At 54.9% G+C, this 116,955-nt stretch overlaps 6 protein-coding genes across 20 annotated transcripts; 5 read left to right on the top strand and 1 right to left on the bottom strand.

The window, feature by feature from the left end:
• Window positions 1–10,147: 10,147 nt before the first annotated feature.
• On the top strand, window positions 10,148–26,258 carry CCNC (cyclin C). 2 transcript variants are annotated; one of them, XM_064170192.1, is made up of 12 exons: window positions 10,148–10,251; window positions 10,987–11,093; window positions 15,039–15,123; window positions 15,362–15,431; window positions 17,139–17,190; window positions 17,436–17,491; window positions 19,730–19,765; window positions 20,582–20,673; window positions 21,325–21,392; window positions 21,676–21,755; window positions 23,903–24,021; window positions 24,633–26,258. In XM_064170192.1, exons 1-12 carry the CDS (start codon window positions 10,220–10,222, stop codon window positions 24,685–24,687), a joined length of 852 nt encoding a protein of 283 aa, XP_064026262.1. In that variant the 5' UTR covers window positions 10,148–10,219; the 3' UTR covers window positions 24,688–26,258. The 2 variants fall into 2 exon arrangements, with proteins under 2 accessions (XP_064026262.1, XP_064026261.1); XM_064170191.1 differs by lacking the exons at window positions 23,903–24,021; window positions 24,633–26,258 and adding an exon at window positions 22,689–23,896.
• A 480-nt stretch (window positions 26,259–26,738) lies between these two features.
• Window positions 26,739–29,274, bottom strand: TSTD3 (thiosulfate sulfurtransferase like domain containing 3). Its single transcript, XM_064170193.1, has 4 exons — window positions 28,977–29,274; window positions 28,526–28,681; window positions 27,840–27,999; window positions 26,739–27,098 (listed from the first exon to the last, which is right to left on the bottom strand). Exons 1-4 carry the CDS (start codon window positions 29,035–29,037, stop codon window positions 27,035–27,037), a joined length of 441 nt encoding a protein of 146 aa, XP_064026263.1. The 5' UTR covers window positions 29,038–29,274; the 3' UTR covers window positions 26,739–27,034.
• Window positions 29,275–30,620: 1,346 nt separating this feature from the next.
• On the top strand, window positions 30,621–69,709 carry USP45 (ubiquitin specific peptidase 45). 8 transcript variants are annotated; one of them, XM_064170185.1, is made up of 18 exons: window positions 30,638–30,654; window positions 36,501–36,610; window positions 37,653–37,822; window positions 38,337–38,440; window positions 39,415–39,515; window positions 48,537–48,682; window positions 50,153–50,248; window positions 51,920–52,050; window positions 57,997–58,084; window positions 59,248–59,329; window positions 60,602–60,693; window positions 63,010–63,066; window positions 64,094–64,237; window positions 65,243–65,912; window positions 66,411–66,580; window positions 66,917–67,003; window positions 67,512–67,665; window positions 68,743–69,709. In XM_064170185.1, the coding sequence occupies exons 2-18, from the start codon at window positions 36,511–36,513 to the stop codon at window positions 68,874–68,876; spliced, it is 2,526 nt and encodes an 841-aa protein (XP_064026255.1). In that variant the 5' UTR covers window positions 30,638–30,654; window positions 36,501–36,510; the 3' UTR covers window positions 68,877–69,709. The 8 variants fall into 8 exon arrangements, with proteins under 8 accessions (XP_064026257.1, XP_064026255.1, XP_064026254.1 ...); XM_064170184.1 differs by lacking the exon at window positions 30,638–30,654 and adding an exon at window positions 30,662–30,680; XM_064170183.1 differs by lacking the exon at window positions 30,638–30,654 and adding an exon at window positions 31,059–31,283.
• A 2,006-nt stretch (window positions 69,710–71,715) lies between these two features.
• Window positions 71,716–90,329, top strand: PNISR (PNN interacting serine and arginine rich protein). 4 transcript variants are annotated; one of them, XM_064170322.1, is made up of 12 exons: window positions 71,716–71,846; window positions 77,420–77,538; window positions 79,156–79,341; window positions 79,935–80,158; window positions 81,954–82,140; window positions 82,537–82,727; window positions 83,324–83,461; window positions 83,892–83,991; window positions 84,657–84,710; window positions 86,100–86,270; window positions 86,801–87,859; window positions 88,207–90,329. In XM_064170322.1, the coding sequence occupies exons 2-12, from the start codon at window positions 77,451–77,453 to the stop codon at window positions 88,305–88,307; spliced, it is 2,499 nt and encodes an 832-aa protein (XP_064026392.1). In that variant the 5' UTR covers window positions 71,716–71,846; window positions 77,420–77,450; the 3' UTR covers window positions 88,308–90,329. The 4 variants fall into 4 exon arrangements, with proteins under 4 accessions (XP_064026392.1, XP_064026395.1, XP_064026396.1 ...); XM_064170325.1 differs by having other exon boundaries at window positions 86,801–87,902; XM_064170324.1 differs by lacking the exon at window positions 71,716–71,846 and adding an exon at window positions 72,440–72,452.
• Window positions 90,330–91,652: 1,323 nt separating this feature from the next.
• On the top strand, window positions 91,653–98,627 carry COQ3 (coenzyme Q3, methyltransferase). Of its 3 annotated transcripts, none has more exons than XM_064170152.1 (7): window positions 91,653–91,843; window positions 92,143–92,248; window positions 92,558–92,710; window positions 93,269–93,368; window positions 94,407–94,649; window positions 95,249–95,335; window positions 98,535–98,627. In XM_064170152.1, the coding sequence occupies exons 1-7, from the start codon at window positions 91,747–91,749 to the stop codon at window positions 98,583–98,585; spliced, it is 837 nt and encodes a 278-aa protein (XP_064026222.1). In that variant the 5' UTR covers window positions 91,653–91,746; the 3' UTR covers window positions 98,586–98,627. The 3 variants fall into 3 exon arrangements, with proteins under 3 accessions (XP_064026222.1, XP_064026220.1, XP_064026221.1); XM_064170150.1 differs by lacking the exon at window positions 98,535–98,627 and adding an exon at window positions 96,268–96,514 and having other exon boundaries at window positions 95,176–95,335; XM_064170151.1 differs by lacking the exons at window positions 95,249–95,335; window positions 98,535–98,627 and adding an exon at window positions 94,703–95,171 and having other exon boundaries at window positions 94,407–94,571.
• A 1,340-nt stretch (window positions 98,628–99,967) lies between these two features.
• FAXC (failed axon connections homolog, metaxin like GST domain containing) lies at window positions 99,968–108,888 on the top strand. 2 transcript variants are annotated; one of them, XM_064170172.1, is made up of 6 exons: window positions 99,968–99,989; window positions 100,885–101,020; window positions 102,780–102,976; window positions 105,820–106,037; window positions 107,462–107,578; window positions 108,520–108,888. In XM_064170172.1, the coding sequence occupies exons 2-6, from the start codon at window positions 100,982–100,984 to the stop codon at window positions 108,801–108,803; spliced, it is 855 nt and encodes a 284-aa protein (XP_064026242.1). In that variant the 5' UTR covers window positions 99,968–99,989; window positions 100,885–100,981; the 3' UTR covers window positions 108,804–108,888. The 2 variants fall into 2 exon arrangements, with proteins under 2 accessions (XP_064026242.1, XP_064026241.1); XM_064170171.1 differs by lacking the exon at window positions 99,968–99,989 and adding an exon at window positions 99,998–100,296.
• The last annotated feature ends 8,067 nt before the right edge of the window (window positions 108,889–116,955 follow it).

Here is a 116,955-nt window from a genome sequence, read left to right as displayed (position 1 = left end):
CAAAGAGGCAGAGATGTGGTGCTGAGCGCCGTGGTTCAGCCCCAGCCTTGGCAGCATTGGCCAGAGAAGAGCCTGTGCCACTGTCAGGGCCTTTTGCAGAGACCACTTCGTGCTAGCGAGGTGACCTAGAGCTAGTGGCTGTCTGCTGCTCCCGTCCTCTTGGTGCTCCCCTGCACAACACCCATCCCCTGACAGGGTGGGCTTGTGCTGGTGTCCCTGGCAAGCCGTGTGAGTGCCAGGAGGATGGAACCAGGCTCCTTCCAGTGGTGTGCAGTGACAGAACAAAGCGCATCGAGCACAGACTGGAACCCAGGAGGTCCCATGCGAACGTATGGAAAACATTCTTTGCTTTGAGGGTGGCAGAACACAGGAGCAGGCTGTCCAGAGAGGCTGCGGAGTCTCCTTTTCAAACCCCAGCAGATCCAGGTGGATCTGCTCTAACAGGGGTGCTGGACTGGACGATCTCCAGAGGTCCTTTCCAACCCCTATCACTCTGTGATACCCACAGACACCTCAGAGGTGGATTTGCCTGTCCACTCATGTGCACACACAGGGATTTTCTCATAAGTTCTTACTTCATAGTCAGCGCAGCCTCCTTTTCCTCTAGGCAGGCAAGACTTGATCTCAGCCTGGGTTTTAATTGTCGCGTATTTCAGGCTGCAGCAGGAGTCCTCTGCTCTGAGCATCTCCACGGACAGCCTCTCTCCGTCCTGACAGATCGAGAGATCCCAGCCCTCTCCTGAACCTCTGATTCTGTTTCTTCCAGGGGTGAAACTGCCCAGCGACGAAGGAACCCAAAGCAGGCAGGCAGAGTCTGCAACCCACAGAGCATTACCCCTCCTCCTCTTCCTCCTCAGAATCCTCTGCACTGCTCATCTCGGCTGAAGGCGAAAAAGATTCTTTACACACGTTGCAATTCCCTCGCCCCCTCCCTGAGTAGCTTACAGGGGGCTCATCTCTTGTAACGTCGGCGCTGTGCTTACAGGGGAGCGGTAGCAGTAAAATGAGGCATTTACATCTCTGTGCATCCCCCCCGGGGGGCAGAGTTATAGCGCAGTAAGAGCAACGATATAGCTGGAAGGATGGTTCCTAGGGAGATGCCAAGGAGCAGGGGAGAAGCGAGTGCCGCTGGTGCTGAAGTGGCAGCGGGCACAAGGGGCACGGCGGATGCTGGTTCCTAGGGAGATGCCAAGCAGCTCGGGAGAAGCAAGCGTCAGCGGTGCTGGGGTGGCAGCAGGGGCACGGGGGATGCTTTGGTTTGTGAGTGGGAAGGTGACTTTGCTCCTCCTGAGCCCAGCGCTTGGTCTGAGGAGAGGCAGGGAAATAAATCATTGGCACGGAAGAGTGAAAGAGATGAGGGAAAAAAGGAGAAATGGTAGCTGCTGGAAGGGAGATCTGTCTGTGCAGCGGCACCAGAGAGCAGGGCAGAGCTTTCTGGCTGGCTGGTAACAGTGTAAATGGAGAAAGAGATAGGTTTTGCCAGCCAGGAGAAGGGGATGTAAAGGAGCTGACTTCCTAATGAGCGCATCTAATGTTGTAAAGGGTTGTGTGCTTTGCGAGATGCGACTATCAGCGGAGAGGGGGAAATGGAATTTAGCAAAAACGCAGCCATCAGAAACTGTTGGTCACACTCTGGTAAACATCCCCTCGTGGTGAAATTGTTGGTGGGGGAGGAAGGCAAGGCAAGAAAAGGCATCTTCTTCCAGTATATGCAGCTCTCTAATTAATGAATCTGACCAACTGAAAGGTCTTCCTCTGGTTTCTGTGACTTCGCTTCCTTTTTCTTCCTTTTTAGGTCCTTTATTTTTCTTTCTTTTTTAACCCAGTAAATAGATCCCAAACGAGAAACTAATTGGTGTAGATATGCAGAATAACGGAGGTGAAACCCACCTTATCTAGGGCTTATCTTAACCCGCGCTGCCATGTACAGCCCTTTCCCTTCTCTTCATCTCGGCGCTGCGATTTCTGCTGCTGAATTATGCATCATTTTTGACAGCTTCCGAGTTACGAAACCAAAAGAAACTTGTAGGTGTCATCTGTCGGAAACAATATTTCGTTACAGCCTGTAGACCTAACGTTCTTCTTTCTCCTCATTGTTCGTGCTATTAAAAACAAAAGCTGAAGAAAATTATTCAGTATTTCTTTTTTTTTCTTCTTTTTTCCCCCCTTTTGCCTGATCGCCTCTGGACCGCTGCCCTCAGCGTCCGCAGTGTCATCATCTTTCAGTCTAAATATTCAAAGACGTCTTTAGAAGAAGACGACAGATTAACCTCAGAGTTCCTGTCTCACTCTGTGTCTCTCGCACGGGAAGATAAGGGCACACTTCGGGCACACACATGCAGAAGGGTTTGCTCTTCCAAAACTGGAAGGAAAGATCCTTTCTGTCTCTGAGCGTTTCTGTCACGGCTGGCGACTGGGGAAGTTTGCGCCTTGTTAACAAACTGACCTCTTTTAATTACTCGTGGCATGAATCCTTCTTAAAATCGGTCTGAAATTAAGGTGCACGCAAAGTATCAGACCTAGGCTACCTCCTGCTTTTGAGTCGCTGAGATTGAAGTCAGAATACTGTGCCCACCGTAAGGGTGGCTCTGCCTGAGAAAGGAGAGTTGCCGCCGTAGCGCTTAAACTTAACCGTGTCCCGCGAAGAAACCCGCGTGTGCGCACCCAGTGCCGCTGAGAGGCTTTGCAGCAGCCTCTGCTAGCCAGAGCACCCCGGGCTTTGGGGTCCCCTCTGGGCACAGAACTGCGCTAGGATGGGCGCGGGCTTGGACCCTCTACAAACACCGTCCCGTGTGCAGGGAGTATTTGATTTTCGGACATCCCCATTTAGCCTCCCAGGAAGCTTTTCCTCAGGAATTCGAGACCCAGACCGGTGCCCGCACCTCTCGCTGCACCGAACTGTCCCCGCTGCCCGCCCCCGGGCTTGGGGCTGAGCTCCGACATCCCTCCCGCTCTGTGCTGGACTCCGCAGCCCTGGGCAGCCTTTTTGTGGCGAAATCCCAGCAGGGGCATCCCTTGCCCGCTGTGCTGCGGCTTCTCACCCGTGCTCTGTCTGCAGAGGTTAAACAAAGCAAAGAGCAACCCCACGCCTGTCCCCTGGGATGACTTCCCGGGAGAAGAATATCTGCATTTTCGCCCTGGCACACCTGAAGCTGTCACCGTGCCAGCGGTCACAGCCAGCCCCGCTCTCCGTGCCCCTCGGTTCCTGCAAATACCGCCGTTAACGGCGCTCCCCCCGCAGCCTCCTACGCGTGAGGGATGCTGGCGGGGAGTGGGCTGCGCATCCCCCTCCCGCTGTCCTCAGGGGCGGGTTGTATTGGAGGAGGTGGAAACCCGGGGCGAGAAGATGGCAGTTTCTCAACTCTGCCAAATTTGGGACCCCCTCCGAAGAGGGCCTGTTCTGCGCTGGACAGTTTGAAGGCTCAGCTTGACAGGGTGCTGGGCCAGCTCGTTTCCACTCCACCATCACCTCGAAAGGTTGCAGCAGACGATCCTTGGGGTCTGGCACTATGGCATTCCGTGCCTCTGTGACCGATGCTACGAAAGCAGAGTGGCAAAGGATGTCTCTGCACACAGCTGTGCGTGTGCCCGCACGGATACGGGACCTGGCCAGGGCAACGAAGCCGCAGCAATGCACAAGGCAGCAAAGATGCCATTTCCCCCATCGGTTAGATTGTTCTTCCCCACTTCTGCAGTTTCAGACCTCCCCTCTGAGCTGCTGGGCTGCAGACAAGCCGTTCCGCTACCTGTCTGGCAGCGAAGCCTCTCAGAAAAGCGTCTCTCAAGCGTGATAGGGAGAAGATGCAGCTAATTAACCCGCGTCTCTATTTGCTGCTTATTTCTCCCCGCTGCTACCAGGGGCTCGGAGGGGAGCGGGGCTGGAGGCCGGGGGGGGGCTGTTTCTCCTCGGGCCAGCCTCCGCTGTGCGCACCGGGGAGCCGCAGCCCCCTCCCGCTGCCGGGTTGCTTCGAGGCTACCCCGGTACCTTCGCCAAGCCGCGCAGAAAAGCTGGCTGCCGGGGTGCCAGGGGAGCGAGGCAAGCAGAGAACGCGTGTTTGCATTTTAATTCTAATCGACTTAATAACCAAAGCCACACGACAGGTCCGCAAACTCGGGCGGCTTGGAGGAGCTGCTCCGTTGGGGGGAAACCTCAGGGTTTTGAGTGCAGCTCTGGGGGAATAGCGAGAACTTAACAACTGTTAGGTCCTGGGCAGGTGAGACAGCCCCGACACAAGCCTGGAGCGGCACCGGAGCGTCCCCCGTGCTCTGCTGGGGGCCGCGGGCCGCTTCCCTTTCGCGGCAGCATCCCTCATCTGAAGGCATCCAGGGTGCAGAGCAAGGACCTCCACCTTCGCGCAGGGTCATCTTCTCTCGAAGGTGTCTAGGGCACGGAGAGGTCCCCCGAGGTGCCCAGGGATGCAGGGGCAGGTAGAGAGGGCTCCTGCCCTGGTCAGGGCCACAGACTCCGGCAGCTTTTCACGACGCTTTTCATCGCTCATAATGGCTTCATGTTTGTTCAAATGAACGTTCGGGAAGGGGTGAGATAGAGGTGAACCCTTCCTGCGAGGTGCAGGATTCCTCAGAGACCTTCAGTGCCCTCCTCTTGTCCTCATGAAGGTCCCCAGTGGAGCCACCCCTTCTCTTTGTAACTTCGAGGCAAGGAAAAGGAGAAGTTGACACTCTGCTCAGCCCTCGGGTTTGAGGGGCAGAGGGAGGGCACCCCACAAAATACCCTCTCAAGAGGGCCGCATTTCACACTGAGAACTTGGTCATTCCAGGAAGGAAAGTCCTCCCTGACAGGACACATGCCCCATGTGGCTGAAAGACCACTCAGTACCTGGACCATGGGTTGTGAAGTTGCACCAGGGGAGGGTTAGGTTGGACACCGGGAAAAAGGTCTTTGCTGCAAGAGAGGTCAGGGATTGGAACAGGCTGTCCAGGGAGGCAGTGGTCAGCATTCCTGAAGGTGTTCAAGAAACCTGTGGCCATGGCACTTAGGGACATGGTTTAGTAACAGCCAGGGTGGTGCTGGGTCAGTTGCTGGACTCAATGATCTCAGCTTCTTTTGCCAACCAAAACAATTCTATGACTCCACGACTGTGTGATCTACAGGCTGCTAGGGCTTGAAGATCATTTTAACCCCTGTCCCAGCCTGGACTGAGTGTGCTGCTAAGGATCTGGCCCCACACACCGGGGCCAGGGACACCCTGAGCACACAACCCCTGAACCATGGAGGCAAAGGATGCACTTGCAGCTGAGCAGAGGAAAACAGAAAAGGCACCCAAAATAACACTGATTTGATTCTCCATCCTGCATATGCTCCTGCTCAGTGTGCTCTGCTGAGACGAGGTGGGGTTAAACGCCACAGTGCCTGTGACCCAGAAAGGAAAACCCTTTGCAGTAAGAGTGTGGGAATGCTGGGGAGGCTTAACAATTATTTTAAGAGTGCAGGTCGGAAGGAGGTGGCCAAGAGCATCTTTCTGACCCAGCTGCCCTCACCGCGAGTTCTCACAAGGGAGTTGATGAGCCTGGCCACACCTCCAGCTCCTGCTCTCTCTCCGTGTTGTGAGCTGGACCCTTGCCACTCTAAACCTTTCTCTCACCAGATGAAATCATCCTGAATGTCTTCCCTGCGGAACACGAAACAGCTGCCTTTGCAAGGGTCTCTTTGTGTGTGTGTTGGGTGGGAGGCTGAGTGGGCTCCAAAAAAAAGACTCACTGCTACAAATCCTCTGCCCCTGAAATTGACAACCGAGGAGGAGAGGACCCTGATGGTCAGATCTGTGCACCACCGAAGGAGCTGAGATTTTATCTCAGATGCAGAAACATTATTTGTGGATGCTTCCTACTGGTTTGACACGGGGCCACATCCGGAGTCACCACTCCTCCAATCCACCTCCCTCCTTGCAAAACATAGCCTCAAAGACCACCATTACTGGGAGAAAATATCAGACAACTGTCACATTACCTAACTTAGTGAAATCATAACAAAGGCTGCCATTAGAAGTGACATAAGATAAGCTGGAAGGGCTTTTCAATTCCACTTACACTTCTTTTCCCCATTCCTTTCCTGAAATGTCTCACATTCTTGGCATGTTTTGTGGAAGCTTGATTATAGTCAGTAAATCTGGGTTTGTCCTGCTCCCTCATCTCCCGAGGGGATATTAAAGAGAAGAGGGCAAACAGCAATGCTTATTGTCAGATCTGTGAGGAGATCCTCGCTGCTTGCAGTTATTAGATGAATATGTAAACATGGAAAAAAACCTGGGAGTATGAAAAACAGAGACTGTGAGTGTGTGTGTGTGTGTGTGTGTGTGTGTGCAGCTAAGGGAAAGGGCTACAGGAAACACTGAGAACAAAACCACTGAATGTGCATCATCCTTCCATCACTTTAAATGCCATTTACAACACGGGGAGATGAAGTTCCTTTGTAAACGATAATGATGACAATAATAATCATAATGATAATCATGATACTGATGATAATAACAATGCTACATTAATATGAATCCTGCTAATCTCTCCAGTTTCTCTGTGTGCATTTGTATCCAGCACTGGGCTGCTAAGTATGCTGCATGTTTGTGTTTGGTTTTCTCAGAGGGGCAGAGGGGGAAGGGGTCAGGGAGAGCTGACAGATAACTTCATCTCACAGATACGACCAAGTATAATTTTACCTGCAGGTTCTTGGCTGCAATTCTTTCATCCTCTGTCTGGATGTCCCTCAGAGCAGCAGCCAGGTCCAAGGCTGAGCAGGAGATGCTGGCACAGGCAGCAGCACTGCACATCTGTTCCATGAGATCTTCGTTTGCCTGGCTTGACAGCAACACACAAGAGAAGACACAGGAAATAAAGTGATGCTCAGCACTGCTCCTGCAAGAGAAAGCTGCCAAGCCATGGCGAAGGGAAAAGGCTTTGCCTTGCCTGCCCCACGCCGTGCCCTGGCTCGGGAAAGCAGCTCCCAGCTGGGCCTGCAGGGACACGGAGCCACTGCCGCAGCCACATCCCCCAGCAGCTGCACGTTGCCACTGGTCCCCCCGCCATGGGACTCCTGGCCTGGCAGTGGGCATCCCTGGCATGCCCCATTCAAGAGAAGCCTTTGTCCCTTTACCCAAGGGCTGAGATGGACCCCCTGAAGGACCAGGAGCCCCCCAGATGCCATGCTGCAAAGAGGCTCTCTGGCACAGCAGAATGTCCCTCTGCAAGGCACCGGGAGGGTAGCTGGGCAGGGCAATGACATCCCAGGGGAGCTTTGCCTCTCGGTCTGCCTCCAGGTCTGTTGGTCAGGGAGGGTTTGGCCCTGCAGAGGGCTGCTGTGAAATGGGCTCATGCAATCTGAGGGCCTGTTCTGGCAGGAAAAGGCGGGCTAGGAGCAGGGCTGGCAAGACTCTGTGGTGCCAAGTGCTCGGCTCCAGCAGCGTTACACAGCCCCTGCAGTGCCAGCTGCAGGGCAGGTAGAGCTGTGCCCAGCCTGCAGCAGAGCAATGGGATTTATCCCAGCTAGAGCAAGCCTCCTGCCCAGTCCCTGCTCAGCATTCCCTGCCATGCTGCAGCATGCAGAAGCCTAAATCACCAGCATGAGGGAACACAATACAGGTACCCAAGCAGAGCAAAACAAAGGCAAGGAGCAAAGGGGGCAGGTGGAGGTGGATGGTGAGACAAAGAGATGCCTGCTTGATGTGATAAAAGGCAACATGAGGTCTGCTGCTATTTTGGTTGCTCCAGCATGCTCAGTGAAGCAATGAGAGGCTTCTCAGCTTCTCTCTGCTGGCTGCTGGGTGCTGTGCTAAGCTGGGTGTGATGCAGTCGTGGGCAGCTGTGACCCAAAGGCATGTGCTTGGCAGTCTGCTTCCTCTCTTTGCAGCAGTGACACCGAGGCAGTGGAAGGAGGACTTTCTCCTTAGAGTTGTCAGATGCTCAGCATCTGCAGATGCTGGATGGCTTTCTGGGGAAAGGTGCCAGGTCAGAAAGCCTCCACGGAACAGAGGGGTCTGAAATGACTTAGGTTGGCTATTACATGAAACTGCTTGACTGAAAGGGTTCTCAAAGCCTGGCACAGGCTGCCAGGGAGGTGGCTGAATCCCTACCCCTGGAGCTCTTTCCAAGAGGCAGAGATGTGGTGCTGAGGGACATGGTTTAGCCCTAGCCTTGGCAGAGCCAAAGAGCAATTGGGCTGGATGTTCTTGAAGGTCTATGGTTTGATGAGGCCTCTCTCCAAATCTGGAGCAGGGCTTTAGCCAGGTGTGTGAGCATTTTGTCTCTAACTGTCTAAGTCCTGGCAGCCTTGCTCTGGGGCCCTTCTCCATGGCTGTGCAGTGCCAGCTGTCCCAAGGACCAGGCAGGCTTGCTTGGCTGGGAGGTGAGTCCAGCTCGCCTCTTCAAGGCTTGCAACATGGCTTTTGTCACTGATCTCACTGCAAAACTCAGGTGAGCTTCCCCTGGTGACAGTGCTGCTTGGAGAAACAAAGCATCACCCCACCCTCCCTGCATGCTGACCCTGCCAGCAGCACTGCAGCCCTGCAGGTACAGGCAGCCTCAGGATCAGCATCACACACTTAGCCAGGTTGGAAGAGACCTCCAGGATCATCCAGTCCAACCTAGCGCCCACCCCTGCTAATTAACTAACCCATGGCACCAACTGCCTCATGCAGTCTCCTCTCAAACACCTCCAGGCACAACAGCTTCACCACCTCCCTGGGCAGCCCATTCCAATGCCAATCACTCTCTTTGACAACAACTTCCTCCTCACATCCAGCCTAGACCTGCCCTGGCACAACTTGAGACTGTGTCCCTTTGTTCTGTTGCTGGCTGCCTGGCAGCAGAGCCCAACCCCACCTGGCTACAGCCTCCCTGCAGGTAGCTGCAGAGAGCAATGAGCTCTGCCCTGAGCCTCCTCTGCTGCAGCTCCTACCCTGATGCACCTATCCCATGGATTAACCCACCCCAGATCCCACTCCAAAGGTCAGAGCTGTGCTTTGGATGCCACCACGGGCGGCAGCTTGAAAGGAAAGCTGCAGAGGGCTTAGGTTCAAGTTCTTGTGGTTAAACTTAACCCCAAAAAACACCTCCAGAGGCTCTCTCCAGTGAGGGAAATGCCAGCACAGAACAAGCAGAGCCCTGAGAGGGCAGGAGACAGCTGAAGGCAAAGAAGTGGCTTCCTTAGGACCTCATTTGGAACAGACTGGTGCTGGATGCGGCCAGCAGTGGTTTCAGCCTGAGGGAAGGCAGAGCTGGAGTGGATACAAGGGAGCACATTTGTAGGGCAAGGGGGGTGAGAGACAGGGCAAGGTGGCCCTCAGGAGCTGTGGATGCCCCCTTGGTGCCTTCCCATCTCCCCATCACCCTGCAGGGCCCTGTGAGAGCTGGCAGGACACAGAACCAGAATCATGAGGGCTGGAAAAGTCCTCAGAAATCATCAAGTCACCAACCCAGTCACCAACCTCATCAAGTCACCAACCTCACCACGAACCAGGCCACCATGCAGGCCACCAACATCGCCTCAGGGCCCCACAGCCACCAAACACGGCCCCGAGTGCCATGGCCACTCCTTTCTGGAGCACCTCCAGGGATGGGCACTCCACCACCTCCCTGGGCAGCCTCTGCCACTGCTTGGCCACTGGCAGCGAAGATTCCTTTCCTTTTAGCCAAGCTAATCCTGCCCTGGCCCAGCCTGAGGCCATTCCCTCTCATCCCATCACTTGTTCCAAGAAGAACTCGGTGAACATCCACCTTCTGCTTCACCAGAAGGTTCTGCACACCCCCACAGCTCCAGTGCCACAAGCAGGGCTTGGGATGCTTCCCACAGCGCCACGGTGCCCTCCTTACCCAGGCAGAGCACAGCTGCCTGCAGAGCTGGCCGGCCCCGCAGGAGCCATGGCGCTGGGAAGGGCTAAGGGGCAGCAGAAGGCAGAGCGGCTCTGGCCCGGCAGCCTGGCTCGCCCTGCAGCGCCGCAGGGCTCCTCGCCGTGGCTCTAACACACCCCCGTCACTCGCGGGCCGCTCTCCCCCCTCAGCAAGGTGACTTCGTGGCGGCTTTCCCGCGTGGGGCTGGCGGAACCCCCGCGCCGCGGAACGGTTGCGAGCGCCGCGTGTGGGCAGCCGGCGGCGGCGGGGACGGACGCGCGGGCGCTGCTTCCTGCGGGCGGCGGGGCGGCGGCGCTGGCGCGGCGGGGCCAGGGCGGCGCGGCCCGGGCGCTCCTCCCGCGCCTCTCCTCTGCTCCCCATGGCCGGCAACTTCTGGCAGAGCTCGCACTAGTGGGTGCCGCGGCCGCGGGGCTGGGGAAGCGGCGAAGGGGCGGCGGGCGGCCGCGCTTTGCCCATTCATTGCCGGGGCGGCGGGGCCGGGCCGCGGACGCGGGGCACGGCGCTGGCGGGAGGCCCGGCGGGGGCGAGGAGAGCGCCGCGGCCTTGGGCTGCGTCTCCCAGGGGCTGCAGAGCGGGTGGTGAGGCCTGCTGGCGGCGGAGCCCTGGCAGGAGCCGGGCTGGAGTGCGGGAGCAGCCGGGGTGGCTGCGGGTGCCGCCGCCGCGCCCGCCGGCCTGGCCTCCGTGGGACTCCCCACCCGTTTGGGCTCCTGGCGAGGGGAGCCGCGGCCCGGGGCTCGTACCCGCGGTGCCCTGGGCTCCAGCGATCCAGTGCAGGCTGATCTGTTATCTCCAGCCGTGTGATCTGTCGATCCGGCGGCAGGGCTGCCGGGGCTGCGGTCCGCCGCGCTGCCTGGCGCTGAGCCTGCTGAGGTTGTTTGGTGCCCACCGTGTCCTAAACCTAGCTTAAAGCAGCGCTGTGCAGCCGGCTGAGGGTACCGCTGGCAAAGGCCAAGCTGAGCCCCTGCTGGGGAGGTGTCCAGCCCAGAAGAGCCTGGTGAACGTCTCCTGAGAAGCTTGGCTGTGCTGCGGGCAGTGGTCGCTGCCTCCGTCTGTAGTCTCTTGGTGCAGGAGTCGCTGCCCTTAGCGTTGGTGAGGAGTCTCTGAAGCCCTTCTCCCTTCCTCTAGTTTGCAATGGATTTTGGATAAACAAGACCTGCTGAAGGAGCGCCAGAAGGACCTGAAGTTTCTGACTGAAGAAGAGTACTGGAAGCTGCAGATATTTTTTACTAATGGTAACCCTCTTCTGTTCTCATTGCTGCTGTGAGACCTGTGCCGTGCCTGCAGTGTGTAACGGCAGGTCTGCCTTGCTGAGGCAGGGGCATGTTGGCATGGGGGCACCAGGAGGACTTCACAGCCTGTGCTAAAGGTCTGGAATAGCAGTGCCATCTTTGGTTGTCTTGGCACGGTTTTAGGAGAGCTTGCAGGCCAAAGAGCTGCCCAGTTAATGTTTCAGTGGGACAAAGCAGAGGGCATTTTCTTGGGTTTAAGAGGTTTTCACCAAGACCACAAGAGAAGAAGCAGGCAGAGACTGCTGAGCTGGCACATTAAAGGCTCAGTGCCAAGCATTAATACTCAGCCTGGGCTTTTGCTGGGCTCTTGGGCTGTGGCATCTTCTCTGTGGTCCTATTAAACAGCAAAGCCTGGAAAGTTGATGTTCAGTTATGTCCTCTGAAACCTGCCCCACAGCCTGTGTCCTGCCTCCTGACTGATGCCACGGACCCAGGCAGATCTCAGCTTGCCTACAAGTTGCTGAGAGCTGTTGGCTCCCAAAGTTTGTTCTCCCAAAGAGTCTGGGGCTTGGCTGTGAGGTTACCTGAGACTTCCTTGGTCCTGCAAAGCATTTAACCATGCCAGTGGCTGCCCTGCAGCACAGGCTCTTGAACTCTCTTCTGTGCAATGCTTCAGGCTGGCTAAGATGAGCCAGCAGTGCCCAGATGGCCAAGGAGGCCTCCAGCAGTGGTGTGACCAGCAGGAGCAGGGCAGGAATTGTCCCCCTGTACTCAGCACGGGTGAGGCCACACCTTGAGTGCTGGGTTCAGTTCTGGGCCCCTCACTTCAAGAAGGATGTTGAGGGGCTGGAGCAGGTCCAGAGAAGGGGCTGGAGAACAGGGCTGGTGAGGTGCAGCTGAGGGACCTAGGACTGGTTATTCTGGGGAAGAGGAGGCTGAGGGGAGAACTCACTGCTCTCTACGATGAGAGGTTGCAGTGAGGTGGGGTTGGTTTCTTGTGACAGGATGAGAGGAAATGGCCTCAAGGTGCCCCAGGAGGGGTTTAGGTTGGAGATTAGAAGAAACTTCTTCCTTGAAAGGGTTCTCAAAGCCTGGCACAGGCTGCCCAGGGAGGTAGTTGAACGCCCATCCCTGGAGGTGCTCCAGAGAGGCAGAGATGTGACAGTGAAGGACCAGCCTTGGCAGAGTTAGAGAATGGTTGGGCTGGATGATCTGAGGGGGCTCTTCCAACCAAAACCATCTGATGGAAAGGATGTTGCTGAGGGATTTGCAGTCAGCTCTTCAAGGGTTCTTCACAGCACTCCTTCCCAGTACTATCTGTCTGGGCACCTGTCTGGCCAGACTCAGAGAAGCTAAGTGACTTGCCCAAGGCCAGTGCTGGAACGAGCTCACTGAGACATTTTTGTCCCAGCTTCTCTCTTAGCTTAGCTGTTTCATAACCACGGTGTCTTCTGCACTCTGATGGCCCTGGGTGCAGCTCTTACTGCTTAGATGCAGCAGGAGCTGAAGGCAGCAGTGATTTCCCTGTCCTGTCAATTCCTGAAGTCCCTGAGGTTAACCCAAGGTGTGGTCGCAAACCCCAGTGGGAGCAGGATGCTGATAGTTCTAAAGCTGTGTTCCTGTGCTCCTTTTCACTGGTGTCAGCTGGAATTGGGAAGCAGGCTTCTTGCCCCTGAGTTGTGTTGTATCATCACCTGCCTCTGGCAGGGACCCTTCTCCTCCTCTGTTCTCCCAGCTCCTGCATTGCCTGGCTATGAGTCTCAGCCACAGGCTGGCACTTTCAGCCCAGGAGATGATTGCTGTTCCCTAAAGCAGCCAAAATACTGCCTGCAGAGAGACCTTCCTGCTGCCTCCTCTCTGGAAGGCAGTGCAGTAGCTAACCAACTGATGCTGTGGCCATGGGCAGCTGCTCAGGATGCTAATAACGAGGAGAAGGAGAAGGAACACCTTCTAAAACAGCAGGGAAAGGAAATGAGTGTTGATTGCTGGTCTGGATCAGTCTGGTCTTGGTCGAAAAGTGCATGAGTTGATTCCCTGGCTGGTTTAGGGTAGTTTGTGTTCAGGCTGCTCAAGACACTCAGATTTCAGACAGTTCTTATTTAATACATCCCAAACTGGCACAACTTCTTCTGTAAACATGAGGAAATAAAGAATCCAAGAGGTTCTTTTAGAATTATCTCCAACATGGACTACAAGTGTTGGACTTGTTCCCAAGCTTCCATTTCATTAAGTCTCTCCAGGCTCTTGTCCATTTTTCTCCCCAAGCCACACTTGGTTTTCCTTTGACAGCAGATGGCCTAGCAGCTCCTGGAGATCCCAGGGGAGCGAGAGACATATTTGGAGAGTTCTGTTCAGTTTAATATCTGCATTTTTCTGCTGCCCCAGCAGCAGGGCAGCTTTGTAGCCACACGGTCAAATCAAAGGGGAAAATCCTTTCCAAGCTCCCAAGACTGATGATCAGCATTTTGGGGTTTGCCCAGACCTTGCAGGTCAGGATCACCTCCTTGCTGACAGCACTGCTTGGTCTGCACTCTCTGGCAGAACCCCCTCAGCTTGGCGCTCCCCTCCTCGGGGAAAGGGCGATGTGACGTGGCCAGGGACGGGCCAGGGCAGCCAGGGATAAATTGGCAGTGCTGCTGAGGGTGGTTTTCTGCTTCCCTCTCTGTCCAGCCCCTCCCCAGCAAAGCCTCCTTGCTGTTGGAGTGCCTTTCGATGAGACTGACGATGAGTAGCGTGCACCTGGCTGGCCCAGAGGCTGTGGGGACAGCACCGTGGGCTTGTGTGCTTAGGCAGAGACTAACATGCAGCAATGCCTGCTGACAGACTCCTCTGCTTGCCCCACCGGTGGCTGCTGCCTGCACCTTGCTCTGCTTTGCAGTGTCCATTTAAGCACATTTCACATCATTTGAGATATTTCTGGGGAGGGAAACAACCCAAAGAGATTCTTACCACAGCTAAGCCTTGCTCAGAATAAAGGCCATGGAGAGGTATGGGAATAAGAACAAGTGCCAGCCTTCTGCTTCCCTGTGCCGCTCCATCCAACCTCTGCTCTTAGTCCCAGCTTCATGCATCTGGTTTGCTTGGCACCTTTCCTTCGCCTGGGAGGCCAAACAAGAGCTACCTGCACAGATGACACCAGGGTTGTTTCCTGGCCAACTGGCAGAGGACCACCGTGATGGAGCAGCTGTCTGCATCCTCTGGTCTCCCCCTCTCTCTCCCTAGACTAAATATGTCACTTCTTTAACACCTGCTGCCTCTGCCAAATGCAGTGACCACGTTTGTGTTGGCAGCTTCAGTTGTGTGACAAATAGCATCCATTCTGCATGGCAGTGTGAGGCCAGGGGCTTGTGTTTGCCTTTGCTTGGCCCTCAGCTGCAAAACCCAAGCTTTCCTTGCTGAGATTTGTGTTATTATAGACTCAGGCAATGGTTTGGGTTGGAAGTGACCTCCAAAGCTCATCCAGTCCAACCCCCCTGCAGTCAGCAGGGACATCCTGCACTAGAGCAGGTTGTCCAGAGCGCTGTTGAGCCTCACCTTGAACCGCTCTGGGGATGAGGCCTCAGCTCCCTCCCTGGGCAGCCTCTTGCAGTGTTCCAGCACCCTCATGGTGCAGAACTTGCTCCTGACATCCAGCCTAAAATCTCCTCTAATTACCTAATTGTCATCTTCTTCAAGGTCATGCTCACATAGTGCTACACAACAAAGCCAAGTTACCTTTCCCTTTTTGAAGGTGTCCAGAAGCTTCAGGATGCTTCTTCACCTGCAGGTCTGTAGGTGTGCAGCAAGTTGCCTCAGCAGCACTGGGGAGAAGCCTGTGCTGCTGTTCCTCAGGTCCCCCAGCCCTGGTCTTGTTTGGAGGTCCATTGCTATTTGGTGTCAAATGGTTGTAAAAACTCAACTCAAGCTTCTGTTGATGGTTTTGTTTTTGTTTTTGTTTTGTTTCTGAAGTTATCCAGGCTTTAGGTGAACATCTTAAATTAAGACAACAAGTTATTGCCACTGCCACAGTCTACTTCAAGAGATTCTATGCCAGGTACGACTGTTTCCTCTGATGGTAGCAGAATGAACCATTTGCTAGGCACATTTTTGGTAGCCCTTTTAAAATGCTGTGTTAAATCCAGTGCCACTTTCTGTTTTCTGGAGGGTGTTAAAAGCTGTTCTGCTAATGAAGTTAACTTAAGCTTTGCTTTCTTCCAAAGGCAGTGTGGTGCTCTTAATAGATGAATCGTTCTACCTGTGTGAAACAACCTATTATCATTTTGTTGTAACAGATATTCCCTAAAAAGTATAGATCCAGTATTAATGGCTCCTACCTGTGTGTTTTTGGCATCCAAAGTAGAGGTATGAAGCATTACACTTCTTTACTGTCAAATGATGTGATGTATGAGAGGGAAAAGGTTTAGGCCTTGAACGCTTTTTTGTCCTTCACGCTCTGGGGGTTGGAATCTTCTCTTTTGGATCATTTCTGTAGCCTGTAGGAAAAGCAGATGGAGAAGAAGGCCTTCAAACCTGTTACTTAGTGTTTGAGCTTTCAGTTCTGTCAAAGTCACTAACCCTGGAGGGCCTCTCAGAATTGGCATTGGCTTTTCCCTGTGCTATCCATTCTCCTCAAACTGGGCAGGGTCTGCTTTCTGCTCTGGGTCTTCCTTAGTTATCTTTCCTCAAACTTTAAAACAGAGTTTGATTTTTTTTTCCTAGTTACCCTTTTCCCTTTCACATAGTGAGGGATCCTCAGAGGTTACCACACTTTCATTGCTTGAATTTTAAGTATGTTGCAGCTGATGACACTGAGAAGTTGTCATGAGGACTTCACCCATTAGCTGCCTTCCAGGACCTGAAAGCATCCTGCAGGAAGGCTGCCGAGAGACTTTTCATGAGGGACTCTAGAGACAGGCCAAGGGGGAATGGTTGGAAGCTGAGGCAGAGCAGGGTTAGACTGGAGCTGAGGAAGAAGTTCTTCAGTCTGAGGGTGGTGAGATTCTGGCACAGGCTGCCCAGGGAGGCTGTGGCTGCCTCCTGCCCGGGGGTGTTCAAGGCCAGGTTGGATGAGGCCTTGAGCAGCTGAGTCTAGCTGAGAGGTGTCTCTGGGCATGGCAGGAGGTTGGAGCAGATGAGCTCTGAGGCCCCTTCCAACCTGAGCCATTCAAGGACTAGAGACAGTGGAAGCTCTATGCTCCCAGCAGAAGTCCACTTTGGATGTGGCCACGAGTTAGCATCAGCTGGGTGCTGCCCTTTGTCTCTCTACTGCAAAAAGCTTTTCAGCTGTTTGAGAAGTGTCTGTGTAATTGGGGAGAAAATCAACCTGCCAGTCTGTGGTCAGCATGGGTGGATTTTACAGGAGGAACTCAGACACCCAGTGGCTGGTGGAAGCTGTCCTGCTCCACCAGTGACTGCTGTGATGCTGCTGCCTTTACAGATCCTGCACTACCTGTCAGTGCTTGACAAAGGCGAGGGAAGGGAACAACAGAGAGGAGTGGTTCAGTTGTCAGCCTGTCAGTGAAGCCTTTAAGAAAGTGGAGAGGCAGAGATCTCCAGAGGTGTGCACTGTGCAGCCTGCCTTATGCTGGAGCTGCTGCACTGCGATGGGGCAGCTACAGCACTCCTGCTTCAGTTCTGCTCTCCTCTGCAAGAGCACTGAACAGAGAACTGTATGCTTGCTCAGCAAAGACGAGGAAAGGGTAATGAATGCCAGCTCCCTAAAGGCAGTTTTGTGTCTAAGCGAGCTAAGGAACAGCAGCCTCCTTTCTTGAAGCCCTCCTGTCTGTTCTGTACGTGCAGCGTTAGCCAGCTGAGCTTTTGTGACTTTGGTACCTTCCATCTCTGTTCCTCACAACTCAACAGATTAATCAGTGCCAAAACTCTACCCAAGAGTTTGTCCTGTTCACCTGCAGGGAAAAAAACTAAAGAAGAAGGGAAAAAAGGGTGGGAGGGGGGAATAAATCCTGCATAAAGCAGCTCAGTTTAGGAAGAAGCTGTTGTGTGCATTTGCTGGCAGTGAGGTTGTTGTGTTCCTGGTGGTTCACCTCACTTCCCATTCTTTTTCCTCAGGAATTTGGTGTTGTTTCAAATACAAGATTGATTTCTGCTGCTACTTCTGTATGTAAGTGGTGGTGATTTTCTTTATACCATGAAGCAGTGGGCAGCCCCAGATGGCAGTCTGGGCTGGGGGATGCAGGTATTGAGACTTGCGGGTGCTGGGAGGTGAGAGGCTGGACAAGAGTCAACAAAGTGAGCTTACAGCCTCTGCATGCCATGGAGGTGGGAACACAATGAGTCAATATAGAAAGGGAAAGAACTAAAAGCATTAATCCATCACTTTAACATGCTGGTTTCTCTGTATTGCAGTGAAAACTAGGTTCTCATATGCCTTCCCCAAGGAGTTCCCTTACAGGATGAACCATGTGAGTACCTAGGCTGGAATGCACCTGCAGCAAGGACATTCATCAGTTGTTAGCAGGAATCCTGCCCCTTCAGTTCTAACCGAGGGATGTTTGCATACTGCACCAGCAGCCAGCAGTGCCCTCCTGCAGCCCAGCAGGCAGCTGTGTGCTGGCTGCAGCCAGAGGAGAGTGGGCAGCAGGGCAAGAGATGGGATTCTGCTCCTGGGCTTTGCTCTGCTCAGACCTCACCTCCAATCCTGCCTCCACTTCTGGTGTCCCCAGCAGAAGGACACAGAGCTGCTGGGGAGTGTCCAGAGGAGGCCACAAAGGTGATTCAAGGGCTGGAACAGCTCTGCTGTGAGGACAGGCTGAGTTCAGCCTGGAGAAGAGAAGACTCCAGGGGGACCTTAGAGCTGCCTCTCGATACTGGAGGGATCCTACAGGAAGGCTGCAGAGAGACTTGCTGAGAGTGTCTAGAGACAGGCCAAGGGGGAATGGTTGGAAGCTGAGGCAGAGCAGGGTTAGACTGGAGCTGAGGAAGAAGTTCTTCAGTCTAAGGGTGGTGAGACTCTGGCACAGGCTGCCCAGGGAGGCTGTGGCTGCCTCCTGCCTGGTGGTGTTCAAGGCCAGGCTGGATGAGGCCTTGAGCAGCTGAGTCTAGCTGAGAGGTGTCTCTGGGCATGGCAGGAGGTTGGAGCAGATGAGCTCTGAGGTCCTTTCCCACCTGAGCTGTTCTAGGATGCTGTGATATTCTGTGTCAGGTTATTCATAATGCATTTTGGATCTGAGCTAATTAAGGCTGACAGGAATGCTGTAAAGAGAAGTGGCACGGCTGGGTGACTGAACTAGTGAGTTTTATACAGCACGATGATAGAAGACATTGGTTTAGCTCTATCTGACTGCTCTTGTTTACAAATGCATTGCTCCAGGGAAGGGAAAGAGCCTTTGCACCTGGGATGCTTCCAAGCTTGCACACAGGAGCAGTTGGCTTACAGAAAGCAGGTTTTGGGTTTGCCTGTCCAGTGGAATGGCTTTAGAAAAAGAATTTGGATTTGCTATTTAAAATTCAGTGGATTGAGGTCACAGTGCTGGGACACTTTGGAGCTGTTCTCACCACTTCTGTGGGATTTTCAGACTGAAACAGCTCTGATTTTTAATGATGGAAGTCAGTAGGGACACAAGTAGGATTTCAGATGCTTCCCTTCAAAAACCCAAATGTAATCCTCTCCTACCAGTGCTTTACAAAGTACTTAAGGATAAGAAAACTTCTTCATTATAACAAACCTCTGAATCATATCCTGGGTAAAATGCATAGAGTTGTGGAATGGTTTGGGTTGGAAGAGACCTCCAAAGCTCATCCAGTCCAACTCCCTGCACTCAGCAGGGACATCCTCCACTAGAGGAGGCTGCTCAGAGCCTTGTTGAGCCAGACCTGGACTATCTCCAGGGATGGGCCTCAACTCCCTCCCTGGGCAACCTGTTGCAGTGTTCCAGCAGCCTCCTGCTGCAGAACTTGTTCCTCACATCCAATCTCAGTCTCCTCTGCTCTCATTTCAAACCAGTGCCATCCCAAACTTTGGCAACAGTCCTTCTGCAGCCTTCTTGACAGGGCCCTTCAGGCACCGGGAGGCACTGGCAGGCAGCTCTAAGGTCTGCCTGGAGTCTTCTCTTCTCCAGGCTGAACACCCCCAGCTCCCTCAACCTGTCCCTATAGCAGAGGTGTTCCATCCCCCTGATCATTTCATGGCCTCCTCCAGGTCCATGTCCTCCCTGTGTTGAAGGCTCCAGAGCTGGACAGAGCAGTGCAGGTGAGGTCTCAGCAGAGCAGAGGGGCAGAATCCCCTCTCTTGAGCTGCTGGCCACAAGACAGCTTTCTTATGGAATCAAATCTGCAAATCTTTTGAAATGCCTTTTGGCACCCATGGCCTGGCGAGCAGCTGACTGCAAAAGGAGCTCCTGCTGCTGTGCTGTATGCACTGGGAACAATTTGCTGCTGCCACATGTTGCAATAAATCAGAGAAGCTCTGCCAAGGAGTCTGTCCTAGGAAACTTGATGCAGAATGTTGGAAGGCCTTGTTCTGAGTGGGCTTCAGTTGTGATGGTGGTGAGGCAGTGGCTGCTGCTGGTTTGATTCTTGTCTGGGTTTGGAAATGCCTGTTGGGATTTGCTGTGCATTCATGGTGCGAGACTGGCTGCTTGCTAATGATTTCTGCTGTCTGAAATGTGCTGTGGTCTAACTGGGATTTTACTTCTTTGCAGATACTAGAATGTGAATTCTATCTCTTAGAGTTAATGGTAGGTGGAGTCTTTGTGCTTTGCTTTTTGCTGTCCCTTTTGTTCAGTTTGTACTGCTGAAGAATTTTTCCCTATGAAATGTGCATTGTGCTGTCCTGATTGCTCTGTTCCCAGTCTTAGAGCCATGTCCCTGCAGGGCTTTGAGCAGAATGCCATCATTACTGCCCTGTCACCTAGGCTGAGGGAGGCTGTGCTCACCTCTTGGCCTGGAAGCTGAACTTCTCGAGAGGAAGAGAGCAGATTGCAGGAGTGGTGGAACAGGAGGGGCGTGCATGGCTCTGCATCCTACTGCTCAGAGAGCCCTTTTGGGAAGGGGAAAGCACAACTCCTGTCTGCAGAACAGCTTTTGTTTCTGAGAGAAAGGGAACTAAGTCCTGAGGGGGAGACTAGGATGTCACTGGCCTCCCTTTCTCCTCCCTTGCCTCTCTTTCTGGTTGCCTTTCTTGTTTCATTGCTTTCCAAGCCAGTGCCAATTCCTTTGGCCTGCTGTCCACAAATGGTATTTACTGACAGGCTGTTTTCTGGCAGTGCTTTGTGTTTCCAAGTGGGAATTATGGCTTTGTAAGCAAATGAGGTTTCACTGTGCTGCAGCTGTGGCTTTCCCTGTCTCTTAGGGGAAGCACAGTGACAGGCTGGCAACCATGCAATGTGATGGTATTCTAGAGAGAGCACTGCCCTCATTAGAGCAGGATTAGGTGTCAGAATGCTGCTTAAAAAGGCCTCAGTAGCTGATTTGTAAGCCAAATGTTTCTAACAGGCACTGATGAGACACTGTGCACTGTAACCTGACTTGAATCCTGTTGCCACTCTCCCCAGGACTGCTGTTTGATAGTCTATCATCCCTACAGACCTTTGCTCCAGTACGTGCAAGACATGGGCCAAGAAGACATGCTGCTACCTCTTGCATGGTAATGCAGAGCATGACAGGCTGCACTGCCTCCTGCCAGTGCTGGCCAGGCTGCAGAGGGGCTGAGCTCAGCCCTCCCTGTGTGCAGAGGCTGCCCCAGGGAACCTCTGCAGATGCATTCTCCTGACCTAGCTCATCCTGGCTTCAGCCCTGCAGTGATCTGACTCTGAAGTGGCCTAATTGTGATCTTTGGGCTAGCCCTAGCAGGGCAGACTTTCCCACTGTGGAGCAGTGCCCATGAGCAGAGGTGGTCCCTGCCTGGGCTGGCTTTCTGCTGTGCCGTGTCGCAGGAGGCAGAAGCAGCGTGCAGGGGTTGCTGCTGTGCTAGCACAGCTCCCGGTCTTGGGCTGATGCCCAAGTGCAGAAGGCCCAGCACAGAAGCAGTATTTTTACTGTCTTGACTTCTTTGTGAGACAGGGGGATTATTTGATAGCATACATCAACACCCTCTGCAGAAAGACAAGGGAAGCTTCTCCCACAGAGCCTTCTGCTCTGACTGAAGGGAAATAAAGAGGCTTTAAGAGATTGTTAGTGGGGCAGAGATCTCTGCTGTCACTGCTGCTGCCATGGGGGAAACTGGCAGCATGTTGCTAACCCTGCAGCAGCTCCTGCAGTGAGCTGGCTGGCACTCACAGGCTCTTTCTTTGCACAGGAGGATAGTGAATGACACGTATAGGACTGATCTTTGTCTGCTGTACCCTCCTTTCATGATAGCTCTAGGTAAGTGACACCAGCAGTGTCTCCTGTCACGTCTAAATGGGTGTTGTATTTTGGTGCTGTCCTATCAACAGGCATTTCTTGCAGTGGCCTCAGGAGGTGCTTCAGTTTGTGTTCCATGCAGTGCTGACAGCACAGCCTGGCAGCTTAAACCACCCTGCAGAAAAATCAGCTCTTGAAGCCCAAGTTGTCTGTGCTGAGCTGTGCAGTATTTACAGCCCCAGACTGTTTCTGACTGTGTAGAAGTGGATCTTTGTTCAGTGCCTGTGTCACCTCCTCTTTGCAGCTTGCCTACACGTGGCCTGTGTTGTCCAGCAGAAGGATGCAAGGCAGTGGTTTGCTGAGCTGTCTGTTGATATGGAAAAGGTACTTGAGTTTGATTGCCACCACCTCCTACAGACTGACCACAGCTCCTGTCCTCCGTGGCTGTGCTGCTGAGCTGCATTCAGAACACGAAGGGGACCTACAAGAAATGTGGGCAGGGGACTGTCTACATGTCATGCAGCACTAGGACAGGGGGCACTGGTTTGAAACTAGAGCAAGGCAGATTTTGTTTGGGCCTCAGGAGGAAGCTCTTCACTGTGAGGGTGGTGAGACTCTGGAACAGGTTGTCCAGGGAGGCGGTGGAGGCCCCATCCCTGGAGACAGTCAAGCTCTGAGCAGCCTGCTGTAGTTAGGGATGTGCCTGCTGACTGCAGAGGTTTGGATTAGTTGAGCTCTCGAGGCCCCTTCCAGCCCAGTGCATTCCATGATTATGTCAAGCACTGCTGAGGTTTGGGAGCTCTCTTGGGGAAGCAGACAGTGTGAGGCTGGTGGGGTTAGCACCCTGCTCTGGAAGTCAGGGCAGAACCATTGCCTAGCAGCAGAGTTGCTGCTGTTGCCATTTTTCAGCTGGGAACGTGCCCCCCAGACCCTGTGCACTGTCAGAACAAGAATTCCCAGTGGCTTTTGTCGGTCAGGATTGTCTGCAGGAGCTGGCTTCTGGTTCTAGTGCATGTGATTTCCTGATGTGCCCTCCAGCACTCTGCTCGTGTTCTCCCGCTGTGGGGGCCTGCTGCAGCGGAGTGTACAACATTCCTGACCCTGCCGGGATGGCCAGGACCGTGACTCCAGTCAGTGTCCAGCAGGGGGGCACCGCAGTCATGCAGTTTGAGTGCTCTGCTATTGCAAATTCTCTGCCAGCTCCTCCCCTTGAGGAGATGATGAGGTTCCAGGGTGCAGCTGTTCTACCACCAGTAACACTCTTCCTTCTCCCCAGTTCCTTTACTTTTAAGGCTGGCTTCTTTACCCTCTGTTTAGGCCCAGCAAGCAAGCCAAGCTTACCACACTCTCACCTTACCACACTCTTCCACTCTGCACACCGTTTCCAGAAGCTCTTTGGAAGCTGAGTGCCTGGACTACAACAGCACACCATGGATGAGACCTGCCACTGCCCTGTGCTGCCCTTCAACCCGCTGGCATACCCTGCCTTGCATTTGTAGTCCAGGGCTCATCTTCAGCTTCCAGCAGAGTGTGGATGCTGTGCCCTGCCAGGAGCTCTGAACGAAGCTGTCATGCATGTAAATGATCCTGAATTGGCAGCAGGGGAGAACCAATCCAGATTTGACAGCTAAGGTCACCACGAGCTTGCTACTGGACATGTCTGAGCGCTTCCATGGCTCGGGTCCTGTGCCACTGATGCACTCTCAGCCTGATTGATTTTATACATTCATACCATGTACCTCTTAGCTTTGGTTTCAAGAAGAGATGTTGTGCTAGCACTTGAAATCTGAGTATGGAAAAGCAGCAAGTAGCCTACTGCTAAAGCAGGTTCTGAACCAAGCATTAACCACTTCCCATGCAGAGCACAGAATTGCATTAGGAACTTAAGAGGAAATTAAGGTAGTGGAGGTGCAATAGGTGGAAAATGTCCAAACTGGTAGTGATTGCTGACTTCCAGAAGTGGCATCTGAGGCACTGACCTCAGCAGAGGAATGAGGGTGTTTCTACCCATGGCAGGGCGGTTGGAACTAGATGACCTTGCAGGTCCCTTCCAACCCAAACTATTCTATGAACCATGAAAGTTCAACAAGTCTTACACTGTAGCCTTATCAGAACATGTAAGATAGTAACAGTAATATGTTGAGAAGTATTTAGCCCCCCCGGGCTCTTCATTTACTGGAAGGAAGGAATTCAGGGAGATGTTTTGTGCTTCCCCTCACTGTGGCTCTGATGTGTGTAGAACATGGGACAATCCTCAGCTGCTGGACTGGTGATCAGTCCTGCTCCAGCTGGCCAGACCTCCCCAGTTACAATCAGAGGAAGCTCTTTAGCTCCGAGGGGTTGGATGGGAGGGAAAAGCCTCATGCACAGTGGCATTAAGAAAAGCTCACTCTAGGAATGGTTGCTTGTGAGACAGCTCTGCCTGGGAGGCGGAAGTTGTGCTGCCTGTTGAGTTACTCGCCCAGTGCAGCCGATGATGGCAGAGATACAGCCATGGCTGTGTCTGACCTCAGGCTTCTCTTTCTGATCAGATTTTAGAAATAATCAGGGTCATTCTGAAGCTGTATGAGCAGTGGAAGAACTTCGACGAGAGGAAGGAGATGGCTACAATTCTCAGTAAAATGCCTAAACCAAAACCACCTCCCAACAGGTACGGTACCTGCACGCCTGCCCGGCACCGCCGCGCTGCTGGCTCGAGGGGAGCTGCTGGAGGTGCAGCCTGGCTTCCAGTCAGCCCCTGCTGGGGCAGGAGCCAGCAAGCAGCAGAGCACTGCTGCGTGCAGAGCCTTCACCTGAGCAGTGCTGAGTGCAGCTCGGGGGCGCGAGGCTGCACAGCCAGGCCAGGCTGGCTGGAACGGGGCCTGCTGCACCTCCTGTTCAGTTACTGTGATTAACCATCACTGCTGGCAGCCTGCACAGGCACAGCCCTTGGCACAGCCTCGTGGCATCTGAACCCTGGAAGGGTTGCCTTCAGGAGGGAGTTCAGCAGGCAGCTCCCTGGCTGTGCATGCAGACTGTTAGGTAAACTGGAGTTCCTTGTGCATGCTGAGCACAGCCCTGGCATGTCCACGGGGCCGAGCAGAACAGCTGCACCTATTTGGGTAGCCTTTTCTCTCAGGTTTTCACTCTAACCTATTTAAGTCTTCTCCTTCAGAGGTTCTCCCTCCTTTCAGAACAGTGTCATTTTGCATGAAAAAAGCCAAACTGCAGTCTGATTGCTTTTCTTGACCTCTGCTTTCGCTTCTTCCCTCCTCCCAACAGTGAAGGAGAACAGGGTCCAAATGGTAGCCAGAACTCTAGTTATAGCCAATCTTAAGACATTCCAAAGAACTTCTGTATGGACCACTTTGACTCAAGACATCCTGGGATCCTCGCTGTGTTAATGAACTGGACAGAAGGTTTTCAATGACATCTTGGACAAAGAACTTGAAGAAGAAATAGCTTGTGTCAAGCACTTGGAAAGCTTTTGCTCTAAACCTGCATCATTTTCTCTCAGGCTGGAGCAAATAGTACTAGAATTTTTATTTTTTTCAGTGTAAGGAACCAAACCTTAAACCAAGCTGCAAAAGATTAACTCTGTCCACTCAAAAAGCAAGCAAAAAAAAGCTCATGATTGGTTTTGTTTACTTGGGAGAAAATTGTCCTTTGCCACGGCAGTGAACTCTTTTACAGCAACAGTAACCTGAGGCCTGAGTGTAACTCTGAACAGCTGTGTTCTCTTCATTCTGTTTGTGACTGGAGGAAGGTGGTGCCCTGTGTGTGAGATTTCTTCTTTACCTTGAGTTTTGTTGGCTTTCAAAAGGGTAAATCCAGAGTCTGTGACAAGTAACACAGCAGCTCCTCGGAAACAAAGCCTAGGAGCGGCGGCAGTGTTGCTACAGCTGCAGGGAAGAAATTCAGTTCCTTTTTCTGGGTTAGGAAGATACTGCTTTAGTCAGGTGGATGTGGGTGGCTTTGGCAGGAAGCAGAGCAGCCCAGCTTGGCGGAGCAGTGCAGTCTGCAGGTTCCTTCAACATTTTGGGTGTCAGTTAACAAAACCCAACAGCTTTTGTTTCTTCCCCAAGGAAATGCACTGTATGGGTTAGCTGAATTTTGCTCCAGTACAAACCTGTCTCTGATGGCTGTTAGGGTGTGCAAAGGAGGCCCACTGTTGGGCTGCCCTCAGTGCTTGTGTGGGTTTGTGTGGCTCATTAGGGAGTTTTGATTTAAGAGGATCAAGCTTTTGGTGAGGTTCATGCTGGCTTGTTTTAATTGTGATTGTTAGGAGCAGCTCTATAGGATAACTGACCTGGGATTCCTTGGTTAACTCTGTGCTGGAGAGAATGAGATTCCTTCAGAGAGGCCATATCCTGTCTTCCTTACTCAGGCAGATACCCCACTGCAGTCAGGAAGTGGCCTGCATTGATCTTGGGTTTTAACTAACTGTTTGTAATGAATTTCTGTACAGCCTCCTTTTGAATGGCAGTGCCAGCTTGCCAAGTATAAAACCTGAATGCTGAACAGGCATTCTTCTTTCTGCTCTTACATTCCCCATTTCACTCAATAGTGGAGGGAGAATTTTGCTCTGTGATACATCTTAGTTCAAAACCCCCCCCTCCCACCCCAGGTTTGCCAAATGTCTTTATAATTGGCTGGTCAGTGAAATGCAGCTGAAGTGTGTTTGTGTGGATCTACAAACATATCACTTCAGGGTTTCCCCCCCCAAACACTTTGGTGAAATAGAAAATACAAACATTTTGGTCTGCTCTTTGTTGCCATTTGACCCATACCTTTTAGACACTTGATTGATGAAGTGGAATTTGGCTGTTGGCCTTTTGTTTCTTGAAGTCTAAAATGTGCTATTTGTAATGTGGACTTGGGGAGTAGAAATAAATCAATGCAACTTGAGCTCTGTGTGGAGTTCTTGAACAATGATCTTCCCCCTCCTATCACCCCCTCAGAAAGCTCATACTTTGAAACCAGGCACTGCCCACTAGGAATGAAGAGTTCTGACTGCAGTGATTACAAGTTGTATTGCTGCTCTTCAGACTTCACCCTAAATTACCTAAGTGACCTAAAGCTCAGAGCCAAGTATCAGGTACTTCTAACTTCAGCTGTTACATCTCTGCTGAGGGCAGTTACCCATTTCCATCAGAATTCATAGAATGGGTTGAGTTGGAAGGGACCTTAAAGATCATCTAGGTACAACTCCCCACCACAGGCAGGGGCACCATTCACTAGCCCAGGTTGTTCAAGGCCTCATCCAACCTGGCCTTGAACACCTCCAGGGAGGGGGCAGCCACAACCTCCCTCAAGAACAGCTGAAGTTCAATTATTCTAATTAGAGCAGCTGAAGTTTAATTCCTCTGAACAAAATAGCCACCAGAGTTGTTTTGGAAAGGGTCATTTTATCTGCCCTGTCATCACAGGCTTCAGCACTCAGAAGCCACAAACATCTTAGTACACATAGCCAGGGCTTAGGTTCTTACCACATGCTTTAGGCTGTGTTTTCTGGTGAAAGCAGAGGTGGATCAGCTGTCCCCTCCTGTGTGTCTTTGCTGTATTCTATACCAAGCAGTGAAGTGTCCACTTACACAAGAAGGCAAGAGTGGGCTGTATTCTGCAAGTGGAATGCAGGTAATTTGGATGGTGAAGCCCACATGGGGCAAAGCTTGGAGCACTCTTCATTTTTTCTCTGGAGGTTCATGTTTGACCCAGTCTTCAAAGCCACCAGCATACTGCTGAACTCTGAAAACAGGCAGAAGATAGAGTGTTAAGGAGTCTTCCTGGAAAAGGTATCTAAGACAACATGCTAAAAACCCCAAATAGAAAGGAAAAGTCACAGAGACTTCTCTCTGCAGTCAAATACACTTGTATCCAGCTTCCATCAGCTAGGCTGACAGGCATCTAGGCTACTGGGAGGTGTCCCTGCCCATGGCAGGGAGGTTGGAACTAGATGATCTTCACGGTCCCTTCCAAGCTACTCCATCAATCTGAATCCTTGTACTCCAGTACTGCTGCCATGCAGTGTGGTGTGCCACAACACTGGCAACTGAACACAAGCAAGCAGCAGCAGCTGGACCAGTGAACCAGACTGACACTTTTTTTGTTCCAAACAGACTTACATACTGTTTCTACGCCCTCAGATGTCATCCAGTAAATGCAGCAACACTGGGCTTTAGTTCCTTGCAAACCTACACTCTAGCTCCTGACAAGCCTGCATTAAATCCTGCCTCTGGAAAACAAAGCCCCACCATGCCAGCCAGCACTGGCTCCTTCAGTGAGGCTGCATGAAGAGCAGGCAATGGAGGAGGTTTTGCACTTACTAAGCCCGTCTGTACATAAACTCAAGAAGGTGGTTCCACCCTTTGGACTAGGTTGAGCACAAGCATGGGCAAACGGTAAGTGTGGTAAATTCTATCTGTATTCTTCCAGCCCGTGAGGCACTTTCTGGCACAGGTGTGGCAGTTCTGCCAGCAGCACTCATACCTGCTGAACCCCAAGGATGTGGCCACAGCAAGGGCTTGTTTGCTTCTTGTTCCTGCCAAACAGGAGAACACTACAGGGTCTGACTTGGATGGCATCTTTTGTTTGTACTGCTCCTTGAAGTCCATTGGGTCCATCTGCAGAGCTTCCACTAATTCACCCACTAGGAAATGCAGACAAAAAGGTCTCAGTAGTTCACCATGCACAGACAGGATCACACCGTAAGGCTTCCAGATCCCCCGGGGGAAAAGTGTAGCCTCACAACAGAGCTGCTGTTCGGCACAGCCACCACCACTTGTCCAGAGACATCCACCAAGGGCAAAAGAAGGCTGAGGGCAGACCTCGTTGTTCCCCACAGCTCCCCAAGAGGAGGCTGGAGCCAGGTGGGAGTTGGTCTCCCTAGGAACAAGAGACACGAGGAGGAGAAATGGCCTCAAGCTGCACCAGGGAAGGTTTAGGTTGGACATTAGGAGAAACTTCTTCCCTGAAGGGGTTCCCAAAGCCTGGCACAGGCTGCCCAGGCTGAATCCCCCCCAAGGCGTTTCAAAGAAGCAGAGCCGTGGTGCTGAGCGCCAGGCTTCGGCACCAGCCTCGGTGCCGTTGGGTAGCGGTTGGCGTGGATGATCTCAAAGGCCTTTCCCAGCCGAAGCGGATCCCAGCTCAGGCACCGGGGCGCAGGCAGCACTCACGCGGGATGTTGACGGCCGCCGGGATTCCTCCGTACCGGTCGATCTCCCACCTCTCCCGGACGTCTATGTGCAGGACCTCGGCCTTCTTCAAGGCTTTGAGCTCCCGGTACGAAAGGCCTGGAGCCTCTCCGGCGCAGAGCCTGCGGCTGGCGGCACCTGCCAGGGAGGCGCAGCCGGTGAGCAGAGCGCCGGCGCCGCTCTCCCGGCTACCGTCCCGGTACCCTGCGTGCCGCACGGGGCTCGCCTCAGGCCGCCGCCCGCAGCCCCCCGCTGCCCCGCTCACCGGGCGCCGCCGCCGCCCGCAGCCCCCCGCTGCCCCGCTCACCGGGCGCCGCCGCCGCCCGCAGCCCCCCGCTGCCCCGCTCACCGGGCGCCGCCGCCGCCCGCAGCCCCCCGCTGCCCCGCTCACCGGGCGCCGCCGCCGCCCGCAGCCCCCCGCTGCCCCGCTCACCGGGCGCCGCCGCCAGCCGCCATCCGCCGCTCGCCGCCCGCCGCCAGCCGCCGCAGCTCATGCCGGGCCCGCCCCCAAGATGGCGCCGGCGGAGCCAGGGCCGCCCCGCGGCGCTGCCCGGCTCGGGGCCGGCGGCTGCCAGCTGCCGTCAGTGGGTCCGTTCCCTCCTGCCAGTCCTGGTGCCACACCAGCGGGACACCTGCGTGCTCGCAACCCACGAACGCACACCGCAGCGCTGCGCGGGGACCCTGCTCCGCTAGGGGCTTCGGGCGAGGCGGATGGCAGAGGTCCCCCCCAGCCCCGCAGGCAGCGGGGCCCTCCTGCCGCTAGAAGGGTGCCTGGGCTTTAACGGAGGTCCGCAAGCTGAGAGGCTCGGGCAGAGGAGCCGCAGGCGGCTGCCCGCTGCCATGTGTGGCACCTGCTGGCACTGGGCGCAGCTGGGGCTGGCAGCCGCTGCCTTCGGTCCTGCCACAGCCAGCAACTGCTGCTCCGCCTGGACAAGGCGAGCTCCGCAGCTGAGCCGAGCTGTCGAGAAGCCTTAAAGCACCAAAAGCCGAGAGAACGAACCGGCAGTGGGGATTTAGACGCCACATCCACTCAAAGCAATTAGCAAAACCCCAGCCTAGTGTGCTCCGAGGGCAGCCACTACATCCCGTGGGAGACCAGGGGGGCCAAAGCTGCCTGCCAGCCCTGAGGACTTGGAGGGCCAAGCCCTGTTCCAAGTGGAGAAATTAAGGTCCCTCTCTTCAGCGTATTTTAAAGCACTGCTCCATATTTGTTACCTATCCTTGAATGTTACGGAAGCACAGAGTTGTTTGGGTTGGAAAAGACCTCCAAGGTTGAGCCACCCTTCAACCCAGCACCACCGGGGCCGTTAAACCCTACCCCTAGGTGCCAGAGCTACATTCTTTTTGAACACCTCCAGGGACAACGACCACCACCTCCCTAAGCAGCCTGTTCCAATCCCTGACCACACTTTCAAGATAGAAATTTTTCCTAATCTCCAACCTAAACCTCCCTGGAGACAGTTTCAGGCCCTTTCTTCTGGCTACATCACAGAGCAGTGATCCCAGTTCTTTTGCTGCCCTTTGAAACACACCTTTTGAGGAGTGTGTTGAACCTTTCCCAACATGAGCTTTCCTTCTCTGAAGGAGAACAGAGTATTTCTCAGTGCTGTGACAGATCCAAGCTGGCACATCTAACTGGTTCACTAGCTGCCCTTCTGCCAGCCTCTCCAGATGGCCTCCTTAACTGGCATTTGCAAAGCGTCTCTCTGAAGCACTCTTTCTATGCAAGTCAAAGTTCCAAGCATTTCCCTTTTCTAGGAGGCATGAACACAACCAACAGCACATTACCCATAAGTGATGCTAAATGACTGCCAAGTCTCTAGCCTACCTAACCAGGGGGCCACACAGGCCCCCCGGCCTTTAGATCCCCTCCACCATTCACCCAGTGTGCCCCATAGACTCACCAGCAACGACGGGAGGAGGATCCCTCTGCCCACTTGGGCAAGATTGGAGCTTCTGCCTTTCCTGGGGCTGGTTATAAAGGGGAGTGGGCAAAGTGGTCACACCTGGGGAGGGAGGAGACTCCACCAGAGCCCAGGTTAAAAAGGGGGGGTGGGCAGGAAGGGCATAGTGGTCACACCTGAGGTGGAAGGAGACGTGGTGGAGTGCAGGTGCCCTGGGTTTGGGGGATTAAAAGGTGAAATGCAGTGTGGGAAAGGGGAGGTGGTGTTGAAAGATGATGGGGAGGAAAACGATGGAGATGGAAAGAAGAAGCTGGGAGAAAAGAAAGGTGTTAAGAGAGGTAAGGAAGGAGATGGGAAGGTGAAAGATGGGGGGGAATTGCAGTTGGAGATGAAAGAAGGGGGAAGTAGGGTGAGAAAGAAAACTGAACTGTGTTTAGAAAAAGCCTTGCTCTGGCAGGGAGTGTGGAGGGGATGATCTTATGAGGTACTTTCTAGCCCCTAATGTCCTGGGGCACCCCCAGAAGTTCTCTTTGTAAGGACGATTCAGTGTCTGTTTCAGCTGCAGCAAGCTAAGTCATTCCCTGTCTCTCTGTGGCATGTACCACCGACAGGATCATGTGTGGCGTGGAGGCATTCTGCTGGCAGCTCCTTGTGCACTGCTATCAAATGCCCAAAGAACATCTCCCACCCGAATCAAATCCTGCATCACCTGTCAACTTCTCCTCAACCATACTCTTCTTGGCATCTCATCCCTGCTTGGTCCAGCAACTTCTACATGCTCCTCTAAGCCTTCTTTCAGCCTGCCACCGGCCCCACTGCAAGCTCTCCATCCCGAGGTGAGATCTGCTGCAGCACTTGCACCTTTCCCCCTTTGTTCTCTTCTCTCACTAGACAACCTTCTTCTGCCAGAAGTGAGTTCTTAGTCTTCAATCCAGATTTGCTTTCTAACAAGCTGTTGTCTAGCCACAGGCCGAGTTTGCTGATCTCAGCTCCTCCAGCACTCAGTGGACGTTCAGCCGGGTTATGCTGATCTCCCTCCAGGCCTTCCCACGGTGGGTACCGTAACGTCCCCGTGGCCCAGGCCCTTCTGCGGACCCCAGGTTGGCACCCGCAGGCCTGTTCCACTGCTCCTCCACGCCCGTGCCCCGTGCAGGGTCTGCAGGTATTTCGGCAGGGCCCTGCCACATTCGGCTGCCGAGTACCTCACCATGGCTCCCTCTGCGTTCCCTCCCGCCTTTGCCTTCCCTTTCTACGGTGCCCCGCGGCCAGCCCTGCCGCTGCGTGGGCCCCGCTGCGCTCCCGCCCCACTTCCCGCCGGGCACGCGTTCTGCCTTCCAGCCGGCGCTGCCCATCCGCGTCCGGACCTCCGCCGCCGTGGGGGGCCCCGCGGGGAGCTGCCCGGGCGAAGGCTGCGGCTGGGGCGGAGAACGACGCGGCGAGGCCGGGGGCGGAGCGGAGCCGAGCGGCGCAGCGCGGCCCTGGCTGCGGCCCAGCCTCCCTTGCCGCTTCCTGCCGCCGCCGCTCCGTGAGTGCGGGACGCCCGGGCCGGGGAGGGGGGCACCCAGCGGCACAGCGCGGGGGCAGGCGGGGCCGGGGGAACGGCAGAGCCCGGAGGGCCGGGCCGAGCCGCCTGGCCGTGGCGGCAGCCGCGGGGCCTACGGAGCCGCCGGCCGAGGGCCGCCGTGCGGGCGGGATGCGAGCAGGGGGCAGCTGCGGGGGGCACTGGGCCGGGGGCGGCCGGGGCTGCGCTGTGCCGAGCTGGTGGCCAAGTAGGGCTGGCGTGGGCTCGTTTTGGGTAGCCGGCCGCAGGCTGCTGGTGCTGGCAGTTCGCCGTCGGGCGAAAATACGTTAACTGCCGTGACGTGACGGCAGCAGCGGCGTGTCCGTGACCTGCGGGAAGCCTCCCGCTCCGTTACAGCAGCCGGAGTCCGTAGCATCGCCTTTGGTCGGGTTTGAACATAAGCTCAGCTCGCTTTGCATTAGGCAAGTTAGCAAGAGAGCTGCGGCTCCGACGTGGGCCGTGTGGTGAGGCTGGCGCGGTTAACCCTGCCCTGCTCCGGCAGCCTGGCATGTGCTGGCCTGGCGATGCCGCTGCCGGCCTGCTGCCCGGGCCGCGTGGGTGCGCGGAGGCAGGCGCTGGGCTCCCACGCCAGGGCTCTGGCACTGTGTGGCTGCTGCCCCAGGCAGCCGTCACCTGCAGCTCGGCCCTCAGCCCGCTGCCTGCCTGGCACCGAGGTGGCAGCCCCGCAGCCTGCACGTTGTGTTCGAGCTGATGTTTCAGTTCCCTGGTTGTGGGGGTTTTGTTAGAGCTTTGTGTGCTCTTCTGCTGGGGATGGCCTTTGCTGTAGGACTCCAATCTGCTTGTTGCTGCTTGCACAACATAGAATCATGGGATCCCAGAATCGTCTGGGTTGCAAAAGCCCTCTTAAGACCACCCAGTCCAACCATCAGCCCAGCACCACCGTGGCTGTTACGCCAAGCCCCCAAGTGCCATGCCCACAGGTTTCGTGGACACCACCACAGGGATGGGGACTCCACCACCTACCTGGGCAGCCTGTGCCTGACCAGCAAAGAATTTTTTCCTCGCATCCAATCTAAACCTCCCCTGGTGCAATTTCAGGCATATTAAGCACAGATATAGAAGAATGAAGACATCAGGAACATGGAAGCAGGTGGCACAGCTCCAGCTGTGGTGCTGTATTCTCCTTGCCTGTGTTTTTTAGCTCCAGGTGTTTCCCAATCCATTAGCTAATCCTTCCATACAAGCATATAAAGTAGAGTTTTGTTGAAAGGATTCTTTCCACTCTCCTCTTCTAGATTTTAAATGGAAGCATAGCAGTGACAGGAGCAAGTGCCAGGCTGCCAGCAGGAGCTGCCTGTGTGGAGCTGCTCTGCAGTTTACTACAGCTGTAAAAATTCTGTCAGGTTTCTTCATGAAATACTGAGGAATGAATGCTCTGTAGTCTGCTTTGAGCGACTCCCAGCAGTGCAGCTGCTGTCAGCATCAGCCATAGATCCAAGGACAAATTGTTCCACTTTGGTGTGTCATTGAGACAAACTGGAGCAGTTTGTATGGAGGAAGAACATGGGATGGAGCTTTTTGCTCCCAGTGGCAGACTTTGACTTTCAGAGTGCTCAGGCTGGTTTTCCTTAGCTCTCCAAGGCTTTACCTGTTTCATCCCCAGCAGTTAGCTAACAGCCAGAGCAGGTGGGAAGTTGGGTGCAGCCATTGTCTGCCTTCATCTGCTCAGGCTCAGCCCTTTGGGCAGGGCTGCAGCCCGATTCTCATCTCAGCTGGAGCTTCAGCCTTTCTGAGCCACTGTGCTGCAGCCACAGCTGCTGCTTGTGCTGCTGGACTCTGCCGTTCGTGCTTTGCGCGGGTTGCTCTCTGTGGCCTCTCACGGTGCCTTGGACTGCTCTTCTCCTGGGTTTTGTCTGTGGTTGTCCTGCCAGGATCCCGGAGCTGTCTGGTTTGTTCTTCAGCTGCTTCAGCTGTCACCCCCTTGGGTCTGCCGTGGCAGTGGCACTGCTAGGTCAGTGTTGGTGCTGCGTGAGTGCGGAGCCTGTCAGCTCTGACACTTGACTGCCTTTTCACAGGAACTTTTCACTTGTGATCCTGCATCACTGGTGGATAGTCACAGAATCGTGGAACTGATCCCTGGGATCATCGACTCCATCCATCACATCTAGGGGGCTTGTGCAGGATGCAAATGTGAACGTGACAGGCCATGTGTGGCATGGGCAGCTCTGTGAAAAGGACTAACAACAGTGAGAAATGCTCTGGAGTTTTTGCTGTGGCTTGGGAAGTTGTCTCTAGTGGTCTGAAGGCTCCCTCTCGCCCTGTGTGCGAGGAGTCCACCAGTGTCTCACCCTTCCAGGACTGTGAGACAATGTCAGGGCTGGCGTTTGAGCTCCAGTGACGGCGTGGGATGTGTGATGTGCCTTTGGGCTAGGAAATGTTGGAGATGACACTTGCAGAATCTCAGATGACATTTTCCAGGGGAAGAAGTGTTGCTGCCACTACCAGTCAGCAGTTCTGGTCCTTTTACTGCTCTAGCAGGCAGCGAGGGCTTGTTTGCTGCAAAGGTTTTGGTGGCTGTCAGAGCGTGGAGCCTCCTGGCCCGCTGATGAGTGACACCGCCCGGTCACTAGCTGTGATGGATGTGCTTCCTGCTCGGGTGGGCTGACATCTGATCTGGCAGCAAGCAAGCCAAAATGCCACAGGTAACGCTGGGAACACATGTCCAAAATAGATCAGCTTGCAGCTTACATCTAAACATGCAGAATTCAGCAGAGGATCTGGTGCTGTGGGCCCCTACAAGGCCCTTTCTGTACTGAGAGCTGTGTGGAAGCTCATAAAGACCCTTCACAGATGTCCTGTGGAGCATCTGTGTCTAGAGCAGGGCCAGGAGAAGGATCTTTGGGGAAGGGCTGAGAGCTGGGTTTGCTCAGCCTGCAGAAGAGAAGGTTTAGGGAAGACCTTATCACCACAGACCAGGACATCAAGAGTGGCTACCAGGAGGATGGAGACTCCCTTTTAAGGGGCCCCATGGCAAAGCCAAAGGGTGATGGGGGCAAGTTGCTGCTGGGGAGATTCCTACTGGACTCCAGAAGGAAATGTTTCCCCATGAGCACAGCTGGACATGGGAATCCTCTCCTAAGGGGAGCAGAGCAGTCCCTGCACTGGGCAGTCTGAAGCCTCAGTTTGCCAGGCTGCTGGGCCAGCTCACTGCAGCTCCACCAGCACCTGGAGAGGTTGGAGCAGGTGGCCCTTGGGGTCCCTTCCAGCCTGGCATTTTGGGATTCTGTGATCTTGGCTTTAGGACTTAGTCTGCACATGTGTGCCGTTCCTCAGCCCCTTGCTTTGGTGCTAGGCAGCTGCTGACAGCTGGACAGTTCCACGGAGGTGTGGATTTTCCCTGCCTTCAAGCGTGTGCTGTGCCTTTCCAGGCTGATGCAGAGGTTTTTGCATTGGCAGCATGAAATGGTATCATTTTAACTTGGAAATTAAACTACAAGTGCTGAGAGAGCTGGAACTGAGGCTGCCTCACAGCCACACTGTGCTGCTTGTGTTGTAGGTGTGTGCCAAGCAGCTCGTTGCTCCTACCCTTCTGTCCCTCTTAGATACCTTTCAGAATCAGACACAGCCCCCAGCTGCCAGGCTGATGGGCTGTGGCCTTTGCAAGAGCTGCCAGGTCAGTGAGCTCTCTGTGCTCCTGAAGCTGCTGAGCCCCATGGGCTGGGGTATCTCTTGGTTTGCCTGCTCTTAGGCAGGACTGCAGAGCCTGTGGGCTGCTCGGTGGGTTCCCAGTCCTGTGGTGTAAGCACTGGCTGCTCCTGCCAGTCTGCATGTCTGTCTTGGTTGTGCTGGGCTAGAAATGCCACTTCCCCAGTCGTCGTGGGTCCAGAGGGCAGTGTCTTTTCCACACGTGGTGAAGGACACCCAGTGGGGTCAGTGGTGCGCTTCGTGTGTCCTGATTCGTGTCAGACCCCCAGCCTGTGTGCTGCAGGATTGCACAGGTGGTGCAGACCTCTCTGCATTTCAGCTGCTCAGGCCCATGACTGTTCTTGCATGAAGCTTTTCAAGCTCTCCACATGTCCTGCTCTGGACATGACTTCAGTTTGGGTGAGGTCTGTGCTTTGGACAGGCTTACGTAACCTGTCCGAGGAGATAAACATTGTTATGTGGCACGAACCCAGAGATCATTTGTCAGCACAACTCTGTTCCTTCGGGGAGGACACTTCTGCTGGCTCTGCTGTTGACTCTCTTCAGAACTTAGGGTGCTGTGGGCTCCTCTCAGCAGCTGCCTTAGCCTTGCTGTGGTGAGCAGCAGTGCACTGAGCAGTGCTGGTGTCACCTGAAGCCTGGGTGGATGTGATGAGATGCCGAGGCTGAAACACACAGCTGGAGTTGTTTGGACCTGGAGCAGAGTTTCACCTTCTGGAGATGCCTTGTGTGACTCTGTGGTTCTCTGTCATGTTTTTAGAGTCCAAATTCACTGCACTTGTTGAAGTGTTCAGGCACTAAACCAACCTCTGCTTCTCTTTCCCAGCAAGTAACAGATGCGGGTGAAAGATCCATCAAGAGCCAACCCTGAGAAACCAAAGAGAAGCAAAAGGCCAAACAGGCCACAGGATGAGGACTCTTCAGATGATATCTCAGGTATGTGCATGAGATGGTGTTTGGCCCTGGGGCTGGGAACTCCCATGCTGGCTGGTGAAGCCTGCAGATCATCAGGACCATGAAATGCTTTTCTTGTTGGACCTGGTGGCAGAGCTGTCCTTGGCCAGGGGTTCCTGACAGGAGTGTTTGTTACACTGTGAGACTGCCCTGAAGAGCTGGAAACTTGGTGATCTTCAACAGCAACCCCTTGAAAGCAAGGGAATGGTTCCTCTGTGTGGAAGGTCAAGCACATGTGGCAGGAGGCTTCTTGGCTGAGCAGGGAGCTTCCAGCAGAGCTCAGGGCAGAGGGGGTGGAGGCAATTTAGTGTGGAAAACTGGGCTGGCTGTGAGGAAGTGTTTTGTCTTCACCCTGAGACTCATCAGACAGAACTGATTTTGGTGAGTTGCTGAAACCTCTTTCCTTGAAGACCGCCAACGTTCAGCTGGGCAAAGCCATTGGCAGTAGAACTGAAGTGCTGTTTGGCCCTGCTTTGAAGGTGGCCTGCAGAGGCACCTGCAGGCTTGGATGATTCTGTGATACTGTAGTAGGATGTGTGCAAGAAACAAACAGAAGAGTGGTGATTGATCAATACTCCTGTTCAGGATGGGAAGCTGTAAGGGTGCATGTGCATGAGATCCATGGAGTTGAAATCCTTCCTTATGGGTGGAAAAGGAGGCCAACTGCCTGTGTTGCTCTATGCAAAAGAGGTTTACATAGCATTTATTGTTGCCAAGACCCCTAAGAGCCCAGGGAAATTCATTCTGTACAAAAGGAAGCCTTGTACTTTTGTGCCAAGCAGTTGATCTGTTTTTGAGAGGTAGCATTTCTTGGCTTTGAAAAGGTTTTTCATTATAGGAAGACTGAAATGGATCCTTCATGAATTTCAGTCTGTGGGGCGCAGCTGGCTGAGTTTTGCTCTTTTAATTCTTTGCTGTTCTTTTCCCTGGTGCTGAATTGGTCGAAGGCTTTGGGTTTCCAGCAGTGCAGCCTTTCAGGGCTGTGCTCTTTCATGGCTGAAAGGCAGTGTGCTCTCCTCTCCAGGCTTAACCTGCCAGCACGTCAGCCAGGCAGTGGATGTGCACCATGTGAAGAGAGCAGTGGCTCAGAGCGTCTGGGCAATATGTGCAGAGTGCCTGAGGGAGAGGAGGATGAGCGAGGGCGAGCCCCTGGCGCCGGGTGATGTCTGGCTCTGCCTCAAGTGTGGCTCGCAGGTAAGACTTGAATACCTCTGCTGTAGAGAAAGGTTGAGAGCCTTGGGGCTATTTAGTCTGGAGAGGAGAAGGCTGGGAGGGGATCTGATCAGTGCTGGTAAGTACCGGGGGGTGGGTGTCAGGATGAAGGTGCCAGGCTGTTTGCTGGTGCCTAGGATGGGACAAAGGACACAGAGTACAAACTGGAACCTCAACGTGAGGAGAAACTTGTTTGGTTCAAGGGTGCCAGAGCCCTGGGGCAGGCAGCCCAGAGAGGTTGTGGAGTCTCCTATAGAAGCTTTCAGAGCTCTCCTGGATGCCTTCTTGTGTGCCGCTGCTCTGGCAGCCAGGCTGGACTCGGTGCCCTCTGGAGGTCCCAGCCCTTGCCCTTCCGTGACTTACTGGGAATGTACATCAGCCTGAATTTTAGAGGTTGTCTCTGCTGTGCATCCTTGCCTGTCTGGCAGCATTCTTCACTAACCATCCAGCCCCTTCCTCCTTTGTGGCCCTTACTGTGTCATGCTTCTGGTTTTAGGGCTGCAGTAAGAACTCTGAAGGGCAGCATTCTCTGAAACACTTCCAGATGGCACGCACAGAGCCTCACTGTATTGTTGTCAGCCTCAGCACCTGGATCATCTGGTGAGCAGAGGGGTCCAGGGGGTTGTGTGTGTCCATAGGGAACTTAAAGCAGTGTCTTCTCCTGCTAAAGGGTGATTCTGGCAGATAAAATGAACACTTTATCCAGAGGAAAGGCAGCTTTCTGGAGAGAAAGTCAGTGTTGGCTTTAGGACCTGCAGTGCTGTGTCCAGCTCTGCGGCCCCCAAGGTGAAAGAGACATGGACCTGCTGGAATGGATCCAGAGAGGGGCCACAAGCATGTTCAGAGGGCTGGAGAACCTCTCCTATGAAGACAGGCTGAAAGAATTTGGGCTGTTCAGCCCAGAGAAGAGAAGGCTCCAGGGAGACCTTAGAGCAGCGTTTCAGTATCTGAAGGACACCTACAGCAAGGCTGGGGAGAGGTTCAGAAGGGCCTCTAGGGATCGGATGAGGGCAGTGGTCTGAAACTGGAGCAGGGCAGATTTAGGCTGGACCTCAGGAGGAAGTTCTGCACAGTGAGGATGGAGACTGGCACAGGCTGCCCAGGGCTATGAGTGAGGCCCTGTCTTTGGAGACATTCAAGGTCAAACAATGTGGCCCTGGGCAGCCTGCTCTGGTTGGAGGTGTCCCTGCTGCCTGCAGGGTGGTTGGCCAAGATGATGTTTGAGGGCCTCTTCCAGCCCAGTGCAATCTGTCACTCCATGTGACTTTCAGAATGGTCACAAATCCAAGAGAGAAGTTTGAGCCTCTGTGCTGTGGAGCTGCTGCTCACAGGAGTTTGTGCTTCCTGCTTGTTTCTCCAGGATCTTCTGCAGGACTGGTAGCTGAGGTTAACTCCTGACTCTCACAGGGACCTATGGAAGTGCATGTGTGCAGTGGAAGAATCCACTTCCTCTCTTTAGTATGAACGTTTGAAATCTAGAGCTTAAGTGATTGGCTTAAGGTTGCCTGAGGAGTTTGACAGCTGGGAGGTGCATCCACATCTCCTGAGCTCACTGAATTTCTTCTTTTGTTTAGGTGTTATGAATGTGATGAGGAGCTGTCAACACACTGCAACAAGAAGGTTTTGGCTCAGATAGTTGATTTCCTTCAGAAACATGGCTCCAGAGCTGAACCAAGTAAGTGTGCACAGCCCCCTGCATTAGGCATCTGTCATCTCCTCTCCCTAAAAACGAGCACTTCAGCTTTTGAGCCCAGTTAAACCTCTGGGATGTGGGCATGGTGCAGGTCAGAGCTCCACAGTTACTTGGCAGTTTTTCCTGCTCAGACTCAGTGCTCCTCTGGCTGCATCTGCATAAATCCTGCTGGTCTTAAGTGGGTTTTGAGGAGGAAAAACATGCAGAGCTGCTCAGAAATACCTGGGTTATGTTTTCATCTAGTCACAAGGTGTGTGTTAAATGATTCAGTTGTAACAAATGGGTGAATTGTTACTCTTTGTGTCTCTTCACATGGAGCAACGAGAAGAGCAGCCTGTGGTTTTCCTTTTCGTTTTCAGTTTCAAGTCCAAGTGCAGTAATTGGGTGTTGCAGCTTGCTTGCTGCCCTGTTTGTTTCACTTAATTCACTACGAGCAATTCCAGTCTGGTTTTGTGCTGCTGGGTAGGATCTTCTGAGTGTTACCTGTGCTTCAGGGCTTAGATTCTCGGTTTAGGAAGCTTCAAAACATTCCAAGCTTTCAGTGAAATGCCTTAAATCCAACAACTGCAATCCCACAGTCACTCAGAAAAAGCCTAAACCCCAGCTGTTGAGGGCAGGGCAGAGCTGCTGTATTTGGGTTTCATTTTGATGCTCTGTTTTCAAACCTCAATCCATTTCATGCTAATGCTTACCTGATGTAACTGGAAACAAGTGGACCTAGGAGTCCTGCTTGCCCAGCAGCTTTTGAAGTGGCAAGGAGAAGAGTTGAAAAGCAGCTTGGCTGGCATGGTTTGCTTAGGGCCAGGCTGCTGGCTGGAAGAGGCTGAGAAGCAGCTGTCTTGATAAAGGAGTTGCAAGGCTTTCCCAGGCAGGGCTGGCAGCGTTGTCTCACTCTGATAAATGAACAGCAAGGCCTTCCCTGCTCTCTGGGCTGAGGCTCTTGCGGCTTTCCCTAAAGAAGTGGAACTGAACTAAGTTTGGGTTTTTTACTTTTCCTTTCAGCTAGGCTGCCTTTAAAAATGAAGTCTGAAATAAAAACATGGTTAGTGCTGCTGACAGAGCAGAAAGGAACAGCAGGGGAAGAATCCAGCAGCTCACAGGAGCTCCACTGCTGCTGAACTACCTCCTGGCTGTTTGGGGTGTAGCATTTACCTCCTGTTGCAGTGCTGCTTGCAGTGTTGTCCTTTGCATTCTAGGTGGCTTGGGTCTGTAACATTTACTTGGTGTATTCAGCCATTGAAAAGCATAAACTAAATGCACTGTTTGTTTCTCATCAGTTACTTTCCATGTAAAACTTAGACTTGGTCTGGAAAGCTTAAGGCTTTATTTTTATGTGTTAGAATAGACTCAGCCAGGTTGAAAGAGGCCTCCAAGCCCATTCCAATGCCAATCACTCTCTCTGCCAACAACTTCCTCCTAACATCCAGCCTAGACCTGCCCTGGCACAACTTGAGACTGTAACCCCTTGTTCTGCTGCTGACTGCCTGGCAACAGAGCCCAACCCCACCTGGCTACAGCCTCCCTGCAGGCAGCAATGAGCTCTGCCCTGAGCCTCCTCTGCTGCAGGCTGCACCCCCCCAGCTCCCTCAGCCTCTCCTCACAGGGCTGTGCTCCAGGCCGCTCTTCAGCCTTGCTGCCCTTCTCTCGACACCTTCCAGCACCTCAACATCTCTCTTGAATTGAGGAGCCCAGAACTGGACACAGCACTCAAGGTGTGGCCTGAGCAGTGCTGAGCACAGGGGCAGAAGAACCTCCCTTGTCCTGCTGCCCACACTGCTCCTGAGCCAGCCCAGGATGCCATTGGCTCTGCTGCCCACCTGGGCACACTGCTGCCTCAGCTTCAGCTCCTCTCTCCCAGCACCCCCAGGTCCCTCTCTGCCTGGCTGCTCTCAGCCACTCTGTCCCCAGTAGTTATCACTCTTACATAGTGCACTCAGGATGAGGACCTTTGCTCAGGGAACACACCATGACATGTTGGGGTTTCTCCCTTTACAGACTATTCTGCAGACCTGCTTACTCAGAACAACCCAAATAGTCTTAGACCTTTTTATCTCTAGAGAAGTATTAGGTATGATATCAGTGACTACATCTGAGCTGACACAGACCTGCATTTCTGAGAATCCTGAAGTGAGAAACAGTTCTTATTTCTCGCTTAAGTCCATTCCTTTTTCATCAGTCTAAGCTTTTTTCTTCAACCTAAGTATTTTTTGCCAATATAAGTGGGTTTTTTTTATCAAGCAAAGCTTTTTTTCCCATCAATCGAAGCTTGCTTTTTTTCTCCCCATGCTTTTCTGTTCCTCCCTAAGTGAAGCAGTGAATTGTCATCTCGGAGTGTGGCACTGTAAGCAGAACTCATCTGTCCCAGGGCTGCCTTAGTGCTGTGCAGTGTTTGGTGTGGAGCCTTGCTAAAATCGAGAGCACAGGGCAGATCTTGGTGCTGAAATGCAGGGTGAGGAAGGCTGCAAGTGGCAGACGACGCTGCTGGGTTTGTGTTCCAGTTCCCCAAAGTGCAGGAGTGGTTTGGAGATGAAGTTCTCAGCTGAAACGTGCGAGGGAGGGTTCTATAGATTTGCTAATTAGTGCACCTCGGCAAATAAACAAAAGCCAAATGCTTGTCATTTGGTACTAATGTGGTGGAATAGCGTGGCAGCAGGGTCCCTGCCTTGCACTCAGCCTCTGCTGCGGATTCGGCTTCACTTCAGCGGTAAAAATGTGCAAATTACATTACTGCTACATGACTGACTTCTGTAATTACATTAAGCGATTGAGATAAATCCCAGTGCTGGGTTCCCAAAAGAATGCTTGCAGCTGTGTGGCTTTCACATCCGAGCTGCGGCTCCTCCCCGGCGCTGCCTGCCGTGCGTGCTGTGCTGTGCTGCGGGCGGGCTGGTTTGTTTGCTCCCGTTCTCGGAGCAGCCTCTTTGGGGAAGGGGTCATGTTGGGCACGAGATGGAAGAATAAAGCAAGACTGCTTTCTAGGGTGTACCACCCAGAAAGGTGTTTTGTGCCAGGGGTTAGCAGGGCCACGACGATTTGCACGGGCAGGCAGGTGCAGCATTGTCTGTGTGGCACACTTGTGAGCTTCACATGGGCAGGATGCCTGTGTAGTACGCAGGAACCATGCTGGGACGTCGCAGGCTGCCTGCCTGCTCGCTTGCTGTGAAAAAGAAATGGGTCTGCAGCCCTAAAAGTGAGTATTGGCTGCACTTCCCCTTACAAAAGCCAAATTAGAGACAAAAGGTTGCAGGCTGCTAATGATGTTGGTTTGTGTGGCAGCAGAATGGGAAGGAAGAATTTATTCTTCAGTTCTGGAGTCAAGTTTCTGGTGGGGAAGGTCAAGCAGAGGAATGAGGCCTTGCTAGTCAGTTCAACTGCCCAGACTGGTCTGTAGGTAAGGGTTAGAAGCTTGATTTCTGTTTTGAGTGGATGTGAGAGGTGTGAGAGAAAGACTGAACACAGATAATGTTGATATGTAATTGGATACAATGGTTTAAGCTAAGCATTGGAAAAGAGATCATTTTAATTGGCTATAACTGATTTAACCAAAGATGTAGCACCAGATAATTTTAATGCATCATTGGAGAGAAATGATGTGAAACAAAGGTTAAAAATAGATGATTTTGAGACGTAGTTGGCTAAAACTGCTGCATCCTCCACTAGAGCAGGTTGCTTCAAGCCCTGTCCAGCCTCACTTGCAGTGTCTTCAAGCTTGGGGCTTCAGCCACCTCCCTAGGCAGCCTGTGTTCTAGCACCCCCCTGGTGCAGAACTTGTTCCTCACATCCAATCTCAGTTTGCTCTGCTCTCATTGCAAACCACTGCCCCTGCCCTGTCCCTGCAGGCCTTTGGGAACAGTCGCTCTGCAGCCTGCTTATAGTCCCCTCCAGGTAATGTCAGGCTGCTGTTAGGTCTGCCCAGAGTCTTCTCCTCTCCAGGCTGAGCAGCCCCAACTCCCTCAGCCTGTCCTGGTAGCAGAGGTGCTGCATCTCTCTGGATCACTGGTACCAAATTTTCTAGCCATTCCAGCATTTTCATCCATGGACTTTTCCCTTTCCTGTCTATGTTGTTAATTATTTGTGAGATCATCTGAGCATAGAGGATGCAGAGTGGTGCTTGAGGAGCTTGCCCTTTCCCACCGTACAGCCACCTTCCAGTTGCCAACATTCCAGCAGAGCCAGGGAGATGAACCAGCAGCTTGTGATGGTTAATCTGGTGGGGTTGTAAAACACTGCAAGAGAAACTGGGCTTTGGAGGGAGCAGCCTGTGAGCAGTGCAGAGGAGGAGCAGGCTGCTTTTCTGGGCAGAGGATTCTCATTGTGGTACAGCACAGGGTTGAGAAATGAATTTCCTTTAAATGAGAAAGGAGTGGCAGACAATTTAGCAGCATTTCATAATGCAGCAGGAGGAGGACTGGGTAAGAGAAAGGCAGTCTATTAACCTTGCTTTGGCTGCAAAGACCTTCAGCTGAAGTGCCAGAGCTGTGTTCAATAGGCAAAGCTTGACCTTGGAATGAAAGAGCAGATACCTGGAACCCTCCTTTTTAATTAAAAACAGTTGCATTGAAAAGCTGAGCAAAAGTGCTGCCTGCCCTGCCTGAAAGAAAACCTGCCTGCCCCTCGCCCTTCTGCTTGCACACCACCTGCACCCTGGGCAGCAGCGCTCCAGGGTGCTGCAAGGCTTTGAGCTGCTGCAGAAACAGACGAGAGGGACCTGGAGAAGTTTGCTGAGCCTGCTCTGCAAGTGGCTGTGCCAGCACCTCCCGTGCTTGTGCACCTGCCCCAGGCTCTGGCCTGTAGGCTGAGCCCTGGGCTGTGCCTGCACTGGGCTCAGGGGTCTCAGCCACCTGCTCTCGAGCTGGTGCTGTGCAGCTGTGGGCCACAGTTGTGTTCTCTGCCTCCTGAGAGCTGCAGAGGCAAGGCTAGAGGTGGGCAGAAGTAGGTGAGAACCCCCTCAAGAGTGCACATCTGGTGGGAAGGGGGTTTGGTAGCACAGAGGGGAGCAGGGTGACGTTGGGAAGCTGTGGTGAGTGTAAGGCTGTGCTGGAGGTGCGGTGGCATAGGGACCAGAGGTAGGCACTGATGTGGTGCCGAGGAGGAGGTGAGGTGCACAGCTCCTGTGGCTCTTGGCAGGGTGCTCTGCTCGGGCATCTCTGCAGCCAGATAGACTTGGACATGGCAGAAGGAGGCTGTGGTGAGACTTTCCCCTGAGGACTGGAATAGAAGGGGCACCTCTGACAGAACTGCAGAGAGAGTCTTGAAGAGAGGTGGAGCCTGAATGTGAGCCCCAGACCAGTCGCGCTTGGATGCCCTGTGCCCACTGCAGAGGGACTGATGCCCACAGTGTCTGAGGAGGGTGGAGAGGCTGAGGTCACCATGTCCAGCCTCTAGAAGGTGTCACTGTAATGGTGGTTGTGCTTCTTGCCCATCCTATTCTGAGGAGTGCTGATGAGGTCCTTTGTAACAGATCTTACTGCCTCTGGGGCTTGGCCCACTTCCCACCTGCTTCCCCAGGAGCTGCAGGCCCTTGTGGGCAGCAGCAGTTGAGAGCCATTTTGATCCAGTCCTGCTGCTGCCATTTTGATTGAATCCTCCTGTTCTTGGTGCCTCTGGCTTCAAAGCCCCTTTTCCTCTCCAGAAGCACAGCTGTTCAGACCTGACAGGGATGCAAGGCTGACTTGGTAAGAGTGCAGGAAGCAGTTGAGTGCAAATTCACTTAAAAAGATTCCCCATTAGCCTTTTGACCAGCGAGCTGCTCGTGGCCGTGGGGCAGTGCTGCAGGAGCCTGCAGCAGGGTGAGCCACCACACTCCTTACCAGCAGCCTGCCTTCAGACTGACCAACTCCTCACGTGGCAGCTCAGCATTCAGCTCCAGGCCTGGCTGTCAGTCACCACTGAGCTGGGGACACGGAGCAGATCCCAGTGAACAACTGCTCTGCATATGGCCTTGGGTAGCTGGGTGGACTAAGGCAGGCAGCAGGGGAAGGTTGGCAGGGCAGCACTCAGTCCTTTCTCACAGGTACAGAGACCATCCCCAGCAGCCATGTCAAAAATCAAGAGGCAGAACTCAGAGCCTGGTTGAAAGGAGGTCCCTGGCCTTCAGCAGAGGCCTCTCCTTGGTCTGCTCTTCCCTTTGCCCATGCTAATTCCTGGCTCTGAGGCTGTGTCTGTGCTTTCTGACTGCTGCTACACAGAGCTGGCTGCTGCAGCTTTGTTTTCCCTGCCTTGCATGCTTTAGACACGAGGCTGAGCAAATGGATCCTTGCTACTTGTGTGAAGCTGCCATTTCCCCACGCAGGGAAGTGCTCTCAGCCAGTTTGCCCTGCAGCCACGGTCTGCTGTGGCAGTGCTGTCCATATTTGGTGGCTGTGCAAGGAGAGCCAGGTGGTGCTGCAAAGCGTAGCACAGTGAAGCGTGGACAGATCTAGGTCTGACATTTGTCATCCTGTACTGCTGAAGGGAAGAGAAAAATCTGCCTTTCCATATGCTTCTGCTTTAATTTTTGCCTGCAGTTTTGTCCAGATGGCCTTGTGAACATTGTTTACTTTAAGATGCTGTCCCAGATGTTTTGGAATGCCGATGGATAAATGCAACAACTGTGGTACACTAATACACAAATTATTCACACACTTTGGCCTTCTTCCCCTATTTTCCCCCTCTTTTCTTTTTTTGCATTTTCTCTTTTTAACCATCTCTTCTCCCCAGCACCACTCTCTGTGTCTGTGGCACTTAATGGTATGAACTCTTCTCGTGGTCACCACGGGAGCAGGCAGATGTTGGAGCCATCTCCCAGGGGAAGCAGTGGAGTCCCCTGCAAATCACTTAAAATAATTCCACGTTAGCTTTTTGATTAATAGCAGACTTGGAGCCTTGGGCAGTTTGAAGCCTCAGCCTGCCAGGGTGCTGGGCCAGCTCATTCCAACTCCAGTGTCCCCCAGAAAGGTTGGAGCAGGTGATCCTTGGGGGCCCTTCCGGCCTGGCACTTTGGGGTTCTGTGGGGCACACTTTGCAGGGAAGAAATCTCCTCTAGTAGGGAATTTGTGAGTGAGCAGCACCTCTGGGCTGCAGACACTTGAAGCTCCCATTCTGCTGCTCCAGTTCTCTGGGAGCTCTGCTGGCTGGACAAGATTCCAAGGCTGTGAGCGTGTCCGTGAGGAGGTGCTGCTGCAGGCTGCTCATGGAGCAGTGCCTGTGGGGCTGAGCAGCTCCTGAGCTGTTTGCCATTTGCTGCATTCACTTTGCTTTTCCAGGGAGAATTTGGTCTCCTACTTTGCCCTTGTACTGCCTTCCTTTTCCACATGAGTGGAGAGCAGAGGGCTCTGGAGCTGTGAGCAGCATTGCCAGGAACACTGAGAACGGATTTTAAACGGCAGAGGCCCTCTGACTGGCTTCTGACAAACTCAGATCCGAGCTGGGGAGATGATTATGGCCTGCATGGCACTGCAGGGTGTGTCAGAAGATTGGTGCCTGCTGCAGAAGCTTGTTTATTGTGTTTTATTTTCCCCATCTTCTAAGAGGCTGCCCAGGAGTGCAGAGGAAAGGACCTCTTGGCATGAGCATTTCATTAATGTAAATAGGGCTGTTAGTTACTGCTCAGGAACACTTTAATGAGACTTCAATGTGAAACTCATTAGGACAAATCCATGGAATCAGCTGTCAGGAGAGAGATTGCAGCATCACAGTTCTTGGCATCTATTAAGTCCATGACTCGTTTGCATTGACATGCATTGTTAATCAATACTTAAGAGACTGCAGATGTCACTAATGTTCATAGTTAGTCCTGCAACCATGACAGTAGGAAAGTTGCTGCTAGAATTGGAGCCTAAATATTGTTATCTCAAGTCTGCCCATTCCCTTTAGGCTACAAGTTAATGACTGTCCAACTTTGCTGCCCCTCATCTGCTTAACTAATAAGGCAAAGAAGGGAATCCTTGGAGGTTGTACTGGTAGCACATTCCAGGGCAGCTTTACCAGATCCTCCTCGTCTGAAGTGAAACCGTTTCAGCAGTGTGTGCTTGGGTCGTGGGAGCAGCTCCTCAGGGGGAGGTGGGGAGCTGGTAACAGCTCTGAGGTGAGAAAGATTGGCAGGTAACTTTTGGTCCTCCCTCTCCAGACGCACCAAAAGCAGCCTGTGTGTGGTGCTGCCGTGCCTGGCGAGCACACTTGCTGGCTGCCTGCTCTAACGAGCTGGCAGAGCTTGCCTTGCTCTGGCGGCAGCAGTTACAGTCCCGTGGTGCTTCCAAAGGTTTTGCTGGGAAGGTGTAGTTGTTGGGGGCAGTTTTGCCCCCAGAGGTTTAACTGCTGATACCTCTTATTTGTTGAGGATACCCTGAAGGCATCTTCCCTGCAGCTGTGCTGTTCCAGCTTAGCTTTCTGCCCGTGCTCCAAGTGTCATCCGTGGGGCGAGCGGCTTGGTCATCTCTGCAACTGCCTGGGGATGGCCTAGAATGGCTCGGGTTGGAAGGGACCTCAGAGCTCTTCTCTAACCTCCCCACTCTGGGCAAGGAAACCTCTTGCCTGGACTTGGTTGACCAAGGCCTCATCCAGCCTGGTCTTGAGTATCCCCAGGCAGGTGACATCCACAGCCTCCCTGGGCAGCCTGTGCCAGAGTCTCACCACCCTCAGACTAAAGAACTTCTTCCTCAGCTCCAGTCTAACCCTGCTGTGCCTGAGCTTTCAGTCCTCCCCCAGTCCTGTCTCTAGACACCCTCATGAAAAGGCTCTCTGCAGCCTTCCTGCAGGATCCCTTCAGGCACTGCCAGGCAGCTGTGATGTCCCCCTGCAGCCTTCCTTTCTTCCCCAGGCTGCACATCCCCAGCTCCTTCAGCCTGTCCTCATAGTAGAGCTGCTCCAGCCATCTTTGTGGCCTCCTCTGGACTCTCTCCAGCAGCTCTGTGCCCTTTTGATGGGGTCACCATTAATGTTAAGGCTTAATTACTAAGAATGATTCTTGGTGATACTGTGATACTGTGATACTGTGATTTGATTACCAATGCTGTGCTTTGGTAGGCTCATCTAAGCTGATCCGTCTCCGTGAGGAAAGCAGCGAACCGAGCGAGATCCTGAAAGGCAGAGGCTCTGCCACTGCTGCCTCAGTTCCAGTGAAGGGAATAAACAACTTGGGCAACACCTGCTTCTTTAATGCTGTCATGCAGGTAAGGTGCAAAGGCCTCTCAGCCTCCTCTTCACAGGCTTCAGGAGCATTTCACCTCAGAAGGGGCTCTGACTCTCACCAGCCTTTGCTCCACTTTCTGAAGCTCTTTTTCACCCCCTTGCTGTCCAGTTGCAGACCTGCTGGGCCAGCAGCATTTTCCACAGCCATGGGACAGGCAGATGCCAAGGGTCTGACACTGCCTCTGCAGGGGCTGTGCTCCAGCATAGGCTTTGATTTGTAGTTCAGCGCTGGCAGTCCTGAGTGATGCTCAGGATCTGGTGGGTGTGCAGAGTAGTGCTTGGTGCAGATGTCTGCAGGGTTCAGGGGATCATTTAAACCCCTACAGTCATAGTGTTCTAGAATGGCTCCAGCTGGAAGGGACCTCAGAGCTCACCTGCTGCAACCTCCCCACCATGCCCAGGGACACATCTCAACTAGATTCAGCTGCTCAAGACCTCATCCAACCTGGTATTCAGCATCCCCAGGGAGGAGGCAGCTACAGCCTCCCTGGGCAGCCTGTGCCAGAGTCTCACCACCCTCAGACTGAAGAACTTCTTCCTCAGCTCCAGTCTAACCCTGCTCTGCCTCAGCTTCCAACCATTCTCCTTTGTCCTGTCTCTAGACACCCTCAGGAAAAATGTCTGCAGCCTTCCTGTAGGGCTCCTTTTGATACTGGCAGGCAGCTCTGAGGTCCCCCTGGAGCCTTCTCAACTGCAGCTCCCTCAGCCTGTCTTGACAGCAGAGGCTAGCAGGTGGATGCAGTTCTAAAACAGCCTATATTGATGGTGGAGTTTTGCTGATCAGGAGAAGATGGACTAAGTGCACTGACAGAAAACTTCTACTGCTGTGGAGCCTGCAGCTCCTCCAGCATCCTTGAAAAAAAAGGCAGCAGCCTTAGTGGCTTCTAAATTGGACTGTCCCAGTGCTTGTCAGGTGAGCAGAGACACCTCTAGGCCTGCAGACAGGAGTGGAAAAAGGAGGTGCAACTGCTGCAGAGCTGTTCTGGGCTGGCACTCTTCACCTGCTGCTTGTGCTGGTCACAAAACTCAGCAGACAGTTTGGAAAAGATAAAAACACTGCAAATGGTTGTCTGCCCACACCTAGGGCTTTGCAGAGCCCTGGGTGATCTGCAGACAGAGTTCATTTAGAGCAGGCTGAGATACACTGAGTCAGTTTCTCTCTGGAGATGCTTGTCAGTGCCACAGGAGGAGGAGACTGCAGGTCTGAAGGGAGGTTTCTGGTACTGATGTCCTCAGTGTGGCAGAAGAGTGAAGAACAGGAGAACAGTTTGGCTGTCCAGAGGCTCTGAGGGGATGCCTGCTGGTCTGATGTAAACCTCAGCTGTACTGGACCAGATGAGCCTGGGGTCCCTTCCAGGGTGGCATCCTGTGTGGCTGGGAAAGGCTTCCCCAGCGCCTAGCTGGAGGTCAGCTCATGTTCCTTGGGTTTCTTTCTCTTTCTTTCCTTGAAGAACTTGGCCCAGACCCATGTGCTGAACGAGCTGATGTATGAGATGAAGGAGAAAGGAACCAAGTTAAAAATCTGCCACACTTCAGACTCCCAGCTGGTGAGTATGCAGAGAGAGACAGAGCTGGGGAGATGTGGGCAGAAGCTGGAGGCTGAGGAGCCACATCCCTGTTAATGCCAGACTCTGACTCTCCTGCTCCCTTTGCCTTGCAGTTGTTTTGATATCTCTGAGCTGACTATGCAAAACCAATTAGTCAGCCTTGCAGGAGGAGAGGAGGAATCAACTCCACCTTTTACACTCTGTGGCACTGAAGCAGCAAATAATGCCTGACCCGGCTTAGTTTTGTTTCCTGTTTTGTATATTCAGCATGGATGTACAATGCAGAAGAGATGTGGCTCTAGAAGGGGTTGATGAAGTATTTGGATCTAGTCTGTCCCAGCCCTTCCTTCAGAAGGCTTACAAAGTTAGTTCTGTGCTTCATGAACAAAGACTGGACTAAGGAGCAGGACCACATTGCATGTCCTTGAGCTTCTTGCAGACACATGGGGAAGAAGCTGCTGCAGCTGCTGCTGTTGCCCATCATGTCTTGGAGACTGTGGTTTCCAGGGGGATGTTGGTAGTGAAGCCAAGAGCCCTCTGCCTCTGCTAGCTGCAGAAAGCACTTTGCAGAGGATTTTTCACTCTGCTTTTCTCTTTGTTAGCTTTTGCTGCTGTTCCCTGGGAGCTTTCTGGTGGCCAGGATGGGGCTCTGGTTGAGATGGATGTCTCTGCTGGGGGTGATCTCTGTTGCTTCTCCAGGCAAAGAGCAGTGTGAAGTTCACTGCACTGCTCTCCTTCATCCCGTGGCAGTTCTGAGCAGCAGCAATGTTTGACTAAGTTATCCTGAGCCACAAGAGGGATCTGCAGCTTGTTTGTGCCTGCAGGCTTAGACAGCCAGTGGGACATTGGCTTCTGCTTGATGTGAGGCTTGCACAGCCATGAGATGGAGAGATTGATTTTTGGGTTAATGACAGTGCTTAAAACGTAAAGATGATCTCTGGTTTCTGGCCTTTGTATGGCAGCAGAGGACCAGAGGGCTGCAGCAGCCCAGGAGTGCTGTGGAGGCTCCCAGGGAGAGGGCATTTCTCCATCTTTTGCTGGTGCAGCTGATGCAAACGTTCTGCATCTGTGTGCCCAGAGCTTTTGTGCTGTCTGGGGCACCTCTCTGGCAGTTTGTCCCCCTGCTGGGCTCTAGCTCAGCGAGAGCCAGGCCAGCTAGTGGCAAGAGTCTGCTCGGGGATGAACCCTGCAGGGGCCTGGCCAGAGCTGCTGGTCTGGGGCATGGAGGCACTTCAGGAAGGTATCTTGCTGCTGGTCATCTCCTTTCAGTCCTAGGACTGACTGGTTGGGGCAAAGCTGACACCAGGAGGGGCTCTATGGGTTGCAGTCTGTGCCTGTCCCCTGCTGCCACGGTGGAGCTGTAGGATCCGTGTGAGCCTCTGCTGTCAGCTGCTGGTGCCTGGTTCCTGGAGGCACAGGAAGTGTTTCTGTGGCTGTTGGCCCTGGGCAGATTTTGCTGTGCAGCTGACAAGTCAGAAGCTGTTTGGGCTTGCAGCTCTCAGCTTTCTCTTCAGCTGTTTCACTTAGGTGCTGACACCAACGTCTTGGGGAGATCCAACCCAAGCTCTCCAAGACTAAAAGTTGCTGAGAGTCACAAATGTCCTAACTTGAAACAATTCTCATCTGTCATTGACTTGGGAATCTGATGTGCAGTTTGCCTTTTCTTTGCAGGATCCTTTGGTGGTCAACCTCTCCAGCCCAGGACCTTTGACTTCAGCAATGTTCTTGTTCCTTCACAGCATGAGGGAGGCTGGCAAAGGTCCTCTTTCTCCCAAGGTGCTCTTCAGCCAGCTTTGCCAAAAGTAGGTACTGTCTTCTGCTTAGCTCTCCTTTGTTTCCAGTGGGGTGTTTCCTGCTGTGCCGTGCCTGTTGTCCTTTCTTAGGTGCCAGGAGACTTTTGCTGGGCAGTCCAGCAAATGTCTTCTTCATGTTTCAAACTTGCAGGGCTCTTCTGTTGCTCTCTAAGGTTGTGCCTGCTCCTTATGAAATGTGTGGCCCTGTCTGTAACCACAAAGGCCTGTGGGGACAGGACAGGGGCAATGGTTTGAAATGAGAGCAGAGGAGATTGAGATTGGATGTGAGGAACAAGTTCTGCAGCAGGAGGCTGCTGGAACACTGCAGCAGGTTGCCCAGGGAGGTGGCTGAGGCTCCATCTCTGGAGATAGTCCAGGTGAGGCTGGACAGGGCTCTGAGCAACCTGCTCTAGTGGAGGATGTCCCTGCTGGCTGCAGGGGAGTTGGACTGGATGAGCTTTGAAGGTCCCTTCCAGCCCATTCCATGATTCTGTTTAAGGAAAAAAGAAAGAGTGAGCTTGTAGCTGGGCAGGCTCTGCTCTGATGTCTGACCTTGGCATCCGTTCAGGGTTCGCAAGGGTCTAGCAAGTAAGGACTTGAAGCAGCACTGCAGTGCATATGGCTCCAGATTGCAGAGGGCTGACAAGCCCTGAAGAAGCTCCTGCTCCCTGGTGTGGAAAATGTTTACAGTGGTGCTCTGTAGGTGCCTTCAGTTGTGCTGCAGACAGCCTTGCTTTGTCACACACTTGTGGAAGGGCCTTGGAAAAGTCGATCCAGATATTTCTGCACTGATTCTGCAAGCCAAAGAAGCTGCAGAGCAGAGGAACTGAGGCCTCGTGGAGCTGGATCTCATGTTTGAAAGTATTAGCAGTGTCTTTGATTCTTTGCTGGATCATTGCATGCAGTGAATCAGTCACAGAATGGGCTGGCTTGGAAGGGACCTCCAAAGGAAAGAAGGGAAGTAAGGAGAGGAGGGAGAAAGGAAGAGAGGAAGATACTAGAAATTCAGAAGGAAGGGAGGGAAGGGAGGGAGGAAGGCAGAACTTCAGGAGGAAGGAGCTTCCAGAGAACTGGGACACTGCTTTCCATTGCCAACTGCTCCTTGAAGAGCCCAGGGAGAGCAGAGCGTGGAGCTCATCCCCTCCTGTGCGCCAGAACGTTTGTGGTGCCTTTTGCACTGAGACAGCAGAGGAAGCCCTGCTGCTGAGTGTGAATTGTATCAAGTGGTGGGGTGGGCAGGCTGAGAGAGGGGAGGGGAAGGCAAGCAAGGGCTGAGTCCTTCTCTAGCAACTGTTTAGCGTCTGGTACTAACTCATCCACTGTTAATTTTGTTAGTGCTGCAGCTGTCAGATGTTTGCCCAGGCCAGATTGTCAGCATAGCTACAGGGCCCTTCTGTTGGTTTTCCACTGTGCTGAATATCAGGACTGCAGACTTCTGACTTATCTGGAGACTCCCTCACTAATGCAACACTGCTGTGGAAAGAGGACATACATTTTAAGCCTTCCTTTGTTATGAGTGAATAATTTTATTGGAGGCAGAGAGCTTGGATTCGTGTAGCAAGTTGAGGTTGCAGCACATGAGGCCAGAAAGTGGCTGCAGAGTGTTCTTCTTTCTCCCATTGCTGCACTGACAGGAACAAACACTTGGCTTGCCCAAAGTTGTGCTGGTGGCCAAACATCCATAGGGCCTCCTTCCCCAGGCAGCAGTCATCCTCCTGCTCAGGTGCAGAAAGCACAGCTCAAGGCAGAGGTGGGACTGGCTGAGGTCAAGTGCAGTTGGGACTGCTGATGAGTTTTGAAGGGAAACCTAAACCATGCTTAGGCAGTCCAGATCTGTCACTTCCAAGAGGAAAGGCTAAGGGCTGCAGCCCAGAGGGCAGCTGTGTGCTGGCTGCACCCAGAGCAGGGAGAGCAACAGGACAGAGAGGGGATTCTGCCCCTCTGCTGAGACCACATCTGGGCCACTGCCTCCAGTTCTGGTGTCCCCAGCACAAAAAGAACCTGGAGCTGCTGCCAGAGAAGGCCCCAGAGATGATCAGGGGTTGGAGAACCTCTGCTGTGGGTGCAGGCTGAAGGAGCTGGGGCTGCTCTGCCTGGAGTAAAGAAGGCTCCAGGAAGACTCGGAGCAGCCTTCCAGTGCCTGAAGGGGCTCCAGGAGAGCTGGGAAGAGACTTTGCACGAGGGCTGGGAGTGCCAGGACAAAGAGCAAAGGCTTTGAGCTGGGAGAGGGGAGACAGAGTGGAGAGGAGGAAGAAATACGTGACAGTGAGGATGGGGAGATGCTGGCACAGGCTGCCCAGGGAGGCTGTGGATGCCTCCTGCCTGGAGATGTTCAAGGCCAGGCAGGATGAGGCCTTGAGCAAGCTGTGCTAGAGGGAGGAGTCCCTGCCTGTGGCCAGGGTTGGAGAGGTTAAGGTCCCTTCCAACCTTAGCTGTTCCAGGATCCTACGAACCTGAGGTGGTGGTGTGCAAGATTGAAGGGGGGAAGGACCTAAGATTTGTCTCATGAGTTAGGAGTCTTTTTGAGCCTTTTCTTTTAACAGAACATCAGTGCGGAGAAGAACCTCTGGTCAGAAGAGGTCCCAGCTTGGTTGCTCTGCCCACTTGACTTCTACCATTAGGGCACCTGGCAGCAGAGCACAGCTGATGTTTCCTTGACTAACTGTGAAGAACTGTTCTGGGTCACTGCTGTGCCCTGCATGCTGAGGGTGCCACATCATGTTGAGGAGCTCTGACAGAGGACACTGAATCTTATTGGGGCCACAGCAGCTGAGAGCTTGCATGGCTTTGGTCTGTGCTGCTGGGGAGCTGATAAGCAGTGTTTGTGGGGACAGCAAAGGAGAACCCAATCATTGCTTTGCTAAACTGGAGGTGTCCTCTGTGTTAACCAGGTAGAGCCAGGCTGGGGCTTTAAGGAGAGGGAACACACATGAGAAGCTCTCGCATCAGGAGGGACTTGAATATTGGGAGTGTGGGCAGGAGACAAGGCGAGAAGTGGACATGAGAGCAGAGGACAGTGAGACCCATGTTTAATGGCCATGGTGGCACTGGGTCGATGGTTGGGCTCGATGCCCTTAGAAGGCTTTTCCAGCCCAAACAGCTCTATGATCCTGTGCTGGTTTCACTGCCCTCGGTCCAGGGAGTGGGCTGTGAAACCAGCAAGCAGCAGACTTGGAGCCAGCGGTTGAACAGGAAGGGCTTTTGGTTGTGTTGTGTGGAGCTAAGCTGTGGAGCTTTCCGTCCCAGCCCTGCTCAGTCTTAGCAGGACTTAGAGAGGAGAATTAGAAGTGCTATGAGGAGAACACGTTGGGGGGGGGGAATGCAAGAGCAGAGAGCTGCCCTGTGGTGAGGCAGGAGTGCAGCAGGTCGGCGTGCAGGGGACTGGTTCTCTGCTGTTCCGAGTGCTGCCAGCTGCACTTCGACGAGCACAGGCAGGAGCAGGTCGTCCTGAAGCATCCTTTGGCTGCCGGTGGAGCCACGCTGGCTGCTCTGCAGCCGAGTCGGGAGGGGCTAGCTAGGATGTCACAGTTGTCCTTCCCCACTCGGGGCCGTGAGCAGGGCCCAACCTGTTCTGCCATTACCCTGTGACACTACAACAGGTTGCCTGGCGTCGGCACTGGCTCCCATATGGCAGCACAGCTGTGAGCGGTCAGCAGGACCAAGCAGCCTCACGGCCCTCTGCTGCCAGGGAGCTTGCTCCAAGCACGTTGTCAAGGAGAGCAGAGCACATCTTTTACTTGTCAGTTTCCTCTGGATCAACAGGGGTGAATTCCCTTTTTCCCCTCCCCTAGCACCGGTGGGATGTGTTCCTGTGTGGCCTGCACAGGATGCTCTGGCAGGGGGCTAGACTTGATCTCCAGAGGTCCCTTCCAACCTCTGACACCCTGTGAGCCTCTGCTCCTGTGCTTTGCAAGGGCAGGAAGCTTGCAGTGAGTGCAGTGGCTGCTGTGAAATTCCCTCCCTCTCTTTTGAGATGTTTTATGTGGTTTACATTGTTCTTTCTCCTGTGGCTTCCCCCTGAAAGCAAATGCCCTGATTTCAGGTGGCTTCCCACACAGCAGCAGGTACTTACTGCCACAGCATGGTTTGGGTGGGAGCAGCCCTTTTAGAGCACTCAGCCATTCTCTGGCTCTGCCAGGGCTGGGCCTAAGCCATGGCTCTCAGCACCACAGCTCTGCCTCGTGGAAGCACCTCCAGGGATGGGCATTCAGCCTCCTTCCTGGGCAGCCTGTGCCAGGCTTGGAGAGCCCTTTTGATGAAGGGGTTTCTTCTGGTGCTCAAATGAGGGGAGCAGAAGAGAGCTCCCCATCAAATCACTGCCCTGCACCTGCTTCTCCTTCGGCAGGGAGAGCACAAACAGCAGCACAGGGGCTGGGGCTGCTCATGTCCCTCACAGCACCACTGCACAGTGCCAGGAAAAGGCCTTGCCAAGAGAAGAGCTCAGCCCAGCCTAAACCTGCCCTGTGCACCCTGAGGCCATGCCCTCTCCTCTCATCACTTAGGTTGTTAATGCATTTATCTTTTCCACTTGGGGCTCTTTTTGCTTAGTTTTACCTGCACATGCAAAAAGCAGTTGTACTTCAAAAGCCATGCTTGGAGGAGTCCTCCCACTCTGCTGCTTCCAGGTCTTGTGAGCCTCAGAGCAGGGATTTAGATCTTGCAGTAAGCTGCAGAGCATCACCAGGAGGTGGCTTTCAAGCAGGGTTGTTGTCAGCTCTGCAGCAGCCACATGCAGTGCTGGCAGTGCCAGCAGGTTGCTTTGCATGTGCAGGCCCAGATGGATTCTGCTTAATTTTAGGCACTGACCTTTGGTGCCTTCTCACCTTAGCTCCTTCTCCAGTTACATCCCCAAGTGCCTCCAGCCAGCAGCTCAGAACTGAAATCCTTGTGCTGCTGCCCCGCCTGTGGCCCAGGGCTGCTGTGCCCTAAGTTGGCATCTTGACAGCTTGCCCAGATTTCAGTTTGCTCTTGCAGGCACCTTGCATGTCTGAAGCATTTGCTGATTGCCTTTAATTTCTCCAGTCCACAAGCAGAAACTTGCAAGGCAAACCTCAGCAACTTCAGTGTGTGAGTGGGAGAGAAGCCACATCTGGAACCCAAGGACAGCTGAGTGCCATCTGGTGCCATTGCTGCAAATGCAAGCCCCCACCTTTTGTGTCCCATTCCAGATGAAGTGATCTGAGATAAATTAGAGAGCAAAAGTCACTGCAGATCAGAAGAGCAACCTGCCTGCAAAGACAGGTGTGGTTTGGCCAGGAGCTTAGAGCTACTGCAAGCAGAGGCAGGAATATCTGTTCAAGGCCAGGCTGGATGAGGCCTCGAGCAACTTGCTCTAGTGGGAGGTGTCCCTGTCTGTGGCAGGGGGGTTGGAACTGGATGCTCTTGAAGGCCCCTTCCAGCCCAAGCCATTCAGTGGCACTCAGTGGCTGGTTTGAGAGCAGAGGCAGTGTTACCCCAGTGCAGCTGGCTAAAGCAGCCCTGGTGTGGGTGGCAGCGTGGCCTGGAACAGAGGTTTGTCCTCTTCTGGCTTGGGAGGGTCATGCAGATGCTGCTGGTGGTCTAAATGGAGTCAGAATTGCCTTGGCCCCTGTTTGTCAGCACTGGGAGAGAAGGGTGAGGTAGCAACAGCACTCTGCAGATCTTCCTCTCCTGCGTGGCACTGGGAGTGCTTGGCGTGCTTGGGCACTGCTGTGTTCTCTGGGGAAAGGGCTGCTGGCACAGCTGGCCCCTCCCTGCCAAAGCTGCATGGCACTCAGGCCAGCCCCAGCAGGGGCAGGTGTGACCCAGCTGGCAGTGCAGCCTTGTTGGTGCTGTTACAACCACACTAGGGCTTCCTGGAGCCACAGCAGGTGAGCAGGGATTGCTGCCCTGGTGTCCAGCAAGAGCCTGCTGTGGACTTTGTCTGGTGAGCAACCTCCCAAGGTGACCTTCAGCTCCTTACCACTTCTCTCCTAGGGCTCCTCGATTTAAGGGGTTCCAGCAGCAGGACAGCCAGGAGCTTCTGCACTACCTGTTGGATGCCATGAGGATTGAGGAAACCAAGGTGATGTCTTTGTGCCTGCTGGTACAAACCCTGATGAGAGAGCCACACCCTGCACAAGGTGGCACTGGCAGACTCAGCTGAGGCTTTTGCCTCCTCCCTGGTCCCGTCCCCAGCAGCAGTGCTGAGCTGTGCCTCTGTGTGTGCGCAGCTTGGGCAGCAGCCACACAGCAGTGGGGCTTGGTCAGAGAAGGTATTGGAAGGCCTGGAGGAGGACCCAGTCTGTGTTTGCAGCAATGTGGGCTGGAGATGGCTTCACACCCAGGCCCGAAGTGGCAGAACCCTGCTGCTAATTGATTAATGTCTGCTGCCATTGTCCCCAGCCCCTGCCCATTCAAGGGCTGTGTCTTTCTTTGACCTAAATAAATGGTTCAACGCACTAATCCCCACAAAGGGCTTGCTTATGGCCCTGAGCCCATTTATGGTGCTCAACTTCATGAATTACCTATTGATTAGTCCTTTTAGTGTATTGCTGGCTTCAAGATGAACAAAGCTGAGCTGGGGGCAGCGAGAGTTAATTCACAAGCCAGGTCACACACTCATAAGGTAGGAGGATGACTTGGTCTGATGAGTGCCTGAACTGGAAACCAACCCCCAACGCTGTCTGGCACCCAGACACTGTGTGCATGGCTTGAAATTGCCTGTCGGTGCCTGCAGCTGAGAGCTGTCTGTGCTCTGCTCCCTAGGACACAAGGCTCAAGGTACCTGCAGAAGTTTGGGTATCTGAAGGGGGCTAGAGGAGAGCTTGGGAGGGACTTTTGTACAAGGGCTTATCGTGACAGGGTGAGAGGGAATGGGTTGAAGCTTGAGGGCAGATTGAGACTGGTGGTTAGGAAGAAGTTCTTCCCAAAGAGGGTGGTGAGACACTGGCACAGGCTGCCCAGGGAGGCTGTGGATGTCCCCTGCCTGGGGGTGTTCAAGGCCAGGCTGAATGAGGCCTTGTGCAAGCTGGGCTGGTGGGAGGTGTCCCTGCCCATGGGAAAGGGGTTGGAATGAGATGGTCTTTGAGGTCCCTTCCAGCCCACCCCGTTCCATGAATCTATGGGTTTGTCTCCAGAATGTTCCTTTGCTCTGAGGGCTGTGGGGCAAAACTAAGCCCACGCTGGCAGCCTTCAGGATGTTGGCACTTGAAGTGCTCTCTGGGCTCTTCTCTCTTCCCATTGCAGCGCATTCAGACGGGCATCTTGAAAGCATTTAATAACCCAACTACTAAGACAGCAGACGAAGAGACGAGGAGGAGAGTCAAAGGTAAGCAAGTCTGCAGTGGAAGCTTCTGGGAGTGCAGCCGCTTTTAAGTGCAGGCTCCTCCAGCCCTGCCTGTCGCCAGCAGCGGTGGCAGAGCTGGCTGGGATGCAGCATTGTTCTAGTGCCACCTAGTGCGGCATCCCCAGCCTGGAGAGCTCCGAGCCTGCTTTGCAGGGGAGAGGCTAACGCTGCATTCAAAACGCTTCCTGTCATGGGAGAGGGAATTGAATTTAGTCTCCTAAAAGCCTGCTGCATCTTCAGGGGTGTCACAGAGCCGCAGCTATTGTCTGGCTCGGGGGGATAGAACTGATTTTCAGCTGGCTGATCACAGAATCCCAGAATGCCAGGCTGGAAGGGACTCCAAGGATCACCTGCTCCAACCTTTCCAGGCTCAGCAGCCTGGGATGGAGCCCTGGCACAGGCTGCCCAGTGAGATGGTGGAGTCTCCACCTCTGAAGGCATTCAAAACCTGCCTGGATGTGTTCCTGTGTGACCTTCTCTAGGTGATCCTACTTTGGGAGGGGAATTTGACTTAATGACTTCCAGAGGTCACTCCCAACCCCTACCACGCTGGTTCTGTGATACAGATGTGTCAGAACAAGCTTTCCCCCCTCGTTTTTAGAGTTTCATTCTTTATCATTCTCTAGTTTCAAAACCCATTCAGAGGCAGTGCCTGTCTGTCAGCCAGGGAGGCTGTGGATTCCCTCTCCCTGGAGGTGCTGAAGGCCAGGCTGGATGAGGCCTTGAACAACCTGGGCTAGTGGGAGGTGTCCCTGCCCGTGGCAGGGGGTTGGAGCTGGGTGAGCTTTGAGGTCCCTTCCAGCCCATTCTACGAGTCTGTGACTTTTGGTTGCTCAAAAGCAAATTGAGGTTTTACTTCAGTCCTCCTCCCTGTGGGCTCCAGGATTGTTGTCACAGGAGGGTGGGGAGACACTGGAACAGGTTGCCCAGGAAGGTTGTGGGTGCCCCCTCCCTGGAGGTGTTCAAGGCCTTGAGCAACCTTGGCAGGGAGGTTGGAGCAGATGATCTTTCAGGTCCCTTCTAACCTAAACCATCTGTGGTTGTTACTCTGGCAGAGTAGGTGGGGGAGGGAAGGATGGAAGGGAAGCCTCTGACTGCAGTACCCAGCATGGGCTGTCATTGTCCTGTGCTGGAAGCCTGCAGGAGCTGCTATGAAGCTGAGCTTTCCTAATGTGTCTGGGGCAGTTTGTTGTGTTTGGGTGTGCCTTGGGATGTGTTCTCTTTCACCTTTACAAAAGGCAAATGTTTTTTCAGCGTATGGAAGAGAGGGTGTGAAGATGAACTTCATAGATAGGATCTTTGTTGGTGAATTGACTAGCACTGTCATGTGTGAGGAATGTGAACATGTAGGTATTCTGCTTTGCTGTGGCATAGATCACTACTGGGTTGATCACTTTGTCTTCAAAGTATAAAATTGGGCTGTCAATTTTATGCTTGCTCCTTTGTTTGTAAAAAACAAACCCAAACCCCAAGCAAACCAAGGCCTGATTGACAGTTTCTCATTCCAAATGATTTGCCCCTTCCTTATAAAGTATTCTCCTCCCAAACCTGTGAAGTCCAGAAGGATCCAAGCACCAGGCTGGATTTGACATGAGATTAAGGCTAGAGGTTCCAAATTCTCTCCTCATCCCTGTTACACCCCAATTGGATTGGATGTTGTGAAACACCTCCTCAAACCCATAACTCCTCCTCTCTGCTTCTCTGGGATGTATATCCGTGGCCATGAGGGTGGTGGAACACTGGAACAGGTTGCCCAGGGAGGTGGTTGAGCTGTTCAAGGTGAGGCTTGACAAAGTTCTGAGCAACCTGGTCCGGTGGAGGATGTCCCTGCTGGCTGCAGGGGGTTGGACTGGATGCCCTTTAGAGGTCCTTTCCCAACCATTCCATGCCTGAAAATTGGGACTGACTTCCTCTGAATTGGTAGGAGTGGGGAAATGCTAAAAAAGGGTCATTTGAATCTGGCAGTGTTGTGGATAATTAACACCATAACCCTAATGAGCAGCCGATTCCTTCCCTGATTAATCTGCCTGGCATCCCATCATCACTGCTTTCCATGATCCTTAAGAGTGCTTCTGTTAACTTTGGAAAAGGGAAAAAAGGAACCCTTCCTTTGCATGACTTCTCTAATGGAATGTTACATTTTGTCTGGCTTAAAACCTTGTATTTCATGTTATAGAGATTAAGTAAATGAGTGACTAATTAAGGCCAGTGCTGCAGGAGCAGGTAACGATCCCTGTGTGATGTGCAGATGAGAGCTCACTGTGTTGCTGCCAGCAATGAAGAACTTTGGCTCCACGCTAAGAGAGGTTGTTTGTATTTTGTGTGTCTCACTGACTTCTTTTGCTGGGTTTTTGTATCTCTGCCTGCACAGGACTCAGGAATTTGCTGGCTGTAGCCCCCCAAGGAAGAGTTTAGCACTGGCTGTGCTCTGCCTGCACTGGCCAAGAGATTTTGGGCTGGTGTTTGCTGCTGCAGACTGACTCTTTAGAGTCCCTGTGTGGACAGCTTTCCTCAGGCAGCCACTTGCATTAGTTTTGACCCCAGTAATTGCTTTACTGGAACCTAAACCCTGCTGAGTCCCTCACACGACAGGTAAAGGAAGCCTACAGTCCCACTCCAGTGTCTCAGGTGGAGGAGAGGGTCACAGGCACAGAGGAAGAGACAACAGACAGGAGAGGCAGAGATATGCTGGGGAGAGTCCAACAGAGAGCTGTGAGGGTGATGAAGGGACTTGAACATCTCTCCTGTGGAGAAAGGCTGTGAGCCCTGAGGCTGCTGAGCCTGGAGAGGAGCGGGCTGAGAGGGAGCTGAGCAGTGTCTGCCCATGCCAGGGGTGGGTGCAGGATGAAGGTACCAGGCTCTTGTCAGTGGTGCCCAGTGCCAGGACAAGGGACAGGCTGGGACACAGGAGGTGTCCCTGCACATGGCAGGGCATTGGAACTGGATGATCTTTAGGGTGCCTTCCAAACCAGGCTGTTCTGTGAGGCTGTGATTTGCCAGATAGTTCCAGCTTAGATTTGATTGGGCTTTTGGAATGCAAACCCAAAGGTGAGTCCAGAGAGGAAAGCTGTTTGCTTTTCCCCAGCAGCTGGGTTCATTTCACAGTGACTGCTGTCTGCTCAGGTGACAACCTCCCGTGCAGCTTTGGCTCCAGCCGGGAAGCCTGACAAGCTTTCCTGAGAGTACCAGCTTAGAACCTGCCACCCCCCCTGGCAGCAACCAGTCCCTGCTGCTGAACGGGGCAGGAGGTCAGACACCTCCTGCAGAGGGGCCCAGGGTCAGCAGACTCTAACAGTGAGCTTTCTGCAGAGCTGAACCTTCTGCAATGCCCTTAAAAATCTGTCTTGGAGCTCAGAGAAATTGAGCCCCACGGTGCCTGGAGGTGCACTTGATGCACAGATGAGTGGCCTTGCCCTTTGTATCTCACTGCTGAACTTGTGTGCAGTGTTAAAAAGGAAATCAGAGCTAACCTAAAACCAGTGAAACCAAAGGCAACCTAACCCAGAGTTATTGGGCAGTTCTTCATTGTGGTTTGATACATCCTGCTTGCTCCTAACTATCTTGCTGTCTAGTTCCTGATAACTGGCTTTGAAAAGGGAGCTGTGTGCTGAGCCTGGGTAATGTTCTTCCCATTTAATCTGCATTTTCTCTTTTTCTTCAAGATTTCAACAGTAAAAGAACCTTTCATTGATCTTTCCCTGCCTATAATAGAGGAGAGGGTAAGAAACAGAACCTGTGGTCACTAACTTGCTGCCAGAGGACTGCTCGCGCAGAGCGTGCTGGAGGTGTTGGTGTGGATGGGCACAGTCTGGGTTTCAGGCCTGGAATCGTGCCCTGGTCCATAAATCCTGCACTGGTGTGGGTTTGCTTAGCTGTAGACACAGGCAGTGTGGGAAGAACAAATAGCTGGAGAGGAGTCCAAAGCTGGCACAAGTGGTCACTGGCATTCAGAGGCTGTGGAGGGCTGAGATGGGCAGAGCTCAGTGGTGGGTGTGGTGTCTCCTCTGACTAGGATGGTTCTGGACTCTGTGGAAGAGCAAGAAAGTTAGATCCTGGCCTCTGGAGAAGCTGAGTCCCTTGGGCTGGAGTGTACCTGTGGGATGAGACAGTGTACACATGGAGAGACTCTGAGCAGGTGTGCTGCTGCGGGGGGTGTTTCGGAGAACAGCTCCACTGCCTCAGGAGGATGGCACCAGTGCTGCCCAGCAACAGGACATGGGGAGCAGGCACGGGATTGAACATCAGGAGTTCCCTCTGCACGTGGAGTGACTTCTGTCATTCAGGGGTGATGGAGCACTGAAACAGGCTGCCTAGGGTTTGGAATGTCTCCAGAGATGGAGGCTGCAGCCGGTGGAGTCCCCACTGAGGCCCATGGTTTAGCCCCAGCCTTGGCAGAGTTGGGCTGGATGACCTCAACTGAAATGGTTCTCTGAGCCTGGTCACCTCTGTTCTTCATAGTCTGCAGACACCACTGCCACCAACGTGCTTATAGAGGTCTAGAAGAGGTGGCTGGGATCTGTGCCAGAACTTTGCATGGTTCCTGTTTCCTGTGGCTCTCAGGTGGTCCTTCAGGGGTGCTGGCAGTGTGCTCGTGACAAATAAACCAAGTAACCCTAAACCACAGGGCAGGGGCAGCTGGTTGGGTTATGCAGGGCCTTGTTTTGCAAAGTGAACCCCCAGCTAGGCTGCAGAGGAGCACAGGCAGGCAGGCACCTTTCCTTCTCTGATTCCTCTCTGATTCCTCAGGTTGCAAAGCCAGTGCCTTTGGGAAGGACAGGCAAAGGCAAAAGCACACAGGAGGCAGATGTTGCTCAGTACAACTGTGCTGCTCTCACTGCACTCAGCAGTCAGCCCAAAGTGGGCAAGAAGCAGGCTGGAACAAAGGATAAGGTAGGAAGGACTCCCAGGCCCCAGTCCTCAGTGCTGATGTGCCCTGGACAGCATTCTGACACCCATCCCTGGGGGTTATACATATGCCTGACACAGACTTGCTTTGAAATACTGAGGTGCTGAAGTGAGGAGTGAGTCAGCTGCACCAGGGAGGGGAGTCTGCCTCGGCTGCTCATCAGCTCAGGGCTCTGATGAGAGGCCAGGGCATGAGCTTCAACTTGAGAAGCTTTTAGAAGCTTAAGTTGGGTGAAGTGGATGTCACTGCAGCTGTCTCTCAGTGCCCACAGTGAGCTGGGGCAAGTATTGCTCTGACCCAGGATAATGCTCTTAGCTGCTGGGGTGTAGGTTTCTAATCCTAAATGGCTTTACAAAGATCTTAAGGAAATCAGCTGGCTTAGAGATGTGAGAGCAGGAGAGAGCAGGGATCTGAGAGGCAGGGGCAGGGAAGGCAAAGTGCAGGGCTTAAAGTCAAATGCAGAACAGGCTCTTGACATCCAACATGCAGATGTTGGAGGGGACTGGAACATCTGTCTGAGGAGGAAGGGCTGAGTCCTGGGGCTGTTAAGCCTGGAGAAGAGAAGGCTGAGAAGGGATCTGATGAATGTCTACGGATGTCTGAAGGGCAAGAAGGGGCCAGGCTTTCTCAGAGGTCTCCTGTGATAGGATGAGAGGCAACAGATTCAATCTGGAGCCCAGGAGGTTCCACCTCAACAAGAGGAGAAACTTCTTTGGTGTGAGGATGCTGGAGCCCTGGAGCAGGCTGCCCAGGGAGGTTGTGGAGTCTCCTTCCTGGGAGAGATTCAGAACCCACCTGGATGTGTTCCTGTGTGACCTGCTCTGGCAGGAGGGTTGCACTCAGTGATCTTCACAGGTCTGTTCCAACGCCTCCCATTCTCTGAAGTTTGATTAGCTTTGAATTTGTCAGGTCTGCAGAGCAGTCTTAGGTCACAGGTCTGTTTTCTGTCCCTCCCTCTGTCACTGAAATGACACTGCCATCACCTCTAGAACCAGCTGAACCAGGAGAGATGGCTCGCCAGGAAAGCTGCTGCCAAGGAAGGAGAGCAAAGTCCTGTTATCGTGCAGGAGAGAGCCAGGAAACTGGAGCTGGGAGGTGGCTCTGGTGTGCTGCACTGCAAAGACTCGAGTGCTGACTGCCCTGCCCCCGGCAGCCAGACAGAGGGCAGCGAGAAGGAAGGCAGCCGCTCCGAGAGCAGCTTTGATGCCGACAGCGAGGCCTCGGAGAGCGAAACTGCTTTGAAGCAAGCAGCCTCCAGCCCAGCCAGCAACTCCTCTGCGCTGCAGGTCACCCACCTCAGTGCGAAGATGCCACACAACAAAGCAGGGGACAGCAGTGAGGAGCTGATTTCCAGCGCCATGGCCAAGCTCAGCTTCTGCGATGCCATAGCTGAAGAGAAGAGGCTGAGCCGTGGAGACCCCACGCTGGGCTTGGCCAACACCTCCACATTTGCAGTGGACAAATCCTCCCTGCCCCAGAACCCCCAAAATGCCTTCCAGACACTGTCCCAGAGCTACGTCCCCAGCTCCAAGGAGTGTTCCGTGCAGTCCTGCCTTTACCAGTTCACCTCTGTAGAGCTCCTGATGGGCAACAACAAACTGTGGTGCGAGAGCTGCACGGAGAGGAAGCAGAAGCGCCAGAAGAAGGCCAACGGCACAGGTAAAGGGCTGGGCTGGGGTCGGCACCCCGCGGGGCTGCCCCAGAGCCTGGCTGCTGTCAGCGCTGCGCCTGGGCCTCCCTCTTGTGGCTGCAAGGCAACAGGCCCCCTAGCAGGGCTTGCTTGCAGCGACTGAAAGCCTCACCCCGCAGAGGCAGCAGGGCTGCGTTTGCCTGAGGACACGACAGGAGCTGCACCTCTGGGGGGGTTGCCCCTTTGCCTGGTAGCGTCCCAGAGAAGTGCTTTAGGGATGGCTAGCAAGGGAGGAGGGGCACCGTGCCGGGTGGTGCCTCCTGCCAGGTCACCTTCCCTGCCGTCCTGCTCGCTCCCATCCCGGCTGTAGCAGCTCGGCATCCTCAGGGCAGCGATGTCACTAATGCCACTAAGCGTAAGGAGAGTGAGGAAAGACTTTGGTGCTGCACAGTCTTCCCCTGGCATGTTATGCTTACAGAATCGGGCAGAATTCTCACAGTCACTGCAGCAACTCCCTCTTCTGTCAGGAGGTTACAAAGCACCCAGATCCCGCGGGGCTGCCTTCACTTTACAAAGGGCTTTTCTGTCCACACATGCAGACAAGAAGCTGGAAGGTGTCTACACAAACGCCCGCAAGCAGCTGCTCATCTCCTCGGTTCCTGCTGTTCTCATTCTCCACCTGAAAAGATTCCACCAGGTAAAGGGCCACAGTCTGCTCTCTTGCTCCGCTGAGCAAGCAGTCCTTAAGGCTCACTGTGCCTCCTGAGGGTTGCTGCTCTCCGTGGGCAGCTGGTGGGACAGCTGCTGAAGTGTGCTTGTGGTGGTTTGAGTGCAGTGGCCACGCTTGGGGGTCCAAGAGCTGCCTGCTGAGGTGTGTCCCTCAGGCACTGGATAGAAAGCATGGCAGAGTGCTTGCATCGGTTACAGTCCCATCTAGCTGTGCTTGGGTTCAGTAGTAGAACAGCAGACCCTAGCTTGAAGAAGCTTCCTGGGAGAGAGCTCCATTTACAGGCTCTGTGCTTGGCTTTTGCAGGCTGGGCTGAGCCTGCGGAAGGTGAACCGGCACGTGGACTTCCCGCTCGTCTTGGACCTGGCACCGTTCTGTGCTGCCTCCTGCAAGGTACCCACTGCACAGCTCTGGTATTTCAGCAGCTGTCCTGAGCTGAACCCCAGAATTGTTTGAGTTGGAGAAGCCCTTCCAGAGCATCCAGCCCAACCATTCTCTGGCTCTGCCAGGGCTGGGGCTAAGCCATGGCACTCAACACGACATCTCTGCCTCTCACCTGCAGGGATGGGGATTCAGCCACCTCCCTGGGCAGCCTGTGCCAGGCTTTGAGAACCCTTTCAGGGGAGAAGTTCCTTCTAATCTCCAACACAAACCTCCCCTGGAGAACCTTGAGGCCAATCACTTGTTACCTGGGAGAAGACACCAACCCCTAGCTCACTCCAACCTGAAAGGGCTCTCAAAGCCTGGCACAGGCTGCCTGGGGAGGTGGCTGAATGCCCATCCCTGCAGGTGTTCAGAAGATGCAGAGATGTGTTGAGAGACAGCTGCAAGGTGGCAGAGCTGGAGAGCTGTGTGTCTGTGCTGGGCACTGATGAGCTCTGTTGTGTGCCTGGGCCTGCAGAACGTTGCGGACGGAGGCCGAGTGCTGTACAGCCTCTATGGGATCGTGGAGCACAGTGGGTCCATGAGGGGTGGCCACTACGCAGCCTATGTCAAAGTCAGGACCCCCTCCAAGAAGCTCCTGGAGCAGATGAATGCCACTAGGAATGTTCTGGGTATGTACAAACACAGCCCCCTTGCCCTGCCAGCACAGCCAAAAGCAGCCACTGGCTCCAGCTGCTTCTCCTTAAGGGGATTTGTTAGCTCAGGACATTCTGCTGCTTTAGGGCCACAGAAGAGATTCTGTTTCCCCTGTTCCACCCAGCACATGCCCCCACCCCGAGCTGAGTGAACAGTGGAATTCTGGAGCAGTTAGTAAAGGGAGCAGTGGTGGAAAACTCTCTCCTCTCTCTCCTGCTCCAAAGAACATCTGCAGGTGAATTGCTGTGCCTGGTAGCATGTCGGTGTTGGGCATTTCAGAGCCAAATCTGTGACCACCAGGTGCCATTTTCTGTCTGAGTCTTGCACATACCATAGGAAGGGACTTTGAAGGCTTCCAACTGGAACACTGCTCTCATGTGAAGCAGGAAGCTTCTTCATGGAGGACAGGAGGCTTGCTGGAGGGTTTCTGGTGGTGCTCTGAGCTCAGCCTGCTGGTTCTCATTCACAAGCTTCAGATAAGCAGAGTGAAGGAAGGGGCTGGGATGGAATCTGTTAGTGAGAGATCTGTGAAGGCCAAGAGTAAGGGAAAGAAACAGAGTGTCCTTTTGTAGGGGCAGTGAGAACCCAGCACTGCCCTCTGCAGTGTCCCTTTGCATCTGAGGCTCACTTCCCAGATGGACAGCTTTTGGCATTCCTTTGGAGAAGGGAAGGGAGGCCTCCCTCAGGCTCCTGCTGTCCTTGCAGTGATCCTTAGAACAGATCAGATCTTTGTGTGGGTTTGGTGTTGCACTGATCAGCTTCTGAAGGGGTTTTTGTCCCCTGTCAGGACTGTTGGTGTGCCAGAACTCAGCCAGCTGTGCTGGCAGTGTCTCCAGCCTTTGAAGTGCTGGCAGCACACCTGTTGTGAGGGTGTCTGCCACCAGCATGCCTTGCAGCACCTTCTGGCCTGGAGATTTCAGTCTAGAAATCCTGGCCTGCAGCTAAGTGAGTTCTTCCTGTGGGTGGGCAGCTGCTCTTGGCTTGCAGACATCCAGTGTGCCTTGGTGGGGACACCACAGACAACAGCCAACTTCCTCTGCCTTTGCTTTCAGGTTTGAAAGAAGCCATGGGAGCAGCAGGAGGGCAGTGGGTGTATGTCAGCGATGCCCACGTTCAGATGGTCCCAGAATCCAGAGTCCTGAGTGCCCAAGCATACCTCCTGTTCTATGAGAGACTACTGCTCTGACTGCCCAGCTGCAAGGGGACAGATGCTAGTGGTTAGCTGAGCTCACTTAAAGCTGCAGTGCTAAGAGTAGCTGTAAATATTGTGCCTTTCTCTTGTAAGAATTTACCCTGTGTGGGCACTGAAGTTCAGTCAAGCTCTTGGAAATACCTGAATGGTTCTCCTGCAGTATGCACTTTGCCCTGGCTTCATTAAACCCTGCTGCTGTTAGAATGTCAGATGCTGCCCTAGCCTCCTGAGGTCTGTGTGAAGCTGGGTTTGGGCTTTGTGGAGGTTAGCTCTCAGCCAGAGCCCTGCTGGCACTGGGAGTGTTAAGTGCTTGGGTTTGCTGCTGTCCAGTACCCACAGGAAGCATGTATGGGACCTATGCCAGGTCCTTCCCAGCACTGGGTTGGATCTTAGCAAACAAGAACCTGTCAAGTCCTGCAGCTTCCAGGTGGGGAAGCAGTGCTACCAGCCTGGAGTAGCACCAGCTGCTGTGGGGAGGGCTGGCAAGGGGCTGGGAAATTGTGGCTCTGCAGAGGGGAGCCCCCAGTGTCTCCAGCCTACTCCTGGTCTCCTTGGTGTGCACAGGGACACCCCCTGAGGTGCAGGTGACAGAGCCTGCACACCACACATCCAGCAAGCTGCACTGTCAGTGTAGCTGCTGGGGAGGCCAGCTGCAGCCCTTCTCCTGCACTAAGTCCATTCTGATCCTCCCAGGCTGGCAGTGCTCAGCACCCAGGCTTGTGTACCAGCATGGGGGGAGTGCTGGCACCTGCCCTTCTGAACGTGGATTTGTGTCTGTTCCTGAGTACTTTTCTCACAGGAGTAATAAACTGTACATTATTTTTGCACTGTGTGTGTGAGCTGGGCTGTAAATGATGACTTTTGCTCCCTGGCCCCTGTCTGGACTTCCCTCTGGCCTCAGGGGAGGGCAGAAGGTGGCCCAAGGGCAGAACTTGTTTCTTGGCCCAGTCTGAGTTGTTACTTCTTTGGGTAGTTCCTCCTCTCCCTCCCAGAGAACAACACAGACATAGTTTAAGATCCACATCTGCTGACTCAGTCGAAGCTGTGTGGTAATTAATTTATTTAATGAGCAGCTTATGTGGCAGTCCTGATAGGAGACCAGAGCTGGGCTGTATTTAGTGCAGACACTGACAAGGTCTGACACAAAAAAGAAGTCTTGGACCCTTCAGCTGCCAGCAGTATGCAGTCTAAGGGCACCAACAAACCTTGCACTGACAGCAGGAGGTACAGTCCTGTTTAATATCTTTATTGATAATCTGGCTCAGGAGATGGAGTCCAGCATCAGTAAGTTTGCAGACAGCACCAAGCTAGGAGCAGTGTGGAGCTGTTGGAGGGTAGCAGAGCCCTGCGGAGGGACCTGGCCAGGCTGGATGGGTGGGCAGAGGCCAATGGGATGAGACTGAACAAGGCCAAGTGCAGGGTTCTGCACTTTGGCCACAACAACCCCAAGCAGCACTACAGGCTGGGGACAGAGTGGCTGAGAGCAGCCAGGCAGAGAGGGCCCTGGGGGTGCTGGGAGAGAGGAGCTGCAGAGGAGGCAGCAGTGCCCAGGTGGGCAGCAGAGCCAATGGCATCCTGGGCTGGCTCAGGAGCAGTGTGGGCAGCAGGACAAGGGAGGTTCTTCTGCCCCTATGCTCAGCACTGCTCAGGCCACACCACTCTCAAGCTGTGCCAGGGCAGGTCTAGACTGGATGTTAGGAGGAAGCTGTTGGCAGAGAGAGTGACTGGCACTGGAATGGGCTGCCCAGGGAGTCACCGTCCATGGAGGTGTTCAAGAAAATATTTAGTGCCAAGGTCTGGTTGATTGGACAGGGCTGGGTGCTAGGTTGGGCTGGATGAGCTTGGAGCTCTCTTCCACCCTGCTTGGTTCTATGACCAGTGCACGCAGTGAGTGTTCCAGTTTCCGAGAGGCTGATAAAAGTGACATGTACTCTGACAGCCCACGTGGGTACTGTGCTGCTGGTCAGAGGTGAGGGCATCTCTTTGCTGAGATGCCAGCTGAGGAGTTCCAGCGCTGAACTGAAGGCAGGCAGGGCAGACTCAACCCCAGCGTGGCTACACGAGGAGCCGTTTGCCAGCGACGATCTGGTGTTACCTGGGTGCAGTAAAAGGCAGCGATACCTTCATGAAGTTCATTTGGACACTGAATAAAGCGCTTAGAAGAGCTGTCCCGCTCCGGCAGTGCTGCAGCCGACAGCGGAGCCGGCACAGCCGCAGCGGCCGCGGGGCCCGCGCAGCACTGCCGCGGGCGGAGCTGCCTCATGGGGCTGCTTCACAGCCTCCACTCACGAGTCTGCGACGTGGCCACCGCAGACCCACGCCGCCTGCCCAGCAGCTGCCTGCAGCCGGAGCCGATGCGGTCCCCTCACGCTAACGCCCGCGGCGCCGCTTGCCTCGCACCGCGCACCGCGCACCGCCGCGCTGCAGCCCCGCAGTGCGGGCCGCGGGCAGTGCTGCGCTGATAAAGCGCTGCGCGCCTCACGCTCCCGGTGCGGCCCGGCCGTGGGTGAGCGCTGCTGGCCGCGGCCGCTGCTCAGCTCTGCGCCGCTCTGTCCCCGGCCCGGCCGTGGGTGAGCGCTGCTGGCCGCGGCCGCTGCTCAGCTCTGCGCCGCTCTGTCCCCGGCCCGGCCGTGGGTGAGCGCTGCTGGCCGCGGCCGCTGCTCAGCTCTGCGCCGCTTTGTCCCCGGCCCCGCGGCTGCCCGCAGTTAAGATGGCGGCGGCGCGGCGCTGCCTGCGCCCCATCGCTTCCGGTCGGGGGCTGGGGGGGGGCGCCCGCCCTTAGCAAAGATGGCGGCGAGGGGCGCTCGCGTGCGCCTGGCAGGGTCAGGCTGTGACGAGTTCTGCTTCCGGGTGAGCGGCGGCGGCGCCATATTGCCGTGTCCGTGAAGGCAGGAGCGGAGCAGCGAGACCGCGGCCGCGGAGCGGTAGCAGCGGCGGCGCCGGCGGCGGGCGGCGGGGGAGAGTGTAAGTAGCTGGGCAGGCTGCGCTCGCCAGCGCTCCCGGGGGGCCGGCGGGTGTCGAGCTGACCCGATCTTCCCCTTCGCTCCTCCCCCCGCCGAGCCGGGAGGCGCTGGAAGGCGCCGGGCTGCTGCGGGCGGCGGCTCCTTGCCTGGCCCGGGAGCCGGCCCCGCCGCGCCGCTGCCAGCGGGACGCGCCGGCCTGGACCAGAAGGGACGACTCGAGTTCTCCGCCCTCGCCCGCCGCCGGGCCGGGCTGCTGCGCATGCGCGGGGCCGAGGGGCGCCGGCGCCGGGGAGCCCTCGGGACCCCGTCCCGCGCATGCGCCGCCGCCCCGCCGCGGGTCCCTGGTGGCCGGCGGGGCCGGTCCCGTTACCGGGCAGTGCGCACGTCCCGGGGCCGCCCCGGCGCCGCCTCTACCGGGGGCGAAGCCGCCGTGGAAGGCCCGGGAGGAGGGGCCGCGGGAGCCGTGCCCGTTTCTCGGTTGGCCGCGGCCCTCGGTGCGCGGGGCCGAAGGTGGCCTCGGTCAGGCGGTTACCGGGTGGGGGAGCAGCGCCTGCCGCGGGGCTCGGGAGCTGGCGGTGCCAGCAGCCTGCCTCCCGCGGGGGAGAGTGCCCGTGCGGAACGGTTGTGCTGTTTCATGGCTCCGGGGCCGCTCCCGCGGGTTCGCTCCGCTGGAGGGCTCCAGAGAACTGAATGAAGGATCTGGTCACAGGCAGCGCAGCCGTGAGGGACCCGAGGCTGCTCCGCAGCTTGGCGGGGGCAGCTGGGCGCTAGATCTGCCCTCCCGCAGGCTGGCAGGGCTCTGCGCACCGCTCCGCAGGGCTCCCTTAGGGTCCCGTGGGGCTCGCTGCCCAGAGACACCTGGGTGCCAGGCTGTGACAGGACGGGAGGTAATGACTTGAGCCTGGAAGAGGGGGGATGAAACTGGACATAAGGAAATCTTTCTGTGGTGAAGGTGGTGAGATGCTGGGATGGGCTGCCCAGGGAAGTTGCAGATGTCCCATCAGCAGAAGTGATGAAGGACAGGTGGGATGGGGCTTGGAGCAGCTTGATCCAACACGAGGTGGCCCAGCCGATGGCTCTGACCCAGAACAAGTCAGCAGCATCACAGACCAGAAAAGCAGCCCCTGGCTTCTGATTTGCCTGTCCAGCAGTGAGACGGGTGGCACCTCTGCCATTGTGGCCCTAGCAGGCTTCCTGTGGTGTCACTGTCACACGGGGCATGCAAGCCCCTGCTCTCCAAGTGCCTTCTCCTCTGGGGCTTGCAAGGCCCAAGGCTCCACAGGTCCAGCAGAGTTGCTCTTGGCACGTAACCTGCAGTGGTGGAACGGAGTCCTGCTTTAGAGTCGGGTGCAGGGGGTGGAGGCAGGAGTGGCCAGCTCTCTTCCCAGGTCTGAGGCACATGGTGGCCCTGGGCCAGCTGCCCTGGGTAGGCCTGGGACTGTTCTCACTTTGGTCACTGGCTGGACTCTCTTCCGTAAGTGATAACTGGTGGTAACATCTGCTCATGCCCAGTGAGGAGTGGATTGGTGGGCTGAGGACAAGTGCTGGATGCTGCACTAGGGTTAGGCTTGGGGAAGAGTGGCTGGAAACTGCCCAGCAGAGGACATGGAGGTGCTGGTTGGCAGTGTCTGAACACGAGCCAGTGTATGCCCATCCTGGCCTGGATCAGCAATGCTTTGGCCAGCAGGAGCAGGGCAGAGATTGTCTCCCTGCACCCAGAACTGGCAAGGCCACACCTTGAGTGCTGGGCTCAGTTTTTGGCTCCTCACTCCAAGGAGGGCACTGGGGGGCTGGAGCAGGTCCAGAGGAAGGCAGTGGAGCTGGTGCAAGGTAGAGACTCAGAGGACAGCATTCTGTGTCCCAGTGACACAGGCACGGGAGGAGTGTGCTGCTGGTGTGTGTGCAGCACTCTGAGATAAGAGACTCCTGGAGTTTGTGCTCTCTGTGTCCTGCACTGACTTTGGACTCTGTGCAGTTCCTGTGGAGAAGTCTGAGCTGCCCCTGGAGTGTTTGCCTGACAGTCCTTCCAGCCTCCCCAGCAGCGTGCTGTGGTGACCCAGATGAAGCAGCAGCATAGTGGGAGGAAGGGGAGAGGAGGAGCAGCTCTCAGGCAGCACTGTTCAGCTTGAACTGTTGGTGGCTGCGGGCTCAGTGCCTGTCTTTCTGCTAACTGCTGAGCTCCAGGCCTCACGGATGTGTGGTTAGATTTGTTCTGTCTGCAGCTGAAGGCTTCCACAAAACCCATCGTGGAGCTGTGCCATAAGCCTTCAGTGACTGCAGCATCAGCTACCCTGGATGAAAGGCAGAGCTCTGACCTTACAGGGTGCTGGCTCAAGAGATCAGGCTCTTGATTTCAAGGATTCCTGCTCCTGGAATATCTCCATTTCCCCTTGGGCTCATCTCCAGAGCCTGAGCCTACACAGGACAGGGAAGCTGCCCACAGAGCATGTGGTGCTTTTGAGGTCCTTCTGAAGGTGTGGATGACTCCCTGCAGCCCACAGCCCCCCAGCGAGCATCAGGAGCTGATGTACCTTTGCTGCTTGCCTTGTCCTCAGCTGGTGCCAAGAGATGAGCAGCTAATGACACTGACCACTTAGTACCCATGTGTTACAAACCCACTCCTTGGCAGTTACAAACCAGGGCTGTGACCTCTTCAGCTGTTCTCTAGACCTAATGACACTTAGAAAGCCCTGGCTGCAGTGGCAGGTTGGCTTAGAGGAGATGAACACCTGGGGTTTTACCTGGAGGGCTGGGAATGGAGGATCAGGAGTGGGTTGGCTTTGAACCCTGGAGCCTGTGGAGGGCCTCTCAACTGCCTTTGAGTTCAGCTTCTTCCTTTGGCTGATGAATAGTTCCTGGCTGAAACGCAGAGCTCATTTGGAGTGCCTGCAGGACAGGGCCTTTGGCCACCAAAAGGCTTTTCTGCAAGTAGAAGTTTCCAGGCCATCGCCCATCACATATGGACCTGCCCTCCAGGGATGCTGAGTGCCATTGCCAGAGAGGGGAAGCAGCAGCAGCGTCTCTTCTGCATCAGAAAACACTTGACTGATGGCCCTGGGACTGTAGGCTCCAGAATCATCTGTTGTGACCTGTCTGCAGGGCTGAACAAACCAGAGTGCCAGACTGTGTCCTGGACACGTGGTGAATGGTGTGGATGGCTGACGAGGGAGCTCTTCAGCAGGAGGTGCTGCAGTAGAGCAGAGAGTTTGACACCAACCTGGAGCTTCTCTGGATGCTGTTGGCTCTCAGAGGCTGCTCTTTGGTGGAGATGAAGCTCTGCCACTGTCACCAGCACGAGGGCGTGGGGGCACTTGTCAGTAGCAGTCCTTTGCTGTAAGAGAGCTTCAGTAAAGCCAGCCTTTGACTAGAGTTTTGGAGTCCTCTCCCAAGGGCAGCAGAGCAGTCCCTGCACTGGGCAGTCTGGAGCCTCAGCTTGCCAGGCTACTGGGCCAGCTCACTGCAGCTCCACCAGCACCTGGACAGGTTGGAGCAGGAGGTCCTTGGGGTCCCTTCCAACCTGGCACTCTGGGGTTCTGTTACGTTCTGCTGGGCCCAGGGGACTTGGTTTGGCTTTTGAAAGCATAGAGGAGGGCACATTTCAGAGCATGCTGCTCTCCAGCCCCAGCAGTAACCTCTCATGTGACTGAGCTGGGCACTGACAGGCTGCGTGCCCCTGTGTAGAGCAGAGTCCTGAATTAGCTTCTGTTTCTTCATTGGTAAACAGCTTCTTTCATGGGCTCAGGTTCCTCTTCTGTGCTCTGACATCAGCTTTTGAAGCACCAATAAATGTTCTCTTGTTTGTGCTTGCTGGAGAGAGGAGGCAGAAAGGCAGATCCAAGTGGAGAGTGGGACAGCTAATGACCAGGATCTTAACCTATCAGCATCTCTCTGCATGTCCAAGTAGAGTGGGCCCACTTTGGGGCCTTCCTGCTTCTCAAAGCCTGTTGTGCACACTGACACTGGAGCCAGTGTGTCTTGATGGCTTCTCAGTTGATGGACCCCTCTGCTGGTAACTGCCTAAGGTTTGGATTGAGCAGATTTTAGGCAGTATTCATCTGCCCCCTGGCTGGGCTTGGGTTATCTGCTGTGACCTCACCTGGAACACTGTGTCCAGCTCTGGAGTCCCCAACACAGGAAGGACATGGACCTGATGGCGAGGGTCCAGAGGAGGCCATGAAGATGATCATGGGGCTGGAGCAGCTCTGCTGTGAGGACAGGCTGAGGGAGCTGAGGGAAAGGCTCCAGGCAGACCTTAGAGCTGCCTGCCAGTGCCTGAAGGGGCTGCTTCAGAGGGACTGTTCCCAAAGGCCTGCAGGGACAAGATGAGGGCAATGGTTTGAAATGAGAGCAGAGGAGATTGAGATTGGATGTGAGGAACAGGTTCTGCAGCAGGAGGCTGCTGGAACACTGCAGCAGGTTGCCCAGGGAGGTGGCTGAGGCTCCATCCCTGGAGATAGTCCAGGTGGGGCCGGACAGGGCTCTGAGCAACCTGCTCTAGTGGAGGATGTCCCTGCTGAGTGCAGGGAGTTGGACTGGATGAGCTCTGGAGGTCACTTCCAACCCAGGCCATTCCAGAATTCCTGGCTGGCCACCCAGCTGGCACTGGCTGCTTGGAGCTGGTTTGTGCTGAAGCAAACAGGCTGCATTTGTCTGTTCTGTGCCTGGGCTTGTGTGCTGCTCCTGTGACCTCGGGATGAGGTGGAGTTGTGAGTGTGCCCACCTGGGTGGTGGCCATGGAGCATTGGGTGGTGTGAGGATGGGACTGTTGAGGGTGGAAAAGCCTGCTGAAGAGTTGGCAACAGACTCAGTCCCACTCAGTGCAGCCTTGTGCACTCTGGTGCCTCATCAGAGTCTTGGAAAAGCTGCTCCTGAAGCTCCTCTGGGAGCAGGTGGTGGAGCTGCCACAGCACCACACTTCAGTCCTGGTGCCATGTTGTGCACCACCCTGAGCAGTGCACAGCAGGGCCCCAGCCCCACTGCTCGTGGTTGTGGCACCGTGTGGCAGCTGTGCGCTTACTCAGTGATAGCTTCAGGCTTTGCTGCTTCAGATTTGAAGGCTTGGACTGTTTAGAAGTGATGATGAACCTTTATGACACAGCAAATGCAGCTGGACACCCTCCTGCAGCCGTGCAGCTCTGCACTGCAGGCCTCACCAGTGTGTGTCACCAGCTGGCCACTTGCCCTTCTCTCCCTGGGCAGCCTTGCATGACACTTCTCAATCAAACACACATCCGCTCCCCAGAGCCCAGGCCAGGATGTCCCTTGAGTGGTGCCTGGTGTGTTTTGGGGCACTTTGGACTGCATTTGTTGAGTTCTTGCCTTAGGAACTGGTCATATCTCTCCTGGAACATCATTCTGTGCTTAATTTCTGTGCAAAACTAGAGAGGCTTCTGAAGCCTTGCAGTGCTGATCTCAGGTGTGACTGAAGGAGGAACCATTTCCACCAGCTTAACAATACTAAGCCAGCATTGCTTCAGCTTGCTTTGCAAGGCTTAACTGTAGCTGCACTTATGTAAGTTTCAGTTATGTGCTGTTTCATGGGCATCAATTTAAACATACAACTATTATTTTTAGTTGAAATATAGACTATATAAAGACTTAAAAGATGTGGGATCAAGGTGGACAGCCTTGGCAGCAATGGCCTTTGAACCAACAGCAGTGGATGCAGTCATTTCAGCACCAGCAAGACCCAAGTAAGTACCCAGAAAGCTTTGTGGTTTCATCTTTATTTAATATTTCTTAATCTGTTGTCATTTGAAGTCCTGAGTCTTTGTTACAGAGCATGACTGATGGTTGCTTGCTTGTAGCTGCTCTCAAGACAGTGCCTTTGTGATGCTTTTCTGAACAGCCAGCAAAAATAGAAAGTTTCCAAGTGTTTTGAGACAGTTACATTTCATGTGCAGAGCAGAAGCAAGCAGCCCAGGTTACCCTGGACAAGTGGTCACCATCTTCCCAGTCGTGCAGACCAGCAGCTAGAGGGGCTCTGTCCCTGTCAGTCCTTCAGCCAAGCTGAATTGTGTAGCTGAGAAAATTGCTTTAGTTCACAGCCTTTGTGGCCAAAGCACTGCAAATGTATGGACACAGAAACTCACTGGCTGATGAGTGTGGTCCTTGGCTTAGGCTACAGCAGTGATGATCCAAAGGTTGGAGCACCTCTGCTGTGAGGACAGGCTGAGGGAGCTGGGGGTCTTCAGCCTGGAGAAGACTCTGGGGACACCTCAGAGCTGCCTTCCAATACCCGAATGGATCCTGCAGGGAGGCTGCAGAGAGACTTTTCATGAGGGTGTCTTGAGGCAGGCCAAGGGAGAATGGTTAGAAGCTGAGGCAGAGCAGGGTTAGACTGGAGCTGAGGAAGAAGTTCTTCAGTCTGAGTGTGGTGAGGCTCTGGAACAGGCTGTCCAGGGAGGCTGTGGCTGTCTCCTCCCTGGGAGTGTTCCAGGCCAGGTTGGATGAGGCCTTGAGCAGCTGAGTCTAGTGGAGAGGTGTCCCTGGGCATGGCAGGAGGCTGGAGCAGATGAGCTCTGAGGTCCCTTCCCACCTGAGCTGTTCTGTGATTCTCTGATCTCTTTGGATTTTCTCTGCCCACTAAAAGCCCCCCCAGCATTTTCAACAGTAGAGCATAGCAGATGTTGAAAGGAAGGTGGCAGCAGCTGAAAGCATCAAGAGAAACACAGGCCTGGCTGGGAGGAGGGGAGGCAGTGATAGGCAGACTGGCTCTGCACTGCTTTCCGTCACTTTGGTTGCTGTCACTTCACCAGAGAGACTTCCTGACTTGCTAGTGAGCAGAAGCCATTCTGCTGTCTCCATCTTGGGGTGCAGCTGATTTACTTAACTGGTGGAAGTGGGAGTAAAGAAAAAGGAACGGGAGAGCTGTCCCCTGAAACATCATTCCAGCCAGCAGGGCTCGTACCTAGGCTGTGCACTGCCGATCCAGTGCTCTGACCAGCTTCCTTACACCTCAGTCCTCGTGCATCCAGCATTTGAGGCTAGATGCCTTCATAAGTCTCTTTCTGGCAGCAAAATGAGTTCACTTGTGAGCACAGTGCCTTGCTACAGCCAGTCAGCACTAAGGGGCTCAGAGAGCCTGGCAGGCTGAGCACACGAGAGGCTGTGCTTCAGCAGCTCTGCGCTCTCACAGCTGCTTGCACTTTGTTTCCCTGCACACCCAGTCGGCTGTGGTGGTGCTGGTGGTACTTGCTGAAGGGAAAGGTGCCCCTTTCTCCTGGGCAGTGAGACATGTAGCTGAGAAGCAGTTGTATCCTGGCAGAGCTGGGAGCGCTCACATCTGGAATGTCCTCTGTTTCTTGTAGGCCAGATTGACTGGGCTGCATTGGCTCAGGCATGGATTGCTCAGCGAGAGGCCTCAGGGCAGCAGAGTGTAGTGGAACAACAAGGAATGATGCCAAATGGACAGGATATGTCAGGAATAGAGTCGGGGCCAAACAACCACAATAATTTTCAGGGGGATCCCAACTTCAACAGAATGTGGCAGCCAGGTTTGTTTTCCTTCCCCTTCCTTTTTTTCTCTCGTGATGAAATTTCACTCTCGTCAGAGGTTGTTGGAGGTGGACATGCCCTGTCCCTCAGGTCTCAAGGGGCTCCCAGCAGCATCAGCTAATCAACTGTCACAGCTGCTGCTGTCCACTGAGGTGTTCCTCAGAGTGGTTGCCAGCACAGACAGAAGGCTCTGCTCACACAGCTCTCTCCTCTCCTTCTCAAGTGAACTGCTGTGCAGTGCACATCTGCAAAAGGCTGCTTCTGGCCCTGGATGTTGTAGGCAAAGTGGGAATTTGACACTGAAACAGGCTGCCCAGGAAGGTTGTGGATGCCCCCTCCCTGGAGGTGTTGCCAGGTCAGATGAGGCCTGGAGCAACCTGGGCTGGTGGGAGGTGTCCCTGCCTGCGTCAGGGGGTTGGAACTGGATGAGCTTGAATGTCCCTTCTAACCCAAACAACTCTATGACTCTCCATAACTTTATTGTCTGTGTGGCTTTGAGGAATGCTGTGATAGGTAGAAGAACACTGAGTGGTTGGGGACCTGCAGCAGTGGTACTAACTTGGTGCTGCATTGTGTTCTGCATCCTGAACAGAGTGGGGAATGCCTCACCAGCCCCCTCACCCACCGCCAGAGCAGCAGTGGATGGCACCGACCCCGGGCCAAATGGAGATCGTGCCTCCGTCTGAAGACAGCAACAGTCAGGACAGTGGGGAGTTTGCTCCCGACAACAGGCATATATTTAACCAGAACAATCACAACTTTGGGGGACCTCCAGATAACTTTGCAATGGGGCCAGTGAACCAGTTTGACTACCAGGTGAAACATATTTGTTGCTTTACCCCTGTAGACGTGCAGAGTCCTTTCCGTGGAGGTGTTCCTCTAATGTCATCTCGTGGCGCCTTTCGTGCTCCAGTCCTGCAAACATCTACAGAGTCTGTTGGCTGCTAAGATGCATTGGCACCAGATGCTTTACAGAAGAGACTTGTAGAGGTCTCAGTTCTGTGCTGAGGCCAGAGGGGTGGGTTTTGCCTGTGCTAGCAGTGAGCAGTGGCTGTTGTCTGCAGTGCTGAAGCAGCTCGCTGTGTGCCGGTAGATCATTCACCTCCTGTAGCTTGGTGTTTGAAAAGAAAAGGAAGAGGAGGAGGAAAACACAAAAGTTCAGAAAGCCATTCTTAAGAGCACTGGGCAATGGAGCCTAAGGAGCAGCCCTGTGCTTGCAGGGAGATAGGCTGGATGATCCACGGATCTTTTCCACCTCTGTCTGCTGTGACTCTGAATAAACAATGGCATTTCCAAGCAGTCCAGATCCCAGCTTTGCTTCATTCTGGTACGGAAGGTGCATAGCATAATACACCTGGAGCTGGTTTAGCACTGATCACACAGGGGGCACTGCACAGGTCTTTAAAGACAAACAAGTTTGGGATCTGTTTCCAGTATTTTCCTTTCAAAACAGGCAAACTGTAGCCGTTGAATTCCCTCCCTCCTGTTCGTGAGCACAGCCCAGGGCAGAAACAGAGGAGGCAGACAGAACAAGGGGCAGTGGCTTTGAGCTGCAAAAAGGCAGCTCTGGAGATGAGGAAGAAATTCTCAAGAGTGAGAGTGGGGAGACACTGGCACAGGTTGCACAGGGAGGTTGTAGATGCCCCCTCCCTGGAGGTGTCAGGGCCAGGCTGGATGAGGCCTTGAGCACCATGGACTAGTGGGAGGTGTCCCTGCCCACGGTGGAGGGGTTGGAACTGGATGATCTCAAAGGTCCCTTCCAACCCATCCCATTCTGTGAATGAGTCTGAGATGTCTCCATCTTCTGCCCTGCTGTTCTCTCTTCTGAAGGTCTCTTTCTCAGCATTGTTGTTAGGAAGTGAACCAGTGTCTTCAGACAGCAATTTCCTGTAGGTCCTTTGTTTGCTGTGTGGGACCAGCTCTTGGCTTAGTTTCTTCAAGCACTACAGAAGGTTTGTTTTGCAGTGAATGGCAGAGCCTGGAGTGGAAGAGCTCTTCCACCACTACTCAGCAGAACACAGCATCATGTACTTGATGCTGTTTCTTCCTAAACACTCTCTTCCTCATCAGCTCTCTCCTGTCTGCCTCAGGACTTTTGGATGGCCTACAGCTGGCTCACCAACCAGGCTCTGTACTAAAGCTGCAGGTTATTTCAGTGAGCCCTACTCATGAATACCCACAGGTGGTTACTGGGAGGTGCACAGTGTAGAATTCTTTTGTAATAAAACCTTCAACTTTCCTTTTCATCCTCAAGTTGCAAGATGGGTAGAGCTGTAGACCATACTCTTTGTGTCTGTTTCACAGTGTGCTCAGGTGGTTAAAGCTCACAAGGAGCTGCTGGAGGTGGATGGTGGTCGAAGGGCTTGATGGTTAGTGCAGTGTGAAAGGAGGTCGGTCAGAGACTTTCAGCTTTGTTAGTGTCCCTGCTTAAATCTCAGTGCCCTCAGTAAATGCTGCAGGAAGCCTTGTTGCTCCGGGCCACAGAGAAGGCTGTTGGGAGAGCTGAGTAGCCCGGGGCTGGTGGATTCTGCTTGCATGGATCCTGTAGGCCAGCTTGCGCATGTGCTCTGCTCTTACGTGTGAAGGAAAACAAACTGCATTACTCTTTCAGCATGGGGCTGCTTTTGGTCCACCTCAAGGTGGATTTCATCCACCTTATTGGCAGCCAGGACCACCAGGGCCACCAGGTCCACCAGCACCTCCTGCACCTGCTCAGAACCGAAGGGAGAGGCCCTCGTTCCGAGACCGCCAGCGCTCCCCCATCGCCATGCCTGTGAAGCAGGAGCCTCCGCAGATTGGTACGTGGCAGCCCCTCCTTCATCAGAGCAGCTGTGGCAGCAGCTGGGGCTGAGGTGTTAGAAAGAAGTGCTTTGCAGTAGGGGTGGGGAGGCACTGGAACATGTGCCCATGGCAGAGGGATTGGAGCTGGATGGCCTTTAAGGTCCCTTCCAGCCCAACCCATTCTGTGGATCAGTGAAATGAGCTGCAGAGTTCTTAAAACATAAAGTAAAAGAGAAGGGCAATAAAAAGCTTTTGTAAACAGTTGTCAGGCTGCAGTCAGATGTGTGGCTTGTTTGGGCTGGGGCAGAGGGTTTCGTTCTTTAGTGTTGGGTGTTTTTTCCCTTTCTGGGGGACAGGTAAAGGTCTTTGCTTGGCTCTTTCATCTTCCTCCACTGCCATCCTTGCTGCTGTAGATGCTGTGAAGCGCAGAACCCTGCCTGCCTGGATCCGCGAGGGCCTGGAGAAGATGGAACGGGAGAAACAGAAGAAGCTGGAGAAGGAGAGGATGGAGCAGCAGCGGTCACAGCTGTCCAAGAAAGAAAAGAAGGAAAGTGAGGAGGCCGAGGAGGGAGATGGCCCACGGCTGCCTCAGAAAAGTAAATTTGTAAGTGTGAGCCCTGCCTGCTGCCTGGCTTTGTGTTCCCTGAAGGGGAGCAGCTTCTCAGCCTCTTCAGAAGGAGACTGCATTCCTGGTTCTCCTCCTGTGCCTGCTGCTTCAAGGCAAACAGAGCTGCTGCTTGGGTGGTATTTCCTTGGGGTTTTGAAGTTGTTTGTGTCTGAGAGGTTCAAGTGTCTCATTTGATCTGTAGCAGCAAAGACAAAGCGATGGAATTGGACTTTCCTCTGTGCTCTGGGAATGTGTCTGAAAGTTTGAACTCTAACTAAGCAGCTGAACAAATTCAGAGAGCTGCATTTGCTGAACTGAGCCCATTGAGGAGGCCTTGTGTTGCCTTCACTTGAGCAGTTACTCATTTAGGGGCAGTTGTGGGTAGCCACCTGGCACTGGCCTGACAGCTGTGTGCTTATCTCCAGGGGGTGGGGAGGGACCTGCATGTTTGATAGGAGGGGAGGAAAGAAAGAGTTTGCTGATGACTGCAGTACAGATTTTGGTATGAAGTAAATCAGGATGACTGTCAGGAACTAAGGAGATGCACACTTAAAGTGTTTCCTGAGATGCTTGATGCTATGCTGTTCTTGCAGGATAGTGATGAGGAAGATGAAGATGCTGAAAACACAGAGGCTGTAAGCGTTGGGAAAATCAGCAGGAGTCCATCCCCAGCTCCTCAAGAGGAGCAGAGTGAACCAGAAATGACAGAAGAAGAAAAGGAGTATCAAATGGTATTACTAATGCAGTTCTCACCAAGCATTTCTGTCTGCTGCTGTTCCTGGGGCAAAGCGAGCTAAAGCCCTTTTCCTCTGCCTGCTCCTGGCAGCAGAACTACAGCAGTAAAGCAGGGTTAGACGTGAGGTCTCTTTCTCATGCTGACAAAGGTGTGGGTTATGTAACCCATCTGGAGCAGAACAGTGCAGGGGGTAGTGACTGCAGCCTTTGCACTGATCAGTACCAGTCTGTACTTGGCCATCACTTGTCACATCCCTGGAGTCCTTGATCCCACCTGAAATCTGCCTCCTCCCTGCCGTGAGAGGGAAGTGGGGAAATGACACAGGAAAGAAGTGCAGCTCTGGGGGTGTCATTTGGGTGCAGCATTCCTTCAGGGGGGTGGCTTTTCTTTGTAGATTCCATGTTGGCTTGTTTGGGCTTTTGCAGATGATGCTGACAAAAATGCTGCTGACAGAGATTCTCTTGGATGTCACCAACGAGGAGATTTACTACGTGGCCAAAGATGTTCACCGTAAAGCCACCAAAGGTATGCCGAGGGGGTTCTGTTTCTGCTGTGGATACTCCTATACTGCATGTTCTAGAACACTGACCCTCCCTAGCTACCCCAAGAGCAATCCCAGTGTAATGCACCCAGCTCGGTAGAGATCAGCTCCAGTCCCCATGCCCCACTGTCCTGTGCAGTGTGCTGTGCCTTACCTCACTGACTCCATTGCTTCCATACAATCCATGGTAGTTACAATGGTACCTGTGTGTCAGTGGCTCTTGAGCTGTAGCCCTCTTAATGCTACCATCTTGATCTCAAGTTCTGAGCTGCTGAGAAGTGAAAAGATGCACTTTGAGTCCTCAGTAACTGATTTGCTCTCGCTAGGATCTTGCAAAACAGATTCTTTAATGTAACTGAGTAGATTTGTAACTCCTGAGAGTTGCAGAGGCTGTAACTGGCAATGTGATTTCTGATGCTGTGTTTGTTTTTCTTCTCTTTCTGTTCACTGTTAATTTGCAGTTAACTTGTAAATCTTCATGGTGAGAATCTCTAGAAGTGGTTTTCAATGGCTGATGCGTTTTTAATGTTTCTTCTCTCCCTCCAAAGAGCAGCACTAGTAGTAGATTTAACAATACCATAGACTCATGACTATGAAATCGTGGCTATTTGTGTTAACATGTTGTTCCTGTTGTTGATGTGATACAAAGCTCCTGCAAAGCAGCTGGCACAGTCCAGTGCACTGGCTTCCCTCACTGGACTCGGTAAGTGCGTTCCTTATTCTTGAGAGGGCTTACAGGGGGAGTTTCACTCTTGCCTTGCCTTGCTAGATATTGCCTTTTGATGCTAGATTTGAATTTGCCAGTAACTTGACCCTTGTCAGCACCTTTCTTTGTTCCACAGGTGGTCCTACTGCTGTAAATGGGATGGGGTTTGGAGTACAGGACTAGGCAGTATGAGTTAGTGTGTGAGAATCTTGCCCTCCTTTTGGAAGTACTGAAAAACCTGGGATGAATTTGCTGTTCAAAGTGTGATTGCTTCAAAGGAAAAATGGATTGAAGCTCGAGGAGGGCAGCTTTAGACTGGAGATCAGGAAGAAATTCTTGACAATGAGGGTGGGGAGACACTGGCACAGGTCGCCCAGGGAGGCTGTGGATGTCCCCTCCCTAGAGGTGTTCAAGGCCAGGCTGGATGAGGCCATGAGCAGCTTGGGCTGTTGGGAGGCATTGGAATTGGATGATCCTCCAGGTCACTTCCAACCCATCCTATCCCATCCCATGAATGTGAATGAAGACTGGCTTGTGTGTTTTCCCTGGTTTGGTCCATCCAAACAAGAAGGGCAAATTTGATAGCAGAGCACTGTGAGAGTCTGAACCTCTGCTCAGCTTTGGAATGATTCTTACTGCAAAGCTGCCAGAAACAACACAGGGAAAAGGGACTGAAATTCCAGCTTGGGCTGCAACACCAAAAGATCTTTTCCCCATGCTGCTGACCACCTGAAAGATCCCACAGCAGTGCTGGTGATCAGTTGTGTGTTTGATATTTGAGTGTTCCTTTCACCTGGTGTAAAACTAACTCGGGAAAGACCCTGAGATGCTCAGGCTGAAAGCAAGTCGAACATCTCCGTGTGAGGTGTTCTCACTGACCTCCTGGCTGCTGAGTGCAGCAGCTGGTAATGTCTGCAGGGGAGGGGAGTCCCCTTCTGCTCCTCTCCCTGCCTGCCAGAGCCCAGTGCTTCCTAAACAGCAAACCCGCTGAGGCCTTCACAACTTCTGTAGCCTTGGCCTGTGGAGGTGGCTGACATCATTCCAGAGGTGTCTCCCGGGAAGGATCCTGGGCACTTTCTGTTGGCTTGGTGCTTCACAGACCCTGTGTGGTCTCTGCAGGGAGCTTGTTTGCCCTTCATACGATGGGAAAAGTTCCCTGATCACAGAGGCTGCTTGCTGAAAGCAGAGGAACTGTTCCCAGCAGGAGCAGAAGCAGGCAGCAAGCATCAGTGCGGGTGTGGGGGCCTTGCTCACACCAGCACTGGCAGCCTCTGAAGGAGTCACTTTGTCTGCCTAGAGACAGTGAAGGAAGGGCAGTGTTGCTCTCCTCTTTGCTTGAACAGAGCTTGCCCTTGCCTTGTGATAGACTGGACTTTGTGCACGCAGGTGGACTGGGTGGTTATGGATCAGGAGACAGTGAAGATGAGAGGAGTGACAGAGGCTCTGAGTCGTCTGATACTGATGAGGAGGAATTGCGGCACAGAATCAGGCAAAAACAGGAGGCCTTTTGGAGAAAGGAGAGAGAACAGCAACTGCTGCTGGAGAAACAGCTGGAAGGTAGGTGAGGTGTCCTTGCTGTCTGCAGGTGGGCAGGAGAGAAGATGCATCTCTAGTCCAGAAGTTCTTACTGTGCTGCTCTGTATGGAGTTTGTTCCTTCCTGTGTGTAAACTGAGGGGAGAAAAGAAGACATTTGAGGCCAGAAAATAGGAGGCCAAATACAGAAATTATGTCTTTTAATTCAAAAGTTTGGGCAATAAAGGTGTTTCAGCTACTTGAGCAAAATGCAGCATGTACAGAGGGAGGCTCCAGCTCCTTTGAACTTGCTGTTTTCAGGGGAAGGTGAGGTTTGTGTCTCTGCCCATGGCAGGGGCTTGGAACTGAGTGGCCTTGAAGGCCCCTTCCAACCCAGCCTGTTCTGTGAATGATAAAACTAAGAGAAGATGTTGGTGGGTGCTGGGTGCTCGGGCAGTGCAGGGACTGCAGTGCTGTGGCCAGGGCCGGCAGGTGCTGGCTTTGCCAGGAGCAGCAGCATGGTGATCAGTGGCATCTGACTCCCAGGGAATTGCATTTTCCTTCTTTCTTTCAGAAGAAAAGTTGCAAAATGAAAAAGTTGCAAAGGAGATGAATGAATTTCTCAGCAAAGAGCAGAACAATAACTCAACATCCCAGGAGGCAAAAGAGCTGGAAGCAGATGTGGGTCATGAAAAGAAAAGATCTCCCAATGCAGTGGCTCCTGAGGCAGAAGTGAAAAAGGAGGGCAAAGAGAGGACAGGCAGGAGCGGGTCGGGCAGCTCTAGCAGCGGCAGCAGCAGCAGCAATAGCAGGAGCAGCAGCAGCAGCAGCTCTGTCTCCAGCTCGTCCTACAGCACGAGCTCGGGCAGCAGTCGCAGCTCCTCGCCTTCCTCCTCTCCCAAGAGGAAGAAGAGGCACAGCCGCAGCAGGACGCCCTCACATAAAGTTAGGCGCAGCAGGAGCAGGAGCTACACCCACAGGAACAGGAGGGAAAGGAGCAGGAGCAGGGAGAAAGTGAGAGAGAGGAGGAGATCCAGTAGGAACCGCAGTGCCGAGAGGGGCGAGAGGCGGAGGAACCGCAGCCCCTCCAGGGACAGGAGCTGGGAGAGGCGGCGCAGCAGCAGCCGCTCCCGGGAACGCAGAGCCAACCGTGCCAGCCGCAGCCGCTCCCGGGAGCGCCGCAAGGCCGAGGAGCAGCGCAGGAGCCCTGCCGGCAGCAGGCACAAGCACAAGAGCGAGGGCAAGGAGCAGGAGAGGAAAAAGGAGCAGGGCGGGGGGACAGAGAAAGACAGGAAAAAGAACAGAGACAGGGAGAGAGATCAGGAGAAGAGGAAAGATAAGGCCAAGAAAGAGGAGAAGGAGAGCAAGGCCGGCGGCCAGGACGACAGTAAGCTGAAGAGAAAGCGAGACAGCGAAAGGACTTTCTCTCGCGGGGAGTCCATCTGCGTCAAGATCATCAGGCAGGACTCCAGGCACGAGAGCAAAAAAGTCTGTACCAAAGAGAGCAAAAAGGGGTCAGGCTCGGAGTCTAGTGGCAGGAGTAGCTGTGAGTCGGCAGGGAGCAGCAGAGAGAAGAAGGGCAAGAAAGCGAAGCACCTGCGGGCCTGCTCGCTGGAGAAATCCCAAAGGTCTGGTAAGAAGGCAAGCCGCAAACACAAGTCTAAGTCACGATCAAGGTAGTATCCTTTTTATCTGCTTTGTCTGCCTTTGCCTTTAGTTCTTGCTACTCGTCCTCATGCCTTATGACCTTTTGTTGTTAGCAATGTGGCATTTAGTAACTTTGCCTTTGGTTGGTTGGTTTTGGTCTCGGGGCAAAAACCAAAGCAGAAGTAACTTTGGGAGGAAGCAAACCTTGTTAAAAGCCTGTTAATGACTGAAGCCTGACAGCGTGTGCGGGTCTGGGGGGGGGCCTTTGAGTTTTTCCCAATTAACTTCTCCCTCCCTCCTTGTTCTTCTTTTTCCCCTTTGTTTCTTTTCCAGATCCACGACTCCTCTTCGTCGTAAACGCTGAGGAATTTTCTGGCAGCAGTGCTATGACCTTTAAAAATTCCATGAGTTATAAAAGGCTTGTCTCATTATAGAGGCACTTTGTGGCTGTGTAGGTGAAAGCAGAATCCTTTTTTTTACCTGTAAATAGCTGTATTTTCTTCTTTTTTTGGGGGTTGGTTTTTTTTTTGTTGTTTTTCTCCCCTTCCCTCCCCCCCAAATGCTGCTCAGAATTCAAAGACACAAACTTAGGATTTCTTTGTATTCCCAGTATTTTATTTTTCTTAAGAATAAACCCCTCCACCCCCCCTCAGGCCATTCTCTTCCAGCTGTAATGTTCTTAAAATCACTCTTGAATGTACTGTGATGTCAATAAAGCTCTTTAGTTCATTTTTTTGGGTTAAATTTCTTGCACCTGGGTCTTGTCTAAAGTCGTAGCCGTTCCCTTTTTTTCCCCCAAAGAAAGGAGGCAGCTTTGGAGCTAGGACAAATTTCCAACTACTTGAGAGGAGGGAAAATAAAAGGTAAAATATCTGTCAAAAAAAATGTAAATTGTGGAGGTGAGGGGACTGAGCTGCTGGGGGTGTGGAAGGAGGAAGAGCTCTGGTTAGTAGATTTTGACTAACCTTTTGCTTTGGAGTGCAGGAGATGTGCTGTGTGTAAAATCTGGGTCACTGTAAAACAAGGCAGGAGCCCCGTAGGAACACCTGAGCGGTGTGACAGGGGGAAGAAGCTCTGGAACTGTCCCTCAGCCAGCTCTGGGGCTGTTCAGGGCTATGACAGGAGCAAGAGTCACTGCTAGAGCTGTTTATCTGGAGTGTGTTCAAGGCTGGCACTGGGGGCACGTCAGGAAACTGGCAGCAGGAGAACGGAGCGTTAGTGTGTGGTGAGCATTACAGCTGGTGCTGCTTGCAGGGGCTGCCTCCTGCACAGCAGGCAGCAGTGTAGCTCCACTTCTGTCTTTATTGTCAGCAGAAGGGGAAAAAGGTCCCCAGTTACCTCTGGGCCTCTGCAACTCCCTGAGCTCAGGGAGGCTGAGCCAGGTGGGGATTGGTCTCTTGTCCCTAGTAACAAGTGACAGGACAAGAGGGAATAGCCTCAAGTTGCACCAGGGGAGGTTTGGGTTGGAGATTAGAGGAAATTTCTGCCCTGTGAAGGGGTTCTCAAAGCCTGGCACAGGCTGCCCAGGGAGGTGGTCCATTGTTCACTCCTGAAGTGTTTGAGAGAGGCTGAGGGCCATGGTTTAGCCCCAGCCTTGGCAGAGTTAGAGAAGGGTTGGACTGGATCATCTGAAAGGGCTTTTCCCACCAAAACCATTCTCTGATTGCTGTTAGTAACAAGAGTGTGAAATAAGTCAGAAACCCAAACCATGACCCATCCACATTTAGGCACTGGAGAGCTGTGTCTAGGTCTGGTGAGGTAGATGAAAGGCTGAACACCGCAGAGCCATCAAAGAGCTCTTACTGTCTTCAGAGTGAAATGAGACTAGCACAGGCACCTTGCAGTCTGCCTCCAGGAGCAGGTGCATCCACTCAGCTCCCAGCTAGGCAGCAGCTTTGCCACCGCAGTTCTTGCCGTGGATGAGATGCAGGAGTGAAACGGCTCCAGTGGCAGGGACCCCATTTCCAGGCAAGGGTTGTCAGGCAGGCCAATGGCTGGTGCATACCTGAGTAATAGGTGATCAGTCACCAGCTGCATCCCCCCGACGAGGTCCTTCCCCCTGGAGTGAGCAGCTCCCTCCTAGCAGAATCAGGCAGCACTCAAGCACTGCTCTGGCTTGCCCTGGAGACAAGGATGGACTCGGCGCTGCTGGCTCTCGGCACACGGAAGGCACAGGCAGCACGGCTCGGGTGCTGCAGGAGGCGTCTGAGAGTGAGAGATGCTACAACGAGGCTGAAGGAAAGCTGAGGAAGAGTTTCCATCACGCACTGGGATGGGATTTGCAGTTCAGCTTTCTGTTCCCTCTGTTCTGATAAATGGCAGAGACTGTATGGAAACCTTTCTGTTCTCTGGCAGCCCCTGGAATTCTGTCACCTGTAAATACCAGTTAGGGTTTGACACAGGCACTTCTCTGGGAGTGACCTGTATGCCAATAAAAGGAGCATACTACCTCTGGACCTCGGTGTCTCGGGAATCTTACTGTGCAGCACAGCAGCAACTCCAGGCGCATCAGTTCTGGGTCAGCTTCAGGTGCATCGGGTCTGTTTGTGCCGTGGTTTTGTCTTGGTTCGGGGGCGAAGCTGAAACAAGCTCCAGTCTCTAGTTCTGTGCAGCTGGAGTGGGCTCAGGACGTGGGCAAGCAGCCCTGAAGTGGGGAATGCTTTATTCGGGGAAGGTCTCTCCTGGGCTGTTGCTCTCTAAGCCCTACAGGAGGATTGCGGTGGAGGAAGCAGGAGGCAGAGGGTAGGGTTTGGATGTGCAGCAGCCTGGGAGGCAGTGCCCTTGAAGCATTAGCAGCTAAGGGAGGGTGTGGAATGAAGTGGAAAGTGGATTGGAGATGGACACGGCAAACCCAATGTGTGAGGCACCCCAGGGCTTCCCTCACGCTGGTTGTGGCCACAGACAGGCCAGAAATGGACAAAGCCTGAGCAGCTACTGCCCGCTGGAGCGGGGCCTGGGCACCGGCTGGGACCAACAGCTGTGTGGCTTCGAGGCTCCATCTCCTGGGGGAGGCTGAGCTTGGGCTGCAGCTTTCAGCTCTGTTATCTCAAAGGCTGTCAGCGGTAGGGGTGGGATAGCTGCTGCCTCGCTGGCACCAGCTGGGGCTTGGACTTCGCGATCCTGGAGGTCATCTGAGCCAAACCGGTTCTGTGCTGCTGGTTTACAACCAGCCTGTCCTGGCAGGCCACCAGATGCCTGCCGCCGTGCCCGTGGCCTGGTGGCTGCTGTTAAACGCCACTACAAAGGCGATGGAGAGGCTGGAGGGGACCCCAGGGCAGCATCGCCAGAGCCGGGCCCGCAGAACACCCCAGGCGGGTTGGGATCTGTCCGGGAGAGGCTCCCCAAGCTCTCCAGCAGCCTGCTCCAGGGCTCGGCGCCCCAGAAGGTCTCCCTCGTTTCCATCAGCTGCGTTCCCGTGCGAACCTCACCGGCACCCGGCGGCAGGGCCGCACCGGCACCCGGCGGCAGGGCCGCACCGGCACCCCGCGGCAGGGCCGCACCGGCACCCGGCGGCAGGGCCGCACCGGCACCCGGCGGCAGGGCCGCACCGGCACCCGGCGGCAGGGCCGCACCGGCACCCGGCGGCAGGGCCGCACCGGCACCCCGCGGCAGGGCCGCACCGGCACCCCGCGGCAGGGCCGCACCGGCACCCCGCGGCAGGGCCGCACCGGCACCCCGCGGCAGGGCCGCACCGGCACCCCGCGGCAGGGCCGCACCGGCACCCCGCGGCAGGGCCGCACCGCCGCCGAGCGCCGCGCCCCGCGAAGGCCGGAACCAAGCTCCCAGGCACCGGCAGCGGCGCCGAGCCCCTGCGGCTGCCGCACGCCCGCCGCTGCCGGCGGAGCCGAGCCGGACGGGGCCGGAGCGGCGGCGATGTGGGGCGGCGGCGCTGGCCGTGCCCTGGGCTCCGCCACCATCCGTGCCCTGGGGCGCCGGCGGGCCGGGGCCGCGCTGCTGGCGGCGGCGGGCGGTGAGCAGGCGGACGGAGGGCGCGGCGGGAGGGCCCCGGGCCCTGTCCCGGCTGACTCCCCGCGGGCCTGTCCCGGCCCGGGTTGCCTCCCGCAGCTGAGGTGGCCTAACGGAGGGTGTTCTTTCCCCAGCCCGCTAAGGGCCCCGGCATGCCCCCCAGCGCCACCTTCGGCCGCCGGCTGCTCCGGGCAGTGCCTGCCTGTCCCCACCGGCCGGGTGGGTGGGGGTCTGCGGTGCTGTGAGCCGGTGGCATGCAGCTTGGCAGCAGCCCCCATGCAGCTGCTGTCTCTGCTTCTGCAGGTGACCGGACGGGCCTGAGAGGTTCCCCTCGGAGCCACAGCAGGAGAACGCAGCCGAGATGCAGCAGTGCTGTGCCTGCCCCTCCGGCTGGGCTCCACGGCAGCAGGTAGGCACCCGAGCCAGGCCGGCGAGCCCAGCGCCATGGGCTGCTCTGGCATTTGGGTTGGCTGTGCCAGGTGATGCTGGCCGTGAGTCTCAGCAGCGTGCGGAGGCTTGGCAGGGGTTGTTCGCTGCCGAGCTGCAGGTGGCAGGTCTGCAGCCATCTGTTGTGCAGGGCCTGTGTCGCCCATCAGGTGCCCAAAGGCACAGGACGCCCAGCTCTGGCTTTGCTTCCTGCCGCAGAAAGTGCTTCCCCCTCCTCCCGCTGCAGCAAACACTGCTGTGAGTTTGGTGACGTTCAGCTCTCGTTACGCAGGGTAACTGCAAGGAGGCTTTGCAGCACTTCACACTCATCAGTGGATTCTGCAGAAGTGAAGAAGTTCCAGCTGCTGGCCCACAAGTGGTGGGATGAAGAGGGAGAATATTCTGCCCTTCATGCTATGAATGACCTCAGAGTGCCATTTATTAGGTATGGTTCTGAGGACAGAGCAGGTTTAATGCATGTGCTGGTTCTACCTGAGCACAGGCAGCAGGAGACATTGATAGGATCATCAGTGGCTTGGGAAAGCCCTTTGAGCTCATCCAGTCCAGCCAGTCTCTAACTGCCAGGGCTGGGGCTACCCATAGTCACAGAATGGTTTGGGTTGGAAGAGACCTTAAAGCTCTGCCAGGCCCAGGGACACCTCCCACCAGCCTAGGCTGCTCATGGCCTCATCCAGCCTGGCCTTGAACACCTCTAGGGAAGGGGCATCCACAGCCTCCCTGGGCAACCTCTGCCAATGTCTCCTCACCCTCACTGGGAATAATTTCTTCCTCCAGTTTCAATCTGCCCCCTCAAGCTTAGAGCCCTTACCTCTCACACCACATCATTGGCCTCTTTAAAAGACCTTCCTGGGCAGCCTGTTCCAGGCTTTGAGAACCCTTTTAGGGAAGAAGTTTCTTCCACTGTCCAATCTAAACCTTCCCTGAGGTCCAACCTAAAAGCTACCCTTGTGTGTGTGCCCTCATCCCAGCCCTTGCCTTTCAGGGATACTCTGCTCAGCATGAGCAGCAGTTATCATCTGGGCAGTCCACTTGCAGGAGTGAAGGTCCTGGACGTCGGCTGTGGTGGTGGCCTGCTGAGCGAGGTAAGAAGCTGTGCTCTGGTCTTCTCATGGGAAAGGGGCTCCAAGTATCTGAGCTGTTCTGCTGTTACACTGCTTCATTTCTCCTCCTCCAAGGAGCAGCTTCACCCTTCTGGCTTGGAGTGCAGAGTTTGGTTAGCACAGTGCTGGTGGCTCACAGCAAAGGAGGGAGTTGGCAGTGAGACATTCCAGAGTCTCACCAGCCTGGTACTGCAGAGCTTCCTCCTCAGCTGCAGTCTAACTCTGCTCTGCCTCAGCTTCCAACCATTCCTCCTTGTCCTGTCTCTGGACACCCTCAGGAAAAGTCCTTCTGCAGCCTTCCTGGAAGATCTCTGCAGTTCTTGGAGGCCTTTTCAGCTGTGCTGACTCTGTGCTGGTCTGCTCCTGCCCAGCCTGGTGCTGTTGCAGAGCTGGTGTCCCCCCAGGCTGTCCCCAGCGGCGCTGCCTGCCCTCCCGGAGCCGCAGCAGCGGTGGCTGCCGGGCTGGAATAACATACATGTGGTCATGTTCTGCAGCCTGCCCCAGTGCCAGCAGAGGTGATGGCTGAGGTGCTCACCTGTGAGTAAGGAGACACTGGAGAAACTTGAGTGACAGCCAAGCCTGTGCTATCCTAGTGAGCATCAGCGTTCAGCTGTCAGCCGTGAGCAGGCCCCAGAGCTGCTGCTGTATTGAGTAGCCATTAAAAGGCGATGAGGCTTTGCCATTACAGCTGCCTGAGGAGAGCAGTGCCAGTAATGAAATCCAGCATTGCTTTGCCCTCTCTCTTTGCTGGCTTCAGTTCCCCCCTTCGTTTCCCCTCTGTCAGGGGGCAGGAATGAAGTAAATCTTTGCTGTGGCAAAATGGTTGCGGAAGAATTTCTTCTCAGTATTCCTGCCCATCATTTCCTGGGAGGCTCCAGCGCCACCTCCCCCACATCTCTTTGCTGAAGGGTTAACTCAGCCTGCCAGGTCGGGGCTCAGCATTCCTTGTCTTGTTCTGTGCCACTGCAAAGTTCCAGATGCCTTTAAGTGAATTGTGTTCAGGACACTCTGCATTCTTAGCCTTTAGGCAGACTGGGAGCTTCGGTTACGGGAATTGATCCTCTGGAGGCCAACATCAGGACAGCAGATCAGCACAAGTCATTTGATCCAGTCCTGGCCAAGAGAATACAGTACAAGCCCAGCTCACTGGAGGAGATTGTGGAGGAGTCTATGGAAACCTTTGATGTAATTGTAGCTTCTGAAGTAGTGGAGCATGTGGCTGACCTCGGCTTGTTTGTCGAGTGCTGCTCTCGGGTGTTAAAGGTAAGGCAGTTCTGCTTTCCTTACTGGGAATGTTTCTCCCCTTTGTTCCCAAGGAAGGTGAAAACATCCACACCTGCAGCCATTCCTCCACCTGGAAGTCTGCTCTAGAGCTTTCTTCCATTCTCTGCTGCAAGCAGCAATCCCCAAGCTCAGTAATTCCAGTTAGAGGCAGTGCCTTTCCCAGCCCTGCCCTACACAGTGGCCATGGCATTGCCTGCCAGTGCAGAGTTGCTTTGCACCAAGACCTGCTGAAGATGTCTGGTTCCACCTGATGCCACCCAGGTGAGAGAAGGGATGGCTGTGGGTCAGGCTGCATCAGAACTGGCTGTAAGGATGCTTCTGACCCACAGGATTTCAGCTCTAGCATCAGATGTGCTCCTGGCTTGCTTCTAAAGACTCACAGTTGTGTTCTGGGGTGGAATAGTTCTTGCTCCTGTAGCATGGAGACTTGGAAATAGGCAAATTCTGTCCTTCAATGCAAAAATGAATTACTCTTTTAATTGAACATTTTTTGTCTCTTAACTAGCCTGGAGGCTCTTTATTTATCACTACAATCAACAAAACCCAGTTGTCCTATCTGCTGGGCATTGTGGTTGCAGAAAAACTTCTGGGCATTGTACCAAGTGGGACACATGAGTGGGAGAAGTTTGTTCCCCCTGAACAGCTGGAGCACCTCCTGGAATCAAGTAAGTTCCAGGCCAGGTGGTGGGAAGGCAGAGAGGTCTCCAAATGGTCCCTGCAGAGCTGGGAGGGGTGGGAGCCAGCAGCAGGAAACAGCTTTTGCAGTGTGAGGGTCCAGTCACACATACTGAGAGTCACTTCTGGTCCCAAGACACAGCTGCTTACTGGATTTGGCATAAAACAAACCCAGTGGAGTCCTGAGGATGCAGAGAGCACTCAGAACCACTGCTACAGCTGCCTCTGGGTGAGAAGCTCACTGAAGATGTCATGGTTTCCTCCCCTGTCCTGGAGACAGAATAGACTCTGTGGAGTGGTTTGGGTGCTCTAGGTCAGGTTTGTGGGAATAAGGATCTAGAGCTGCCACCACATCCTTGCCATCTTCCCCTGGGAGGAGGTGTTTGTGCTCTGGGCTGCTGTTCCAAGTTCCTTGCTCACACTGTGTTACTAGAAGAGGTCTTCAGAAACATGGAAATGAGACCTAGCAGCAATTGCTGAGCTCTTGAGGAGCTGAGTGGTTCTGATGCTGTGAAATAATCCACTTGTCCTGGTGTGATTGCTTTGGAAACAGCACAGTGCCCACTGCCCTGCAGGTGTTTTACACCCCTGCCATTCGCTGGGCTCTCGCTCACTGTAGAGAAGCTTAAGGCTGGGTTGAGCTCTTCCCCTGGCAAGGCCTTTTCCTGGCACTGTGCAGTGATGCTGTGAGGGGCATGGGCAGCCCCAGCTCCTGTGCTGCTGTTTGTGCTCTCCCTGCCCAAGGAGAAGCAGGTGCAGGGCAGAGCTGTGGTGCTGAGGGCCATGGCTTAGCCCCAGCCTTGCCAGAGCTGGAACGGTTGGGCTGGCTGCTCTGGAAGGGCTGCTCCCACCCAACCTGTGCTGTGACAGGCTTTGCTGCAGCAGAGGCTGCCTGCTGCTTCATGGCTTCTCTGTCTCCTAGATGGCTTTGCAGTGAAGGCTGTGCAGGGGATGCTGTACAACCCCCTCTGGGGGTCGTGGAGCTGGGTGGGCAGCAGGAGCATCAACTACGCCGTGCACGCCGTCAAGGCCCGGGGCCAGCCCAGCCCAGGAGAGGGCCTGCAGGAGCTGCAACAGCCCCCAGCTGGAGCTGCTGCCTGACAGAACTGCCCCCAGCAGCAGGCAGGAAGGCTGTGCCCAGTGGACACAATAAACCTTCTGTCACTCCAGGCTGTGTTGTTTACCTTAACAGTGCTGCTGCTGCCCGGGGCCGGAGAGCTTAGGGCAGTCTCAGACAAAACCCAGTAAGAGCCATGCCACTGTCTCAGGGAGCCTTTGAGAGTGACATGGGCAGAGCTTTCCTGGGGTGGGATGGGCAGAGCTTTCCACGGAGTGGGATGGGCAGAGCTTTCCACGGAGTGGGATGGGCAGAGCTTTCCACGGAGTGGGATGGGCAGAGCTTTCCACGGAGTGGGATGGGCAGAGCTTTCCATGGAGTGGGATGGGCAGAGCTTTCTATGGAGTGGGATGAGCAGAGCTTTCCTGGAGTGTATGCTTTTGTCACAGAGTCACTTTCCAGCTGTTGGATCCTGTCAGTAGCTTGAAGGAAGCTCCTGTCTGGAGTGGCATTGTCAGTCCTGCTGGGAGAACTTGGAGCTCCCTAGAGCAATCCCTGGAATGTGGAAGAAGTTGCACCCCACAGTGATGTGTGAGAAACAAATGCCTTGGGATTTTAACTACTCGGCTTCTTTCTGGTGGCTCCTGCTAGTTCTACAGCCAAGTGTGCAGTGGAAGAGTCATGCCCTGGACCAGAGTGCCTCAGCTGCCAGGAGCCTCTTCAGCACACAGGTAGCTGGCTCTGCGCCTGCTGCTTCCTCTCCCTCTGCCCAAAGAAAGCAAAGCTGCAAGGAAGTTTCACTGCACAGGCAGAGCTTTGTGCTGCAGAAAGTGCCATCACTGAGCCGGGAAGTCGAGTCCCTGCCCAGAGGTAGTCTGTTCTAGCTCAAACCAGGACAGCCCTTCCCAAATCCTTTGATTCTGCTTAGGCTGTGCAGTACCCACAATGTGAGTGACAGTGCCATGATTTTGAGGTGACTCTGATAAAGCCCATCCTGTGCCTCCAGGGTAGGGGACAAGATTCTGCTCTTACAGCCTGTGCTCACAGCAGCCTTTCATTAGCACTGGCACATCCTGCTGAAGGGTGACTTGATGATCTTAGAGGGCTTCTCCCACCTCGAGATTCTGTTCTGTGGTTCTTCAGGGCTTATAAAATGCTGTCATGTTTGATTGTAGCCAGATCTCACTTGGGCTGTAAAACCACTGCCCTGGCTTGATGCAGCCATGCAGTAATTGCACAGCCACCTCTTGGTGCATTAGGAACTGAGAGCTTGGACATGCATCTGGTTGTGCTTTTATTCCCTCACAGAGTCACTCCAGCAGTATAATCAATATCTCCTTCCTTTACTTTTTGTCCTGCTTAAAAGGCCTCTGAAGACCATTAGTGTTCCATTAATAGCCTCACCCCTGTGAGATGGCCTACCTTAAAACAACCCCGGAGGCTGAGCTGCTCAGGCTGCCTTCCAGAGCAGCTGGCTTGTGAGCTAGGGAGTGGTTGGGCTGCATGACCTGAAAGGGGTTTTCCAACCCAAAGCATTCCATGATTCTGTGAAAGCAGGCTCAGATTGATGGGAACTGGAGCAACCTGCTTACTACCTCCTGTTATTCTCTCTCCCCTTATCCTCTGCCTTCTCTGGGGCAGCACTGGGAGGTGAATGATTTGCTACCTCCTGCTGTCTCTCCATCACAGGTCACTCCCACCTGTGCTGGGCACTGGCTCCAAAGGCAGGTTTTAGGACAGCTCATCTGCCTCTGAAAGTCAAGCAGTGGCAGCAGCAGGGACCTGGATGTCCAGGACCCTTCTGTGCCCTCACGGCAGCTTAGATCCCATCCGTAACAGGATCCTTCTTATCAGTGACACTGCAAATGCTTCCCTGGCAGGGGCAAAAGCCGTGCCCAGCTACCAGGCTGTGACGGCCCAGATTTGTCAGGCTGTCTGCCACTTGCAGCAGGTCTTCAGCCTGAAATGTGCAGGTGCTGCAGCTGAGGGGAAGCACTTTTCTTCTGTGTCTCTTCAGTGACCTGCTGCAAGAGTTTAGCAAAGCCTCTGCTGCCAGCGATCAGCTGTGGCAGGGAGGGGCTGCTGCTCTCACCTGCCTCTCTTATTTCATTACCTTAATTCCTCATCTTCAGTGCAGAGTGGCCCAAAAGCTGTGGAGAAGGTGCCCAGCCAGCAGCCCCTAAGGATGAGGGCAAAGGAGTGCAGTTTGTTGGTGAAAGATTTCTGGGGTCCCTGGGACCTCTTCTGATGTCATCGATTCCTGAGTGGGGCACAGTGCCAAGTCCATGCTGGGTATGGAACCCGAGGAGCTTGTGCTGTGGCTGCGGTTACTGGATACTCATGGAGGAGCTCAGAACGCTGCAAGGAGCCAGCAGCAGGCAGTGTCAGAGCACGGCAGCCTCCCTGGTGAGTGCCAGCAGTGGGCAGAGTGTGGCTCTCACCCATGGCACACAGCTAAGTGCAGAACTGGCCGCTGCTGGCAGGGGGATCTGAGCTCCACAGCTCCCTTCTGGGCTCTCTTCCTTACTGTCCTCCTAACTTGTCCCACGCTGTGAAGTGAAGCATCTACATATTCCTCCCTGGCCATAGACCCCCTTCTGTCCCCCAGCAGACACTGGTGTGAAGAAGCAGGTCGCCTCTGTTGCCCGTGATGGTGTAACAGAGCAGCTCACACTGGCACAGGGCACCCCGTGTTGGGCCCCTCGGTGCCAGTAAACTCTTGGTGCTGTGTGGGCTGAGGGCTCTGCCTTGAAACCTTCCCCTTCTGCACGTGGAGGTGTCCTCAGCCACCTCCCCAGCAGGGGATGGAAGAACTGCCGTGGGATGTCAGGGGTGGGCACAGGTGGAAGCGCAGAGCTGTGCTCGGGGGTGGCGGCTTGGCTTAGGAAAGACCTTTCAGCTCATCCAGTCCAACCATGCTGGTTGGAGCTGCCAAGGCTGGAGCTAAACCATGGCCCTCAGCACCACATTTCTGCTCCCTGAGACACCTCCAGGGGTGGGGATGCTGCCATCTCCCTGGGTAGCCTGTGCCAGGCCCTGAGAACCCTTTCAGGGGAAGAAATTAATGTCCAAGTGACAGGATGAGAGGAAACGGCCGCAAATTGCACCGGGGGGGCTTAGCTGGGCGTTTGAACTACCTCTACTGAACATCCCCAGGGCCGGGGATCCAGCCGCCTCCCCGCGATAAAACACGAGGCCTGCGTTCGTCTGCCAAGGGGCAGCGGCTCCTGGATGTCTCCCCGCGGCTGGCTCCCCGGCAGAGCCCCCGGAGCCGGCAGCGGTCACCGGCGCGGCCCTGCCCCCGGAGCCGGCAGCGGTCACCGGCGCGGCCCTGCCCCCGGAGCCGGCAGCGGTCACCGGTGCGGCTCTGCCCCCTGCGCTCCGCAGCCGTCTCGCCGCGGAGCCACGGGCGGGACGCGGCTGCCTCCCCAGCCGCACGCCCAGCCCTCCCCATCCCTTCGCTCCTCTCCTCCCTCCCCACCGCCCCGCGCAGCCGCGCAGGCACTGCCGAAGGAGCCGGCGGAGCCGCCCAGCGCGGCCCTCCCCGCCGGCGCCGCGGCTGGGCAGGGCAGGGCAGGGCAGGGCAGGTGGGGGCTCGCTGGGGGATGCGGGTCCCGGGCCCAGCATGCTGTGGGGGGTGGGCCTGGCCGCACCGCGCTCCTGCGTGGCGGACCTGAGCCGCAACCGCAGCCTGCCGCTGGGCTGGGGCGCGGGGCCCGAGGAGCCGCCGCCCGCGCTCTATGGGGGCGAGATCGTCGCCTTCCCGCTGGCGGGCGGGGGCGGCACCATGGCGGCGCTGGGCTCCGACTCCTGGTGGAAGAAGACTCTGTACCTGACCGGCGGAGCGCTGCTGGCCGCCGCCGCCTACCTGCTCCACGAGCTGCTGGCCATACGGTGAGGCGGCGGCAGGGCAGCTCCGCCCGGCTGCGGCGGCGGCGGCGGCGGCGGCGGCGGTGGCGGGGGGCCTGCGGCGGGGCCGGGCGCTGCCCGGCGGGGAGAGGGCGCTGCGGGCTGGCTGCGCGGCTGCGCCTTGGCTTCGCTCGGTTTGCCTTCCATTGATCTGCCTGCGTTACCTGTTTGTGCGTGTGGGGGCTCCCTTTGGTCGCCCTCTCCTGCAGAGGTGCCCTGCAGAGGTGCCCTGCGCTTCCCTCTCCACAGGTGACCACAGGTGGCCGCGGGGTCTGGCAGCCCTGGTGCTGCTGCGGTGCGGAGGGCCCTGCCCGCTCCTCGCTGCACCGGAGCCGTGGCGGCCGCGGCTCTGCCCGCTCCCGGTCGCTCCCAGGCTCTGCTCACTCCCTGCTGTCTCCAGCGGCTTCTTGCTTGGCTGCGGGTCCCGTGAGTGGAAATCCTGCAGCCGTGTTACGGGCGGAGGTGTGTGTGGCCTCAGCCTCTGTGTTCCGCTCTCTGATGCAGCCTGCACTTGTTCAGCCTTTCTTCGTCCTGTTTTTTCCCGTTGGTTTAATTCCCTCTTGGTTCTGACAGGAAAGAGGAAGAGCTGGATTCCAAAGATGCCATCATACTGCATCAGTTCTCAAGGCCTACCAACGGTGTTCCCAGTTTATCTCCGTTCTGCCTGAAGATGGAGACCTACCTGAGGATGGCTGATTTACCCTACCAGGTACACGGAGCACTTTCCCTCCTGGGTGCTTTCCCTTCGCGTTGCCGCTTGCTGTAGCTGTGTGCAAAGGCAAAGGAGGCCTCCTGTCTCTCCTCCCCCAGGGAAGGGGTAAGCCTGCACCTGCAGCTGCTGGCTGTGGGTACCTTCATGTCTGCCGTTCAGTTTGGTGTGTGACCTTCAGAGACAGCACTGGGGGTAAGGATGGTCTGGAGCGGCGCTGGGCTGGAGCAGCAAAGCTGAAGGAGCAATAGAAGCTGACTTGACTGGCAGTGCTGAAGTGGCAGCACAGCCTGGAGTTTGGGTGCTGTCAGTAAGCCCTCAGGGCTGCAGCACATCGTTGTTGGGCCTTGGAATTTCACCGTGCCAAAGAGATGCAGGTTGGACAGCTGCAGGTTCTCGTTCCTGGAGGGGTTCTCCCAGGAGCTCTCCCTTGCTGTGCTTCACCTCCCTTCAGCCCTGCTTCCCCTCTAGCGCAGGCAGGCAGGGCTGCTGCCAGACGTTATGGCAGGGTGCACCGTGTGGCACCTGCCTGCAGGGCCTGGAGCCCAGGCTGCTCAGGGGCTGGAAGCTGGGGGGCAGACCTGCGAGTCGGGTAGGAGCTGTGTGCTGTGGTGGGGCCAGCAAGCTGCAGCAGGCAGGCTCTGCTCGGCATTGAACTCCATCTTCTGTTGATGGAAGGCACTGAGTGCCTTTGAGATGCTGCAGCAGTGCTGGTAAGTGCAGCAGGATCCTGGGTAGAGAACACAGCCTTTGCTCTTGCTCTTTTGTTTTCCCCTTCCTCCTCACCCCAAGTGGTGTAAATTTGGGATCTTACTTTGCCTCAGAGGCTGAGCTGTGGGACAGTTGCACACAACATGGGTCCAGGTCAGCAGGTGCTGGGGAGGATGATCTCTGCCCAGTGCTTTACAGAGGGAAAGTGATCACAGAGGCATGGAATCGTTTGGGCTGCAAAAGCCCTTCCAGAGCATCCAGCCCAACCATCCTCTGGCTTTGCCAAGGCTGGGGCTAAGCCATGGCGCTCAGCACCACAGCTCTGCCTCTTGGAAACACCTCCAGGGCTGGGCATGCAGCCCCTCCCTGGGTAGTCTGCCCCAGGCTTTGAGAACCCTTTCAGGAAGAACCGAGACCTCCCCTGGGGCAACTTGAGGCCATTTCCTCTGGCCCTGTCTTGTTTCTAGGGAGAAGAGCCCAAGCCCCAAATCATCCTACAGCCTTTGGGGGTTTACACATTTGTGGTTGCTGCTCCTTCAGCTCAGATGCAGTTACAGTCCTTTGGCATCCAAAGTGAGAGGAAGCCTCAATAGCACATTTGATTTAAGCCTTTAAAAGCTGAGTTCAGTGCTCCTTATCCTGAGGTCTAATGGAGCTCAGAGCAGCTTTCAGAGCATTGAGACAGGGCATCTCCCTTCCGTGGGATGCATTTCCCTTGTTCAGCTTTACAGAACCTGCCAGATGCTGAAGTTTGAGTGTGGCTTTGGAGCAGAAGGACTTTGGTGCACAGCTCCTGCCAGAGCCATTTGGGTACTAGAAAATTACCCCAGAAGTGCCCTCCTTGTGCCTTCCCCTAGGGATGAGGCTCTGGGGAGCACCTGGTGGTGTTGCTTTGCAGGCTGTGGTCCAGTTTAAGTGCACTGTGAGCTGTAATATTGCCCTTAACGACACAGAAGCAGCCTGGGAAGGCTTTGCTGTGGTTGAGGCAGGGCTGCAGGGCCTCTGTTGTCTGCATGCTCATCTGCTTGCTTTTTCTTTTTGTCCTTAGAACTATTTTGATGGAAAACTTTCCCCTCAAGGGAAAATGCCTTGGATTGAATACAACCACAAGAAAGTGTCTGGCACTGAGTTCATTATTGACTTCTTGGAAGAGAAGCTTGGGGTGAATCTCAACAAGCACCTTGGTCCTCATGAAAGAGCTGTGTCCAGGGCTGTGACCAAAATGGTGGAGGAGCACTTCTACTGGTGAGCTGCTGCTGCCTGCTGCTCCCCTGCCTGCCTCTGGGTGCCTCTTTCCTCTTGCAGGAGGCTCGGATGCCCAAGCATTCATTCCACACCTCTCTTCACCCTGCTGCACGGGGGACAGGTCCTGTGAATTCAGACACTGAGCAGGGAGGAGGCATTTGGAGTGTGTGGGCAGAGCTGGGCATGCCTGGCAGTGTGTCCCTGCTGCCCTGCCCCTGCAGCACACAGTGTCCCTGTCTGTCTCTGAGTCTCACTGCAGTCCCTGCTGGGTGGCTGTGCCAGAGGCATGGTGAGGTTGCACCATGCTGGGCAGAGCCTCTGAGGCATCACAGCTGTGCCACTGCAGCTCCTCCTGGGTAACAGCCTCGACCGTCCCTCGGTTACACCAAGGTGCAGTCAGGCTGCAGCTCGTGCCTGTGGCTGTGCCTTCATGTCCTTTGGCCCTGCACTTCCCACCAGAAGCTTGGGCTTTGTCCATGCTGTGCTCAGGAATGCCACAGAACTGTGGAATTGTCTGGGTTGGAAAAGCCCCAGAGGGCAGGGAGTCCCAGCTCCCACCTCAGAGCAGGGTGGCCACGGACCCTTGTCCCCAGGTTTCCTGAACACCTTGTCCCAGTGGTGGCCTTTCTGCAGCTGGAGGTGGATGAAAGGAGGCCTCCACAGCAGACACACAGAGTGCTGCAGCCTGCCCACTGCCAGCAGCCTGCAGAGTGGTGGCAGCATGAATAAGTAATGGTGGAGTGCATTTATTGAACAGAGCAGTGAAGAGCATCCTGTGGTGTGCTCCCTCTGGGTGGGGCTGATCCTGCTGGGTGCTCAGCATCTCCTCCTGAAGGGTTTTGCCTTTGCTGAGTTAATTCCTTCACCAGTTAGTGCCTCTTGCAGGAAGAAGTTGCTGCTCTGGCTGGAGTTGAGAGCAGTGCAGGGCACCTCTGCCCCAGGCTGTGATGCCTGGCAGGGGCCAGCAAGTGACTGCCTGCTTTGGTGCTGGGGTTAGAGCTTGTCTCTTGAGATGGGCAGGGTGGGTTGGAGCTGGTACTGGAGCTCCTGTCCCTGGAGAAGTTCTTCCCTGCTAGGGTTTTGCTGTGTGTGCATGATCAGAAGGGAAGGAGCTTGCAGATCTAAGTGTAGGGAGAGAAGGTTCAGGCCCTAGGTCCCGGATCCAGTGTAGACTTCTGTCATCTGCCGGAGGCTTGTCCTGGGTCACCTCCACTGCTTGCAGTGATCTGTGGCCACTCAGAAACTAGGAGGGCATGCAGGGGACACCTGAAGTTTGTGGGACCAGCCCTCTGTGTCAGCTGGGCTGAGGACATCTGATTCTCAGGTCCTTCTGGTGCTGGCACACTGTGCTGAGGGCCACTGCTGGCACTCAGGCTGGGCAACTTCTGGTTCCTGGAGGGTGGCAGTGCCTGGGAGGTGCTTTGTGGCTCTTTGATCTCAGGGTGGTGACACAACTGTGCTTGGTGAGAACCTAAAGCCTCAGGTGTGCAGCTTGAGCAAGCTAAGCCCTCGGATGCTTTAGCTGTGCTGCTGAGCACAGCCTGAGGGGTATGGACAGGATGGACCCAGCTGTTGCTTTATTTTTCAAATGTGAAACATGCCACAGGGTGAGTGCTTGGAGCACAAGCAAAGCATGGTGTGGGGATCCAGATGGAGCTGACCTGGGGTGGGGTTCAGACCTGCCCTGCATGAGAGATAAAGTGTGGTTAAATCTAGAGATGTGTAACCAGTCCCTGCCAGCTGTCAGAGTGAACACCTCCCTGCAGGTCTCCAAGGCCAGGCTGGCTGAGGCCTTGAGCAACCTGTGCTGCTGGGAGGTGTCCCTGCCCATGGCAAGAGGTTGGCACTGGATGATCCTCAAGGTCCCTTCCAGACCAACCCTTTCTGTGTCTCTTGCTGTTAACAGTGCCAAGGTTTGGACGCCACTGGTGGCTGAAAGGCCACAGCTGGTCTAGCAAGTCACACAGCCTGTGGGGTTTCTGCAACTGGCTCTGGAATGAGTTTGTTCAGACCCTTTTGTGTGTCAGGAAATTCCAGTTTGCTTGGGTTCAGATGAGGGAAACCATCCCCAGCTGGCATCCCTGTGCCACCTGCCCTCGCCCTGCTCTGCAGGCAGGCTGGGGATGATCAGGCCCTGCTGGTGAGTCACTGTCTTCGGCTCCTGATTTGTGCATCGAGACCAGAGCTGCTGCTACATTTAGCCTCCAGACCTGCTCCACCCCTGCAGCTCTGCTCTTCCCCACACCATTGCTTTATTGATGCTCTGTGTGCAGATGTGCAGTGTTAATGCCTCCCAAAATGCCAGGTCCTGATGTCAGCCTGCACAGGCACCCTGAGCTGTGCCGCAGCAGGCGATGCAGAGTGCTCCACTGCTGCCCTCTGCAAACCTCTTGCAGCGTCGATAATCCCCCAGCCTGAGCAGAGGGCTGCAGAAGGTACATGTGTTAACAGCACAGCCCAAGGAACCTTGGCAGAGACCTGGAGCAGAGCAGTGACCTAAGAGCTTGTGCAGGCAGCTTTGGAAGTGCTGTGACAGGCACAAAGCTGATCCTCAGAAGTTGCTTCTGAACATGAGGAGGAGCTTCTGTAATTGAAGGGTGATGGAGCCCTGGGACAGGCTGCCCTGAGAGGTGGTGGAGTCTCCATCTCTGGAGACATTCCCAGCCCACCTGGGTGAGTTCCTGTGTACCTTCTCTAGGTGACCCTGCCCCAGCAAGGGTCTGGGCTGGATGATCTCCAGAGGTCCCTTCCAACCCCTTCTGTTCTGTGCCTGTGGTCTGTGCGAGCCCCTGCAGGCTGCTGATGCTGGGACACCACTTTAACTTCTTTTCACGTCTTTCTAGGACTTTGGCTTACTGCCAATGGGTGGAAAACCTTCACGAGACACAGAAGATGGTTTCACTGTTTGGCCCCTTCAGTGACTTGCTGAAGTGGATCCTCTGCCACCTGACCAAGGGCATCGTGAAGCGGGAGATGTATGGGCACGGCATCGGGCGCTTCTCGGAGGAGGAGATGTACACCCTGATGGAGAAGGACATGAGGACTCTAGCAGGCCTCCTGGGTAAGGTGCAGCAAGCTGTGTGTGTCCTCTGCTGGCACCCTGCTGGCCACAGCAGCTGGTGAAGTCCCCATCCCTGGAGGTGTTCAAGGGACCTGTGGCCATGGCACTTGGGGCCACGGTTTAGTGGCCGTGGCAGTGTTGGGTTGGTGGTTGGACTGGATGACCTTAGAGGGCTTTTCCAAGCCAGCCCATCCTGTGCCTGTGTGAACTGGACTGCAAGGGCTTCCTGGCAGCTCCAGCACCTACATAACCTCAGGTTGGCAGTGGTTGAGCCCATGCTGCTGCTGCCACCCAGTGCCACGCTTGCAGGCTCTGCAGCTGGCTGCGTTTCCTGGGTGAGCACTTCCTTTGTGCTCACTCAATAACCCTAATGAGCTGCTGAGCTACAGGCAGCTTCTGCTGGGCAGCAGTGTCCTGGGGAGAAGGCATAACTGGATTGGGAGAATTCAGTTACAGACCACATCTCACAGAGCTTACAGGACTCCAGGCAGGGGCAGGGACAGTGCAGCCATAAGCTGACCTCTTCAGTGCACACAGCTCACCTGCCTGCCCTCTGCGTGGCCTTGGCTCCAGACCTTGTGCCTCTGGTGAGGAAGGAAGTTTATGCTGATGGTTCTTTGCAACAGTGCCTCTGAAATGGGATTTCCTTCCCTCTGTGTGCTGTGGTGGTCACTTAAGACCATGATGGCATTGGGGTGTCCAGACAGGTAAGGAGAATAGTGGTGTGGAGCCAAGATGTGTCTCCTGACCCAGCCCAGCCCCAGGCAGCTGCTGTGTGCCTGACACCTCTGCTTGGTCCCCGCCAGGTGGAAACCAGGGCGTGGGGATGGAGACATCCCCCTGTGGTGTGTTAGAGGAGCTGCTGACTCCTGCCTGTGTCTCTCCTGGAGCAGGTGTTGGTTTCTGGGCAGTCCTTGCCACCCTGACTGATGCAGTGGTGGTGGGAGAGGAAAGCTGTGGGCACAGCTTCCTTGGCATGTGTGATCAGAGAGCTGCAGGGTGCCCAGGTGCTTCCAGAAAGGGCCTGCCTGACTTTGAGCCATCCCTGACCAGTCTGGGGCCTGCACCTAAGATGGTGCTCCCAGGCAGCTGCTGGCTGCAGGGATGCTGAGCTGCAGCAGAACCAGTGCTGTGTGTGCTGCTGGCTGGGGGGCAGGAGGAGGCCTGGCCAGTGCTGGCTCTGCAGCTGACCTAGGTGCAGAAATGGTGAGCAGAGGAGAAGCTGCAGTAATGGCTTTCACCTGCTGAACCCTGGCAGCAGCTTTCGAGCTGTGTTCAGCATCAGATCTCTGTCTCTGAACCAGTGAGCCCTGGAGCTGAGTGATCTCAGTAACAAGAGCTCTGCCCCGGGTGTCACCTGGAGCACTTATGGGTGCTCTGAGGGAGAAGTGGCACCCACTTGAGAAATGCTGCTGTGTTCACAGGGGACAAGAAGTACATCATGGGACCAACTGTTTCCACTGTTGATGCCACTGTCTTTGGGCACCTGGCACAGGCAATGTGGACGCTGCCAGGAACTCGACCGGAGAGGCTGATCAAAGGTAAGAGCTGAAGCGATCGCTGGTGGCAATCCTTTGCCATGCTGAAGCCTGGAGCAGCTTGTGAGGAGACTGGAGTCTGCAGCAGCATTGCAGCTGCATTGCAGGCTGCTCTTGCCTTTGCTCTAGCTTTTGCATCCTCTGATCTTGCTTTCTCTTGTGTGTTTTTACTGTTGTGCATGGGACTTGCTTCCGCTCCTGCACTTGAGCTTTTCCCATTGGACACAGCAAGGAATGACTGTGAGAGGGAGTGCTGAGGAAGGCCTCAGAAGCAGAGCAGGGCCACAAGCCAAGCTCTGCAGAGCCGAGCAGTCTGAGGATGGAGCTGCTGTTGTGCCACTGAAATGAGAGCCTTTGCTGTTACTCAGATGCTGGGCAAGGAGAGAGTCCAGCCTGGCTTTGGAGTCACTCTGCTCCGGCACCAGCTGGAAACTAGCTCTGCTGTCCACACTCCTTCCTTTGTAACTGGGGAGGGTGCTGTAGGCATCTGAAGGTCTTTGCAGCCCTTTGCATGAGCAGTGTAGGAGCTGGAGGCGCAGGAGGGGGAGCAGGAGCAGGCTGCGGCGCGGGTGAGCCGCAGACAACGTTGCCATCTGGTGGTGCAGAGCCCCAGGCTGCTGTGCGTCTGTGGCAGCAGCTCAGCCTCTGCAGGGCAGCTCTCTGCAGAGCTCCACAGGGAGAAGCTGACCCTGCTGGCATCTCGTCCCCATGCCTGCCTGCAGGTTTGCCCTTGGGATCCATCCGGAGCCTCCTTGTGTGCGGGCGAACAGGGCAGGTTGTGAGTTACACAGAGGTCACAGAGGGCTGGGAAGGTGCTGGGCTCGTGAGTCCTCTCCGGACGGAGGCTGCACAGCCTGTGTGAGGCAGGGCTGAGGCCCCTGCAGCAGCAGGTGAGTCAGTGGTGCTGGCTGGGGCGCTGACGGGAGCTGTGTGCTGTCTTGCAGGGGAGCTGATTAACTTGGCCATGTACTGCGAGAGGATCAGGAGGAAATTCTGGCCAGAGTGGCACCACGAGGACGACAACACCCTGTATGAGTCTGAGGAGAGCAGTGAGGCCAGCAAGACCTACTCCCCTCTGCTGGACTTCAGTTTCTACTCAAGGACAGAAACCTTTGACGAGGAAGGGAACAGCATCTCCCAGACCCCCGACACAGACTACACAGGGCACTCCCTCTTCGACTCGGACGTGGACATGGAGGAGTGCAGGGAGCAGGAGCAGTGCAAGTGATGCTGCCAGCACCTGGCAGACAGGGCTGGGCCTGGTTTGCTGTCTCCCTCAGGTCAGGAAGGGCCATCCTGCTTGACTTGGCTGTCATGTGCTACCTGGACTACTGCAACCTTATTTCATGTTGTGTGACTGTTGAGGTGGAACTGAGGTCAGGAACTCTTCAGAACACGGGGGGCAAGCTGCAGGTCCAGAGGGCAACAGGCACCTTTCAAGCCACATTCAAACCAGATCCCACAAGCACGTGGGACAGACCTCTGGGAAGTGGAACCAGCTGGAGCTGGTTCGTGTTGTTACCTTTACAGGAGTGGGTTAAAGACACGAGTGGAAGAGGCCTGACCTGGCCACCTTGCTCCCATGGAAGAAGCTGAGTGCTGTGATGGAGGTCTGGCAGGGCTGGGTTTGCTGACTGCCATGCTCTGGGTTCAGGTGCTGCTGGTGCCTGCAGGAAGGGACTGGCCCAGGCCTTCTGGAGACACTTGGAGAAGGCAGGAGGAAAAAAGAGTCCTGTGGGAAGGAGTTTTTTAGTGCTGCTTGTTCCTCACAGAAAGTTGAAATCACTTCCCCAGGGCATCTCCCAAAACCCTTCCTGCAGTGTGGGGCTAGAGTCCTGCTGTGGGTTTGAGTTCTTCACTGCAGTGAGAATTAATGATGAGTTCACTTCCTGCCACTGACTGCTCTTGCAAGGCAAGGCTCAGTCACTGAGCTCTGGTACTAAAAGCCTTCACATCAGACCCAAGGGGCTTGCAGAGCCCCTTTGGGTGTCCCCAGGTGTGAGATGTTTGCCCAAGTCCATGTTGTGGTTGATTTAGTAGGAGCTTTTATGCAAGAAGTAGGGCAGGAGGCCTTTGGGTGGTCAGGGGAGTGGGTAGGAGGCACCAGGTGTGTCCTGGTGAGGCCACAGCTGGAGTATTGTGCCCAGGTCTGGGCTCCCCAGTTCAAGAGGGTCAGGGAACTACTGGGTAGAGTCCAGGTGAGGGCCATGATGATGCTGAGGGGCCTGGAGCACCTCTGTGGGGAGGAAAGGCTGAGAGCCCTGGGGCTATTGAGCCTGGAGGAGAGCAGCCCCAGGGCAGATCTGAGCAATGCTCCAGAACTAAGGGACAAGAGGATGGTGCCAGATTCTTTTCACTGGTGCCCAGGGACAGGGCACAGTGGGCACAAACTGGAACCCAGGAGGCTCCATCTGACCTGAAGGAAAAACTTCATTGTGAGGGTGCAGAGCCCTGGAGCAGGCTGCCCAGAAAGGCTATGGAGCCTCCTTTGTGCAGAGCTTCCAGCCCCACCTGGATGTGCTCCTGGGCAGGCTGCTGTGGGCAACTCTGCTTTAGCAGGGGATTGGAGTGGCTGATCTCCAGAGGGTACTTCCAACCCCTGCCATTCTGTGTGAGGAGAGGGAAGGTGCCAGGTTTGTTCCCTCTGCCATCTCAGAAGGGATTCCTTTAGCCCTGCCAGCAGAGCTCACTGTTAGAAAGGAGGGGGAGCAGACCCTGGGCTGTAGAGGCCCTTCAGATGTGGGGTTTGACAAACCAACCCAAAGTGTCAGCCCTGGAGGACTGTTCCCATCTCATGCTAGCGCTGCCAGTCACACTCTGATGTCTCAGCCCTTGGCAGTGTCCCCCCAGCTCTGTGAGCACATCCTGCAGCGTTCTGCAGCAGCAGCTGAGGCACAGATCTGCTTTTGTCAGAGCTGTCTGCTCCAGCAGTGCTGGCAGGCTGCTGCTGCTGTCCTTGGAAGGGCTGCATCTGTCAGACACTAAATGCTGCCTGCTGCAGAGTGTGTTCTGTGCAGGGCAGCAGGGGAAGAATCCAAGTGGGATTTCATTGGAACAAGAATCTGAATCTCTTTTCTGACAGGCAGCTGTTTGGCCTCACAGCCCCCAGTGGGCTCCAAGAGTTTGGAGAAGAAGGCCACAGGGGACAAACAGGACTGGGGCACCTCTTCTCTGGGGACAGGCTGGGAGAGTTGGGGCTGTTCAGCCTGGAGAAGGCTCCAAAGAGACCTCAGAGCAGTCTTCTGGTAGCTGAAGGAGCTCCAGGAGAGCTGGGGAGGGACTTTGGACAAGGGCTGGGAGTCAGGACGAGGGACAATGGTTTCAAGCTGCAGCAGGCAGATTTAGGTTGGCCATCAGAGCACCATGCCCAGCACTGGCACAGCCACTCCCTCCTGACAGTCCTGCTGGTGTGTGCAGCAAGGCAGCCAAAGCTGTGCTGCTGCCTGGGTTTGTAACCCCTGAACAGCAGCACAAGTGCTTGTCTGAGCCTCGCTGCTCCCAGGGCACTCTCTGTGCTCTGCCCTCGCTCAGAATCGCCGAAGGGGCTGGGTTGGAAGAGACCCCCAAGCTCATCCAGTCCAACCACTGACCCAGCCCCACCATGGCCCTAATGCCATGGCCACACAATCCTTGAACACCTTCAGCACCTCCCTGGGCAGTCTCTGCCAGTCCCTGCAGCACTGAAACTTTTCCTGCTCTCCAACCTAAGCCTCCCCTGGCACAATTTCAGGCCATTTCCTCTTGTCTTCTCACTAGAGAGACTTTGGTTTGTTTCCTGCCTGGTCTGCCCTCAGATGTTGTACAGGGTTTTGTTCTCCTCGGGGTGTGCAATCCAGGAAGAGCAAAGCAGCTGAGGTGGGCTCAGGGGAAGGGCTGCTCCCAGCTCCCTGCTGCGGTGAGGGAAGCCCCAGACTGCTCCACGAGGACTCTGTAGCTGCGTTCTCCTGTTTGTCATGAGCTCCTGTGAGACATTCATTGTTCTAGCACTGTTCTACTCCTAGTTTCTGAAGCCATATTTACAACTCCACTGGACTGTACCATAGCTGTGCACTGTGTGGCTCCCTGTACATAGCAGCAGCTGTAGAGATGTCTTGATGCTGTGTGTCGTTGGTGTGTGAATTACAGCTGATCTAAAATACCTCTCTGCTCCCTGTCCTCCTTCTGGCCCTGCCTCTGCTTCCTGGAGACCTGGGGCTGCCCACCCTGCTCCTGGGGCTGCCCACCCTGCTCCTGGGGCTGCCCACTGTGACTCTCAACAAGAGAGGCAGAGTGGCTGCTTGGAGGCTCCTCGTGAAGCCGGTGTGGAGCAGCTTGCTGGGGTGGAGTCATTTGAGCTGGCACAGCCCTCTGAGAGCACCCAGCCCAACCGTTCTCGGACTCTGCCAGGGCTGGGGCTAAGCCATGGCCCCCAGCACCACAGCTCTGCCTCCTGGAAACACCTCCAGCGGTGGGGATTCAGCCACCCCCCTGGGCAGCCTGTGCCAGGCTGCGAGAACCCTTTTGGGGGAGAGATTTCTCCTAATGTCCAGGCTAAACCTCCCCTGGTGCAACTGGAGGCCTTTTCCTCTCCTCCTATTGCTTGTTCCCAGGAAGAAGAGACCAAGCCCACTTCTGCCCAGCCTCCTCGCAGGGAGTCGGAAAGACCCAGAAGGTCTCCCTCGGCCTCCTCCCCAGCTCCCTCCGCTGCTCTGTGAGGTAAGATCCTGTTCCTCTGTGCCCTGTGCATGAAATGCAGCAGAGAGCAGTGACTGACGCTAGGGATGGCAGTGCCCAGGTGCCCCCCTCCTGCCTGCTGCCCTCAGCATTTTGGTCCACACCTGCTCCAGACGGGGTTAGTTTTGCTCAGCCAGAGCTCTCCGGGAGGCCAAGTGCTGCTCCTCCCCTTCGCCCCGGCAGGGTGCAGGCACCGGCGCTACCTGGCCAGCCAAGTGCCGCAGGCTCTCCGTGGCACAATGCCATCAACACAGCCTGCTCCTCAGGCACCTGCTGCTGCCTGCCTGCTGCCCCAGCTCCTGGCAGCTGTGGCTGAGGGGCAGAAACAAATCTCAGAATGCTTTGGGTTGGAGAAGCCCTCCAGGTCCGTCCAGTCCAACCCCACCACGGCCGCTAAAGCATGGCCACACCTTTCTGAACACCTCCAGAGGTGGGCACTCCACCACCGCCCTGGGCAGCCTGTGCCAGCTCCTGCGGCACAGAAATGTTTCCTCCTCTCCAACCTAACCCTGCCCTGGCACAGCTTCAGGCCATTTCCCTGCCTCCTGTCCAGATCCTAGGCAGAAGAGCCCAATCCCACCTGCCGGCAGCTGCCCCTCGGAGAGCTTTAGAGAGCAGTGAGGTCCCCCTCCGCCTCCTCCTCCTCCTCCCCCGGCATTCTGCCGATGTTCCCCGCCAGAGTTCACTGTTCGTGCGCCGTTTGCAGCGAGCTCCGAGCACATTTTGCTGTCCCACGGTTTAAAACCGCACGAGGGACACACGTCCGCGGCTCTCGGTCCGTGTTCTCCCTCCACGCAGCTTCAAAGTGACCTTTCCTCCCTCCGTCGCAGCTGGAAACCACCTCCCAGCCTCTCTCCCGGCGCTGAGGAGAGGGCAGCTGCTGGCGGCGGCGCGGAGGTGTCCCCGCGGCCGCGGGAGGGCAGTGCCTGCCTTGTGGATGCGGCTGCTGCTCCGCGGCTGCTGCTCCGCGGCCGCTGCTCCGCGGCTGCTGCTCCGCGGCCGCTGCTCCGGCCCGGCCCTTCCGCCCAGCGCCGGCACCAGCGCCAGGCCCGTGCCGGCAGGGGCTTGGGGTCTGCTTTCCCGCTGCGGGCTTCGCTCTTCCCGCTGCATCCCACCCCGCCATGCCTCGTCCCGAGCCCCTGGAGGGCGCCGGCCGTGGGGCGGCAGCAGGAATCCTGGTAGGGCTCCCAGCTGTGCACAGGGCTCAAGGTCGGGAGGTCTGCCCAGGGAAGCTGTGGAGGTGCTGACAACCAGGTTGGATCAGGCTTCGAGCAGCCTGCTCCGGTGGGAGGTGTCCCCGTGGCAGGGGGCTGGGAATGGGTGACCCCCAAGGTCGCTTCCAGCCCAAGCCCGTCCTCGCTTCTCTGGCTTCCTCCCTGTCCTGAGAGGAGTTCTGCCGGCCCCTGGCCTTCGCTAAACCCACCCCAGCTGCAGCCTGCCCTCGCTGCTCCGAGTCAGCCTGGAGGGGCATTTGTGGCTGGCAGAGCTGCTGCTGCTGCTGCCTGGGGCACTGAAAGCCAAACGCTTCCCCCGGGGCTGTGCGCTGGTGGTGCAAAGGGGAGAGGGACGTGAGGTGACCAAGCTCAGCCTTGTCTGCACTGAAAGAAGTTCAGAGACGATCCCGGGCTTGCTGCTGCTGTGGTTGTTGTTTGGAAGCCACTAAACAAACAAGAAATATTAATGACCTGAGCAATTCCTCCCGGCCCTGTGCCTGGGCTTTAACTCCTCCTCTCCTAAGCAGAGGCAGCAGCAGCCCAGGATGGTGCTGGTGTGTCGAAGGAAATCTCCCTGGCAAACAACCCTGCTAAGGACGTGCAGGTGGCTGGAGGCAATGCCTGGGGCTGAGAAGCGCAGGGTGGACTCCAACCAAAACAACTGTTCCCCTCCACCAGCAGAATGCTAATCCAGAGAGGGCTGCTCAGCCAGGCACCGCCTCGCAAACCAGCAGGGGCTCACCTCTTTTGGCTGAGAAAATCTCTGATCAGCCGTCCTCAAGGGAGAGGACAAGCAGGCAGCAGATAATCAGAGGGTCAAAGGAGCAGCTCCTGTCCACCCCTGCTGCATGCCATTGGAGTTCTGAGGCTCCTGACCGCATCCACTGGGCGCTTTTACCTGCTGGGTGCAGGCCCAGCTCAGCTGCCAGCAAAGGTGGACTTCAGGAGCAAGTTCTTCACTGCTGGAAGACTGAAACAGGTTTGCCCAGAGAGGTGGCTGAGGCCTCATCCCTGGAGATATTTAAGGTCAGGCTTGACAGGGCTCTGAGCATCCTGATGTAGCTGGAGGTGTCCCTGCTGACTGCAGGGGGCTGGCCAAGAGAGCCCCTTCCAACTCCAGCCATTCTATGACTCTCTGCCAAGTGCTGCTGTTTCCAGTGGCCCTTCAAAAGGGTTCTCCTGAGGTGTTCCCAAACTCAGCTGCTCTCCACAAGTTTAGTGGAGCAGTGGAAGCTTTGTGCTTTGTCCCTCTTCACATCTGCAGAGGGCTGTGAGGAGCAGCCTTGTGCAGCAGAAGTCTCTGCTGGCTCTCACCAGGCTTCCTGAGCAGTCACAGAGCATCTCAAGAGCCTGAGGAGAGGGTTTGCAGGTGAAGGCTGCAGAGGAAGAGCAGAAGGGGCAGGCTTTTCTGTTCTCCTGAGCTGAGGTTCCTCACAAGCCCATCTCAGGTGGGGACCACACTGAGCCTTGTTTTTGAACAGCTCTGTTTGTGCTCCCTGGTACTCAAGTGCTGCTGTTTGCTGGAGACAGGGCAGAGCTTCAGGCAAAGTTCTGAGTTGCTGCTGCTGGAGGCTCTCCTGAATTTCCATTTAGACACTTGGACAGCCTCAGGTTCCTCTGGGCTGTTTGCCCACAGGTGGTACCTGAAAGCTACCCTCACTGCCTGTATTCTTCCTCCCCTTTGTAACATTCTCTTTGATTCTAAATTGAAAACCATCCTCATCCCCTGCACCTTCTGATCCTTCCCTGTTGGGTTTGTTTCTCACTGAGGAAGTCCTGAGGCTCCTCCACTGCTTCTCTTAATTTTGGTTCAAAAGAGGCAGGCTTTGGTGAGCTCCGTGTTTGTGCTGCCCAGCCCGAAGGAGCTGCCTTTATCTTCCCTTCACTTATTGTGCTGGGTTGATCCTGGCTGCATGCCAGGTGCCCACCAAAGCTGCTCTCACTCCTCCTCCTCAGCTGGACCAGGGAGAGCTGACTCCAGCAGGAAATGTTTCCCCATGAGCTCAGTTGGACATGGGAATTATCTCCCAGGGGAAGCAGTGGAGTCTGAAGCCTCAGCTTGCCAGGCTGCTGGGCAGCTCACTGCTCTGTCACCGGGAAGGGTTGGAGCAGAGGGTCCTTGGGGGCCAATCCAAGCTGGTAGTCTGTGATTTTGTTCGTACCTCTTCCCCTCTCGTACAGTCACCACTCAGCTGTTCTGCTGGGAGATGTGGGCAGCTGCTGCCAGTGCTCCTCTGGCAGGGTGTCAGCAGAGCCCCCAGGACACCTGATGGCATCTCAGCATGTCTGGCCTTCAGTGTCCCAAAAGCCGTGTGGCAACGTGCGAGGGCATGGCACAGAGCTGTGCCCCAGGTGCCAGTGGAGCTGGGGGCAGCAGCGTGCTCCTGGGCACTGAGGAAGGATTCCTTCATCAACAGCAAGGCCTCCCCATGAGTTAATGAAGATTAAGCCTCCCAGAGCCTCACCCAGGTGGCAGCAACACACTTAGGGGAGAGCAGACCCCAGAGCTGCCCGAGCATGGGGATGGCTCCGTGCTGGGGCAGGCAGAGCCACTGGGAGCCTGCCATGGCTGCTGGGGCAGGCTGAAACCCAGCCACAGCCATCCCTCAGCAGCTGGCAGGGGGCAGCTGGCACCTGGGGTAGTTTCAGATCCTTTTGGTGTTTGCAGGGCAAGGGAGAGGCTACCACAGAGCAGTGAGCACAGGCGGCCCCAGGGAGAGGCTGCAGTGACCTGGGCCAGCTCCAGCTGGGGCTGAGCCTGCAGACAGCAGGGCTGAGACACGGCACAGTGGCCACGGTGGCACTGGGCTGCTGGTTGGACCTTCAAGGTCTTTTCCAACCTTAACAATCCTCTGATGATTAAAACTCAAGGCTGCCACTCAAAACATGGCAACTTTGCCAGTCTTTGCCCCGAGGCTGGGGCTGCCTTGCCTCAGGATTCCCTGGATCTGCGCAGCAGTGCTGCACAGGCACTCGGTGTGCAGGCTGCTGGGGGAGCTGGTGCATGAAGTGCTGGTGCAGACTGATGCTCGGTGGCTGGGGCTGCCCACAGACCTCCCCTTCCCACCTGTTTGCTTCAGATTGGTAATCTGAGGGCCAAAATAGGGAGTAATTACCCTCGCAATGTAAACACTCTCACCTGTTTCCTTCTGGCAGACAACTGGACCTGGACCGAGCTTGTTGCCAGGTTCTCAGCAGCAGTCTGGAGGCAAAGCTCTCACTGCCCAGACCTGCCTGCTGGAAGGGCTGCACAGGAGGTCAAGCAGGACAGGTCCTGCTCTGCAGATGCTCTCTGTGCTCCGGCCGTGGCTCAGATCTCTGCTTCCCTGTCGCTCCTCTGGCCGTGCCACACTCACCCCTCGCTCAGACGCTGCCTGCCCGGGCTCTTAGCGCTGTGAAGTCCTGTTCTGTTCGGCTTGCACTTCAGCTGCCACCGGCCTCCGGCTGCCGGGC

The sequence above is a fragment of the Pogoniulus pusillus genome, chromosome 33 (genome assembly GCF_015220805.1).
Source record: "Pogoniulus pusillus isolate bPogPus1 chromosome 33, bPogPus1.pri, whole genome shotgun sequence".
Classification (NCBI taxonomy): domain Eukaryota; kingdom Metazoa; phylum Chordata; class Aves; order Piciformes; family Lybiidae; genus Pogoniulus; species Pogoniulus pusillus.
This window is presented reverse-complemented; position numbering and strand designations above follow the sequence as displayed.

Bases quoted from the DNA above. Each gene is read 5' to 3' on its own strand.
- FAXC (XM_064170171.1), top strand. From the start codon at position 100,028: ATGCTGTGGGGGGTGGGCCTGGCCGCACCGCGCTCCTGCGTGGCGGAC. The intron at 100,297-100,884 runs GTGAGGCGGCGG...TGGTTCTGACAG, and splicing joins CACGAGCTGCTGGCCATACG to GAAAGAGGAAGAGCTGGATT. The intron at 107,579-108,519 runs GTAAGAGCTGAA...GCTGTCTTGCAG, and splicing joins ACCGGAGAGGCTGATCAAAG to GGGAGCTGATTAACTTGGCC.
- TSTD3 (XM_064170193.1), bottom strand. From the start codon at position 29,037: ATGAGCTGCGGCGGCTGGCGGCGGGCGGCGAGCGGCGGATGGCGGCTG. The intron at 28,000-28,525 runs GTGAGTGCTGCC...TGCATTTCCTAG, and splicing joins GGCGGCCGTCAACATCCCGC to TGGGTGAATTAGTGGAAGCT. The intron at 27,099-27,839 runs GTATGAGTGCTG...GCCTGTTTTCAG, and splicing joins ACATCCTTGGGGTTCAGCAG to AGTTCAGCAGTATGCTGGTG.
- PNISR (XM_064170322.1), top strand. From the start codon at position 77,451: ATGTGGGATCAAGGTGGACAGCCTTGGCAGCAATGGCCTTTGAACCAA. The intron at 83,462-83,891 runs GTATTACTAATG...GGGCTTTTGCAG, and splicing joins AAGAAAAGGAGTATCAAATG to ATGATGCTGACAAAAATGCT. The intron at 86,271-86,800 runs GTAGGTGAGGTG...TCTTTCTTTCAG, and splicing joins GCTGGAGAAACAGCTGGAAG to AAGAAAAGTTGCAAAATGAA.
- CCNC (XM_064170191.1), top strand. From the start codon at position 10,220: ATGGCCGGCAACTTCTGGCAGAGCTCGCACTA. The intron at 17,191-17,435 runs GTAAGTGGTGGT...TCTGTATTGCAG, and splicing joins TTCTGCTGCTACTTCTGTAT to TGAAAACTAGGTTCTCATAT. The intron at 19,766-20,581 runs GTAGGTGGAGTC...CACTCTCCCCAG, and splicing joins TCTATCTCTTAGAGTTAATG to GACTGCTGTTTGATAGTCTA.
- USP45 (XM_064170185.1), top strand. From the start codon at position 36,511: ATGCGGGTGAAAGATCCATCAAGAGCCAACCCTGAGAAACCAAAGAGA. The intron at 59,330-60,601 runs GTAAGCAAGTCT...ATGTTTTTTCAG, and splicing joins GACGAGGAGGAGAGTCAAAG to CGTATGGAAGAGAGGGTGTG. The intron at 65,913-66,410 runs GTAAAGGGCTGG...CTCTTCTGTCAG, and splicing joins GAAGAAGGCCAACGGCACAG to GAGGTTACAAAGCACCCAGA.
- COQ3 (XM_064170150.1), top strand. From the start codon at position 91,747: ATGTGGGGCGGCGGCGCTGGCCGTGCCCTGGGCTCCGCCACCATCCGT. The intron at 92,249-92,557 runs GTAGGCACCCGA...CTCGTTACGCAG, and splicing joins GCTGGGCTCCACGGCAGCAG to GGTAACTGCAAGGAGGCTTT. The intron at 94,650-95,175 runs GTAAGGCAGTTC...TCTCTTAACTAG, and splicing joins GCTGCTCTCGGGTGTTAAAG to CCTGGAGGCTCTTTATTTAT.